This window comes from Bos indicus x Bos taurus, chromosome 9 (genome assembly GCF_003369695.1).
Source record: "Bos indicus x Bos taurus breed Angus x Brahman F1 hybrid chromosome 9, Bos_hybrid_MaternalHap_v2.0, whole genome shotgun sequence".
Taxonomy (NCBI): domain Eukaryota; kingdom Metazoa; phylum Chordata; class Mammalia; order Artiodactyla; family Bovidae; genus Bos; species Bos indicus x Bos taurus.
The window spans coordinates 63163463-63307641 of NC_040084.1; the positions used below are offsets into that span (position 1 = coordinate 63163463).

At 39.6% G+C, this 144179-nt stretch overlaps 1 non-coding gene across 1 annotated transcript; it reads right to left on the reverse strand.

Moving 5' to 3' along the window:
- Nucleotides 1-128013: 128013 nt before the first annotated feature.
- LOC113898904 lies at nucleotides 128014-128140 on the reverse strand. The gene has a single exon (XR_003512767.1). It is a non-coding gene; the product is annotated as a small nucleolar RNA SNORD22 (small nucleolar RNA).
- Nucleotides 128141-144179: the final 16039 nt, after the last annotated feature.

Consider the following 144179-nt stretch of genomic DNA (forward strand, 5'->3'; position numbering starts at 1 on the left):
CATGATCTGAGCCAGTCAGCTCCCAGTCTTATTTTCACTGACTGTATAGAGGTTCTCCATCTTTGGCTGCAAAGAATATAATCAATCTTATTTCAGTGTTGGCCATCTGGTGATGTCCATGTGTAGAATCTTGTGTTGTTGGAAGAGGGTGTTTTCTATGATCAGTGTGTTCTCTTGGCAAAACTCTATTAGCCTTTGCCCTGCTTCATTCTGTACTCCAGGGCCAAATTTGCCTGTTACTCCAGGTGTTTCTTGACTTCCTACTTTTGCATTCCAGTCCCCTATAATGAAAAGGACATCTTTTTTGGTTGTTAGTTCTAAAAGGTCTTGTAGGTCTTCATAGGTCAACATCAGCTTCTTCAGTGTTACTGGTCAAGGCATAGACGTGGATTACCATGTTATTGAATGGCTTGCCTTGGAAATGAACAGAGATCATTCTGTTGTTTTTGAGATTGCATTAAAGTACTGCATTTCAGACTCTTGTTGACTATGATGGCTACTCCATTTCTTCTAAGGGATTCTTGCCCACAGTAGTAGATATAATGGTCATCTGAATTAAATTCACCTATTCCAGTCCAATTTTGTTTATTGATTCCTAAAATGTCGACATTCACTCTTGTCATCTCCTGTTTGACCACTTTCAGTTTGCCTTGATTCATGGATCTAACATTCTAGGTTCCTATGCAATATTGCTCTTTACAGCATCGGACCTTGCTTCTATTACCAGTCACATCCACAATGGGTGTTGTTTTTGCTTTGGCTCTGTCTCTTCATTCTTTCTGGAATTATTTCTCCATTGATCTCCAGTAGCATATTGGGCACCTAATGACCTGGGGAGTTCATCTTTCAGTGTCCTATCTTTTTACCTTTTCATACTGTTCATGGGGTCTCAAGGCAAGAATACTGAAGTGGTTTGCCATTCCCTTCTCCAGTGAACCACATATTGTCAGAACTCTCCACTAGCCCTACACAGCATGGCTTAGTTTCATTGAGTTAGACAACACTGTGGTCCATGTGATTAGATTGCATAAACAAAAATAAACCTTTTAGTAATGCATCCTTCAAATATATTAGATGTGCAAGATTTGTGTCCATTGTAAACACTCTGAATAATTATGGACAAAAATCTTCCCTCCATTATCCTAGACTCTATTACATGTTATGTGGAATAAAGTGACCAAGATTGTGTTCTGGAAACCATTTTACTATTCTTTTGTTGGATTTAATCTGTCAATCAGTTCTGGCTGGTTGGCTCATTTTTCATTCACCAACATGGTGTATATATATCTCCTTGTAATGTGTTAGTTCTAGTTAGTCTCTTTACCCAATACATGGTCTTTAAATTGTTTCCACTAGGTCAAATTCTGTCCTCCCTCAATATGCAGATAGAATCCCAATGCCTCCTCTAAGATGGCTTCTAGCAAGCACAGCAATTACCCTCCAAATGCTTTTGAACCAGTTTTTCAAAACCATCTTGTGACATCCTTTTTATTCTTATCTCTATTGGTGTTTAACTCTTTGTCTGTTTTATTTCCTTTATTAAATTCAAATGTTGTTAGGGGTTTTTATTAGTCCTGTGTAATTATTGAGGGCCTACAGCTGTAGGAATTCAACACCATTTTTCAATTAATGCCTCATTAATGACTAATTTTAAATCTCAGAATAACAGTCTTTTGGACTCTGTGGGAGAGGGTGAGGGTGGGATGATGATATGGGAGAATGGCATTGAAACATGTAAATTATCGTATGTGAAATGAATCACAAGTCCAGGTTCGATGCATGATACAAGGTGCTCGGGGCTGATGCACTGGGATGACCCAGAGGGATGGGATGGGGAGCGAGGTAGGAAGGGGGTTCAGGATGGGGAACACATGTACACCCATGGCGGATTCATGTCAATGTATGGCAAAACCAATACAATATTGTAAAGTGAAAAAATAAATTAAAATATAAATCTCAGAATAAGATTTTAAATGAGGGAGATTGATTTGTCAGAATAAGCAGGGCTTGCTTGCTGAGATAAAACTACAAATAATTGTTTTATTTTACTTTGAAATGGGAACAACAATTTAAGAGTTTCTTTTTTTTTATTTTTTAACTTTACAATATTGTATTGGTTTTGCCATATATCAACGTGAATCTGCCACAGGTATACATGTGTTCCCCATCCTGAACCCTCCTCCCTCCTCCCTCCCCACACCATCCCTCTGGATCATCCCAGTGCACCAGCCCCAAGCATCCATTATTGTGCATCAAACCTGGACTGGCGACTCGTTTCGTAAATGATATTATACATGTTTCGTGTATACCTGTGGCAGATTCATGTTGATACATGGCAAAACCAATACAATATTGTAAAATTAAAAAATAATATAAAAAATAATAAAAAAAGAAAATGTTCCTCATTTCTATAACATTATTTCTATAACGGTAGTGACTTGAGTTCACATTTAAACACCCTTGGCCCATTTTCTCCTTCTCTTCTCCTTTCCCTTCCTTTTCTTATAAAAATGATAAAGTAAATATTTTTATGGATATTTTCATACACAAATATACTCCAGGATATCTCATCTTTAAAACATCCCCCCACATATCCTCTTCCAACTATAGTTCTCATTTTTTTTTTCTCATTCATGGCATAACTTCTAATAAAGTCGATATTTCTACTGCCTATCTTCTCCTTTATGTACTCTAAGTGAGTTTCTGTTCTCTTTATTCCATTACAACTACTCTTATCAAATTCATAAATTATTTCCATGTCTCCAAAGTCAATGGTTATATCTCTATCCTGGTAACACTTCCACCCACATTTAGAGAATTCCACCCTAGTGAAAACCTATTACCAACTTCTGTGGACATAATCAAAATGACAATAAAGGCAAACTGACAACATCTGTGGGATATGCAAGGAGAACAGGATTAATGAACCAGAACTTACCATTAAAACAGTAGATAACTCAGTGACCATCATGGACCATTTTCATTGGATAGTTTAGGCAGTGGTGTGGTCAGAGAACCTCTGTGTGTCTGGGATACTTTGCAACACTACAGATAGATATAGTCTAAAAGTTTTGTTCCTATAAGGATATGCTTTTATAAATCTAGGTTTCATGTATAATGCATTGAAGAAAGTATTAAAAAATCATGACTGTCCAGTTATGAATAGAGTGAAATTTTCATTTCCTCAGTTCCATGTAATGATTGGGGTCACCATGCAGAGTCAGACAAGGCCGTCAAGATCTCATTGCTAAAACACAAGACCTATTATGAACTCCAACAATAGGCTCCTTCAGCTAATGGAGATTTTGAAATTTAGTAAAAATAGAACACCTTAATTTCAGTAAGATGAGTTCTTATTTTAAGGAAAAGATGCTAAAGCTGCTATTTATAGACACATAGTAAGTTCCCTGTGTTTCAAGCCTGGGGGTTGGAAGTCTATGCCTTGTCATTAATGGTTACGGTAATGAAATCTGTGAATTACTAACTCTGATTGTGCCATTGACTTTCATTGTCACTCAGAATGTTTTATACTTAAATTAGACAGCGTCTTTGAATTTCAACAAAACACTGGCTAATTATCTTGAGTGTTAAGAGAAGTTTAAGCAAAATCCAAAGTCCCAGCAAGATATAAGCAAATCCCCTTTGTGCAAAGCCATTTTTCCCACCTACATCACAGGTTTGTGGCAAACCTCAGCCCAACTGAATAATCAGAGTCACACACTTTAAGGGGGCTAAAAGGAAGGGGTAGGAGAGGGCGTATGAGAGAAGGAAAGAACTGGGGCAGGAAAGAGAAGAGAGCCTGAGTCTGGAAGAGGATGAAGGTAAGGTAGTGATTGAGCTGAGGCCTTCCAGCTAGGTGTCATGGGTTGACAGCTTGGTGAGAGTCAACAGGAGCATCCCTACCCACAATCCACTCCTCTGTGCTTTGCTTTAGTGGAGGAACATTAAAGAATTCCCAGTTCACAAGAAATGATAGATTTGAGTTGTTGAAACTGGGAGGATATTGTAAACATTTTTGTACCTATGATCACTTCAAATCAGAGTCAGCAAAGACGAACTGCTAAAGGAAAGCTACATCTAATATTTTCTAAGGTTTAAAACAGATCTGGAAACCAGAAAGAAACAATATATTGTTTCTATTGTACAGTAAAGGTTTCCCTCCAAATAAATTGCTTTCTTTATATAATGCAAACAAATAAAAGAATTCCTAGTTCAAAGACTTCTAGAAATGTCATTATCTGTAGTTCTGACAAATAATACAGCATTAGGAAAAGTAGCCTAATTAACCCTTCATGGTGCATCCTAAGTGAATTTTAAATACATGACAAATGCATGCAGAAACGATACAGAATAATTTTGAAGTTCATCAGGGACCATCTAAGGAACAGATAAAGATTTAATTAAAGCAGAAATAAAAGAAGACTGCTAAACCATTCCTAGGGGTTAATGATAGCCCAAGACACTGTTGTGTTTGACACTAAAGAAGCAGTGGGAGGTGGGGGTGGATGGCGGACCTCCCTTAGGCAATTTATCAAGTGTTGCTTCATGGTCCTTCTTTTTATGTTGATATTGGTTTCATGGGGAATCTGAGAGCAATTTTCAAGCATGTATTAAACAATTCCATTTTATGTCAGAATTTAAGGAATGAAGCAGATGAGTGGGTAATACAAATACAACGAGACCCAAATTTCCTTTTTTGTCTCAGTCTTGGCACAGATTTGAAGTACATCTATTCATCTTCCATTCTATGTATAGCATCCTCTTAAAGACAAATATGGAAAGATATGTTTTTTCTAGAGAATAGAGAAATAAGAACAAAAGAATATGACAAGCATGGCTTTATTCTGAACAAAATAACAGTGTATTTTAAGTCATTCAGCTGTTAAAATGTTACATGGGTCACAGCTGTGGGGCTTAAAACTAAAATCTGCCAAAAGACTTTTGGTTTGGCTTCTTAGCTTAAGGCTCAGTAGACTTCTACCCTTTTTTATTGTTTGTGAAACTTATCAAAAAAATTTTTGGTTTGTTTTTTCACTTGTCTATTTGCATGACTGAATTTGTTATGTATAATATTTATGGAGAAAAAAAAAAAGCCTCCAGGCTCTCTTGTCTAAGGGAGAATTGCTTCCTCAACTGAGCTTTCAAGACCTTCAAATGGAGTCTTCATCCCAAGTCTCCATTCAGTTGCTGCCCAATATTTGTTGTACGGTTTTTCCTTACAATCTGCTCTGTGACACGTTAAATGATGGCTTCTTTTCTCTGTGGGGTTCTGAGTTCTAAAAGGGCACCCCAAGGACAATTTCATACGGCTAGCTTTCATTGTAGGGATTATCTTCAAGCCATTGTGGTTCTCAGACACATTGTGGTTTCACTGGTGGAGGGACAAATAAGAGGAATAGAGTTTTTGACTTGTTGCCTTTTTCACTCAGAGGAACCGAAAGCTTTGGTGAAACACTGGATTCCGTGAAGGGGAACAGGATCAAACTTTGGGACCAGGTCATATGGATAATACCTTGCCTTGGATGATCATCCTTTTAAAGTTTCCTGCTGGAATTCATTGAGAACCACACCAAGAGGGAAAGCTCTATTCCATTTTGGGATTGGCCCTGCTAATCAATAGTTAGCCTAACTTGTACCCATCATTTTTTTTTTAATTTAAATGTATTTATTTTAATTGAGGCATTGAATTGGAGGCATTGAAACATGTATAATATCATATAAGAAATCATCACATGTACCCCAATGTTCATCACAGCACTGTTTATAATAGCCAGAACATGGAAGCAACCTAGATGTCCATCAGCAGCTGAATGGATAAGAAAGCTGTGATACATATACACAATGGAGTATTACTCAGCCATAAAAAGAATACATTTGAATCAGTTCTAATGAGGTGGATGAAACTGGAGCCTATTATACAGAGTGAAGTAAGCCAGAAAGAAAAACACCAATACAGTATACTAACACATATATATGGAATTTAGAAAGATGGTAACAATAACCCTGTATACGAGACAGCGAAAGAGACACTGATGTATAGACCAGTCTTTTGGACTCTGTGGGAGAGGGAGAGGGAGAGGGTGGGATGATTTGGGAGAATGGCATTGAAACATGTATAATATCATATATGAAAAGAGTCGCCAGTCCAGGTTCGATGCACAATACTGGATGCTTGGGGCTGGTGCACTGAGACGACCCAGAGGGATGGTGTGGGGAAGGAGGAGGGAGGAGGGTTCAGGATGGGGAACACGTGTATACCTGTGGCGGATTCATGTTGATATATGGCAAAACCAATACAATATTGTAAAGTTAAAAAATAAAATAAAATATATTTTAAAAAAGAAAGAAACCATCAGTTTTTAGGACTCATCTTCTCCATGAAGGCTTCTCTCTGGGTTAAGGAGTACCGAAACTCCCAGTCCACTGCTTGTCTTCTCCTTGATGATAGTATTTGAGAATCTTCCCTCAGCTGTCCCAGAGTGACTGTCACTCTGCTGCATGAAAGCTGGAGACCCATCTGCCACCAACAGCCCAGTGTCAGGCTGTCTAGCTCAATGGCAGATCTTTTGTTTGGTTATTATCTAGATGGAGAACAAGCTATTTGTTCTCTTTGCAAAGATGTAAGGTGGTTTTTAATGCAGGGATTTGCTTTTAGTGATTAAAAAAATTATTCTCCATACTCTTCAGTAGAATTGATCACCTTAGGGTGTCTGATCAAGACACAGCTGGGGCTACTGAACGATGTGAAAGTGTTAGTCACTCAGTCATGTCTGAGGATTATATTCCCACAGGACATCCATTAGAAGATGGTGCATTTATTTAAATGGGAAAATTCTCAACTAGGTTATGAACAGAACTTGGTGGGATCGAGTAGTAGTTTTTAATTATGAAGATGGAACATTTCAGTGAATAATTCCCATTGAATTCATTATAGATGTTCATATTTGGGTTTCCTCCAGTCTCTCTCCAACATGCTATAAATACATAATCAGAGTGAAGTGCTATGATGGATTGAATGAATTGGTTACAATAAATTGTATTGCAAAACAGCTTGTGTATTCCACAGCATCTTGTGGACAGCAGAACTTCATGATAAGGAGCACAAAGGAAGCATTTTCCCCATGCTGTTATAAAATTTAAGTTGTCTTTTATACTCGAAGCTGTCATCATTGATGAGAAGACAGACTTCCAGGATGTAGTTGAATTTCTTACCACTACCCCAAGACATAGTCAGGAGGTAAATGGCTCAATAAGTGAAATAATCAGTGGAGACACTTTCAGAGGGACTATGAGAAATTCCCGTGGTCCTTCAAGGGAAGAGCCAGCTTAATCCATGGCGTTTTCCTTTGGTAACTGGTCATACTAGATAGGGGTTCAAAATAACTTGTTTTCAAAGCTGGTATGTCAATCTTTTTAAGGGCAGCATCAGCCTAAATGTTCTCAAAGCCTGAAGGTTCTGGGATCTCAAAAATGTTATATATTGTATTTCTCTAATTCAACTGTGTTTAAGGAAAAACATTTTCTACTCAGCTGTATTTGTAATGAATAAGCACACAGAAAGAATACTCTACTGTCCCAGGATGGATTAAAAAGCATAAATAATAATAACAAGCTGTTACCAAATTTCCAATATACATTTTATTTACTGGTTACTCATTTCAATCTCAAGATTGTTTAACACTGTCTTACCTGTTATAGATTTCTTTTATAGAAAGTATCATTTTGTAATTATAAGGAAATGAATGTGAGTAGCTATCAGTCAGAGAAAGATTTGCTTGATACTTGGCCAAGGGCTGCGTGGTTTTAATAGCTACCTACATGAAACACTCAGGGAAAATGAATATTTGAAAAATTTATGATGAGTGAACAGAAATATCTGATCTTCAGTCATTTTTCATGTGAGAGCAATGCCATGGGTTTATGCAGCTGTGTTCCTTAGGGTCTACACTCTAAGGTTCTGAGTTGCATCTATCTTCCTGGGCACTGCCTTGCAGGGTGTCAGAATAGTTTAAGAGGATCATGGAAAGAGATGGAGCAGCTGCTTCCCATAGCTTGCTTCATTTTTAGCAGCAACGTGGTTCAAAGGTACATACCCAGATTCTGAGTCTACATGAGTCTCCTCTCCAGCTATTTCCCTGTCAATCACTGGCTGTATGATCTTGGAAATGTTATTTAATAGCCTGAGCCTCCATTTTATCTTCTGTAAAATGGGAGTACTGCTACTGCTCCTAATAGCTGCCTTAAGGCATAGCTGTGAGAATTGAAAGAGCTAATGTATGTCAAGCAACTACCACAACTTCTAGGATATGACAAACCCTTAATAAATGCTAGTTTTAATTTACTGTATTGTCCTGTACATTTTCTTTTGAACTTCCTAAATTGGGAGAAAATTCTAAGTATGGCTAGATTAGTGTAGAATTGTGATATTTTAGTCCCTCATTGACTCCACTGAAATGCTCCTGAAGTTAAATCGTTAAAACTGATGAATAGGGGCTTCCCTGGTAGTCCAGTGGTTAAGAATCTGCCTGCCAATGCAGGAGACATAAGTTTGATCTCTGATCAGGGAAGATCCCACATGCCAAAGGGTAACTAAGTCCATGCGCCACAACTACGGAACCTAGGTGCTGCAAGTACTGAAGCCCATGTGCCTACAGCCCATGATCTGCAACAACTGCAGAAGCCACTGCAATGAGTAGCCTACACATACCACAGCTAGAGAAAGCCTGTGTGCATCAGAAAAGACCCAGTACAGCCAGAAATAAATAAATATTATGAATATATTAAATATATGAAAACAAATAAACTGATGAATATATGTCAGTCCTTATCTTACTTGATATTCATAGCATTCCATTTTAAGAATAAAAAAAGTCCCCCTACACCTAAGAACAATCTGATTCTTCTGTAGCCATGGCCATGACTATGAGAAAAGGTTTTAAACTTTTAAAATAATCAGTGACAGTTCTTTGACTATGTTAACAAGAAAGTTCCAGAACTGGTTTTAAACATCTCTCATAGGTCAGTGACAACTCATTTCACTGAATATGCCTGTGAAAGCCCACCCGCCAGGGACAGACTGACACTGAGAAAAGTCAGACAGTGGGAAGTGGACTTACTCCAGGGAGCACTCTTCAAAGACTGATAAGTCAGCCCTCTCTTACCTCTGTGACATACTCAAACCCAAACAAATTCAACCTCACAGAAATCTGTATGATTACTAATTTGCTTTCCTCAATATTACTGTGCTTGATCAGAACAGCTCTCCTTTACTCAAATGGCAACATTCAGCTTTGAGTTTTGCTTCAGATTTTCTCTGATGGTTTTATCTTTTGATAATTTTATACAGAAGACCAAGGCTCAGCCAGGATTCTAGTGCCTTCGACTCAGTACTTCTATGCAGTCTTTGTTCACTCCTTCTTTTCTGCTCTTTTTCAGTCTTGGTGTTTCCTAGGGTTCCATGCTTGACTCCTCAAGTTCCTCACACTTGGAAGAGTGATCTCTTCCACGTTAGTGATTTTAGCTGTGATTTTAATGAATCCTGAATCGATATTACTAGATCAAAATGTTTTTATTTATAAGTTCCTCTGCCCACTGGATATTTCCACATGATGAGGTACCTCAGATTTGATGCTTCTTAAACAAAATTTGTCTTCACACTCAAATCTCCTCCTCCCATATCCTGTGGTCCAGACACCTAAGCCAAAACCCAAATTGCCTTTGTGACATGCTTAAGTATAGTGAAGTTAAAGAAATTCTTCTTTCTAAACATCTACATGCTTGCGCTCTCTTTTCAGGTCACATTCTTGTCTTCTGCTTGGATTATTACCATAGCTTCCTAAGTAGTTTCTTTGACTTTAGTCTTCCTTTGAAAATCCCCACTTGGGCCAGGGTGCTCTGTGTCACTCTGTATCAATTATGAATTGCTCAGCAATTTGCTCAGCAGCAGATAAGAGAAAACACAAGTCATGATGATTTAAATGATACAATGTAAGTTTTCTCCAACACCAGGGTTTGTTTGGAGGTACCAGTTCAGAGCTGGTACCTGATTTTAAATATATATATATATATATATATATATATATATATAGTGTGTGTGTGTGTGTGTGTATATACATATAAATAGATATAAATGGAATTTTACTCAGCCATAAAAAGGGAGGAAATAATGCCACTTGCAGTAACATGGATGGGGCTGCAGATTTTCATACTGGGTAAAGTAAATCAGACACAGAAAGACAAATATCATATGATATCACTTATATCTAGAATCTGAAAAAAGCATACAAATGAACTTATTTATGAAACATTAGTAGAGTTACGGATATGGAAAGCAAACCTGATTTCAGGGAATAAGGGGGAGGGGTGGATAAATTGGGAGTTGGGGTTGACATATACATACCACTGTGTATAAAATAGATAACTAATAAGAACCTGCTATATAGCACAGATAACTCTTCTCAATACCTGTAATGTCCTAAATGAGAAAAGAACCTTAAAAAAAGGAGTGTATATATGTGTATCATGTATATATATAAATGAGTCACTTTGCTGTATACCTGAACCTAACACAAAATTGTAAATTCACTATACTCCAATAAAAATTTTTAAAAGATTAATATAATTGTATAGAGAAAAAGAAGTTACATTTTCTTTGCACATGTGAGTCTGGTGTGATAAACTTCAGATCAGATCACATCAGATCAGTAGCTCAGTCATGTCCGACTCTTTGCAACCCCATGAATTGCAGCACGCCAGGACTCCCTGTCCATCACCAACTCCCGGAGTTTACTGAGACTCGCGTCCATCGAGTCAGTGATGCCATCCAGCCATCTTATCCTCTGTCGTCCCCTTCTCCTCTTGCCCCCAATCCCTCCCAGCATCAGAGTCTTTTCCAATGAGTCAACTCTTCACATGAGGTGGCCAAACTACTGGAGTTTCAGCTTTAGCATCATTCCCTCCAAAGAAATCCCAGGGCTGATCTCCTTCAGAATGGACTGGATGGATCTCCTTGCAGTCCAACGGACTCTCAAGAGTCTTCTCCAACACCACAGTTCAAAAGCATCAATTCTTCGGCACTCAGCCTTCTTCACAGTCCAACTCTCACATCCATACATGACCACTGGAAAAACCATAGCCTTGACTAGACGAACCTTTGTTGGCAAAGTAACGTCTCTGCTTTTGAATACACTATCTAGATTGTTCATAACTTTCCTTCCAATGAGTAAGCGTCTTTTAATTTCATGGCTGCAGTCACCATCTGTAGTGATTTTGCAGCCCAGAAAAATAAAGTCTGACACTATTTCCACTGTTTCCGCATCTATTTCCCATGAAGTGATGGGACCGGATGCCATGATCTTCGTTTTCTGAGTGTTGAGCTTTAAGCCAACTTTTTCACTCTCCTCTTTCACTTTCATCAAGAGGCTTTTGAGTTCCTCTTCACTTTCTGCCATAAGGGTGGTGTCATCTGCATATCTGAGGTTATTGAGATTTCTCCCAGCAATCTTGATTCCAGCTTGTGTTTCTTCCAGCCCAGCGTTTCTCATGATGTACTCTGCATAGAAGTTAAATAAACAGGGTGACAATATACAGCCTTGACATACTCCTTTTCCTATTTGGAACCAGTCTGTTGCTCCATGTCCAGTTCTAACTGTTGCTTCCTGACCTGCACACAAATTTCTCAAGAGGCAGATCAGGTGGTCTGGTATGCCGATCTCTTTCAGAATTTTCCACAGTTTATTGTGATCCACACAGTCAAAGGCTTTGGCATAGTCAATAAAGCAGAAATAGATGTTTTTCTGGAACTCTCTTGCTTTTTCGATGATCCAGCGGATGTTGGCAATTTGATCTCTGGTTCCTCTGCCTTTTCTAAAACCATCTTGAACATCAGGAAGTTCACGGTTCACATGTTGCTGAAGCCTGGCTTGGAGAATTTTGAGCATTACTTTACTAGCATGTGAGATGAGTGCAATTGTGCAATAGTTTGAGCATTCTTTGGCATTGCCTTTCTTTGGGATTGGAATGAAAACTGACCTTTTCCAGTCCTGTGGCCACTGCTGAGTTTTCCAGATTTGCTGGCATATTGAGTGCAGCACTTTCACAGCATCATCTTTCAGGATTTGGAATAGCTCAACTGGAATTCCATCACCTCCACTAGCTTTGTTCGTAGTGATGCTTTCTAAGGCCCACTTGACTTCACATTCTAGGATGTCTGGCTCTAGGTCAGTGATCACACCGTCGTGATTATCTGGGTCCTGAAGATCTTTTCTGTACAGTTCTTCTGTGTATTCTTGCCATCTCTTCTTAATATCTTCTGCTTCTGTTAGGTCCATACCATTTCTGTCCTTTATCGAGCCCATCTTTGCATGAAATGTTCCTTTGGTATCTCTGATTTTCTTGAAGAGATCTCTAGTCTTTCCCATTCTGTTGTTTTCCTCTATTTCTTTGCATTGATTGCTGAAGAAGGCTTTCTTATCTCTTCTTGCTATTCTTTGCAACTCTGCATTCAGAAGTTTATATCTTTCCTTTTCTCCTTTGCTTTTCACTTCTCTTCATTTCACAGCTATTTGTAAGGCCTCCCCAGACAGCCATTTTGCTTTTTTGCATTTCATTTCCATGGGGATGGTCTTGATCCTTGTCTCCTGTACAGTGTCACAAACCTCATTCCATAGTTCATCAGGCACTCTATCTATCAGATCTAGGCCCTTAAATCTATTTCACACTTCCACTGTATAATCATAAGGGATTTGATTTAGGTTGTACCTGAATGGTCTAGTGGTTTTCCCTACTTTCTTCAATTTAAGTCTGAATTTGGCCATAAGAAATTCATGGTCTGAGCCACAGTCAGCTCCTGGTCTTGTTTTTGCTGACTGTATAGAGCTTCTCCATCTTTGGCTGCAAAGAATATAATCAATTTCATTTCAGCGTTGACCATCTGGTGATGTCCATGTATAGAGTCTTCTCTTGTGTTGTTGGAAGAGGGTGTTTGTTATGACCAGTGCATTTTCTTGGCAAAACTCTATTAGTCTTTGTCTTGCTTCATTCTGTATTCCAAGGCCAAATTTGCCTGTTACTCCAGGTGTTTCTTGACTTCCTACTTTTGCATTCCAGTCCCCTATAATGAAAAGGACATCTTTTTTGGGTGTTAGTTCTAAAAGGTCTGGTAGGTATTCATAGAACAGTTCAACTTCAGCTTCTTCTACATTACTGGTTGGGGCATAGACTTGGATTACTGTGATACTGAATGGTTTGCCTTGGAAACGAACAGAGATCATTCTGTCGTTTTTGAGATTGCATCTAAGTACTGCATTTCGGACTCTTTTGTTGACCATGATGGCTACTCCATTTCTTCTGAGGGATTCCTGCCTGCAGTAGTAGATATAATGGTCATCTGAGTTAAATTAACCCATTCCAGTCCATTTCAGTTTGCTGATTCCTAGAATGTCGACATTCACTCTTGCCATCTCTTGTTTGACCACTTCCAATTTGCCTTGATTCATGGACCTGACATTCCAGGTTCCTATGCAATATTGCTCTTTACAGCATCAGACCTTGCTTCTATCACCAGTCACATTCACAGCTGAGTATTCTTTTTGTTTTGGCTCCATCCCTTCATTCTTTCTGGAGTTATTTCTCCACTGATCTCCAGTAGCATATTGGGCACCTACTGACCTGGGGAGTTTCTCTCAGAATCCTATCATTTTGCCTTTTCATACTGTTCATGGGGTTCTCAAGGCAAGAATACTGAAGTGGTTTGCCATTCCCTTCTCCAGTGGATCACATTCTGTCAGATCTCTCCACCATGACCCGCCCATCTTGGGTTGTCCCACAACCATCCCCATGGAAATGAAATGCAAAAAAGCAAAATGGCTGTCTGGGGAGGCCTTACAAATAGCTGTGAAATGAAGAGAAGTGAAAAGCAAAGGAGAAAAGGAAAAATATAAACATCTGAATGCAGAGTTGCAAAGAATAGCAAGAAGAGATAAGAAAGCCTTCTTCAGCGATCAATGCAAAGAAATAGAGGAAAACAACAGAATGGGAAAGACTAGAGATCTCTTCAAGAAAATCAGAGATACCAAAGGAACATTTCATGCAAAGATGGGCTCGATAAAGGACAGAAATGGTATGGACCTAACAGAAGCAGAAGATATTAAGAAGAGATGGCAAGAATACACAGAAGAACTGTACAGAAAAGATCTTCAGGACCCAGATAATCACGACGGTGTGATCACTGACCTAGAGCCAGACATCCTAGAATGTGAAGTCAAGTGGGCCTTAGAAAGCATCACTACGAACAAAGCTAGTGGAGGTGATGGAATTCCAGTTGAGCTATTCCAAATCCTGAAAGATGATGCTGTGAAAGTGCTGCACTCAATATGCCAGCAAATCTGGAAAACTCAGCAGTGGCCACAGGACTGGAAAAGGTCAGTTTTCATTCCAATCCCAAAGAAAGGCAATGCCAAAGAATGCTCAAACTACCGCACAATTGCACTCATCTCACATGCTAGTAAAGTAATGCTCAAAATTCTCCAAGCCAGGCTTCAGCAACATGTGAACCGTGAACTTCCTGATGTTCAAGATGGTTTTAGAAAAGGCAGAGGAACCAGAGATCAAATTGCCAACATCCGCTGGATCATCGAAAAAGCAAGAGAGTTCCAGAAAAACATCTATTTCTGCTTTATTGACTATGCCAGAGCCTTTGACTGTGTGGATCACAATAAACTGTGGAAAATTCTGAAAGAGATCGGCATACCAGACCACCTGATCTGCCTCTTGAGAAATTTGTGTGCAGGTCAGGAAGCAACAGTTAGAACTGGACATGGAACAACAGACTGGTTCCAAATAGGAAAAGGAGTACTTCAAGGCTGTATATTGTCACCCTGTTTATTTAACTTCTATGCAGAGTACATCATGAGAAACGCTGGGCTGGAAGAAACACAAGCTGGAATCAAGATTGCTGGGAGAAATCTCAATAACCTCAGATATGCAGATGACACCACCCTTATGGCAGAAAGTGAAGAGGAACTCAAAAGCCTCTTGATGAAAGTGAAAGAGGAGAGTGAAAAAGTTGGCTTAAAGCTCAACACTCAGAAAACGAAGATCATGGCATCCGGTCCCATCACTTCATGGGAAATAGATGGGGAAACAGTGGAAATAGTGTCAGACTTTATTTTTCTGGGCTGCAAAATCACTACAGATGGTGACTGCAGCCATGAAATTAAAAGACGCTTACTCGTTGGAAGGAAAGTTATGAACAATCTAGATAGCGTATTCAAAAGCAGAGACGTTACTTTGCCAACAAAGGTTCGTCTAGTCAAGGCTATGGTTTTTCCAGTGGTCATGTATGGATGTGAGAGTTGGACTGTGAAGAAGGCTGAGCGCCGAAGAATTGATGTTTTTGAACTGTGGTGTTGGAGAAGACTCTTGAGAGTCCGTTGGACTGCAAGGAGATCCAACCAGTCCATTCTGAAGGAGATCAGCCCTGGGATTTCTTTGGAAGGAATGATGCTAAAGCTGAAACTCCAGTAGTTTGGCCACCTCATGTGAAGAGTTGACTCATTGGAAAAGACTCTGATGTTGGGAGGGATTGGGGGCAAGAGGAGAAGGGGATGACAGAGGATGAGATGGCTGGATGGCATCACTGACTCGATGGACGTGAGTCTGAGTGAACTCCGGGAGTTGGTGATGGACAGGGAGGCCTGGCATGCTGCGATTCATGGGGTCGCAAAGAGTCGGACAGGACTGAGCGACTGATCTGATCTGATGGCTTAGTTTCATTGAGTTAGACAAGGCTGTGGTCCTAGTATGATTAGATTGACTAGTTTTCTGTGAGTATGGTTTCAGTGTGTTTGCCCTCTGATGCCCTCTTGCAATACCTACTGTCGTACTTGGAACATTGAAGGAAATTTGGGGAAATTTGGATAATTTGAATAATTTGGGAAATTGCCTAATATAACAACTGATATCTTTGTGATTTAAAATCTCAAGGAACAAAGTTTAAGAATTTCCTCCAAAGACAAAGAATTGTGTTTTAACAGATTTATCAGTTTTAAATTTAAAAAAACTTTTTATTTTGTAGTGAGATATAGCTGATATAACAGTGTTGTGGTAGTTTCAGGTGAACAACGAAGGAACTCAGTCATACATATGCATGTATCCCTTCTCCCACAGACTCCCCTCCCATCCAGTCTTCCACGTAAAATTGAGCAGAGTTCCATGTGCTGTACAGTAGGTCCTTGTTGGTCACCCATTTTAAATATAGCAGTGTGTACCAGTCCATCCCCAACTCCCTGACTATCCCTTCCCCTCATCTTCCCCCTACCCCCCGCAACCATAAGTTTGTCCTCTGTGTCTGTGACTCTATTGCTGTTTTGTAAGTTCATTTGTGTTATTTCCTTAACACTTAGCATGAGAATCTTCCCTTTTAATAAAACTCTGAGTGTATGGTACATTATTGTTGACTGTATATACAATGTGGTACAGCAGTCTCTAGAGATGATTCATCCTGCTTAACTGAAACTTTATGCCCATTGATCAGTAACTCCCCACTGCCCCCTCCCCCAGTCACTTTAAAAGCTTTATTAATCACATGTTTTACCCCTAGACAAATAGACCCAGGCATAGTGGCCTAAACATCAGAAATGTATTGTCTTATAGTTCTGAAGGCTAGAAGTCTAAAAACAAAGCATCAGAATGGTGGGTTTCTTCTGAGACCTTGCTCCTTGGCTTGTAGATGGCTGTCTTCCTGTGTCTTCAGGTGGTTTTCCTCTGCATGCATGTGTCCTAATCTCATTTTATAAAGATACCAGTTATATTGGACTGGGGCCATCCTAATGACAACACTTTCATCTCTGAATACAGTCACATTCTGAGATACTGGGGGTCTTCAATCTATGAATTCTAGGGGACATAATTCAGTCCATAACAAAAACTCAAATGGCCTTTCCAACTCAGATTTTGTGAGCTTTTTCTTTCTACTGCTTTTTCTATGCTGACAGAGTGTATGACAGCCCTGGGAGATGAATGAGAACGTGAGCCGGAGGTGATTAGCAGCACTAAAGGCCATACCATTCTCTTCACCTAGAGGAATGAAACACAAATGGATAATTGTTATTGTAAATTTTTCAAAAGCAGTTGTAATGAGCAAGGTTTTGGTCATTGCTCTCTGTGTTGTGAGCAACCATCTCATCCAGTTTATGACATTAATAAAGTAATTGACTTGGGGCTCGTCTACTATGGTAAATCCCTGCAAATGTGCAAAGGCCAGTATTCCATATGTCTCAAAAGAAAAGACAGAGGTACACCAATGATGGAAATTTTTTTTTTTTTTTCTCCAGGAAATGTGTCTGATGAATAGGACTGCATTAGCATGCTGTGCTTCTTGGGAATGGCTAATGAGGAATCGTGACGCAATGTCTGGTCTGCTTTCACACTTAACATTCACAGTATGAGTAAAATTCTATGGTTGAAAACAATAATACATAAAGGGGAAATAGATTAACTTCTTGTTTTCTCTTGGATTACTTTGCTATTTAAACCCTGCCGAACACTGAGGGTATTTTAGATCCTGAGACCAGCATTTTTAATAGCAGTTAAAAGGATAATAAAAAGTTGAACCAATAATTGCTTATTTAGTATCTATGGTATGTGCCAAATGCCATTCTAAGAATGTAGAAGATACAGGGAAATTTAAGTCTCTGGTTACCATTATTCCTCAGACTCAGCATTTACATTCCAGTTGAAGAAACAAGACACATGTGAGGAAATTTAAATATAGTAACAGCCTGAACCACAGCAGATAAGATAATAAATAATTATTACTGAGTCAACACACTAAAGTGAAGAAATTTTGTGGAAGAAGAGGTCCTTTCCAGCTGGGTGGATCAAAGAAGGCTTTAGGAAGGAGATGAAATTCAAGCTGAAAGGAAAAAAAAGAAATGTCTGGAAGGAAAATATCGATTTTTAAAAAATGAATATCCTTTGTTAATCAAAGTATAGTTGGTTTACAATATATTAGTTTCAGATGTATAACATAGTGAATCAGTATTTTTATAGATTATACTCCATTAAACGTCATTACAAAATAGTGGCTGCATTTCCCTGGGCTGTACAATATATCCTTGTTTATCTATTTTAAACATAGTAGTTTATATCTCTTAATCCTGTACCCCTATCTTGCCTCTCCCCCTGCCCCACTGAGAACCACTAGTTTGTCCTTTATGTCTGTGAGTCTGTTTATGTTTTGTTGTATATATATTCATTTTATTTTTTAGATTCCACATATAAGTAATAACATACAACATTTGTCTTTCTCTCACTTAATTCACTGAGCATAATGCTTTCTAGATTCATCCATCAACATTGCTATAAATAGCAGAACTTCATTGTTTTTAATGGCTGAGTAATATTTCATTATACATATTATACATTATATACATGTATACATACACACCATGTGTTCTTTTTCCATTCATCTGTTGATGGACACTTGGATTGTTTCCATATCTTGACTATGAATACTCAAAAAGTGCCTTTTGAAGGGAATTATTAGGAAATAAGTTGAGTCTTATGCAAAGTTCTACTAGAACTGAAGTAGAAGCACATTAGATTCTATTAGATTTTATCTTGGCATGGAGAAGTCATTGAAGTTTTTTAAACATGAACACAAGGTGATGAGATTGCCATTTTAGGAATCGTTCAGACACTTATTATGCTTATATTTGGAATGACTAAGAATCTGAAATATGCAAAGTGGTATAGCAAAAGGAGGATAAAATGGAGAAGAACCAAAAATAAAGAATGAGATGAACTTGGTGAACACTATGATGATGATGTAAAAGAGGGGAAGGAACAAAAGATGATGCCTGAGGTGTCAAACCTGGGTGAGCCAGATGACCCGGAGGAGAGTGATGACATTAGTGATGAGTGATGAGTGCTGATATTAGTGACTTGGGGAGAACAGAGAGGATGTGATTACTTTCTGAGAGAATGAACAGCTTCATATGTGGGGATGGCTGGAAGTTCAAGAGGGAGCTTGCGGTGGGCAGTTGAAGATGGAGATTTGAGAGACAGGAGAGCAACTAAGCCTAGAAAGACACAGTGAAGGGTTATTACATAGAAGTAGAAAGCACAGCAGAGAATCTAACAGTAACAGCCTAAAAAAGTAAAATTCAAATATACTAACAGAAACAACATTTGGTTATTAACAGTTGGATTTTTCCTCTTTTCTCTGAGTATAAGTAAAAGTCAAAATCTATCAATCTATGGAGCAAGTAAAGGCAATCTGGCTAGCTCACAAATGGAGGACACATTAGTAGTCATCCAGATCAATTTATAAGTCAGTCTGGAGTCATTTGGCTTCCCATGTGGCTCAGTGGTAAAAAATCCACCTGCCAAGCTGGAGACACAGGTTTGATCACTGGGTCATGAAAATCCCCTGGAGAGGAAATGGCAGCCAGCTCCAATATTCTTGCTGGGGAAATCCCATGATCAAAAGAGCCTGGTGGGCTACAGTCCATGAGGTCACAAAACAGCTGGACATGACTTAAGTGACTAAACAACAACCACAACTGGAGTCATTTACTCTTCTACCTGTAGCTAGCTTGAAATATTGGAGATTCCAGTTTGCTGTATGAAGATCATGGATGGCTGACCAGGACCGGCATGCCTTCCAGCCATTAATGAGTTGAAGCCAAAACCCTTTCGTGGCTGAGGATTGTGGTCCTCTTCTCCTTTAAAGAAGATCTTGACCCTGTTTTCTCTCCTACCCCCTGAACTGGTAAACCACGTACTCCCAGAATTCAGGTCATGCTTCTCAATACTGTATCTCCACATCTGTTCATCTAATGATCCAAGACTGCAACATTGCCCTGCATTCCCAATAAAGGGTGAAAATAGAACCTGATATAGATCTGATATATGTGACATTAAGAGGAAATTATGTATGCTGATTAATATCTATAAATAAGCACAAAAATAACTTTATTTTTATGAATCAAATAACCATGTTTGGGGACAGTGAAAGGAGTATGATAAAAGAGATACAAGATGCCTTTATGAGTCAGATAAGACAGACATGATATTACTATCACCATTGTCAACGTGATGGCCATTATGACAATGGGTCAAGTACTCAATTACATATGACATTTTTAGGGCCCATAAAAAATAATTTATCAAAAAGTCAAAGCCCTTGTTCATAAATCTAAGACACTGTGCTTTGACTTTTAGAACATTTATAATGTGATAACACAATCCACTTTAACAAGGGCTTTCTGAGCTCATGCATGACACTGATGGGGTCATGGAAGTCTAAATAGATAAATTAGATTCTGCCTCCCTCTGGGTGTAAGGACACAGTACACATTCATTAAGTACCTGCTTAACCTAGGCCAGGTGCTTTGCTCGTCCATGTTAGCCCTCACCATATGTGTTATAATCTAGTAAAAGAACAGACATATATTCAATGACTTAACATTAGCTACACCTCTACAAGTAAGATGATAAAAACTGGCATATGAAACAAGGAGGATAATTACAGCTGGGAATATGCCAGAAAACTCCTTGAACAAGGTAATAGCTGAGTTGGACTTTGACACATGAACAGGAAAATGAGTATATTTTAATAGAACCATCCAAGTGGCAGGAAGGCAAAATAACTTGCTAGAATGAGTTTTCAACCTGTTAATACCAGAGATAGGCAAAATAACTGAAAAGTTATTTAGTCCCTCAGTTTTAAGTAAATGGACAAATACAATATCTTAGATGAAATGCTCCAAAAAATTTTGTGTGGATTTTTCAGTATTGAATGTATTCAGAAGAGATTCTTTGATCTGTGGTTGGTTGGCTGTTTGTGGTTGCTAAATGTGATTGTTAAATTTTGTGTGTCAACTTGGCTATGCTATGGTGCCAGTTGTTTGGTCTAATACTAGTCTAGATGTTGTTATGAAGGCATTTTGTCCATGTGGTTAACATCTACAATCAGTTGTGAAGGAGTTGGAGATATGATTCTTTTAATGACTTCGGATTGGGGGCAGGAGGAAAAGGGGACAACAGAGGGTGACATGGCTGGATGGCATCACCAACTCGATGGACGTGAGTTTGAGTGAACTCCGGGAGTTGGTGATGGACAGGGAGGCCTGGAATGCTGCAGTTCATGGGGTTGCAAAGAGTCAGACACGACTGAGCGACTGAACTGAACTCAAGACTGATTCTGATACAGTGTTCTCCTTTCCCTATGAACTGTGTGTTCTTGCTGTACAATACAAACTGGCTTGGGATTCAGCTGATTTGGGGGCTTAGATGCAGGAAAGTCAGTGATGCTTGCCTTCTTTTTCTTACTGGTCCTATCTGTGCTTCCTGAGGATTTTTCCAACATCTCTAGGCATTTACTAAGGGTATCGCTATTGGAAGGACTTTACCAATCCATTCATTTTCTAACATTGTACAATAGGTTTTATTTCACAACATTATTTTTTCTTACAATATTTTAAACACTTTTCATTTATTTATTTACTTTGTGTCTGTGCTGGGTCTTCGGTGCTGCATGGGTTTTTCTCTAGTTGCAGTTAGCGGGCCCTACTCTCTGTTGCAGTGTGCAGGCTTCTCACTGGAGTAGTTTCTCTTGTTGCTGAGCATGAGCACTAGGGAGCACATGCTTCAGCAGCTGCAGTTCCCAGCATCCTGAGCATAGGCTCAATAGTTCTAGCACACAGGCTTAGTTGCTCTGCAGCATGTGGGATCTTCCCAGGCCAGGGATCAAACCCATGTCTCCTGCATTAGCAGGCAGATTCTTTACCACTGAGCCACCAGGAAAGCCCTTTTTCTCGTAATATTTTAAAGACATTTTTCTTTCTGAGGTTCAGTCTCTGACATCATTCACAAATTTAGTAACTTTCACAACATGTCAAGTTTTGACATCCTGACTATGATGCAGATTACCAGAAGAGATATTTAATGAAGTTCTGTGCAGCAGTGTTCACTTGTGTGGCTAATTTACATGGTTTGTGAAGGACCTCTAGACACTAATGCTCATTTGTGGACATATTTTATCTATCCACTAGTTAACTCAACAAATAGTTGTTGAGTACTTGGTGAAGGCACTGCTTCCAGCAGTTAGGGATCCATTGTTGAAAAAAGAAAGAGTAGTCCCTGCTTCCATGGAGCTGGTGGCAGAAATAAGCATCAGGTGTAATTGTGATACATGGAGAAGTCTAAGAAGTGCTCAGAGTGTGTAATTGGAGGACTTAACTCCAGCTGACTCTTCGAGGTAGCCTTCCTGAAGTCTTTGTGCTGGGCCTGAAAGATCTTGAGAACAAGTTGTCTTGGCAAGTTGAGACAGAGGGGAGAAGACCTCAACTGGAGGCTATGCATGGATGAAGGCTCTGAGATAGTAACAGAGTGAAATAAAAAAAAGACAACCTGCCTCCCACCTCCCCCCCAAAACAAAACAAAACAAAACAAAAATGAACTAGGAGCACTGCCCTTTCTATCGGAAGGATCAAGATTCAGAACATTGACGACACCAAATGCTGGTGAAGATGTAGACTAACAGGAGCTTGTATTCATTGCTGGTGGGAATGCAAAACGATGCAACCTCTTTGGAGGACAGTTTGGCAGTTTCTTATAAAACTGAACATACTCTTACCATGTGACCCATCAATTACCTTCCTCGATGTTTGTCCAAAAGTGTTGGTCGCTCAGTCACATCCAACTCTTAGTGACCCCATGGACCCGCCAGGCTCCTCCGTCCATGGAATTCTCCAGCTAAGAATACTGGAGTGGAAAAAAAAAAAAAAAAAGAATACTGGAGTGGGTAGCCATTCCTTTCTCCAGGGATCTTCCCAAACCAGGGGTCGAACCCAGGTCCCCTGCATTGCAGGCATTTGTGTCTAGACAGAAATCTGCACATGGACGTTTATCACAGCTTTCTTAATAATTATCAAAACTTGGAAGCAAGCAAGATGTCCTTCAGTAGGTAGATGAATAAACTCTGGTACCTCCATTGCAATACAATACAATATTACAATTGTACAATATTACAGTGGAGTATTATTCAATGCTAAAAAGAAGTGAACTATCAAGCCATGGAAAGACATGAAGGAAACTTAAATGCATGCTACTGGTTGAAAAAAGACAATCTTATAACTATATGATTCCAACTTTATGATGTTCTGGAAAAGAACCATGGAGACAGTTTAAAAAAAAAGTCAGAGGTTGACAGGGGTTAGTGGGGAGCGGGAAATGAACTGGCAGAATACAAAGGGTTTTTAGTGCAGTAAAACTATACTGTATGATACTGTAATGGTGGATCCATGTCATTATACCTTTGTCCAAACTCATAGAATATACAACACCCAAGAGTGAACCCTAATGTAAACTAGGGACTTTGAATGATTACGATGAGTCAGTGTAGGTTCATCAGTTGTAGCGAATGTACCACTTTGGTGGGGGATGATAAACTGGGGCAGAAGCTATATGGGAAGTCTCTGTACCTTCCACTCACTTTTGCTGTGAACCTAAAACTGTTCCAACAAAGAAAGTCTAGTAAAACAAGATAAAATAAAAACCCAGGGAAAAGTCTGCGGGAGTCAGAGTGTGGAGAGCCGGTTACAGTGCAATGTGGATATGATTTGTGAACTCGGCAGTGGCATGATCACACAGCAGGAGGAAACGCACAAATGTGACCCTGACGTTCACACTTCCCTATCTCCATTTTCTATTTTTTTAGTTTGTTTTTCCTGCCACTTTCTCCTGAATAGTGTTTAAGATAGATCTCCACACCATACAAATATGTGCTAAGCCGTCTCAGTCATGACTGACTTGGCGACCCCAAGGACTGTAGCCTGCCAGGCTTCTCTGTCCATTGGATTCTCCAGGCAAGAATACTGGAGTGGGAGTCCAGAGGACGTTCCTGACCCAGCGATGCAACCCACGTCTCTTACATGTCCTGCGTTGGCAGGCGGGTTCTGTACAACTAGCGCCACCTATAATTGGGGATAAAAAACTTGAGCGAATAAACATGAGAATAATTTAGTTAAGCATTTTTAAGAGTAGACATATTTTTTCAAATGTTAAGGTAACATTTATTTAACAAGACCAGCACATTCTGTAGGGATGCAGGGCAGAGGAATTTAGATGAACATTACAAACGCATCATACAGGCATGTGAGGGCACACTGATGGGCCCCGTGAAAGCATTGAGCAATACAGAGAAGTAATTGCGTGATCTTCCTAAGCTCCTTTAGAAATCAGTCTTTGCTGATAAATGGGAATGCACTCTTCAATATTTCTAGTTCAGTTTCATTTGGAAATAGGAAGCATCTGCTTGTCACCCTGCGGCCCTCACTTGGAGCCCAGATGAGAGTGTCCATGTCTGAAACCCTGTTCTGTGGTCATTGTAGTCTTTGGGTGAATGCTCATCTCAAGTGGCATAGGTGAGCAGCCTCTATATGTTTTTAAAGTAGTTTGAAGATGTGAAATACCACTTATTAAACATTAAAAGTGCAGGAGGCAAAATTGTATATAGTATATAATATTTTGTAATATGCTTGAGGGCTGCCTTTCTAGGCTTCATGAGTCTAGTTTGCATGTGCAAATGAAGTCTCATGAATGGCTGTGTCACAAATGTTGCCGTCTATCACCTCAATTTGTATAATTTTTAACCTCACTGGCTGTGCCTAGGACTCCCTGAAGCTGTTTCCTGTGAATTTCCAGAGAATTCTGTCTACTTTAGTTTGCTTTGCTGGTATCCAGGGCCTGCAGAGTCCAGGGTACTCTGCTGAGATTCAGGCTGGGATTATACACATACAAATCTAGATGTACACAGAAGAATAATGAGATGAAACTATATTGTTGTCTCCATGTTGTGGGATTTGAATTGATTTTTTTGGTACCTTTTTTTGTATTTTTCTAATTGTTTTCAATGAGCATGCTGTGCTTTTAAAGAAAAAACTAGAGAAAATAAGAGGAGAAAGAGAGATAAGGAGGAAGGGTGAGGTGGGGTGAGAGAGAGAAACTGAGGGAAAAAGGGCAGAAAGTAAACCTCATCTTCTGGATCAAGGAAATTATTTGATGAATTATGTTGAAAATGCACCAAAGTCACCCACTCTTTCCACATTGAGGTTACCAGTTGCAGAACCATATACTGAACTGCTTCAAAACTCAGTGATTTGCTGAGAAGCTGGAGAACCAACAGTTTCTGTCCACCACTCTCCAACTCTGAGGGACAGACATGCCCGTTTGCTTCTGTGGGTCTATCATTCCTATCTGTAAAATAGCAGACGAGCTGGGTCTATTAGATTTCTTACAGCACCATCATGTGGAATCATAATCCTTGTTGCAGCAACATTTACTGAAGCCCCATAGGGATGTGAGGATTGAGGATACCTGAGAATCCCACCTGGACTAGGTAGAGTGGGAGGCTGGTTTGAGCAAACCCAAGCCAGTGTGGATGTGAGATGAATGGTGTAGGTTTCCTGGAGGATGGCTGGAGATTTGTGGGACTGCTAAGCAGGTGAAGCTTAGCAGTGTGTGTAAGAAAAGAGGTGGGTAAGCAGACCCCTGGAGCAGTGGGAGACTGGAGTGCTTTCAAGCTTCTGACCAGTCTCCTATCTTTCCTATTCAGCTCAAGAAAGATCAGAAAAAATGAGTAGATGGAAGATCCCCATGTGAAAGAAGGGTATTATATATTAGCATTTCTTTTTTTTTTTTTAAGTTTTTCTTTTTTATAATGTGGACCATTTTAAAAGTCTTTACTGAATTTGTTACAATATTGCTTGTTTTATGGTATGGTTTCTTGGCTGCAAAGCATGAGGGATCCTACCTCCCTGACCAGGGATCAAATTCACACCCCCTGCATTGAAAGGCAATGTCTCAATCACTGGACTGCCAGGGAAGTCTTTCTATTAGCATTTCTTAATTCAACTGATCCCAGTAATCTTTCTTTCTTTTTCTAAGAAGTCTGACAACTTTCCAATACATAGATAAATAAAATAAAAGGGTTTGAAATTCATTATCTCTTATAGTATTAAATATTGCCTTTCCAAACTTGAATTTAGGTGCCAATGTGACCTGCAGAAAGATTGTTCTGTTATGTGGCTCAATAAACCTAAATAGTCAGCTTCTGAAATATTGATATCTCAATATTTTTCCATTTCTGAGTCTTCAAACTGTATCTCTGTTGTGGGTTGGTATTCCTTTCCCCTGAGGGTAATTATGCACTAGAGTCTTTAACTCTAGTTTTTTTTTTTTAATTTAATGGATAAAATTAAATATTTTATTTGAAATATTAGCCAATTTTTCGAAAGCTGATCCCACTCTTCTCTGAAAATTCAATTTCCTTTAGAAATGTGTATCTTGTATAGCTTTATTGGCTATAGTGACTATTAACACTGCTAGAATTTGAGGACATTTTGCAGCTCTATAGACAGGATGAGGGTCTGGGCATGTCTTCCTTTCCCTGTGCTTTCAGATCGTCATCCAGCTCAGCTCTCTCCAATTCAGGTGACAGCTTTCAACAAAAAGCAAAAGGTTAAACAGAAAAACCAGGGGAGCTAATTTCAATATTAAAGAGCATGTAAATAATATAAAATAGTTCTCCACTGTTTACAATTTATTTACATACAATATTTCCTTTGAGTAGTTTGTATATGCTGTCATGGATTAGAAAATTTTGCTGATTTAAGGCAGAGGAACCAGAGATCAAATTGCCAACATCCACTGGATCATGGAAAAAGCAAGAGAGTTCCAGAAAAACATCTGTTTCTGCTTTATTGACTATGCCAAAGTCTTTGACTGTGTGGATCACAATCAACTGTGGAAAATTCTGAAAGAGATGGGAATACCAGACCACCTGATCTGCCTCTTGAGAAATTTGTATGCAGGTCAGGAAGCAACAGTTAGAACTGGACATGGAACAACAGACTGATTCCAAATAGGAAAAGGAGTACATCAAGGCTGTATATCGTCACCCTGCATAACTTCTATGCAGAGTACATCATGAGAAACGCTGGGCTGGAAGAAACACAAGCTGGAATCAAGATTGCCGAGAGAAATCTCAATAACCTCAGATATGCAGATGACACCACCCTTATGGCAGAAAGTGAAGAGGAACTCAAAAGCCTCTTGATGAAAGTGAAAGTGGAGAGTGAAAAAGTTGGCTTAAAGCTCAACGTTCAGAAAACGAAGATCATGGCATCCGGTCCCACCACTTCATGGGAAATAGATGGGGAAACAGTGGAAACAGTGTCAGACTTTATTTTTCTGGGCTGCAAAATCACTACAGATGATGACTGCAGCCATGAAATTAAAAGATGCTTACTTGTTGGAAGGAAAATTATGACCAACCTAGATAGCATATTGAAAAGCAGAGACATTATTTTGCCAACAAAAGTTCATCTAGTCAAAAGTTTTTCCAGTAGTCATGTATGGATGTGAGAGTTGGACTGTGAAGAAGGCTGAGCGCCGAAGAATTGATGCTTTTGAACTGTGGTGTTGGAGAAGACTCTTGAGAGTCCCTTGGACTGCAAGAAGATCCAACCAGTCCATTCTGAAGGAGATCAGCCCTGGGATTTCTTTGGAGGGAATGATGCTAAAGCTGAAACTCCAGTAGTTTGGCCACCTCATGTGAAGAGTTGACTCATTGGAAAAGACTCTGATGCTGGGAGGGATTGGGGGCAGGAGGAGAAGGGGACGACAGAGGATGAGATGGCTGGATGGCATCACTGACTCAATGGACGTGAGTCTCAGTGAACTCCGGGAGTTGGTGATGGACAGGGAGGCCTGGCGTGCTGCGATTCACAGGGTCGCAAAGAGTCGGACACGACTGAGCGACTGATCTCATCTGATCTGATTGGAGTATAGTTGATTTACAATATTTAGTTAGTTTCTGCTGTATAGAAAAGTGAATTAGCTATATGTATACATATATCCCCTCTTTTTTGGATTTCCTTCCCATTTAGGTCACCACAAAGCATTGAGTAGAGTTCCCTGAGCTATATACAGTAGATTCTCATCAATTATCTATTTTCTACATAGTATCAATAGTTATATATGTTAATTCCAATCTCTAATTCATCCCACCTTCCCCTTTCCCCCCTCTTGGTGTCCATACATTTATTCTATATGTCTGTGTCTGTATATCTGTTTTGCAAATAAGGTCATCTATACTATTTTTTTCTAGATTCCACATATATGTGTTAATGTACAATATTACTTTTCTCTTTCTGACTTACTTCACTTTGTATGACAGTCTCTACGTCCATCCATGTATCACAAGTGATCCAGTTTTGTTCCTTTTTATGACTGAGTAGTATTCCATTGCATATATGTACCACATCGTCTTTATCCATTCCTCTGTTGATGGACATCTAGGTTGCTTCCATGTCCTGGCTATTGTAAATAGCACTGCTGTGAACTTTGGGGTACATGTATCTTTTTGAAACATGGATTTCTCTGGGTATATCCCAGTAGTGGGATTTCTGGGACATATGGTAGTTCTGTTTTTTAGTTATTTTATGTATTTATTTTTGGCTCTGCTGCATTTGTGTTGCTGCATGCAGACTTTCTCTAGTTGCAAGCCAGCTTCTTATTGGGGTGGCTCCTCCTGTTGCAGAGCACAGGCTCAAGGTGCATGGGCTTCAGTAGTTGTGGTGCCCAGCCTTAGTTGTCCCACAGCATGTGGAATCTTCCTGGACTGGGGGTTGAACCTATGTCCCCTACCTTGGCAGGCAGATTCTTTACCATTGGACCAACAGGGATGTTCTGGTAGTTCTATTTTAAAATTTTTAAGGAACCTGCATACTGCTCTCCATAGTGGCTGTTTCAATTCCCACCAACAGTGCAAGAGGGTTCCCTTTTCTCCACACCCTCTCCAGAATTTATCGTGTGTAGGTTTTTTTAATGATGGCTATTCTGACAGATGTGAGGTGAAATTTTTGCTAATTTGGGCATAGCAGTTTTATTTAATCCACCCTCTTCATATTCCAGGTACACTTTCATTTCCATAATCACCATTCAATATTATTCCTTCATTCAATAAATATATATTTAATAATAAAGCATGCTAGGCACTGTCCTAGGTGCTGGAGTTACAATAGTGACTGGTACAGACTGTGTGGGACTTTAAATCAAGTGTACAAGGCAAACTTTGAACAAGTTCTTCCATGCATGTCTGGAGACTGTTATCTCAGAGAATATAAAGAAGGTTTGGGAAGCATGAAAAAATGAACCCAGGATAGTGTATCAGTCAGGGTCCCAGCAGAATTCCACTCAAAGGACAAGGCAGTTTACAGAAGTGTCAATAGACTAATATGACCAGCAGTGGATGTTGAGTCATTCAGGGACTAGCATTATGAGGGAGCCTTTATACACCTTGGAGAGGGCAATGGCACCACACTCTAGTACTCTTGCCTGGAAAATCCCATGGACGGAGAAGCCTGGTGGGCTGCAGTCCATGGGGTCCTGAAGAGTCGGACACGACTGAGGGATTTCACTTTCACTTTCACTTTATGCACCTCACCTGGTAAGAACTACCACTGAGAGGAAGAACCCCAGTATCAAGACAGGGAAAGAGCAAGGGAAGTTTTTTTAATTGAAGTATAGTTTGTTTTTAAAATTAATTTTTATTGGAGTATAGTTACTATACAATGTTATGTTAGTTTCTACTCTACAGTGAGATAAATCAGCTATATATACATAGATTTCCTCTTTTTTAAAAAAAATTTCCTTCCCATTTAGATCATCACAAAGTTGAAGTATAATTGATGTGCAAGGTTGGGTTAGTTTCAGGTGTACAGCACAGTGATTCAGTTATATTAATACATACATATATATCTATTTTTTTCAGATTCTTTTCCCTAATAACCTATAAGATTATTACAAAATATTGAGTATAGTTTCTTGAGCTCTACAGTAGGTCTTTGTTAGTTGTCTGTTTTATATAATGTGTACTGCTAATCCCAAACTCCTCAGGGAAGGGTTTTTAAAGGCAAGGTGAGGGAGATGGTCACAGCGTACCTGATCAGTTCATAGGCCTCTTCTGATTGGTTGGTAGTGAGGTAACCAGGTGGTATTTCAGGAGTCAACATCATCAAACTTCTTGTTGCACCCTGTCTGAGGTATAGGTGCTGGTGGTCAGCAGTTAACTTCTTCTTCCTGGTGGGGATCTTGCAGATAGGAATCTGCAAAACAGCTCAAGGATATGGCTTAGGATGTTATCTGTAGCCCTGAGGAGAAACTAAAGGTGTTTTGTCTTGCTTGACTATTTTCCTTTTTTTTCTAAATTTTGTCACTTTTCTGATTAAACTTGCTGTTTGGAACTTGTGGAAGGCTCTGGCCCTTCCCAGGTGGTACAGTGGTAAAGAATCTGCAGGAGACACAGGTTCAGACCCTGGGTCAGGAAGGTCCTCTGGAGGAAGGCATGGCAACCCACTCCAGCATTCTTGCCTGGAGAATCCATGGACAGAGGAGCCTGGCAGGCTACAGTCCATGGGGTCACAAAGAGTTGGACATGATTGAGCATGAACTACTAGTACTACTAGGAAGCTAAAGCTTTTCCACAAGAAAGAGGTGAGACACACTGAGGTCTCTCTTTATGAAGGCCCTGCAATGTCCTCCTCAATTTCACTCTCTTGATCTGAACTCTCTTTTGCCTTTTGCTCTCTGATGAGTGGTTCCGTTGTGATCCCAGCCAAGACCATAGAGCAAGGGAGCCCCCATGAGGCATTTGGTATGTCTGAGAGTTCTGGGACACAGCAGGAAAAAAAGAGAAAGGACTGAAGAAGAAGGAGAAGAAATGGGAAATCACCATGACAAAGAGCCTCCCTAAGAAAGAAATGGTGTAAAGTTGAAATCTGAAGGACAAATGAAAATTCACTAAGCTTGGATTGAGGAAACAGGAGGTCACAAACATGGAAAATGTCATGTTTGAATGTCCTGATAAAAGAAAGCAAGATACATCCAAGAAACTGAAAACATAGCATAAAAAAGAACCAGGAAAATGATGTCATGAAATGAAATATCTTAATGATTCAGAATTGTCTCCTGAGGACAATGGGAAACCACAGAAAGCTTTGAGTAGAAAATGCCCTGAATCAGTTGACACTTTAAGTGGTTATTCTTACTTCTATGTGGAGAATAGTTTGGAGGAACCAAAAACAGATGCAGGAACATGAACTAGGAAAGTGTGAAAATGATGGTGATTAAAGAATAAAAAAAAGTGGACATAATTTAAGAGATAGTGAATGGAAAGAAAACTGGGACTTGGGGATTAAGTAGAAATGGATGGTGTGTGATGGGGATGACTCCTAGGTATTGGGTTGAGAAGTTGTATGCATGATAACAGCATTTACTGAACTAGAAAAAAATGAGAAGCAGCTTTGGGAACTGGACATGAATTTATGTCATTCATGAATGGACATATACATTAGAAAGTTGGATATGTGACTCAGCACCTTGGAGAGCACCATCTGGGCTGCGAGATACTGGTTTGGGAGTCATTGGCACATTAATGAAAATCATAGTCAGGAGCATGAATGAGATTATCAAGGGGCAAATATCAACTTAAGGCATAAAAAATAGAGCCCTGAGGAATGGAAAGAGAGTGAGTTAAAGAGATTGAGAAACAACAAAGAAGAAACAAAACCAAGAGCAGCTAAAGGAACAGAGTGGTTGGAAGAAAGGAAACCATCAGCTGTGTTGCAATCAGGTTCTGATTATCTTGTGATGAACAACTGCTATGAACTCTCCCTGGTCTTCTCATTTACAGAGTCCTCTTCTTTGGTCTTGACAGACATAGAGACACAGGAATCATCTTTTGCACATTTTGTTTTTATTCTCTACTTTCCCTTTTAGGAACTTCAACATACAAACAGAAAATTTTTACTTCAAGATCTTACATTTTCTACTAATTTTCATCACTTTGACTACCTTAGAGTGAGTTTAATAACAGTAGTTATAGAATAAATACAATAAATAAATAAAATAAAAGTATAGAATAAGTGTTTTGATTACATATGTATTATTATCTTTACTATAGGTATAAGTGAGGGTGAGCAGGATTCAACTAAAAGCTAAATGTGAAATTCAGTGGCACTCTCTATTTTATATTAAGAAAAAGATACTTTCATCTTCTGAATGAGAGTGTGAAGAGAGCTGAGGACCAACGGTGGAACTTACTAGGGTAGCTGAACTTCAAAAATGCCTTGACTGCAGTTCTTCATAAGTGATGTGTTCTTGTCAAAGCATTGCATCTTGAGGCTCTGACGCCCATCTGTCCTTAGGGATGATATTAATTTTTGAACCCAGTCATGATGTTCAATTCTATGCTGTATAATTGCTATCTTTCTCCTTGTAATTAATAAGCAATCCAGGGGAGACAACTCAAATTTAATAAAAATTTCCCACTAGATTTGGCACTATTGATGGTGCTCATCTGAACCAACCTTTAATATGATGACTGCAAAGTGATTATTTGTCAGCTCCAGCTCTGCTACATTTTCTGTCTGCACTTAGCATTTTACTGGAAGCGTGATTCTGCCATTCTCTCTCATTTATTGATTTACTCTTGATTGAGTTATTAGATAAATGAGTTATGGATTCCAATTTTCTCAAAGCTTTTAACTCATTATTGCATTTAATGATTTTAGTGCCCAAATTACGACAAATATGACCAGAGGGTGAGCCACAGGGTTTGCTTCATGTGCCTTAAGATGCCTCTGTCACTTGTTCAGTACTTCCTTACTTTTTGCCATAAGATTTTATAGTTTCTTCATGTATTGCACATTTTTAGTTTCTAGCTGTAATTCCCACGTTCTTGACTCAGCCATTTCTCTGAAGAGTCCTGGTGCTTTTGAGTGAGGAATGGTATTAAAGACCGATGCCTGGGCACTAGATGTGCTCATTGCTACTGGGGAGTCTGCTTCTAGTCCCTAGTGGGCAGATCTAGGAAACTATGTTTCTGTATACACATATTAAACACACATAGTTAAATACACATACATAAATATACATATATACATATACTCATGTATATTTTAAAAGCTGTAAATCACATCAGTACTACCAATTCTGATTTCTCCACACAAGGTTGTTGTTTTTTTCTTTTGCCCATTCCGTATTTGCATACTCCTTCTCACACAGTAAGAACTCGAGTTCTCAAAAGCATCAATATATTTACTCATTTATTTATTCTTATAAAGGAGAAGGGGACAACAGAGGATGAGATGGCTGGATGTATCATAGACTAGATGGACATGAGTCTGAGCAAACTCCAGGAGCTGGTGATGGACAGGGAGTCCTGGAGGGCTTCAGGACATGGCGTCACAAAGAGTCAGACACGAGTGAGCGACTGAACTGAACAGACAATGCATCTAAAATGGTTTCAGAATTGCTATGTCCAAACCATTACAAAAGACAAACCTACAAAAATAGTTCAAGACTTGTTTTTGGTTATTTGTCCTTGGGTGCCCTTTTGACACCCCATCCCTCTTAGGATGGAGTGTTCAAGTACTGTGATCGCTTGTATGTTACTTGGGTTAGCATTTTCTCTCCCACTCCCTTATATGTCATTATGTCATTTATCTGAAATATTGGTAATTTCATTCAGTTTGCTTTCAGCTTAAGGGTTTTTTGCCCTTTCTCATTTCTGTTGTCTAATTTGATTTTTAAATATAAAGAGCATTCACATGTTCCTCAAAGTCAGAACTATACAAGATATTCTGTCTCCCACTTTTATTCCTTCCCCTTCCTTCTTTCTATCCCTCTATGTAGCCAAGTTCATTTTGTAGTAGATTGAATAATGGCCTTCCCAAAGACATCCTTGTCCTCATCCTTGGAAACTGTGAATATTCCCTTTTCTGGCAAAAAACAAAAAAAAAAAAAAAAAACTTCTCTAACATAATTAAATGAAGGATCTGTAGATGGGGAATTTATTCTGCATTGTCTGTGTAGTCCCGACATTCAATCACGAATATTTTTATAAGACAAGCAGGAGGAGATTTCTCACCTGCACAGAATGGGAGAAGGCAATGTGACCACAAATGCAGCAATTGGAGTGATGCAGCCCCTAGAAGCTAAAAGGGGCAAGGAAGAGATTCCCCCAAGAATCTGCTCCTCCTGGAACCTTGATTTTATATATATATATATATTTTTTTTTCCATTTATTTTACTGTGCCAGGTCTTAGTTGTGGCACGTGGGATCTTCCATATGAACTTTCCACTGTGGCATATGGGATCTAGTTCCCTGACCAGGGATCGAACCTAGTCCCCCTGCATTGGGAGGATAGAGTCTTAGCCACTGGACCACCAAGGTAGTCCCATGGAACCTTTTTATTTTTTTTGCGTCAGCAAACATGATTTTGGATTTCTGGACTTGAGACCTCCAAGAGAATAAATGTATACTACATTAAGCTACCAAGTTTGTGTAATTTGTTATGGTAGTCATAGGAAACCAGTATGATTGTCTTCTGGCTTCTCTGCATTGAGAGGAGGCTCTAAGTACTGTCCTAAGGTCCTTCCTGGACTCACCCTTCAGCTCATTTCCACAAGTGTTGATTGAATTTTCGCTGTGTGTGTGAGATGTTAGGCACAGAAACACATGTACAGCGTGGGTATTTCCACTAAATGTATGGAGTATGATATTGCACCAAAGTCAAAGTGTTAGTTGCTCAGTCATGTCTGACTCTTTGTGACCTTGTGGGCTGTAACCCACCAGGCTCCTCTGTCCATGGAATTCTCCAGGCAAGAATACCGGAGTGGGTAGCCATTTCCTTCTCGAGGGGATCTTCTTGACCCAGGGATTGAACCCAGGTCTCCTGCACTGCAGGCAAATTCTTTACCTTCTGAGCCACCAGCGAAGCCCAATTGTACCAAGGGGACATCAATCCTGCTTGGGGGCTGAGAAGCTTTGGGGGAGGAAATTGGAAGAAATCCGGGGGTGGAGGGGCGGGGTCTCATTTTACTGTCAAGCATGTTTCCTGCCTTCCTGCTGTACTTACTCTCTATAGGTTCAGCCCATCTTGTGACCTTGACCACCCTTACCCCGTAGCCCCATCCTGCTTTCTCTCCTAGAACCATGTTGGGGATTTGATGCATGCTTTCCTCTATGTTCTCCATGCATCTGTCTCCTTGAGACCCTCATTACTGCTGACCTGCCTCAGTGGTCCTTCCCTTCCTTTCTGTTTGGCAGGTTCCTGTTTCTGTCCCGAACTCAGGTGGTACCTTACTAGACTCCTCTGGACTTCAGAAGAGACTTTACTGTGAGGAAGTCTCATTGCTTGCAGAAGTAGCTGCTGGCAATTTATAGCCTCTTAGTTCCTATAGATCTTACTTTCTATCTTCTAGAAACACTAAATATTTTCAGAAGACCTACAGAGGATGAGATGGCTGGATGGCATCACTGACTCAATGCACATGAGTTTGGGTGAACTCCAGGAGTTGGTGATGGACAGGGAGGCTTGGCGTGCTGCAGTTCATGGGGTTGCAAAGAGTCAGACATGAATGAGCAACTGAACTGAACTGAACTGAAATATTTTCAGCATATCTTCAGAAAAGATTGTGAGGTTTATCATGTCTTCAAGAGAGTAAGTCTTTTCATATATTTTATCCTATACAGTATCTAGCATGATGCATTGCACACAGTAACCCTTTGAAAACTGTTTTGTACTGACTTAAAAAACAATTTTTTGCTGGAGGATCAAAGTGCATGATCAAATGAGCTGACTGCTCTGCATCCTGGCGGGGGGCAACTCTCTCAGAGACGCAGCCAGAATGAAGCAGAGCCTATCAAGAAGGATAGAGGATAACAGGTAAGATAAACACATACTGGGAATAAAGACTGAAAAACATTACCTTAGAAACAAAATTGCTGGGTTTTGTTTCTAAAAAAAAAAAACAATGTTGTGATGACCGATAGATGAGATGAGACATTATAAACCATAGATGAGATGGTTTATAATATCTGTCTGAAAAGAATTTACTTCCCTGGCTTTCAGTTTAGGGGTGGGAGTCAATTTAATGATGCTAGGGTTTGAAATTCTGAATTTCTGATATTTAGGTTATGGGTAACTTCTTTAAGAATCTCTGCTTACAATATAACAGCAGTGCAAACTCAAAAATGTGCTGGAGCATACATAGCCATGTGGAACAAAGCTGTACCCTGAACACGACACTTCTTACCTAGAATCTTTCTTTCCCAAAAGGACACACATAGAGTTCTGAAAGAGCAATAATACTAGCAAACAAAAAAGGGGAGAGGCAGAAGAAAGGGTTTGTATTTACCTGACATGAAAGAAAGACCCCGTGAATATTTTTTTACTCAGATGAGAATTTTATGTCCACAACTTTATAGAAGAGATATGCCAAATTCTTTAACTTGTATTCTCTATTCCTGTGTTCTGGGAGAGAAAGATGGGATGGTAAAGGGTGGAAAGAAAGTGCTCTTGGAGGCTCATTCTTGTGTTTGTTAAAGGTGTGGTGGTCACCCTGGTTACACCATCTCCTGGTCCTGGTATTGCACTTGTGAATTTTACTCAACTATACCATCTGACTTGTCTCTTGAGAAACCTGTATGCAGGTCAGTAAGCAACAGTTAGAACTGGACATGGAACAACAGACTGGTTCCAAATAGGAAAAGGAGTACGTCAAGGCTGTATATTGTCACCCTGTTTATTTAACTTCTATGCAGAGTACATCATGAGAAACACTGGGCTGGAGGAAGCACAAGCTGGAATCCAGATTCCAATCTTGATTGGAATCAGTCAAGATTGCCAGGAGAAATATCAATGACCTCAGATATGCAAATGACACCACCCTTATGGCAGAAAGTGAAGAGGAAGTAAAAAGCCTCTTGATGAAAGTGAAGGAGGAGAGTTAAAAAGTTGGCTTAAAGCTCAACAAATAGAAAACAAAGATCCTGGCATCTGGTCCCATCACTTCATGGGAAATAGATGGGGAAACAGTGGAAACAGTGGCAGACTTTATTTTTTGGGGCTCCAAAATCACTGCAGATGGTGATTGCAGCCATGAAATTAAAAGATGCTTACTTCTTGGAAGGGAAGTTATGACCAACCTAGATAGTATATTTAAAAGCAGAGACATTACTTTGCCAACAAAGGTCTCTCTAGTCAAGGCTATGGTTTTTCCAGTGGTCATGTATGGATGTGAGAGTTGGATGGTGAAGAAAGCTGAGCACTGAAGAATTGATGCTTTTGAACTGTGGTGTTGGAGAAGACTCCTGAGAGTCCCTTGGACTGCAAGGAGATCCAACCAGTCCATCCTAAAGGAGATCAGTCCTGGGTGTTCATTGAAAGGACTGATGTTGAAGCTGAAACTCCAATACTTTGGCCACCTCATGCGAAGAGTTGACTCATTGGAAAAGACTCTGATGCTGGGAGGGATTGGGGGCAGGAGGAGAAGGGCCAGAGGATGAGATGGCTGGATGGCATCACTGACTTTATGGACATGGGTTTGGGTAGACTCTGAGAGTTGGTGATGGACAGGGAGGCCTGGCGTGCTGCGGTTCACGGGGTCGCAAAGAGTCAGACACGACTGAGCAACTGAACCGAGCTGAACTGAACTGATTGCCATTTGGGAAAAAAGGAGCATCAAACTCAGGGTCAGAAAGTGGTCTATGTGCTACTTTGTTTTACCCTCTTATGGGCCCTCCTTTCTCAGCAAATGGAATGATTTTCTACCAGATTCTCAGACCAAAAACCTGAGACATTCTTGACATTTCTCACAATCTATCAGCAACTCCTATGTCCTCTGTCTTAAAAATATGTCTGGGTAGAGCTCCCTTGCCTGATCACTTGCATCTCTCACAAGCATTCTATATTAATAAATCTACTTCTTGAATATCAAAAATTATGTCTGGAGTTCAAGCACCACTCACCAATTTCATCCCTAATATCCAGAGCCAGGCAGCCTTGATCTGTTGCCTGGATGATGATTTTGCCTCCTTATTGGTCTCCTTATTGTAACCTTGCCTCTTTACAGTCTTAACCTTCAGACCAGAGGGATCCATGTAAAAAAGATAAATCATATCCCATCACTCCTCTGTTTTAGGCCCTTCAGTGACTTCTGTTTGGTTCAGTATAAAAAATGATTTTTTCTACAAGGAGACCTACAAGTTCCTCTATGATCTGGCCCCACCCTATTACCCAGACTTATTTGCTTCCCTGCTGTTCCTTGAACTCACTGAGTATGTTGATGCTGTGAAGCCTTTACTTTTTCTTTTGTCTCTAACATACTTTCTTCAGAAATTGTTTTGCTTACTTTGCATGTCAGAGCCCTATGGATTCAAATATCAACTTACCAATGAAGTATTTCTTGGCAAGTCTTTATAAAGCATTAACTCTCCCAGCATTCCTCTCCCTCTTTTGCTGCTATGTTTATTTTCAGAACACTTATCAGCATATAGCATAGTGCTTATTTATTTTTTATTGTCTGTTTCCCTGTTAAATATAAGCTCCTTTAGAACTACTTATTTGTTTTGTTTATTATTATATCCTCACCACTTTAGAATGCCTGGCATGTTTTCAGGACTCAGATAAAGGAATGACTAATTCCCCATGGAAGTGATTGAGTTAGAGACCTAAAAAACTAAATTCTGGCATGAGAAATTTACATAAGGAATAAAGGAGGCCATTTTCTATTAATGAAATGTAATTAATAAGTAGAAGCATCCTAAGAAATATCAACAAACCTCTATAAGCCTTTAAAAGGATGAATGATTGTCTTTACAGTTTTATGATTTACTATGCAGAAAGGACCCTAACACAAAAGTTTAATTCTAGAAATTTTAGCAGGAAGAATTCTAGAATTCTTAAATCTAGAATTCTTAGGTGATGATGAGTCCAGATAAGGATCATTAAATAGGGTGACATTAAAGTCTTCTTAAGAAGTATTACTTTGGAGACTTCCCTGGTGGTCCAGTGGTTAACTCTCCACCCTTCTAATGCAGGGATTGCAAGTTCAATCCCTGGACAGGGAACTAAGATCCCATATGCCTGCTGCACTGTGAGCTTAAAATAGAAATTCAGTTCAGTTCAGTTCAGTTCAGTCGCTCAGTCATGTCCGACTCTTCATGACCCCGTGAATCGCAGCACGCCAGGCCTCCCTGTCCATCACCAACTCCCGGAGTTCACTCAAACTCACATCCATCGAGTCAGTGATGCCATCCAGCCATCTCATCCTCTGTCGTCCTCTTCTCCTCTTCTGCCCAATCCCTCCCAGCATCAGAGTCTTTTCCAATGAGTCAACTCTTCGCATGAGGTGGCCAAAATACTGGAGTTTCAGCTTCTGCCTCATTCCCTCCAAGGAAATCCCAGGGCTGATCTCCTTCAGAATGGACTGGTTGGATCTCCTTGCAGTCCAAGGGACTCTCAAGAGTCTCCTCCAACACCACAGTTCAAAAGCATCAATTCTTTGGTGCTCAGCCTTCTTCACAGTCCAACTCTCACAACCATACATGACCACTGGAAAAACCATAGCCTTGACTAGACGGACCTTTGTTGGCAAAGTAATGTCTCTGCTTTTGAATATGCTATCTAGGTTGGTCATAACTTTCCTTCCAAGGAGTAAGCGTCTTTTAATTTCATGGCTGCAGTCACCATCTTCAGTGATTTTGGAGCCCCCAAAAATAAAGTCTGCCACTGTTTCCACTGTTTCCCCATCTATTTCCCATGAAGTGATGGGACCAGATGCCATGATCCTCATTTTCTGAACGTTGAACTTTAAGCCAACTTTTTCACTCTCCACTTTCACTTTCATCAAGAGGCTTTTGAGTTCCTCTTCACTTTCTGCCATAAGGGTGGTGTCATCTGCATATCTGAGGTTATTGAGATTTCTCCCAGCAATCTTGATTCCAGCTTGTGTTTCTTCCAGCCCAGCGTTTCTCATGATGTACTCTGCATAGAAGTTAAATAAGCAGGGTGATAATATACAGCCTTGACGTACTCCTTTTCCTATTTGGAACCAGTCTTTTGTTCCATGTCCAGTTCTAACTGTTGCTTCCTGACCTGCATACAGATTTCTCAAGAGGCAGATCAGGTGGTCTGGTATTCCCATCTCTTTAAGAATTTTCCACAGTTTATTGTGATCCACACAGTCAAAGGCTTTGGCATAGTCAATAAAGCAGAAATAGATGTTTTTCTGGAAGTCTCTTGCTTTTTCGATGATCCAGCGGATGTTGGCAATTTGATCTCTGGTTCCTCTGCCTTTTCTAAAACCATCTTGAACATCAGGAAGTTCATGGTTCACATGTTGCTGAAGCCTGGCTTGGAGAATTTTGAGCATTACTTTACTAGCATGTGAGATGAGTGCAACTGTGCAGTAGTTTGAGCATTCTTTGGCATTGCCTTTCTTTGGGATTGGAATGAAAACTGACCTTTTCTAGTCCTGTGGCCACTGCTGAGTTTTCCAAATTTGCTGGCATATTGAGTGCAGCACTTTCACAGCATTATATTTCAGGATTTGAAAGAGCTCAACTGGAATTCCATCACCTCCACTAGCTTTGTTTGTAGTGATGCTTTCTAAGGCCCACTTGACTTCACATTCTAGGATGTCTGGCTCTAGGTCAGTGATCACACCATTGTGATTATCTGGGTCGTGAAGATCTTTTTTGTACAGTTCTTCTGTGTATTCTTGCCACGTCTTCGTAATATCTTCTGTTTCTGTTAGGTCCATAAAATTTTTGTCCTTTATCGAGCCCATCTTTGCATAAAATGTCCCCTTGGTATCTCTAATTTTATTCAAGAGATCTCTAGTTTTTCCCATTCTGTTGTTTTCCTCTATTTCTTTGCATTGATCGCTGAGGAAGGTTTGATGTTTAAAAAAAGTAGCAGTTACATTTTTTATAATGAACCTGGGAGGATCAAGGTTGATGACAAAACAGTCAGTATTGGAGGGAGTGGTGTGCATGGTCACCTCTGCAGCAGCTTAATGTCCAATGAAGGGCAAGTAACATGGACATAGGATAATGAAGGCTCTGTTCTCACCAGTTAGTAAAGTTGGAAAGGGAGGTTGGTTCTGCTAATTTCCCACAGATTTCACAGAGCTCCAGATCACAAATATCTGGAAGTAGGAAGTTCATCTGAATACAGTCTCAGATCAGATCAGATCAGTCGCTCAGTCATGTCTGACTCTTTGCGACCCCATGAATCTCAGCATGCCAGGCCTCCCTGTCCATCACCAACTCCCGGAGTTCACTGAGACTCACATCCATCGAGTCAGTGATGCCATCCAGCCATCTCATTCTCTGTCGTCCCCTTCTCCTCTTGCCCCAATCCCTCCCAGCATCAGAGTCTTTTCCAATGAGTCAACTCTTCGCATGAAGTGGCCAAAGTACTGGAGTTTCAGCCTTAGCATCAATCCTTCCAAAGAAATCCCAGGGCTGATCTCCTTCAGAATGGACTGGTTGGATCTCCTTGCAGTCCAAGGGACTCTCAAGAGTCTTCTCCAACACCACAGTTCAAAAGCATCAATTCTTCGGTGCTCAGCCTTCTTCACAGTCCAACTCTCACATCCATACATGACCACAGGGAAAACCATAGCCTTGACTAGATGAACCTTTGTTGACAAAGTAATGTCTCTGCTTTTGAATAGCAATTCTAAATACATACACTTTAAAGGATTATCTGTTCATATGTCCCTTGAAAAGTTAGAGTCCTGAGTGGCTTGCTATACCGAGGAAACTTCTATTTTTTTTAAATTTAATTTTTAATTTGGAAATTTACAAGCATACAATTAGAGCATGATAATGAGCTGCCATGAACTCATCACCCAGCTTCAAGAGTCACCACCTTTGATATTCTTAGAACCCACTTAAGACATCTACACTTTGCACTCAACAGGACTTTGCATTTCTGTGTGAATAGCAATGCTTATACTCTGACAAAACAAAGGGAGCACAACTGAATGAAAAGTCAACTGAAAAAGAAAAAGTTTGTTCACTCAATATGACACATTGGCCTTCCTTATTAACAGTTCTATTAGTTACAAATGATATATCAGACACAGGTTCACATCCCAAGAACTATAACTTAGTGGCTTGTTTTGTTAAGTAACAGAAAAGAAGATGGGAAGAGACTCCTTGGAAGAATTAGATGCAGACGGAGAGACTAAGAAACCTTAAAAAAATCATTGTAGTTTTATATAGATGGATTATTTATGGAAGTGAATGTAAGATGTATCATTTCAGTGGGAAAAACTGAGAGAATTTATATGAGAAATAGAGAATTTAGAGGATCGGAGAAGTCCTGGGAGGTTCTGGGCAAGAACATACTCTGTATGTTCAACTCAGTTGTGGGTTGAATAGTGTGATGCTATAATTGTTCAACTGGCCATAAAACTACGGTCTTGCTTCCCTACACAGCTTGTTCTAGATGTGGGTCTGATGGAGTCAGAGAATAGCCATTAAGTCAAGGTCAGAGATCATGTAGTCACCTCTAGAGAGGTGCTTTTTATGAACAGATCTAGGAGCAATTGGTTCTTATCTGTATTTGGTCTGCTCTCCTTAGCATTTTTAAAGAGGGGAAATCTTATGACTGTATAGTAACTTGCAAAGCATTTATAAAACTGATTTGCTCTTAAATAAGGTCAGGTTATTGAATAGCTTTTCAGCACTTTCAGGCTTAGTCAAGAATGTCTTATTATTCTTTACCAATCAGCCAAGTTTTAATATCTTTAATAAGGGTTTATTATAGTATTATAAATTGACGTAAAAGCAGACCTATTTTCCTGTAACCAGAGGGATATTCATTTTATTAAGTCCTCATAGTTGGCACAGAAAACATACTTTGTTACGGCTTATAAATATTATTTACATAATTAGGTAAGGATCTTTTTAAACTGTAAAAAATTTAAAGCATAAGGGGAAAGTGTTTCTTTTTTTTTTTTTTTGCTTTTTTTAAAATTTTATTTTATTTTTAAACTTTACAATATTGTATTAGTTTTGCCAAATATCAAAATGAATCCGCCACAGACATACATGTGTTCCCCATCCTGAACCCTCCTCCCTTCTCCCTCCCCATACCATTCCTCTGGGTCATCCCAGTGCACAAGCCCCAAGCATCCAGTATCGTGCATCGAACCTGGACTGGCAACTTGTTTCATACATGATATTATACATGTTTCAATGCCATTATCCCAAATCTTCCCACCCTCTCCCTCTCCAACAGAGTCCATAAGACTGATCTATACTTCAGTGTCTCTTTTGCTGTCTCGTACACAGGGAAAGTGTTTCTTAATGATTCTCAAGCTACCAAACTACACAAAGAACTTTATTAGAACAAGAAATTTCTCAGCACTATAGTAGGAAATGTTTTAACTGAACAAAAAATCGGAGATTTTCCAGTAGGGCTTGAAGTTTAATGATGAGGCTCATAATCCTTCCATCAAACAATGTTCTTTGATTTGGGGAGTCTAGATTTATTGACTGCTTGTTGGCATATGGTGTGGATGGAAACTTACTGGGCTGGAATGAACACATCTGGGCTCTAGCCCCTGCTCTGCAGCTTATTGTGGGGCCTTGGATGTGATTTGGTTATTTTAAATGTAAAGAAATTAAAAGTTCTTTGTAGCTTCTAAGAAATTTTGAGCATCCCTGACAGAATTTTCTCTACTAGATACTTCTTTGCTTCCCCTCCACTGTCCTACTTTTTGTCATGCCCTCTGACTGTCTCTACCACTGTCACTATTATCCTTCTTTTAGGCGTTTTTTTTTTTTTTTAATGTGGACCAGTTTTAAAGTCTTTATTGGATTTGTTACAATATTGCTTCTGTTGTTTTTGTTCTGGTTTTCTGGCCAAAAGGCATGTGGTATCTTAGCTCCCCAACCAAGAATCAAACCTTCACCCACTTCATTGGAAGATGAAGTCTTAGCCACTGGACTACCATGGAAGTCCCTCTGTCACTATTCTTAATGGAAAATTATAAAAGGAAACTGAATACTTAAAAAAAAATAAAAATACGCATCTCCCAAACTCTAACATAGTTCTCTTAGATGTCCTGAACATGGCTTAAATCTGTCTGAGGTCTTTTTGTCCACTTAAACCAGACTCTCAGTCTAGCTGCATTTAAGTGCCTGAAGAAGAAACAACAAAAAGTGTTCAAGTATTCTGAAAAAATGAGAAGAGAAAAAAAGCACAATAATTTGGTTTTTATACTCGTGGAAGAATTAAGCATCAACTTGGTTTAAAGGGTCAGGATGGCTCTTGAACAAATAGCAACCCTGCCCATGAGGAGATACAACTGGATCAGTGTTCTGAAATCTGAGTGGAGAGTCCTTTCTCTCGGAAAAGGGGGAGTGGTCCAGATATCTTTACAGGGTTTACCGCTGCTGCTGCTGCTAAGTCACTTCAGTCGTGTCCGACTCTGTGCGACCCCATAGACGGCAGCCCAACAGGCTCCCCCGTCCCTGCTGCCTTCTCCAATGCATGAAAGTGAAAAGTGAAAGTGAAGTCGCTCAGTCATGTCCGACTCCTAGCGACCCCATGGACCACAGCCCACTAGGCTCCTCCATCCATGGGATTTTCCAGGCAAGAGTACTGGAGTGGGGTGCCACTAATCCTGCCCAAATCCAGCAGAGAGTAGAACTTAAATATAATCAGCTGTCAATATGCTTCTGGTATGGCTGAGTAAGCTTCTGTGAGACTGACCCTCCCACCAACAACTATAAACTCTGGGAAAAATACAGAGGTCAACCACATGAAGGCACTGGAGAAAAAGTAGGAGGAAAGTTAGCATTTGAGCAAAAGGAATGATACAAAGAGAGGTTCCTGAATTTTATGGATTGTAAATTGAGGACAGACTCTAGTCACTGCCTTATAGGCTGACTAATTTTTTTACAGAAAATTTGCAGTCCTGTTGCCTAGAAGACAGATTTCAGGGCAACCAAAAGCCATTGGAAAGTGAAGGTGGACCTGCAGAAAGGAGAGAATCAGAGAGAGAGGAAACACTAATTCTGTGTATTCGCTTTGCCCAAGCCTCTGACTGATTCGGAATTACACACATGCATGGTAAACTACAGGCAACCCACTTAAGGATTAAAAACTCTGTAAGATTTGAGCCACTTCCTAAGACAATGAATTTACAGTTTTAGTCCAATCAAGTTAGTTGACTTCTAGACCAAAACTTTCAACACTCATCAGAGGGCTATAGCAGAACTCAGCCTCCATAACTTAACATTCCCAATGTCAGGCTATGATTCAAAAGTTCTTGTACCATTCTCAAAAGAAAAACTGGTCAATGGACACTGACTCTGATGTTGAAAATAGCAAACAAGCAAACAAGTCATTTTTATAACTATGCTCAATGACATAATTAAAAATATGCTTGAAATGAGTGAAGAGATAGTTATTCTCAGTAGAAAAATTTTAAAAATTACAAAGAACCAAATGGAAATTACAAAGTTGAAATAGGAAATATCTGAATTAAAAAATCATTGGATGGACTTTATAACACAATGGTGATGACAGAAAAAAGAGTTGGTGAATTTGAAGAGAAATCAAAAGAAAATGAATATCAGTACCCTTTAATTGCTTACAGAATTTATTATAATCTTATATCTTCATCTCTAAACCATAACTTAAAAATCTCTACAGAACTAATATTAGCTCCATCATCTTAACTAGAGAATATTCCCTACCATTTATTTGGAAAGAGAACAACAAAGATTCAAAAGAAGCCTAATGCTGTCAATATAGCCAGTTAATTAATCATTCCTGATAGCTCAGTTGGTAAAGAATCCACCTGTAATGCGGGAGACCTGGGTTCCATCCCTTGGTTGGGAAGATCCCCTAGAGAAGGGAAAGGCTATCCACTCCAGTAATCTGGCCTGGAGAATGTCATGGACTGTATAGTCCATGGGATCACAAAAAGTCGGACATGACTGAGCGACTTGAAAAAAAAGAGATTGATATCTAGTTCTCCTCATTGTAAAATCTTTCAAGTCCTTCTAGGATTTTGATAATTAACTGCTTTAATTGGCATGAATGTTCATAAAATCCAAGCTTTTTCCAATTAAAATCTCTATCATTTTAAACTTTCAGCTCTTGGGGCATTTTACAGTAATGAATCTTGGGTGATAATAGCTGAACTTTATGGAACACTTATGTGCCAGGAATGTATGCTTGGAGTTTACATCATGTACTCCTCAAAACAGTTTTAAGAAGTAGGTATCATAAATTGATAAATTAATGCTATTTTTAGAAAGGAAGAAACGGAGACTTTGAAATGCCACCTGACATATGTTGTCACATAGTAAATGACGATGCCAGAATTTAAACTCATTTTGAAGCCAAAGATCAGGTGCTTAACTTTTATATTATGTTGCTTCCTCAGGTCTTATCCATTTTGTAATCAGAGCAGTCACAGTATATGAGATTCTACAATAATGAGATCCTATAAGCATTAAGATACATGAATTAAAAGTGAGTCTTTAATTATAAATAATTCTAAGCTTTGTTAGTTATTTAAATTTAATTTATGCCAATATCTTCCAGAAGTTAAACGTTTAATAAGGTGTGGCTAATGACTATAAAAAGTACCTATCTTTCATAATGTTTATACCTTATTTCTATATGAACTGTCCTCAAGATAAACAGGAATTTTTGAATTCTCTGTCATCTCCAGGTTATCTGTAACAATGTTGCTTTGATTTAAGGGCTACAAAATACATTAGTTATGATGATTAGTCTACAGCATATTTATAATACAAAGTAACTAATAAGAATTTCATGTTATAGTCAATTTTAATTAAACACAGGTAATGGGGTTCTTTGCACTCTTGTGATAAAAACTCTGGGTGAGGACTCTTTGGTTTACTCATTTAAAAATATTTGTATTATCTCCTAAAATAAAACATGGTATGTTCCAAAAATTAATAGTCTTTAAAATGTAATAAATACCAATAGTTTTCTCTCCCTTTTCTTCCTACCTCTCAGCCTACATTCTAGAAGTCAATCCTCTTAACTGTTTTAGCAGTATTCCCTGGCATTTACCTATTTTTTTTCCTGGATTTATAGATATTTGGCTATTTTTAAAATTTATTGAAAATATTAGCTATTGAACTTATCCCACCAGGGGAGAAGGGCTGTGTTGTTTGGTGTAAGACAATAAATTTTAAAAAAACCAGATCATGCCAAATGTTGGCAAGGATTGGAGGAATAGAAACTCCCATGCACTACTGGTGGTAATGTAAAATGGTACAACTGTTTTGGAAAAGAATTTGACAATATCTCAAAAAGTTAAATGTGTGCCTACCACATGATCCAGCCATTCCATGCCTAGATATTTTATGCAATAGAAAGAAATCATTTATTCATTCAAAGGGGCTTCCCTGATGGCTCAGATGGTAAAGAATCAGCCTGCAAGGCAGGAGAGTTGAGTTCAATCCCTAAGTTGGGAAGATCCCCTGGAGGAGTAAACGGCAACCCACTCTAGTATTCTTGCCTGGAAAATCCCATGGATAGAGGAGCCTGGTAGGCTACAGTCCATGGGGTCACAAAGAGTTGGACATGACTTAGTGACTTTCACTTCATTCAAAGGGGCTTCCCAAGTGGCACTAATGGTAAAGAACCAGCCTGCAATGCAGAAGTAAGAGACACAGGTTCAATCCCTGGGTTTGGAAGATCCCCTGGAGGAGGGTATATATCCAGTATTCTTGGCTGGAGAATCCCATGGACAGAGAAGCCTGGCAGGCTATGGTCCATAGGGTCGCAGAGAATGGGACATGACTGAAGTGACTTAGCATGCAGGCACACACACATTCATTCAAAGACTTATTCATGAATGTTCATAGCAGTTTTATTTGTAATAGCAGCCAAGTAGAAACAGCTCAGATGTCTATCAACAGGTGAGTGAAAATAAGCTGTGATATATGCACATCAAGAAATAGTATTCAGCAGTAAAAAGAAACGAACTACTGATACACCCTACAACATGGTTGACTCTCAACGTATTAATGTTGGGTGAAAGGATATAGGCAAAAAAGAGAACATATTTGAAGATTCTGTTGATATAGAATCCTAGGAAATGCAAACAGATCTATAGTTGACAGAAAGCAAATCATTGGTTGCCCTGGGGATTAGTAGGTGGAAAAGTAGGAGAGGGAGATTAGAAAGGGACATGAGAAAATTTGGGGGAATGATAGATATGTTCATTGTCTTGATTGTAGAATTGATTTCATGGGTGTATATTAATACACATATAATAATTGTGCAGTTTAAATATGTCCAATTTATGTGTATCAATTATATATCAACAAAACTATCAAAAATAATTTCAAAGCTATAAAGCTATCTCTAATTGCATTCAGCCTGAAAAATCTACATGTCTATCCATCCAATATGAATATTCACTTTTGTTGAACCATTTTCATCAAACTCTTGATCATTATCACACTCACTGGACCATTAACTGTTCTGTACATGCCTTTCATTTCTGCATCCAGATTTATGCTCATGTTCTCTCTGAGTAAAAATCCTCTCCATCCTGGTTTCTGGGTCTTATTATTAATATTTTATTAAAAATCTAACAGAAGGACTTACTCTTCTAAGAATCATAATTATGTCACCCTCATAATTTAATTTCTCCTTTCCTTATGTAGAACAGTGCCTCATATTAGCATCATTTATGTGTTTATGTAAAGTTCTCTATCCTATTACGTTATGAATCCTGGAGAGAAGGACTTTTTCTCATTGCTCTTAATATTTCCAACCACTCGTGCACATGGAGGATACTCAACATACATTGGTTGAATTGAAAGTCTTTTAGTGGACTTTTTATGGTTTTTCTCTACGGCATTCTCTACTCACAAGGGTTCTTCTCCCTTAAAATATTGATGTCTCATGAAATTTAAAGCAAAAAAGCAAAATTTAAAATGCTGGAACATAATTTTTTTAGGTCAGTTTCTTGATTTCACCTACGCTTTCTTCATTTTTTAAAAATTCTGAATATATGAGGGCAATTTTTAGTTTTTAAGGAACTCTAAGACATAAAACACATGTATTTTGTGTGAAATATTACTTTAGCAATCCTTTCTGGGCACCAAAAACTGTCATAGCTCCAGATAGTGGTTTTGTTTGCTGCTCTTATAGTCTCTGAACTGTTGCCCTCACTTTGGATTGCCTTCAGATCAGGTCTTCAGGGGTTTTCCAGCCTGTCTTTCCAATTTTTATTCTACAAAGTATTTCAAATTCATTTCCCTGCAGACCTTAGGCTAGTTTTGCTGTTCAAACAAGATAATGGACTCTGGGAAAGAATAGGAGCCTCATATGTTGTAGAAGTTGCATAAATGTTTATGAATGAATGAATGGTTTTTATGAACAGAAAGTCACTACCATCATTCACTACCCAGAATGTCAAGGTAAGAGAATCAAATCAAAATCGAGTCAAATTATGTTTCAGGATGTTTTTAGTTAAGATCAAGGATCAGAGAATCTGTTTTCAAGGCTTCCAGCAAAATTTATCTGCTGCACAAACTCCACATTGGAAATGTGCTAATATCCTGGATGAATGTTTTATTAATTTTGAATGGAGAATTAGAAATGACAAGAAATATTCTGCCTCCTTTCTCCCAAACTCTGGACGTATATATCCAACTTCCTCCTTACATATCCACTTGGAGGTCTCAAAGACATCTCAGACTCTATGTGTTCTAAACTGAATTCCTAATCTTTATCCCTCAAATCAGTTGCATTCACTATGTTTTGATCTCAATTGATGACAGTTTCATTATTCCGGTTTCTCAGGCACTAACCTTGGAGTAAGCTTTAAGTGCTCATTTTATCTCACCCACACACCCATTTCAGCCCCTCCATGTTACTATCCACCCCAAGTCTCATATATCCTGCCTGGATTATGGCACTTACTTCTAATGGGTCTTTCTACTTGTTCCCCTTAGTCCCCGATAGTCTACTCTCTTTACTGCAGACAATATGATCTTTTAAAAATGTATATCATATCAGAGACTTCCCTAGTGGTCCAGTGGCTAAAACTCTGAGCCCCCGTTGCAGGGGACCCAGGTTTGATCCTTGGTCAGGGATCTAGATTCCACATGCTGCAACTAAAGATCCCACATGCTGCAGTGAAGATTGAAGATCCCACATCTTACAACCAAGACCTGGCAGAGACAAATAAATATTTTTAAAAATGTACATTATACCAGAGCATTCCTGTGCTCAAAGTCAGTGGTGGTGCCCCATCTGACTCAGAGTAAGTCCATGGTCTCACTTGCCCCAGCATCTCCTCTGACCTCCTCTCCTATTGTTCATCCTGGACTGAAGCGATTTAGCATGCATGTATGCATTGGAGAAGGAAATGGCAACCCACTCCAGTAGTCTTGCTTGGAGAATCCCAGGAACAGTGGAGCTTGATGGGCTGCTGTCCTTGGGGTCGCACAGAGTTGGACACGACTGAAGTGACAGCAGCAGCAGCAGCAGCAGCAGCAGCAGTCTCTCTTGGCCCCAGACTGGCCTTTGCTTTCCTCCAACCTGCCAGGTAGGCCCTACCTTGGGCCTATGCTGCAGTCATTTCTTCTGCTCAAACACTTCTTTCCCTAGAATCTGCTTGGCTAATTTCTTTACTTGTTTTAGGTGACATCCCTACACCCCCACCCCACCTTGTCCTACTCTACTCTTTCTTTTTTCCTTATCCTTCATTTAAGTTGATTATTTACTGTCTAACTTTCCCTACTAGAATATAAGAACCACAGATCAGGAATCTTGGTTTAATTAACAGGTATACCCAAAGTTCCTAGAGTATGTGTGAGACATATAGTGGGTGCACAGCAAATGTTTGTTGGAAGAATTGAGAGCATTGTCTTAGAAAAAATACAGAATATAAAATGTTAGTGTTTTCCATCTTTTCAGAGGCTAGTACACAAAAGATTGTAGCTATATTAATATAAAGGAATTAAGTTAGATCTATTTAGCTAGAAAAAAAACATGTAATTGTATGATCTTAGGATGTTTAGAATTTACATGTATTTTATCTCATACCATCTGTATTTAAAGAGTGTTTTTAATACTTGGGAAATCTATATTTTAAATGAGACTCAGTGATCTCAAGATTATTATAGATAATAATTGAGCTATGTATGTGGTGGTTAGTAAAAAGAAATAGTATGCCCCAAATGTCTGGGTAAACTGTTAGTTAGAAACACCTATGTACTGAAGGCAAATTTCAAGTGGTGAATTTCAACACATACATTTTGAAGGAAGATTTGAAATATCTTATTTTGGACTACAATTTGGAAAACAATTTGTTAGATAATTGATCGAAGGTACTAATGCCTTATATTCTTATTGAAAGGAAATAAAAGAATTGCTGTGAAAAGGGGTGATAGAAAAAACTTTAGTGACCAATAAAGAAAGGCACTAGGCAATCAGAATGGACACTGGTCTTCTAGTGTGTTCCATTGCCATCAACCCTGCTGCTCACCCCTGGTATCTCTGGGAAAAACAGCCCAGGGCTGAGGTTTATTGATCTTTCACTTCAAAAATAAGCAAAAAGGAAAACAGAGAATGGATTTTCAAATAATAAGACTCACTAGTGACTCTGATTGGTCAGCTTTCAAATCAATGCCCTGAAATGGAAGATAGTAATGGAAACACATCTTACAAGAGCACTGTATAGCTAAGGTTAAGTGACATGTAAACATTTTGTTTTCACACTCATGTGTTAAGAATGGTCACTTGAGAAGCAAAGAGCTGATATATCAAATAATTCTAGTGGAGTTCTCTTATGCAATAATTATTCCTAGTAGGTTTAACATATTTTAATTTTAACAACCTGATTCCCACCCTACTATTAAGGAAGTAATCATTTGTATAAAGTGAAGTATGCTGTTGTCTAAAAGATCTGAATTGGGAAGTAAAGTAAAGAAAAAAAAAAAAAAGTCCTTAGAGAATGATCCAAAATTTACTGGGGGGCGGGGAACACTGTTTTTTTGTTTGTTTTTGCCAAGATATTGCAGTTGGGGAGCTATGGAAGATACAACTGCTTTGGTTTAATGAGGTTTCAGAGTTTTGAGATTCTTTTGTAATGTCTCTGGAGCCCCTGCTATGAAAATGGCAGGACAATATGGAACCTGGAAAGTCCAAGTAATCATAGCTGGAGAGAACAGAACCCAGCAGCTGGTAAAGGCTATTAGATATTAGAGCAGCATATTCATTTGGCAATGGAAGCAGAATGGGAAGCAAGAGGAGTTCTTTATTTGCTGGCAGTTACTGAATAACAAGCTGTACATTTCCAGTCACTGAGAAGAGTGAGCCTTACCATGGGGAGGGCCCACCAGATGCCAAGTAGCCACAGGGAAAAGTGAAACGTAACTGAACAGCCAACATCTCATTTGTTGTAAAGCACCTTTTAGACACCCAATCCCACTGACAGTGCAAAGAGTGGAGGAAATGTTGGAAATCACTTATGCCAGTTGCTGAAGCACTGATCTTCTTTCTTGGTATAAAGTAGAAAAAGTACTAGACATGATTTTCATAACTATGCATTTGTCATTACTTTGTAACTGAAAAGAAAAGAGATTCAATTAATGACCTACCCTTTAAACTTCGGTTTTTATGATCAAAAGAGCAGCCATGAAGGCTCATTTAATCCAGGAGGTTTTTCTCTTGGCTGGTGTCTGGAGGAGTGTCAAGGCTGCAAGATGTTAATTGCAAGAGAGGAGACAAATGCAGGTGAGAAATAAAATCAATTATATTCACAATTACTGAGCCCCAAAACTATTTTTTACTTATCATAAGATAAAAAGTACCAAGAAGCAAATTGCAAGTAAATATTTATATAGAAGAGGATTTTGATTAAGGACAGTGATCAACCATAACATAAATAATGATTGTAGGAATGTAAAACCTAGGCAAGTTTCTTAGTCACAAATAAAGAATAGGAAACTGCATTTTGCCTTCCTTCAATGAGAAAGATCATTATTCCTAATGAGTTTTTCTTTTCAGTTATTAAGAGTTCAGGAAATGTTCCTTTATTTTGTTCTGTCAGTAACCAAGGGTTACATTTCTGCTTTTCTTCTTAAAGCCCTTTATTTTTTTCCTTTTGAACTGGCTCCATAATCTTGTCTTATCCTCCTATGATATATCACCTATCTTTTTTCCATCCTGATTCAGTCTTTCCAGTTTCTGATCTTTCTCCACTGTGGGGACTTTGTTTCAGAACCTGCTGGACTTTCTCACATCCCTCATTTCTTTCAAAGTTGTTTTTTTTCTCTCCGTTTGTGTTGACATGGGCTTCCCAGGCAGTGCAGTGGTAAAGAATCCTCCTGCCAATGCTGGAGACTCAAAGAGACTTGGGTTTGATCCCTGAGTTCAGAAGCTCCCCTGGAAAAGGGAGTGGCTACCCTCTCTAGTATCTTGCCTGGAAAATCCCATGGCAGAGGAGCCTGTTGGGTTACAATTCACAGGGTTGCAGAGTCAAACAGTACTGAGTGACTGAGTACAGATAAGTTGTATCGACATACTGCACCCTTCCACTTAGATAATATCTCAAGTTCACAGTCTCAAGTTCACGGTGATCAAGCATCCCATATTTCAGCCCTCAAAAAAATTCTTGTAACTAGAACTGAATAAAAAAAGGTCAAGCTGATGGCTGGAAAGTTCTGATTCATCTGTCATATTCATCAGACACGAATTGCACCTTTGGATGTCCAATTTATTTCAAAATTTACAAAATTATCCTACTGGAAAAAGTTTATATTCCCTGGAAGACTGTAAAGAGTACCTAGAACAGTTCTTTGCTCAAGAAGATAAAAAGTTTGGGAAGATGGAATTATGAAGTTGCCTGAACAATGGCAGAAAGCAGTGGAACAAAATGGTGATTACATTGTTCAGTGGAGTTCTTGGTGAAAATGAAAAAAAGATGGGGAGGGGAGAAGCTGAGACAATTACAAGCCAGGAAACTTTTTAAGGACACTTTCATGATATAGTCTTAGTTCAGATAACAAATGAAACTGCGTACTTATTTGATGGTAGTGGTGTGTTGATAAATATTTAACCACTGGTCCTCCGGTGGGGTAGGTGAAGTGGGAGAGCTGCAAGCATATCAGTGCACGGACTGGTGTGAGATACTTTATGACCCTGAGAGTAAGTATTTCTATACCTACTTTAAATTTTGCACATATTTAGGCCCTGATGTGCATGTATGCTTATGTAAATTTATAATAGATTTACCTGATACATAGAATATGTAGCACACAATTTACAAATACATTTTAAATGTAAATGTCATATACCCAATGAATTCTTATATAGTGCTTTTATTGATTTTTAAGTAAACAGTTTATTTTGAAATAATTTCAGACTCACATTTTAACCATATTGTACTGGCTAGAATTTCCAGTACAATATTGAGAAGAAGTGATGATAAGAGATGTTACTTCATACTCTGTCTCAAGAGGGAAATTTTCAACATTTATTCAAGGAGACTTTGCTGTTGTTTTTGATTTGCTTGTTTACTCATAGGCTTCTATTTCTATTTGCTAAGTAGTTTTATTGTTTTTTCTTTAAATCATGAATGGGTTTTGATTTTGTCAAATACTTTTTCTACATCTAGTTTTATGATTATAGATTTTTTCATTTATTCTGTTAATTCTAATAACAGTCTGTTAATCTCTCTTTTATTCTGTATTGTGAATTACATTGATTTTTATATCAACTTTTTTGAGGAACAATTTACATATTATAAAATGAATTCATTTTAAATATAAATTTTGATAAGTTCTGACAAATTTATTACATGTGTAACCAACATGATAATCAAAGTATAAATATTTCTTTCATTCCTTTTCCCTGTCAGTTTTCCCCAAGTGGATCCCCACACACAGATATGCTTTATGTCATTATAGATGTATCTTTTGTAGAGTTTCATATGATGGAATTATATGACATGTAATAATATCTTTTGTGTCTGGCATCTTCTGGCCTGGTATAATGTTTTTGAGATTCATCTTTTCTTTTTTTAAATTATTTATTTATTTAATTTTTTTTACTTTACAATATTGTATTGGTTTTGCCATACATCAACATGCATCCGCCATGGATGTACATGTGTTCCCCATCTTGAACCCCCCTCCCACCTCCCTCCCCATACCATCCCTCTGGGTAATCCCAGTGCACCAGCCCCAAGCTTCCTGTATCCTGCATTGAACCAGGACTGGAGATTTGTTTCTTTTATTTCTTGTATCATCAGTTAATTCTATTCTTGTTCCTGGAGAATAGTCCCTTGTGTAAGTACAGCAGTTTGTTTACTCATTCACCTGTTGATGAACATTTGCAGTTTTGGGCTATCACGAACAAAAATAGCAAGGATTTAGAGGAATTATGGTTTCTAAGGAAACAGTGATATAAACCTCCCTATGCTTACAGAACTGTCAATATACTAAAATAGTTCTTAATATATATTTCTTTAAAGGGATTCAGTTCAGTTCAGTTCAGTTGCTCAGTCGTGTCTGACTCTTTGCAACCTCATGAACCACAGCACGCCAGGCCTCCCTGTCCAACACCAACTCCCGGAGTCCACCCAAACCCATGTCCATTGAGTCGGTGATGCCATCCAACCATCTCATCCTCTGTCGTCCCCTTCTCCTCCTGCCCTCAATCTTTCCCAGCATCAGGATCTTTTCAAATGAGTCAGCTCTTTGCATCAAGTGGCCAAAATATTGGAGTTTCAGCTTCAACATCAGTCCTTCCAATGAACACCCAGGACTGATCTCCTTTAGGATGGACCGGTTGGATCTCCTTGCAGTCCAAGGGACTCTCAAGGGTCTTCTCCAACACCACAGTTCAAAAGCATCAATTCTTCGGTGCTCAGCTTTCTTCATCATCCAACTCTCACATCCATACATGACCACTGGAAAAACCATAGCCTTGACTAGATGGACCTTTGTTGGCAAAGTAATGTCTCTGCTTTTGAATATGCTATCTAGATTGGTCATAACTTTCCTTCCAAGAAGTAAGCATCTTCTAATTTCATGGCTGCAATAATCATCTGCAGTGATTTTGGAGCCCCAAAACATAAAGTCTGACACTGTTTCCACTGTTTCCCCATCTATTTCCCATGAAGTGATGGGACCAGATGCCACGATCTTAGTTTTCTGAATGTTGAGCTTTAAGCCAACTTTTCACTCTCCTCTTTCACTTTCATTAAGAGGCTTTTGAGTTCCTCTTCACTTTCTGCCATAAGGGTGGTGTCACCTGCATATGTGAGGTTATTAATATTTCTCCCAGCAATCTTGATTCCAGCTTGTGCTTCTTCCAGCCCAGCGTTTCTCATGATGTACTCTGCATAGAAGTTAAATAAGCAGGGTGACGATATACAGCCTTGACGTACTCCTTTTCCTATTTGGAACCAGACTGTTGTTCCATGTCCACTTCTAACTGTTGCTTCCTGACCTGCATATAGGTTTCTCAAGAGGCAGGTCAGGTGGTCTGGTATTCCCATCTCTTCCAGAATTTTCCACAGTTGATTATGATCCACACAGTCAAAGGCTTTGGCATAGTCAATAAAGCAGAAATAGATGTTTTTCTGGAAGTCTCTTGCTTTTTCCATGATCCAGCGGATGTTGGCAATTTGATCTCTGGTTCCTTTGCCTTTTCTAAAGCCAGCTTCAAAGGGGTGATTAGTCTCAAATAATTACTAGAGAATTTAAGCTCCACTGGGGAAGGGAATGCAGTCTGTTCTTTTCGCTGATATGTCTTAAGAGTCTAACATAATTTGTGCTTAGTTGCTCAGTTGTGTCTGACTCTTTGCATCCCTTTGGACTGTAGCTGGCCTGCCTCCTCTGTCCATGGGATTTTTCAGGGAAGGATACTGGAATGGGTTGTTATTTGCTTCTCCAGGAGATCTTCCCAACCCAGGGATCTAACCCACATCTCCTGTTGTTGTAGCTAAAACAGAAATGAGTGAACAGCCTTTGGCATGTACCAGCCAAACAGGCCTACAAGAATAAAACAATCTTGGTTATTCTTTAAGTTCAGTTCAGTTCAGTCACTCAGTCATGTCTGACTCTTTGCGACCCCAATGAATCTCAGCACGCCAGGCATCCCTGTCCATCACCAACTCCCGGAGTTCACCCAAACTCATGTGCATTGAGTCGGTGATGCCAACCAGCCATCTCATCCTCTGTCGTCCCCTTCTGCCCCTGCCCCCAATCTTCCCAGCATCAGGGTCTTTTCTAATGAGTCAACTCTTTGCATGAGGTGGCCAAAGTACTGGAGTTTCAGCCTCAGCCTCAGTCTTTCCAATGAACACCCAGGACTGGTCTCCTCTAGGATGGACTGGTTGGATCTCCTTGCAGTCCAAGGGACTCTCAAGAGTCTTCTCCAACAACACAGTTCAAAAGCATCAATTCTTCAGTGCTCAGCTTTCTTCATAGTCCAACTCTCACATCCATACATGACCACTGGAAAAACCATAGCCTTGACTAGACGGACCTTTGTTGGCAAAGTGATGTTTCTACTTTTTAATATGCTATCTAGGTTGGTCATAACTTTGAAGCTTTTACTAAGAGCAAACACTTGTAGCTGGACTTGTCCTTCATAAAACTAGTTTTCTTTGACTTCATATAGATTATACTGTTCACCTGGCATTCTTTTCCCCCTATACTCTCTTGTAGCATTGTACATTTCAGAAAGAAGGTAATGGGCTGATAACTTCAGGGACACAAGACCCAGCTGCTCAGTTGTCCGATGCCAGCTGTGGCCATTTTGAAACTTTGTAAGAGAAAAAAAAAATTCAAGACCTTCAAGAGATATAAAACCTCTCCCTATTTGCTGAGAAAGGGTGGCACATTTCTTGAGGCACTAGCCTGCTGTATTTCCCTTATGCGTGGCAAAAATAATAAAGCTACTGTTTTCTATTTCCTCCAAATTCTATCTCCATATTTCTATTTGATATCGGTGCACAGGAGTCAAGATTTTGGCAACACTGTGTCTCCTGCATTGCAGGTGGATTCTTTAGCCACTGAGCCATGGGGGAAACCCTAGGGCTTCCTAATGTGCACATAATTGGGGCACATTAATTGTTGAGTGAATTAGATTACTTCAAAGAATTTTGAATTTTTTTCCTGTATCAAATTTATGTTCTATCTCAAAGTTCGTGTATTTTGTCTTATAGTTTTAAAAGAGAAAATACAAAAACGAATGTTTAGAATTGAACATATAATGAGAACTAGCAACTCAGTCTTAAACTTATTTTATTCTTTTATGGGAGGGTCAGGTGCCGAGGTCCAGCCCCGGCTGATCCAGGGAATTCGAAGGGGAGACAGCTTCGGTGAGTTCACTGGATTTATTTAAATATTAATTAGGGATATAAAGAGTAATAGAATGAGGATAGCTCAGTAGGAAAATTCAGCGGAGAAAAGAGGCTGAGTAGCTTGGTTTACGCGGAAAATCAACATAACCTGTGACATCAGGTTAGCTCTGACGATGGAGGCCGCAGGCGCCCTCTCGAATAGCGGAAGGTGCCCCACCTTAGGCACCTTCTCGAGTGGGTCTTAGAAGCCCAGGTAATTAATGGTTGCAGAGGACCTCCACGCTCCAGATGGAGACTCAGCCAGAATGTGAAAGAAAGAATGACATGGAGAGACCAAGCTTCGGTGAGCAAGGCCCGTAGCTTTATTTTCAACAGGGGCTTTTATACCCTAAGTTGCACATAGAGGATAATAGGGGATGTGAAATCAGGCAAAGTCAGCAGTCTTTGATCCTTATCGAAACCAGGGTTTCTTTCCTGCAAATTTATCGTATACAAATGGTTTAGGTGATTTACATCATCTTCTGGCCAGAAGGCCTATTAACATTTTATGACTCTTGACAAAGGTTTGTCAACTGTAAGACTTATTTTCTCTAAGAGTAATTATTTTAAGGTTTGGCGCCATCCTCCGAAGGTGTTAGATAAAGTTGCATTCCTATAGGGCAGAGGTGCAGTGGGTTTACAACAAAGGAAAGAATTTATTACCTTAAGGGTCTAAAGTTGCTAACACCAAGGCCACTACTTATTTTTTCTACATACCAAGTATATTAATTAATACACATTCAAGGATACAAAACAGGGGATGTGGAAACTTGGCAGCAAGCATTGGCTCATCAATGAAATCTTTTACTAGTTTTATTCTGACAGTTTCTAACTCTCCGAGAGGCTCTAAGCTATTTGAATATCTTAAGCTTCCCCTGCGTCTTGAGGCTTGGAGACTGTAAACAATCATATGCATAGCTGTAGGAGTCTGGGTAAACTTGTCAGGCCAGTTAGAGAGCCATCTGAGGGGTTTGAATTTAAACACTCCTAATGCCCAGGAACTTTATTAACTGGAGCTGTAAGTTAACTCCTTTTAGAGAGAGCGAGATGATGGTGGGGGACAGCCCCCCATAAAGTCAGAGGTGAGAGCACAAAGCAGTAAAGTAGGCAGACTCTGGTTTTTGGAGGTAGATGCTCGAGAATATCCAGGGGGACTCCTGAGGCTCAATCCTGCCTTTGTGTCGAGCCTCCTTCCTCATGACCTTTGCCATGGGCGGAGTTCCTCACGCTGGCTCCTGGCAGTCAGGGATGAGAGTTTTAACTTCAATGTTCTTTGGTTAAATTTCTTCATAGCTGATGATTTTTGGAATATCATTGATTTATTGATTTCTATTTTATTTCATTTATATTGCCAGTGCAGTCTCTCTAGGCTGGAGTCCATGTATTTCTTTTCATGGTTGTATTATATTTTATTAAATAGCATCATTCCTTAGTTTGTTCAGACCTCTGCCCCCCACTATTAGTGGACAGTTTTCTCTGGTTGTTGTTTTGGTTTTTTTAATTGGAGGATAACTGTTCCACAATGCCGTGCTGGCTTCTGCCATACAACATCGTGAATCAGCCACAACTGTACATATGTCCCCTCCCTTCTGAGCTTCCCCCTACCCTGCCATCCCACCCCTCCAGGCTGGCACAGAGCACTGGGCTGGGCTCCCTGAGCTACACAGCCGGCTTCCCACCAGTTATCCATTTTACACGTGATAGTGTACATATGTCAATGCTGCTTTCTCAATTCAACCTACTCTTTCCTTCCCTGCCCCCCACCCCCGTGTCCACAGATCTGTTCTCCACGTCTCTATTCCTGCTCTGCAAATAGTTTCATTAGTACCGTTTTCCTAGATTCCACATATATGCATTAATATACAATATTTGTTTTTCTCTTTCTAACTTTATTTCGTATAACAGGCTCTAGGTTCATCCAGCTCAGTTCAACTGATTCACATATATTCCTTTTTATGGCCGATTAACATTTTTTTGTATAAGGCAGTGGTTTACTTGGTAAGTTGTATCTGCCTCTTTGTGACCCCATGGACTATAGCCCATCAGGCTCCTCTGTCCATTGAATTCTCCAGGTAAGAATACTGAACTGGGTTGCCATTTGCTTTTCCATGGGATTTTCCCAATCCAGTGATTGAATCTTTGTCTCCTGCATCACAGGCAGTCTCCTGCATTGCAGGTGGATTCTTTACCAACTGAGCCGCCAAGGAAGCCCTCATTGTATATGTGTACTACCACTTCTTTATCCGTTCATCTGCTGATGGATATCTAGGTTGCATTCATATCCTGGCTACTATAAATAGTGCTGCAATGAACCCTGGGATACATGTATCTTTTTGAATTATGGTTTTCTCAGGGTATATGCCCAATAGTGGGATCACATGTATTTTTAAAGTCCGCATGTATTTAATCTTTCAAAAAACTATTATGCATATTGTTAAGCTGGGAAAATATCAAAGTCTCAGCTTATAGTAAACATACTCAAAGTTCTAAAGATATAATAATAAAAGTCAGGAAAAGGATTAGAGAGATGAGATAGAATCTAGTCAATTTACCCTTAAGCCATTTCTGATTTCTTCATACCTCTTAGGCTTTGGGTGTACCAAGTTAGAATTTTAAACAGATATATTCATATGTGGCATAAGGATTTTCCTCAGGTGGTATAAACTGATTGCAAGTGCAGTATGACATTTTTATTTCATCATGTGTATGTGTATCTTTGGGAATAATGGCTAAATGGGATTTATTTCTTTAGATTTGATTCAATTGAGTGAATAAATTATAAACTTCTCTGGACTTTTTAAATTAAACTTTTAATTTTGGGATAATTGTAGATTCATATGCAGTTATAAGAAACAAGAGATCCTATGTGCCCTTCCCAAGTTACCCCAATAGTAACATCTTGAAAAACCATGGTCCAGTGTTTCAGCCAGGATACTGACACATCAACACCAAGATCCTTCATGCCACTCACATCTACTCCCCTCTTATTCCCACCACGTTCTTAACCCTAGCAAGCACTAATCTGTTCTCCATTCCTATAGTTTTGTCATTTCAAGAAGATTATATGAAGGAAATTATAAAGTATATGACCTTTGTGATTGGCTTTTTCCAGTAAGCAGAATTCTCTAGAGATTCAAATAATTGTTGCATGTAGCAATAGTTCATTGCTTTTTATTGCCAGGCAGAATTCTTTAAAAAAATTTTTATTGGCATATAATTTACAGTGTTGTGTTAGTTTCAGGTGTACAGCAAAGCGAATCAGTTACACATATACACATATCCACTCTTTTTAAAGATTATTTTCCCATACAGGCCATTACAGAGTATTGAGTAGAGTTCTCTTTGCTATACAATTCATTCAGAATTCTATGGTACAAACTATGGTTCAAACTCCACAGCAGTTTGTTTAAACATTCACCCATTGAAGAATATCTAGATTGTTTTAGTTTTTAGCTATTATAAATAAAAGTGCTATAAACACTTGTATACATGTTTTTGCCTTAATACAATTCTTCATTTCTCTGGGATAAATGCCCAGAAGTACAATTGCTGAGTCCTTTGTTCATTGCATATTTAGTTTTTAAAGAAACTGCCAAATCATTTCCCAGAGTACCTGTACCATTTTACATTTTCACCAGAAATATGAATGGTCCAATTTCTCTCCATCTTAACTAGCACTAAAGTCACTAATTTTTATTTTAGCCATTCCAGCAGGTGTGTGGTAGTATCTCATTGTGGTTTTGATTTACAGTTCCTAACTGAGAACATATTTTCATGTTTGTTATCTTTGTATCTTCTTTGTGAATGTACCTTCATATCTTTTACCTGTCTAATTAGATTCTTTACTTGTTTTTCTTATTTTTGAGTTTTGCAAGCTTATTAATTTCAAATTCCAATTTTTTGATAGTATATTGGACACGAATTGATTTTTGTGTATTTACCATATATCTTATGACCTTGCAATAATTATTAGATCCAGGAGTTTTGTTTTATTGTAGGGGGAGGGTCTATATGATTTTCTATATAGATAAACATGTAATCTGTAAACAAGGACAGTTTTATTTCTTCTGTCTCAAAGTTTTCTTTATTCTTGTGTTATTATACTAAGCTAGGACTTTCAGGAGATCCAACCAGCCCATCCTAAAGGAAATCAGTCCTGAATATTCATTGGAAGGACTGATGTTGAAGCTGAAACTCCAATACTTTGGCCACCTGATGCCAAGAACTGACTCATTTGAAAAGATCCTGATACTAGGAAAGACTGAAGGCTGGAGGAGAAGGGGATGGCAGAGGATGAGATAGTTGGATGGCATCACCGACTCAATGGACATGAGTGGACTCTGAGAGTTGGTGATGGACAGGGAGGCCTGGCAGTGCTGCAGTCTATGTGGTCACAGAGTTGGATACAATTAAGCGACTGAACTAAACTGAGGACTTTCAATATGACATAAGATAGGGGTGGTGAGAGGGGCCATCCTTGTCTTGTTAATGTCTCGAGGAGAAAGAGTTCAGTTTCTCACCATTAAGTAGGATGACTTCAGGGTTTTGTGGATGCTCTTTATCAAGTGAAAGGATTCCATTCCTCTCATTCCTAATTTTCTAAAAGTTTTTTTCAGAAATTATCTCTCCAAGTGCTTTTTCAGTCCCATCTCTTTCTTTTCTTCTTCCAGGTCTCCAGTGACACAAATATTAGATCATGTATTATAATCCCACAAGTGCCTGTGGTTCTATTAAATTTTTTATCAATTTTTTCCTGTTGTTCTGATTGAGCAATTTCTATCCAGTTCATTGATTCTTTCCTCTGTTCTCTCTTTCTCTCTCTCTCTTTTTTTTATCATAAAAGCTTAATATCTTTAATAGGTAAATGTTTTTTATGAGTAAAAGAAAAACCAGACATCCCCAAGGAAATATGATAGGAAAATAAGCAAAGGACATGAGAATAGAAAAATTCACAAAGGAAAGACAATGGCTAATGAACATATTTTTTAATGTTCCATCTCATCAGTAATCAAAAAATGCGAATCAAAGGAAGTTTTCATTATTAGACAATAAAATTAGCAAACTGTTGAAACAACATAATACCCTAATACACCACTGGTGAGAATGTGAATAGGTACAATCTCTCTGTAAAATAATTTAGCAACACATATCAACACTGTTGGAGAAGGAAATGGCAACCCACTTCAGTGTTTTTGCCTGGAGAATCCCATGGACAGAGGAGCCTGATGGGCTGCTGTCCATGGGGTCACACAGAGTCAGACATGACTAAGCGCCTTAGCATGCATGCATGCATTGGAGAAGGCAATGGCAACCCACTCCAGTACTCTTGCCTGGAGAATCCCAGGGACAGAGGAGCCTGGTGGGCTGCCATCCATGGGGTCGCACAGAGTCGGACACTACTGAAGCGACTTAGCAGCAGCAGCAGCAGCATCAACACTGTTATAAAAGTACTCATGTTCTTTGACTTAGTAATTCTAATTTGAGGGAATTTATCCTCAGGACATAATTTTGAAATACAAGTGGAGTTTTATGCACAAAGATGATAATCATGTCATTATTTATAATGGCAAAAGACTGCAAATAATCTAAATGTTCAATAATAATGGATTAAGTAGATCCTGTAATTCTACATGACAAAATTATGTCTATTACAAATTCTTGTTTTAATTTTTATTTTATATTAGAATATAATTAATTTAAAATGTTGTGTTAGTTTCAGGTGTACATCAAAGTGCTTCAATTATACAAGTAATGTATCTATTCTTTTTCAAATTCTTTTCCCATTTAGGTTATTACAGAATACTGAGCAAAGTTCTCTGCCACCACTTCCAGTTCATTGATTCTTTCCTCCATTGTCTTCAGAGCCCATCTGCTGTTGAACCCTTTTACTGCACTTTTCAGTGTTGATCACATTGCTGTTGCTTTCCACTCACTGCCCGTGAGGAGCATAGCTGAAGACCCTATAGGCAGAGTGAGAAGAGCAATCTCATTTGCACAAGGAATGTTGGTCTCAGCTGCCATCACCATATTGATTGGTGGCAAAAACTACATTGATTGGGAAGGTCTACAGGCTTTTCAGAGCAATGGTTTTTAAAGTTGTCAAAGGAGGACTTCCTTGGTGGTCCAGTGTCTAAGACTATACATTCCCAGTGCAGGGGGTCTGAGTTCAATCCCTGGTCAGGGAACTAGATCCCACATGTCGCAACTAAGAGTTCACATGCCTCAGTGAAGATCCTGCATGCCTCAACCAAGATCTGGCACTGTCAAATAAGTAAATAAAAAAAATATTAAAAAAAAACAAAGTCCTCCAAGAAGATTGGAGAATTTATCTCAAGGACTCACTGACCCATGGCTAGGAGCCTGTGTAGGGGATGGGGTGACTACCTTGGGTGCCAGTGGCAAGAGGTACAAAGTATAAAAAATGCCTGCTGCTACCCCTGGCACTCCAGGTACCATAGACAGGAGGAAGCAGCATGTTTGGGATGTGAATACACGGTAGGAAAAACATGGGTCCACATGCATGGCTCAGTCCAGTGAGTTCAATCCAGAGGGTCAGCTCCAGAACCTGAACTCATCCTGTTCTGATGTAAGTGAGAGTTAGCCACATCCTTGTGCCAGGACCATTCTGGTGCCTAGTCTTCCCTGATCCTGCAAAGGGGGACCTATGCTGGACAATAAGAGCAATTTCTTATCAGATTTCCTCCTGGAACTGGTGCCCAGCCATGTGGGTCTGGGACAAACACACCCCAGGCTTAAGTTCCAGAGCTCCTCAGAATATCTGCTTGGCCCTCTGTATAGGGGAGAGGGACAGACAGAGTCTTGGAAATGAGACCAGGTGATGGGATCCATGTGGTTCCCAGTTCAGGATCAGGACACCTTTGCCAGGCAGCATTATTGATCAGTTCCAGGCACTTGAGGTCACTAAAGAGTACGATCTGCTGAGATTCTTTACCTGTGTCTGAGGGCAAAACTGATCCCAGGTTTCAGTTCTGATTCATTCCTGACTGACTGTGTGTCTTTGGACAAGTCACTGAATATTGTTTGACTTCTGTCCCATCATCTATAAGATGAAGTGATTGACTCAACAATCAGTCATGTAGTCTAAAGACTGCAACCCTGTAAGTTTATAGAAAAGTAGATATAATAAAGTCTAGGTAAAAGTCTAGGCATGAAGACATGTTTGAGAAAGAAAAATTGTTAATTAACTTTAAAAGTCACCATCTTGTTAGCACTTAGTAATCAGTTGAGTCTTGCTTTCAGTTAGTTAATTCGGATTCTCTGTTTCTCACCCCTGGGCTGAGTGGAGGTGAAGACAAGGTTATGGAACGAACACTTCAGAAGTCTAGTCTGAGAGATTCTTTTCCTTAAAAAAAAAAAAAAAAAATCCATTCCTCCACAGATGAAGTTATACACAGGCAGAACTTGCTGCTGGCAGATTATGCATCTACCTTTATGCTGCATTTTCAGAACAGGGTCAAAAGAAGGACCTCCCAACTTACTTGGAATTTTCCTAAGCTAGATAATAAATCCCTACGGCTAAAATTACAAAGCCCCTAGGAAGAGGGTAAAATTCAAGTGTTCTTGTTTCTATAGGCAACACCATCCTCACTGTGAGATGGAAAATTTGGACTGCCTTAGTTCATCTAACTTTCCTTATTTGAACTCCACATTCAGAAACAACTATCTGATTAGGATTTTACTTCCTTTTTAGAGTTGCCTTCAGGGCAGATCCTGTGACAGTCTATTTCTCATTGTAACTTACAAATTGACTTTCTGATTCTATGCTTCAGTTTCAAAGAACTTGGTTAACGTGTGACAGTCCCTGAGAGACAGTATTATCCTAGTAATGATGACAGATTCAGTTTATAAGCCTGAAAGTGGGAAGCTCCATACCTGAGGCATAGTAAATTCATCAATGTTATGAATGCCAAGACTCTTAAGAGTTCCTTGGACTGCAAGGAGATCCAACCAGTCAATCCTAAAGGAAATCAGTCCTGAATATTCATTGGAAGGACTGATGCTGAGGCTGAAACTCCAATACTTTGGCCACGTGATGTGAAGAACAGACTCATTGGAAAAGACCCTGATGCTGGGAAAGATTGAAGGCGGGAGAGAAGGGGATGACAGAGGATGAGATGGTTGGATGGCATCACTGACTCTATGGACATGAGTTTGAGTAAGCTCCAGGGGTTGGTGATTTACAGGGAAGTCTGACGTGCTGCTGTCCATGGGATTGCAAAGTCGGACACAACTGAGAAACTGAACTGAACTGATGAATGCCGATGGTGCAGCCTCTTACAACCAGCCTGCGACAAAGTCCAGCAAGCAGACATTCTCTCTGCATTGCAAGAGGGTCCAGCCACTTCATTTTGATTCCCATTTCTACACTGGCCAGCTAGATTTTGATGCTACTAACTTTAGCCCCCCAAGATGCAACCTTCCAGTAGCATATTTCTAAGAATTATGTGAAATAGAAGATATATACCTCAAATGTCTCTGTGCATAAATCATAAGTCACTCAGTCGTGTTTGACTCTGCGACCTGTGACCCTATGGACTGTAACCTGCCAGGCTCCTCTGTCCATGGGATTCTCCAGGCAAGAATACGAGAGTGGGTTTACATGCCCTCTTCCAGGGGATCTTCCCAACCCAGGGACCAAACCCATGCCTTTTATGTCTCCTGCATTAGCAGGTGGGTTCTTTACCACTAGGGTCACCTCTAAGCCTTACAACTTTGTGACTTCAGGCCCATCAGCACCTATATTGTAGAGGAGACATCGCAGGATTCAAGGTGCTGAGAACCTGGTTTTTTTTTTTTCGGAGGAGAAAGCTTTGCCTATGAACTATGGTCTGTGACTCCTGAGATCCAGTTCTGCCATGAACTCATGGTACCATCTTGAAGAAATTATTTAATGCATAAGTCTTGTTTTCCCTCACTTATGATATAAAGAGGTAGGAGTCTTTATATTTGTTCAGTTCAGTTTAGTTGCTCAGTTGAGTATGACTCTTTGCGACCCTGACTCTTTGCGACCCCATGGACTGCAGCCTGCCAGGCTTCCCTGTCCTTCACCAACTTCCGGAGTCCACTCAAACTCATGTCCATCGAGTCAGTAATGCCATCCAGCCATCTCATCCTCTGTCATCCCCTTCTCTTCCTGCATTCAGTCTTTCCCAACATCAGGGTCTTTTCCAGTGAATTGATTCTTCACGTAAGGTGGCCGAAGTATTGGAGTTTCAACTTCAGCATCTGTCCTTCCAGCAAATATTCAGAATTGACTTTCTTTAGGATTGACTGGTTTGATTCCAATTAGGAGGGAGTAATTATATGCCTAATGAATCATCTCCCCATGTAGGCATGGAAGAAAACAATTGTCATGATAACTTTGTTGTATTATTATTAATAACCATTAAGCTACTATCAAGCTAATTTTGTATTTCATAAAAAGCCTATATAAAGAAAGAAGTCAAGTAGGAACAGTCATTTTATGTAAGTTTATATTTGTTTTTGAATAGTGAGAAGAGAAAAGAACTGAATGAAAGAGTTTTTTGTTTGTTCTTTTGTTTTTGAAAAGAGATTTCACAGAGTGATTTCTAGGTATATGAATAGAAATCAGCTGGGATTTAAAGAACAAAGGAATATAAATCTAAAGAAAAGAAGTGATTACAAAATCATTAATGAACTACTCAGCAGTGGCCATAGGATTGGAAAAGATCAGTTTTCATTCCAATCCCAAAGAAAGGCAATGCCAAAGAATGCTCAAACTACTGCACAATTGCACTCATCTCACATGCTAGTAAAGTAATGCTCAAAATTCTCCAAGCCAGGCTTCAACAGTACATGAATCATGAACTTCCAGCTATTCAAACTGGTTTTAGAAAAGGTAGAGGAACAAGAGATCAAATTGCCAGCACCAGCTGGATCATTGAAAAAGCAAGAGAATTCCAGAAAAATATCTACTTCTGCTTTATTGACTATGCCAAAGCCTTTGACTGTGTGGACCACAACAAACTCTGGAAAATTCTGAAAGAGATGGGAATACAAGACGACCTGACCTGCCTCTTGAGAAATCTGTATGCAGGCCAGGAAGCAACAGTTAGAACTGGACATGGAACAATGGACTGATTCTAAATTGGGAAAGGAGTACGTCAAAGCTGTATATTGTCACCCTGACTATTTAACAGATATGCAAAGTACATCATGAGAAACTCTGGACTGGATGAAGCACAAGCTAGAATCAAGATTTCTGGGAGAAATATCAGTAACCTCAAATATGCAGATGACACCACCCTTATGGCAGAAAGTGAAGAACTAAAGAACCTCTTGATGAAAATGAAAGAGAGTGAAAAAGTTGGCTTAAAGTTCAACATTCAGAAAACTAAGATCATGGCATCCAATCCCATCACTTCATGGCAAATAGATGGGGAAACAGTGACAGACTTTATTCTGAGAGGCTCCAAAATCACTGCAGTTGGTGACTGCAGCCATGAAATTAAGAGATGCTTGCTCCTTGGAAGAAAAGTTATGACCAACCTAGACAGCATATTAAAAAGCAGAGACATTACTTTGCCAACAAAGGTCCGTCTAGTCAAAGCTATGGTTTTTCCAGTAGTCATGTATGCATATGAGAGTTGGACTATAAAAAAAGCTGAGCATGGAAGAATTGATGCTTTTTGAACTGTGGTGCTGAAGAAGACTCTTGAGAGTCCCTTGGACTGCAAGGAGATACAACCAGTCCATCCTAAAGGAAATCAGTCTGAATATTCATTGGAAGGACTGATGCTGAAGCTGAAACTCCAATACTTTGGCCACCTGATACCAAGAACTGACTCATTTGAAAAGACCCTGATGCTGGGAAAGATTGAGGGCAGGAGGAGAAGAGGATGACAGAGGATGAGATGGCTGGATGGCATCACTGACTCAATGGACATGAGTTTGAGTGGACTCCGGGAGCTGGTGATGGACAAGGAGGCCTGGCGTGCTTGCTGCAATCCATGGGGTCACAAAGAGTCAGACACGACTGAGTGACTGAACTGAACTGAACTGAACTTGTTGTTTATCACCCATAAGATATCATACCTCATATGAGGAAAATCTTTACTGTTTGAATCAAACTTCAACATAACTGAGAACAAACAGATTTTAAAGCATCAAACTTCATTTTAAGAGACATGATGGGCTGTGAAGAAAAAGTGAATGTGTTAGTTGCTCAGTGTGTCCATATCTTTACAATCCCATGGACTGTAGCCCGCCAGGCTCCTCTGTCCATGGAATTCTCCAGGGAAGAAGACTGGAGTGCATTGGCATTCCCTTCTCCAGGGAATCTTCCCAATCCAGGATCAAACCCAGGTCCTGTGCATTGCAGGCAGATTCTTTATCATCTGAGCCACCAGGGAAGCCCATGATGAACTATATCTACAGTTAAAAAGTGAAGATTGATTCTAAAGGTAATTCTGTATCAATTTAAGATCACAATTTGTCAAATCTATAAATTTCAGAGAAGCATGGTCCTTCAAGAATGAATTAGTGGAACATTAAAAGTAGAATAATTACCTTGTTTCTAGTCCAGTATCATTTTGAGGGCAAGCAGAAAGCACCCCACTAAGGGTTCATGTTATTGATCTTGCTATCATATCATTTTCATGTAAAAGCAGAGTTACTGTACAATAATTTTAGCCAAGCCAGCATATTCCTAACACTAAATTTCCTTTTGAACATCTATGATACTAATTGACAAAACCTTATATGGCTGAGTGAAGATTTGAAAAATTGATTAGGTATTCGCAGTAGCTATCTTTGGTGTGTGACCTTTCATGAAGTGTTAGCTGATCATCCCCAGAGAGCACAGTCCCAATTAGGGTAACTGAGTACTGTTATTATGCAGCTGATAAACATATAAATCATACTTACTTAACTGAAGACTTTTTAAGGCAAATTTTAAACAGTATAAACTACTCCTAAATATTTCTGTGTGCTCCTCTAAAAACGATTTTTAGGTTACATGGCCAAAATAATAGCACTGTCTTTAATAAAATGAATAATATATTCTTAATAACATCTGATACTCATTCAATATTCACATTTTTCTAGTTGTTCTTCCAAAATTCCTTTGAAGCTTGTTTGTCAGTATTAATTTAAATCCAGGATCACACTTTACAAGCTGGTTTTTATGTGAAGTTAGTGTCTTTCCATGTTTAATAGTATTTTTTATGCTGCCACTCTGGCTATTACAGATTCATGCCTTTTATCTCTTGGAATGTCTGCACCTTTGGATTTGTGTAATTGATTTATTTGTAACGTCCTTTAGCTTATTTATATTTCCACTGTTGGAAGATGAATCAAAAGACTTGTTTATGTATAAGTTAAACATTAAAAAAATACATTTTAGGTAATTTGTACTATTTTTCCACTGACAAAAATCATAAGGACACAATGCATTTTAAGATAGATTGCTATTATTTTATTCTTTCCAGTACAATGCCCAAATATTACCACTTTGGCCAATGGGAGCTTATTTCTAAGTCCTTTTGCCATAACTGTTTGCCATTAATTTTTGAAAAGTTCTTGGCTTTTTAGAACAAAATGGTATTCCAGATTCATCTTGTACTGCCTTTCCTTCAGACAGGATATCAGTCATTTTCCCAGGAAGCCAGCATTCCTTTTAATAGAAAGTAGTAGACGGGGGAGCCTGGTGGGCTGCCGTCTATGGGGTCACACAGAGTCGGACACGACTGAAGCGACTTAGCAGCAGCAGCAGCAGTTATTGTTTATTTGCCACGTCATATGGGACTCTTTTGTGACCCCATGGACTATAGCCCACCAGCCTCTCTGTCCATTGGATTCTCCAGGCAAGAATACTGGAGTGAGTTGCCATTTCCTTCTCCAGGAGTTCTTCCCTACCCAGGGATCACACCCACGTCTCCTGTATTGCAGGTGGATTCTTTACCACCAAACCACCTGGGAAGCCCAATAGAAAGTAGCATTAAAGACCAAAATGAAAGTTCTGTGGATGCAAAGCATGTTTGAGTTCCACGGGATAGCACTGCTTCTAGACTGTTTCAGTGGTTACTACTTATCTTAGTTCAAGCTGTGATTAAAAATACATAGATTTGGTGTTGTAAATAGGAAATGTTTATTTTTCACAGTTCTAGAGGTTGGAAAATCCAAGATCAAGGTCTCAGAAGATATGATATCTCGTGAGTCAACTTCCTGGTCTGTAGACAGCTTTTGTCTTTCTGTGTCCTTACATGTTTGAAAGAGAGCATCTTTCCTTGTCCATTCTTATAAGGGCACTAATCCTATTAACGAGGGCTTCACCCTCAAGGCCTAGCTGCCTCCCAAAGGCCCAACTTCCAAATACCATCACACTGGAGACTTAGGCTTCAAAATATGAATTTGGGGAGGATGCAGTTATTCAGTCCATAACACAACTAATACGACATATAGTATTTTCCAAAAAGCTTAGTTTATATAGATATATTTAATTAAGTACTAGTATTTTAGCATTTCAACTTAACTTCTTGGTATCTGTAATTATGTCTACTTTTATGCCAAAAGTTTGCATCTGATAACAATAACATAATTACTCACTATATTATATATTTCTTTCTTTGTGTGCCCAGTCATGTCTGACTCTCTGTGGTCTCATGGACTGTAGCCCATTGGGCTCCTCTGTTCATGGAATTTTCCAGGAAAGAATACTGGAGTGGGTTGCCATTTCATACACCAGGGATCTTCCTGACCCAGGGATTGAACTTGCATGTTTTGCATCTCCTGCATTGGCAGGTGGATTCTTTACTATTAGTGCCACCATTATATTATACAAATAAGGATTGTGTATGGGCTCAGTTGTGTCCGACTCATCATGACCCTATGGACTGTAGTCCATCAGATTCCTCTGTTTGTGAAATTTTCCAGGCAAGGATATGGGAGTGGGTTGCCATTTCATCCTCCAAGGGATCCTCCTGGCTCAGGGATTGAACTTGCATCTCCTGCATGGGCAGGCCTGTTTTTTGCCACTGTGCCACCTGGGAAGCCAACCAAGCTGCTTAGTTCTGTACTATATGCTCTATAGTGCTCTGTAATGATTAGTTGCTAATATAATTACTGTATTCAAAAATAAAAGTTTTAGAATAACAGTATCAATATTTCTAGTAACACTTGAATATTCAGTGCACTTCAAACATTTATTCTTATTATCAGAATGTATTACTCTACTAGGATTGAGCAAAATATTACATTCTTGAGTTACTTGAAATAATTGGTTACTAAGTGAAGTGGTGTAAGTATTTATACAATGTTTTAAATTTAAGGAGTAGTATGACACTTCTAAGTACATAGAAGAGAATAGATTTTCCCGCCATGGGCCTTTCTTCAGTAAAAATATTTAATTAGAAATATATTGGTTGGGAGTCAGGTTTTCTATTCCATTTTGAGAAAGCTAAATGTACTATCTAAAGCTTTTAATATGAGTTTTGTTTCAGCATAATCAAGCTCACCAAAAATTAATAAATGTTTAGTTGTCAGTGAAGATTTCATGGGGCTTCTCTGGTGGCTCAGATGGTAAAGCGTCTGCCTGCGATGCGGGAGACCCAGGTTTGATCCCTGGGTCAGGAAAATCCCTTGTAGAAGGAAATGGTAACCCACTCCAGTACTCTTGCCTGGACAATCCCATGAATGGAGGAGCCTGATACGTTATAGTCCATTGGGTCTCAGAGAGTCAGACACAACTGAGGGACTTCACAAGGACAAGGAAGATTTCATAAATACAAGTTTTGCCAAGAAAACTGATCCTGCCTTTTACTATGAGTATGACCCACTTCCTATCAGTCATATTGGAGTTTCCCTGGTGGCTCAGTGGTTAAGAATCCACCTACAAATGTAGGAGATGTGAATTAGATCCCTGGGTGGGGAAGATCCCCTAAAGGAGGAAATAACAACCCACTCCAGTATTCTTGCCTGGAAAATCCATGGACAGAGGAGCCTGGTGAGCCACGGTCCATGGAATCGCAAAAGAATCGGATACAACTTAGCAACCAAGCACATCAGTCATATCAGATATTGTATATTTTCATTCAGTTCAGTTCAGTTCAGTCGCTCAGTCATGTCCGACTCTTTGTGACCCCATGAATTGCAGCACACCAGGCCTCCCTGTCCATCACCAACTCCCGGAGTTCACTCAGACTCACGTCCATCGAGTCAGTGATGCCATCCAGCCATCTCATCCTCTGGCGTCCCCTTCTCCTCCTGCCCCCAATCCCTCCCAGCATCAGAGTCTTTTCCAATGAGTCAACTCTTAGCATGAGGTGGCCAAAGTACTGGAGTTTCATTTTTTTAAGCATCATTCATTCATTTTTAAATTAACCTTTGGAGGCTACTATAGATTCACAAGCAATTGTGAATAATAACACAAAAACATGTAAACAACAGAGAGGGATCTCATGTATCTTTTACTCACTTTCCCCCATGGGTATATCTTGCACAGCTATAGTGCAATTCATCACAGGCAGGATATTAACATTAAAATAGTTGAGATTTCTATCAATACAAGGATCATTCAGGATGCTATTTTATAGTCACATCTACTTCCCCCATCTTATCACCCTCTTAACCCATGGCAACTACTAATCTGTTTTCCATTTCAGCAATTTTGTCATTTCATGGGTATTGTATGAATGGAATCACACATCATGTAATCTTTTGGGAATGACATTTTCACTCAGCATGATTCTTCGGATGTTCATGTGTTTATTACTAAAAGAAAGAAACTTGAAACATCAGGAAGAACAAACATGATAAATAAAAATAATACATAAATAAGAGTGATTGCTTTTGAGATTGCTGCTGCTGCTGCTGCTGCTGCTAAGTTGCTTCAGTCATGTCCGACTCTGTGTGACCCCATAGACAGCAGCCAATCAGGCTCCCCCGTCCTTGGGATTCTCCAGGCAAGAACACTGCAGTGGGTTGCCATTTCCTTCTCCAATGCATGAAAGTGAAAAGTGAAAGTGAAATCGCTCAGTCCTGTCCGACTCTTCGCGACCCCATGGACTGCAGCCTACCAGGCTCCTCTGCCCATGGGATTTTCCAGGAAAGAGTACTGGAGTGGGGTGCCATTGCCTTCTCTGTCTGAAATTGCTAAATTATACTTAATGACTAAAACTAAAATTATAACCTACTAAATGTGATTCTAAATGTATATGGAGAAAATATTTTAACAATTATGTTACATATATGGGAGGATAAAGCGACATAAATGGTAATAAGATGTCTACATTTAGCTAGTTAAAATGATGACACAGATTGTGAAAAATTATATACATGTGAAATAAAAACTGTAGCACATATGTAAAAAGCTACTACAAACCACTATGTCAAGCACAAAATAGAATCTTAAAAGTGATTCCAGTATTCCAGAAGACAGATAATGGAACAGAATAGATAACTTGGAAATAGACCTACACTAATATGCCCAACTGCTTTTTGACCAAGTGTGAAAGCACTTTGACAAAGAGTAAAACAACTGTCCATTATCTTATTACCAATAAAAGCTTTAACTTTTTAATCAAAATTTGTTGTTTTTCATATTTTACCTTCTTAATAAGTTAAAACTTCATTATGTCAATCAATTGGTTTGCTATCTTTCAAAATGAGGTGTATTTTGAAACCCCAAAACATTGAACATCATTTAAAATCTACAAATATATATGATTCATTGCACTTTTCTATGAAGACCTACAAGATCTTTTAGAACTAACACCCAAAAAAGATGTCCTTTTCATTATAGGGGACTGGAATGCAAAAGTAGGAAGTCAAGAAACACCTGGAGTAACAGGCAAATTTGGCCTTGGAATACGGAATGAAGCAGGGCAAAGACTAATAGAGTTTTGCCAAGAAAATGCACTGGTCATAACAAACACCCTCTTCCAACAACACAAGAGAAGACTCTATACATGGACATCACCAGATGGTCAACACTGAAATCAGATTGATTATATTCTTTGCAGCCAAAGATGGAGAAGCTCTATACAGTCAGCAAAAAAAAAAAAAAAAAAAGACCAGAAGCTGCCTGTGGCTCAGACCATGAACTTCTTATTGCCAAATTCAGACTTAAATTGAAGAAAGTAGGGAAAACCACTAGACCATTCAGGTATGACCTAAATCAAATCCCTTATGATTATACAGTGGAAGTGCGAAATAGATTTAAGGGCCTAGATCTGATAGACAGAGTGCCTGATGAACTATGGAATGAGGTTCGTGACATTGTACAGGAGACAGGGATCAAGACCATCCCCATGGAAAAGAAATGCAAAAAAGCAAAATGGCTGTCTGAGGAGGCCTTACAAATAGCTGTGAAAAGAAGAGAAGCAAAAAGCAAAGGAGAAAAGGAAAAATATAAACATCTGAATGCAGAGTTCCAAAGAATAGCAAGAAGAGATAAGAAGACTTCTTCAGCAATCAATGCAAAGAAATAGAGGAAAACAACAGAATGGGAAAGACTAGAGATCTCTTTAAGAAAATCAGATACCAAAGGAACATTTCATGCAAAGATGAGCTCAATAAAGGACAGAAATGGTATGGACCTAATAGAAGCAGAAGATATTAAGAAGAGATGGAAAGAATACACAGAAGAACTGTACAAAAAAGATCTTCATGACCCAGATAATCACGATGGTGTGATCACTCATCTAGAGCCAGACGTCCTGGAATGTGAAGTCAAGTGGGCCTTAGAAAGCATCACTATGAACAAAGCTAGTGGAGGTGATGGAATTGCAGTTGAGCTATTCCAAATCCTTACAGATGATGCTGTGAAAGTGCTGCACTCAATATGCCAGCAAATTTGGAAAACTCAGCAGTGGCCACAGGACTGGAAAAGGTCAGTTTTCATTCCAATCCCAAAGAAAGGCAATTCCAAAGAATGCTCATACTGCCGCACAATTGCACTCATCTCACATGCTAGTAAAGAAATGCTCAAAATTCTCCAAGCCAGGCTTCAGCAATATGTGAACCATGAACTTCCTGATGTTCAAGCTGGTTTTAGAAAAGGCAGAGGAACCAGAGATCAAATTGCCAACATCTGCTGGATCATGGAAAAAGCAAGAGAGTTCCAGAAAAGCATCTATTTCTGCTTTATTGACTATGCCAAAGCCTTTGACTGTGTGGATCACAATAAACTGTGGAAAATTCTGAAAGAGATGGGAATACCAGACCACCTGATCTGCCTCTTGAGAAATTTGTATGCAGGTCAGAAAGCAACAGTTAGAACTGGACATGGAACAACAGACTGGTTCCAAATAGGAAAAGGAGTACTTCAAGGCTGTATATTGTCACCCTGCTTATTTAACTTCTATGCAGAGTACATCATGAGAAACGCTGGACTGGAAGAAACACAAGCTGGAATCAAGATTGCCAGGAGAAATCTCAATAACCTCAGATATGCAGATGACACCACCCTTATGGCAGAAAGTGAAGAGGAACTCAAAAGCCTCTTGATGAAAGTGAAAGTGGAGAGTGAAAAAGTTGGCTTAAAGCTCAACATTCAGAAAACAAAGATCATGGCATCCGGTCCCATCACTTCATGGGAAATAGATGGGGAACAGTGGAAACAGTGTCAGACTTTATTTTTCTGGGCTCCAAAATCACTACAGATGGTGAGTGCAGCCATGAAATTAAAAGACGCTTACTCGTTGGAAGGAAAGTTATGACCAACCTAGATAGCATATTCAAAAGCAGAGACATTACTTTGCCAACAAAGTTTTGTCTAGTCAAGGCTGTGGTTTTTCCTGTGGTCATGTATGGATGTGAGAGTTGGACTGTGAAGAAGGCTGAGCGCTGAAGAATTGATGCTTTTGAAGTGTGGTGTTGGAGAAGACTCTTGAGAGTCCCTTGGGCTGCAAGGAGATCCAACCAGTCCATTCTGAAGGAGATCAGCCCTGGGATTTCTTTGGAAGGAATGATGCTAAAGCTGAAACTCCAGTACTTTGGCCACCTCATGCGAAGAGTTGACTCATTGGAAAAGACTCTGATGCTGGGAGGGATTGGGGGCAGGAGGAGAAGGGGACGCCAGAGGATGAGATGGCTGGATGGCATCACTGACTCGATGGACTGAGTCTGAGTGAACTCCGGGAGTTGGTGATGGACAGGGAGGCCTGGTGTGCTGCGATTCATGGGATCACAAAGAGTCGGACACGACTGAGCGACTGATCTGATCTGATCTGATAGATAATCAAAGGTCTTTGTAAAACAAAAATTGTCTCAGAATAAGAATTTTTTGACAGCTAGGTATATTTTTCATTTTCTGTTTGATGCCTTTTTCTAGATTAGGATCCTTTAGTTTAAATGAAGTTCCCCATTTCTGTCCTATAGACTGGCAATCCTCTGCATTTAAACCAAAGAGTTATTTATTCTAATTAATTTTTAGCTACTCAAATGTAGTAGAAAAACTAAATGCTACTTCTGCAAAGCCTACATAGAAGATCATCTTTACTTTTAGGTTTGCTTATTTTAATTTAGTGATTTATGAATTGAATCCCTATTTTGTTACTACAGTTTAAATTCAGCTTACAGATATTTTTATAAGTCTAGCATTTAAAAAAAATTGCTTCTTTTTACAAATGTGTTCGATCTAACAGGTACAAACAAATCTTACCACGTTTAGAAATTTAAAACATATTTGATTTCATTCTTAAGTCCTTTAATTTTCCAACTGTAAACAGAGCCTCCCTGAATATAAATCACAGTCATCAACTTTACTTCAGTACCACAGTCATTACTTAATGAAGCCAGGAATTGTCTTCTGGCCTATATCTCTGTGATAAATTGACATTCCTCTCCTCTTTTTTTTTTTGTTTCTGACAGAGTTATATCAGGGGCTGAACTAATTTGCAACACATCAAATCTGAGAGATTCCTCCTCCTTAATGAGGACATTTAACCAAGCCAAATACCCCTCTCCCTTCTCTGGACAGGTCTTGATTAATTTTAACTTGTGTGTAAACCACATCTAAGTTCTAACTTCTTCACTTAATAGCTTCACTTCTCTGTCAAATAAATCCCCATGACTACTAGTTTTTGAATTGTCAGTGATCTGCTCTCACTTGTCTCAGTCTACCCGGAAATAGGTCCCTTGGTTGGGGGTTAAAGGAGACAGATACCCTTCATCTGTATCACTTAGACTAATTTAACCTCTTACAATTTTCCCCCCCCAAATATTGGTAAGTATTCCATCATCAGCCATGGCAACATTTTTCTATATTTTACTTCCTAAATATGTATGTGGAGTCAAAGATTAAGTAGGAGAGATAATACCAACCCCCTCTCAATTCAGTCCATCTTGCTGCCCTTGATGTTCTGTATTTTCACCTGTGGAGCACCATGATTTGTTTTGAAATAGCCCCCAGATTTCCTTCTGAAACTGTAATACAACACATGCATTTAGAAGAACAAGGGGAACAAGTCCAGACTGTTTTCTCATCTTTAGATTTTGCCTCTTAGAAAAGAGTTTGTTACCTGCTTTTACTTTAAAATTCATGTAAAGTAACCCTGTACATTGCTATCTGAGCCAGATTGCACAACTGATCTGTGAATTTGGTTGTTTACAATTATTTGGGTTTGGGGGAAGCATCTCAGAAATAGGTGAGGATTATAGAGTTCTCTTCACAACTTTCCTAGGTGACAATGAATTCAGAACTCAAATGAACTTTGCCACATCTGCAAGCATTTCTTATCATCAGGATGTAAAGCCAGTCATGCAAACTACTGTGAGCACAGTCTCTCCACTGAGGCGATCCAATCACACTTTGTGAAAGGATGACTCAAGTCTTGGATTCGGCTCACTCTGGCTATATTGGGGATGGATACACTGGAATTCATTGGAATCAAGTTTCAGCTGCCATTCAGGAGAGCAAAAAGCTTCTGGGCTTATTAGATTTTTACATCTGCTTATGAAAAAATGGGCAATGTCACTAAAATAATTCTAGCCAATTCATAAATTTTACTAATTCATAATTTTACTTGGGCAACATATATTAAGTTAAAAAAAACAAAAACCAAAAAACACAACTCTGCTGCTGGTCAGAAATCAAGAGAACTGAGCCCTGGAGGCTTGTGATTAAATTCTACATAATGCTCCCTGGAGTGTTTTCCCATTTAGGACAATAACCAACTCTGGAGTGTAGATTAGAACCAATTTCTCTCTCTCTCATATACACACACATACAAAGATAAAGAGAGAGAGAGCATTGTCTCTATATTGAAGTATTTTAAAGCAAATATTGAGATTTCAACAAGGAAAAGGAGAAACATTAGTGAGGGCTCAGCAAGGTGAATCAAAGATTTTTAAAGTGTGAGAGAAGAGGAGGCTTTCAGAGGAGACTGTGAAGGCATGGGGGACTTCTGATTCAAGAGCTACCATGTTAGAGGAGCAGACCTGGGGAGACAAGTCACCCTTGATTCTGTGCACATGGAGAATCAAACCCAATAGCCTAGGTTTGACCTGGAAGGACAGCTGCTGTGCTGAGTACCTAGATTGGGTGGTCATTCAGTCATCAGTATTGAATATTACCTGTAAATCAGAAATAATACTGGATCCAGAGAATTCAGAAAATAAGCAAGGTCTTTCTGGAGGAAGGAAGAGAAAAAAAACACAATAGTACTTGAGCCCTTTTTGTTTACTTAGGCACTTAGTTGGGTCTGACTCTGTTGTGACCCCATGGAACTGTAGCCCACCAGGCTCCTCTGTTCATGGAATTTCCCAGGCTATAATACTGGAGTGGGTTGCCATTTCCTTCTCCAAGGGATCCTCCCGACCCAGAGACTGAACCCATGTCTCCTGCATTGGCAGGCAGATTCTTTACCACCAGAGAAGCCCATAGATGTGTGGACATATATGTAAATATGTGGACATGTAAATATGTGTGGACATATATTTATGCATTTATGCATACATGTGGGGGCTTCCCAGGTGGCACTAGTGGTAAACAGCCCACCTACCAATGCAGGAGACATGAGAGATGCGGGTTCAATCCCTGGGTCAGGAAGATCCCCTGGAGGAGGGCAAGGCAACCCACTCCAATATTTTTGTCTGGAGAATCCCATGAACAGAGAAGCTTTGTGGGCTACAGCCCACAGGTTTGCAGAGTCAGACACAACTGAAGCAACTTAGCATGCACACATACAAATTTATATGCATGTATGTACGTGTATATGTATAAATAGATATATATGTGATATGTATATATATAATTTACATATTACAAATATATGAATATGTAATTTTAAAGATGTGGAAATTGAGATATAAAGAAATTAAATCATTCAGCTCCCAAGATTATCAGTCTACAGAGTTTGATAAGCTAAGTTCTCCTGATTGTAAGGCCAGTAATTTTTCTATTTAACCACAGCAGAACCATTATATGCATTAAGACACTTCCAGGGTAGTATTTAGCTCTTTAAATCAAATAAGCTAGGCCATATTGAAGCTATCTTAAATCATATAATCTGGATTTTTAATAGTTGTGGGGAAAAAAATCCCAGAAGGTTCCACTGAGTGCTTTAGTGGCTATGAGCACCCTTTGAAATATTTTATTCAATTACTATTTAATTTTGTTGCTTAGATACATTTGAAATTACTTCACTTTTGGTAACTCATCTCATAATTCATGCAACTTCAGTTCAGTTCAGTTCATTTCAGTCGCTCAGTTGTGTCTGACTCTTTGTGACCCCATGAACCACAGCACGCCAGGCCTCCCTGTCCATCACCAACTCCCGGAGTCCACTCAAACCCATGTCCATTGAGTCGGTGATGCCATCCAATCATCTCATCCTCTGTCGTCCCCTTCTCCTCCTGCCCTCAATCTTTCCCAGCATCAGGGTCTTTTTCAGTGAGTCAGCTCCTTGCATTAGGTGGCCAAAGTATTGGAGTTTCAGCTTCAACATCAGTCCTTCCAATGAACACCCAGGACTGATCTCCTGTAGAATGGACTGGGTGGATCTCCTTGCAGTCCAAGTGACTCTCAAGAGTCTTCTCCAACACCACAGTTCAAAAGCATCAATTCTTCAGCACTCAGCTTTCTTTATAGTCCAACTCTCACATCCACACATGACTACTGGAAAAACCATAGCCTTGACTAGACAGACCTTGTTGGCAAAGTAATGTCTCTGCTTTTTAATATGCTGTCTAGTTTGGTCATAACTTTCCTTCCAAGGAGCAAGCGTCTTTTAATTTCATGGCTGCACTCACCATCTGCAGTGATTTTGGAGCACAGGAAAATAAAGTCTATCACTGTTTCCACTGTTTACCCATCTGTTTCCCATGAAGTGATGGGACCGGATGCCATGATCTTAGTTTTCTGAATGTTGAGCTTTAAGCCAACTTTTTCACTCTCCACTTTCACTTTCATCGAGAGGTTTTTTAGTTCTTTTTCATTTTCTGCCACAAGGGTGGTGTCATCTGCATATCTGAGGTTATTGATATTTCTCCTGGCAATCTTGATTCCAGCTTGTGCTTCTTCCAGCCCAGCATTTCTCATGGTGTACTCTCCATATAAGTTAAATAAGCAAGGTGACAATATACAGCCTTGACGTACTCCTTTTCATATTTGGAACCAGTCTATTGTTCCATGTCCAGTTCTAAGTGTTGCTTCAATGCCAAAGAATGCTCAAACTACAGCACAATTGCACTCATCTCACATGCTAGTAAAGTAATGCCTAAAAAATTCTCATTCAAATTACTTTTCAAAATATCCATAATACAAAAAATCCCATTCTCATATAGCTGGAATTTCCATTATATTCTGTCTTCTCATCTGAATGTTTGCATGCTCAAAACTGGCTTCCTTGTGGTCTCTTCTAATTGAACTTGAAAATTATCCTCAACACATTCTTGCTAATCATATTGAAAAGTTTTGATAAAATAAAAATTAATCATTTTTAGCTTGTTAAAAAGTGATGTTTATGTTAGTTAAAAACACCTTTCTTAAAGCAACCTTGTGCAACCTTCTAGATTCAGCATCTGACAGACAGAGCTCATTAGTTGAATGCTAAAAATAAAAAAACAAAACCAGTAATAACTGAAGTGTCTCAGACTTAAGTTCAGTGTTATTTTTTCCTCTTCCTTTCCAAAAGAAAGCAACTCTGGAAAAAAATTCATCTGCAATATAATGTATTTATGAAAATATTTTGTGTCCAATACATATAGGCATTTGATAAATAATTGTTTGCCATTGTTTTTTTTTTTAATTTTTAAAGTAAGATTTAAAAGTAGATAATAATGATTATCTCCAGGATTCCTGTGTAAACAGTCTCTTTTAATAGGAAGACAAGATTCCCTTGAAGTTGGCATTCTCCATTTAGATAACAATGGATTTCCACTAACATTTTTTGAAAAGCTATTTTCTTAGCTAAGTTAAGAATAACCTTGTGAATTCTGTTTAAGGCTTAGAAGATTTATTCTTCATTGAAAAGGTATGAATCTTTTAGCCTGGTCTGTATTGAATATTATCAAATTCTAAGTTGGTGGAGTTTTAATTTTTTAAAATAAGTATATTTTATTCTCCCTTATAATGCAGTTTGGGCTTCCCAGGTGGTGAGGTGGTAAGAATCTGCCTGTCAATGCAGGAGACTCAGGTTAGATCCCTGGGTCAGGAAGATCCCTTGGAGAAGGCAATGGCTACCCTCTCCAGTGTTCTTGCTTGGAAAATCCCATGGACAGAACAGCCTGGTAGGCTATAGTCCAGGGTGTTGTGAAAAGTCCTACATGACTGAGCAACTGAGCAACACACACACACGCACAGACACACACACACACACACAACACAGTTTATTCATTTATTTTTTTTTTTAATTTATTTATTTTAACTAGAGGCTAATTACTTTACAATATTATATTGGTTTTTCCATACATCAACATGAATCTGCCACGGGTGTACACATGTTCCCAATCCTGAACCCCCCTCAAAAAATAAGCATTTTAAAAAGTGTGATTTACAGGGCCCTCTGGAAAAAAGTGTTCTATGGTGAAACATGTTTGTGAAATTCTCAACTAAAGGATATTAAACAAGTTTTCAGGACTTCACAAAACCTTTGATATTGAATTAATGCATTTCAAACCTCTGAAAGAGGGTTATGTTATGAAGCATTTTGTAATGTGTTTGCTGCAAGCCTTTCACGTGGTGAATGTTTCAGAAACGCTGTGCCTTTCCTAGGGCCTCACCACCTTTACCCCACAGGATTCCTTTGAACTCATGTTGGGGTTATTTCTTCTTCCTTTGTCTTATTTCCCAAAGTGTATTCATTAAAATATGTATTTCTTCTAAATTGGCACTTGTTTATTGCTGTGTTCCCCATAGAAGCCTATACTCTGAGGCGAGGCAGGAGTGGATGCAGTTTGTTTGGAAAAATGCAGGAACCCTCAGGGGAGTGGAAAGGAGGGGTGGTGATTTCGAGAAGTACAGACAACCAGTAAGGAACACGCAATTAAGCCAGTTCCCACAGTGGACAACTAAAGCTTGATCCTCTCTGGGAGGTTCTGGCAATTTACACACGCCTCAGAATTATCCCAGCTGAAGGACAAGGTTGCTGAAGTATTTATATTCTCACATTAACACTTTTGGTTAAGGCCCTGGGAGTGATGATAATTTGTTCAATTGGAACCACTTCTGGCCCTTCATGCCTGCAGGCAAAATGGTTCTGACAACCTGAGGGCAACCCTGCAACAAAAATACAAGATTTGGTTTGTGAAAGTCAAACTGACATGCACTGCAACAGAAAGGGGATTTGAGGGGATAGAGGAGGAGGACCCACGCTGCGGCTGCTGCTGCTAAGTCACTTCAGTCAGGTCCGACTCTGTGCGACCCCATAGATGGCAGCCCACCAGGCTCCCCCGTCCCTGGGATTCTCCAGGCAAGAACACTGGAGTGGGTTGCCATTTCCTTCTCCAATGCATGAAAGTGAAAAGTGAAAGTGAAGCCGCTCAGTCGTGTCTAACCCTCAGCGACCCCATGGACTGCAGCCTTCCAGGCTCCTTCATTCATGGGACTTTCCAGGCAAGAGTACTGGAGTGGGGTGCCATTGCCTTCTCCACCAAGGAGCCACTGCTGCTGCTGCTGCTAAGTCGCTTCAGTCGTGTCTGACTCTGTGCGACCCCATAGACAGCAGCCCACCAGGCTCCCCCGTCCCTGGGATTCTCCAGGCAAGAACACTGGAGTGGGTTGCCATTTCCTTCTCCATGAGGGGCCATAGATTCTGCCAAAGTCAGGAAAGAGGTGTTAGGCACAAAAGTCAAATTTTGAACCCTAACACAGCTAATAGTCACCATAATACATGATACAAGGCAATAATATAGCTCTTTTATTCATTCCTCTGCCAACTTAGGTTATATCCCTTTTATGGTGTATCTTTTTAGCTTGGAATATAGGACCATCCTATGGTTAGTTGCTCAGTTGTATCCAACTTTTCAGAACCCCATGGACTATAGCTCACTAGGCTCCTCTGTCCATGGGGATTTTCCAGGCAAGAATACTAGAGTGGGTTGCTATGCCCTCCTCCAGGGAATCTTCCCAACCAAGGGATCAAATCCAGGTCTCCCACATTGCTGGCAGATTCTTTACCATCTGAGCCACGAGGAAAAGCCCAAGAATACTGGAGTGGGTAGCCTATCCCTTCTACAGGAGATCTTCCCAATCCAGGAATTGAACCGGGGTCTCCTGCATTGCAGGTGGATTCTTTACCGGCTGAGCTACCAGGGGAGACCATCCTACTGGGTACAAAATCTTCAAGTAACAGTTTTCAATCCCTAATATGATTGTTTTCTTTTTCACAGATGAGTACATAGATAGAAAGTATGAGCCTTTTGTTACAAAGAGAACAATACTATTTTAGAGTTTGTTTCACTACAATAATTATAGGAAGTCTTCAGAAGACAACTAGGTAGTTCTAAATAGGTACTAATAATCACTGTGGAGATGTAGAAAAATGGTATTGCAATAAAACAAACTTAAGACTCTTCTTGACATAAAGCACAGAAAAAAATTGTACTTTTTTTCCCCTGGGCAATCCTAGAATGAGGCAGGAGAAAGGGCAAATGCAAAAAAGAACCATACTGTCAGTTTGACAATATTTCTTCAAACCACCCTGGCATGGGCACATGATAATATCACTTGCTCTGGTCCCCTTGTGACCAATTAATTGTAAGTGGAAGTGATACATATCACTTCTGGGCTAGAACATTTAATTCAGATGAGAGACCCTACAGTATTCTCTCTTTCCATCTGGCATGGGGACAAGCAATGCTTGAGATGGTAGCTGGTCCATCAGCATGAGATTCTGAACGGCTAGAATGAGCAGAGATTTCTTACTGAGCTGAAAGAAAGCAATAAATCTTTGTTGGTTTAAATCACTAAAATTTTATGCTTTTAAGTTTTTGTTATTAAGCATTATGTGCTGCTTACTGACTGATACACCTGAACTGCTTGAATCTACTTCCTATTGTTAATAAATATGTAACCAGAGTGATTGTCTTTTTTATAGCCAAATTCATGGGCCATTATGCAAAATAATGGGGATATTCTTTCCTAAAGATAGGTCACCAATGTCCTTTGGAGAATTTTTTAAGCAAAGGAAGTGATTAACTTCAGAGATGAAATATTTGTATTCTGGGCACACAAATTTAACCTGTTTATGTAATGTCATCATGATTACTTTAGACAGGTCATTAATTTGTTTTACAACGAGACTAGGATATTGAGATGGTAATTTTATATTTCTTTCCTCCCATTTCTTTATTTGTTCTTCAATGATTGTCATAATTTACAATAAATATTTGAAATACAAACATAATTTTGTAGGATGGCACCTCTGGGCATTTTATTTTGTAGATGAATCAAAATAAACAAAACCCTCCTAACTTATAGAAAATCACAGTCTGTTAATGAAAGAAACATTTTTTGTCCTACTGGTAATGACTGTACAAGAACAGTAATAATTACTAGGCTAGGTAATTTAAAATACGTGGTTTAAAGTCAGAGAGAACCTGTGCTTTAAAGTCAGAGATTCCAATCCTGATTTCTTATGATTCCTTGAGCAAGTTAACTGAATTCTTTAAGTTTGGATAGCTTCGTCTGTAAATGCACATAAGGTAACAGTCAGAAGTTCACTGTGAGAATTCAATTAGCTGAGGTGTGTAAGGAACTTAACATAGAATGTAGTACATAAAACTGACAAAATATAAGGTAGATTTATTTTCATCATAGATTCAGTCTGTTGATGTCAAGAAAATGCACAACATGAAAATTGTGAATTTAATTCATGGTCTTACTGAAGACTATAGCCTGGGAGACAGCCTCTTAGTATTTCTAAGAAACTACTCTGATGAGGTAGGAAAGAAGCCAGTTTATATATAATTTTTAGCTAAGGAATAAATGCAGTCAAGCATACATTTGTTAAAGATTATTGCCAATCACAAAAAACAAATGTCTGAAATTAATGATTTTAGTGGTTTTCTATGTGTGTGAAGATACAAGAATCTAGAGTCATTGAAATTCTTCCTGAGAAACAAATTTAACTATCTAAGGGCCCCTTTAGCCAAAGCACAGAGTGCCTCCTCCTGTTTTTTCCATCTTGAATTCCCCTCAGGGTGGACAATCAGTGAGCAGCTGATTTAACCTTTATATAACTTAACCCTTACATAACTGGGTGATGAGTGACACTTTTTGTTCATGAGCCTTTAATTCTATCTCTTACAGTCTTATTACTATAATATACGTCCAGTTGAAACACCCCTGTCCTTTTTAGACAGCTTTACCTATTTAAACTCAAATAGATACAGGGGGAAAACTCTCTATTTGATAATATTACAGAGGAAGAGGCAACTTGATCCTAGATCATAAGCACCCTGGCTGAAGTACCAATCACTGTCTTCCTGGAGGAGAAAATACCTGGCTCTGGTCCATTAAGGACTTTTATCAGTATCACTTGATGAACTTAGTTCAATTTAGTTGTACTAAATTTCAACTTCTAACATATTGAGTTTAATAGTGCTTATTTCTTTCTGAAGGATGAGAGTTTAATCAGAATGTCCAAAGCTGAAGAAACCATGCACTTCATCATTTATACAGGTTCTACCATGTGGAGACTGCCTTAGGTTCTTATCTTCCTTTGAAAACAAATGCACTGTCTTGAGTCTAAGCATTACAGAACTCAGTAGATGTGATTGCTCTGTTATTTGGGAGCAGGGGATCAACTTGGTGATGGATGAGAAGAAAGCTGGCCCAGTGTGACAGCTGAAGTGGTAGCTGTCATCAGTTTTCTCTCATTGCTCTCACTGGAGTTGAGTTACTGATAATCTGAGTCCTTTGGATCTCTTTTTCTATCACACATTTATTTCTACTACACGAGCTTCCTTAAGGACCAGACATCCAACTATTTCCCTTACTTTCAAAGATCCTTTTGGAGAAATGAAGATTTTACCTGGTCTTGTTTACCATCTTGTCTCAAAGACAAAACTGATGAAATGGTTCTGGATTTTATTGATCAATTATAATTGTCAACCATTTCATAAGTACCTACTGGAGCAAAGAGTTTTAAGACATTCAGACAGAAGATGGGGAGATGAAAGCAGAAAACTGGAAGCCTTAGGGGCTTCCTTGGTGGTCCCGTGGCTAAGGCTTCATCTTCTAGTGCAGGGTGTGCCAGTTCATACCCTGGTCAGAGAGCTGAGATCCCACAAGCCTTGCAGCCAAAACACCAAAGCATAAAACAGAAACTATATTGTAAAAAAATCAATAAAGACTTTTATAAAAAAGATTGGAAGCTTTAGTCAGATTCGATGCAGGGCAATTAGTGCTGTACCCTGCTGAAGCTAAACATCTTGGTACAGGAGTCTAGCTAAAATGGACTCTGGCCATGATTTCTTGCCTGCCTGTCTAGGCATGGTCATTTCAGAGTTATGAGCAAAGTCAGACTGTGTCCAGGGCTGGCTTTCTCCAGAGTAGCAAGATTAGGACTGTGAGTGGTGCTAAAAGCCACACAGTCCCCTGTTAACCAGCCTCAGGGCATGTTGTTGTTTAGTCGCTAACTCATGTCTGACTCTTTTGCGACCCCATGGACTGTAACCCACCAGGCTCCTCTGTCCCTGGCATTGCCGAGGCAAGAATACTGGAGTGGATTCTCATTTCCTTCTCCAGGGGATCTTCCTGACTCATTGATGGAACCCCCATCTCCTGCATTACAGGCAGATTCTTTACCACTGAGCCGCCAGAGAAGCCTTAGGGCACATCAGGCATAATTGATTTGCTTGGTGTTTTCCATAAAGATTTTGACTCCTTCATTCCTTTATGGGAATACCAGACCACCTGACTTGCCTCCTGAGAAATCTGTATGCAGGTCAGGAAGCAACAGTTAGAACTGGACATGGAACAATAGACTGGTTCCAAATAGGAAAAGGAATACGTCAAGACTGCATATTGTCACCCTACTTATTTAACGTATATGCAGAGTACACCATGAGAAACGCTGGGCTGGAGGAAGCACAAGCTGGAATCAAGATTGCCGGGAGAAATATCAATAACCTCAGATATGCAGATGACACCACCCTTATGGCAGAAAGTGAAGAAGAACTAAAGAGCCTCTTGATGAAAGTGAAAGTGGAGAGTGAAAAAGTTGGCTTAGAGCTCAACATTCAGAAAACTAAGATCATGGCATCCTGTCCCATCGCTTCATGGCAAATAGATGGGGAAACAGTGGAAACAGTGGTTGACTTTATTTTTCTGGGCTCCAAAATCACTGCAGATGGTGAGTGCAGCCATGAAATTAAAAGACGCTTGCTCCTTGGAAGGAAAGTTATGACCAAACTAGACAGCATATTAAAAAGCAGAGACATCACTTTACCAACAAAGTAATGTTGTCTGTCCAGTCAAGGCTATGGTTTTTCCAGTGGTCATGTACGGATGTGAGAGTTGGACTATAAAGAAAGCTGAGCGCTGAAGAACTGATGCTTTTAAACTGTGGTGTTGGAGAAGACCCTTGAGAGTCCCTTGGACTGCAAGGAGATCCACCCAGTCCATCCTAAAGGAGATCAGTCCTGGGTGTTCATTGGAAGAACTGATGCTGAAGCTGAAACTCCAATACTTTGGCCACCTGATGCAAAGAACTGACTCACTGGAAAAGACCCTGATTCTGGGAAAGATTGAGGGCAGGAGGAGAAGGGGACGACAGAGGATGAGATGGCTGGATGGCATCACCGACTCAATGGACATGGGTTTGGGCAGAGGTGCCTGGTGGGCCACAGGGTGCAAAGAGTCTAACACAAATGAGTGTGTGGCACACACACACACACACACACACACACACACACACACGCACTTTCAATTCTCTATCTTTTGGTGTATTTGCTTTCAACAAAGAATTTAGAGGTCTGTACATACAATGAAAAGTGAAGGAAACTGTACCAGTTTTATTCTAACAAGTTTTCACTTTATCTTAAAGACTAAGTTGTAGGTTTGATTCTGACAGAAATTATTTATTCATCGTAAGAATAAAGACTATCTCCTTCAAAGAACAAATCCTTTCTTCTTTCTAGCTTTCAATTTTTGCAGATCTCAGAAAACAATTCCAATTATTTCTTACTCCTTCTCTTTGAACTGCCCATTTTCTCTAGATGATTTTCTAAGTCTTTGCCTTCACCTCAACCTCCCTATTTGGTTCTAGCTTATTAATTGGTCTTGAAGCCTTTTTGAGGATGTGGCTGTCACAGCAGGGACCATAGGGCCCTGTAAGCATCCCCACTGGTTTATGCAAACCCACTCTCCTTTATTTGACACATCACAGCTCTTTACACATTGCACCCTTCAGAGGAAAATGCTTAACTTGACTTGCTGTTGGGCTAAATTTTTTTTTCATGGAAGGCAGGAGATAATACCTGCATGGAAACACTATTTCAGGTGACTAAAGATGCTTCGACATTTTTATTTCCCATCCTCAAGATGATCCTCCTGCTTAAGTCCCACTGATGAGCTTATACCATATTTTCTCCAGGTCTGGCAGAGGTTCCCTAAGTCCCAGAAAATCTGCTTTTGTTGTTACTGCTACATTTTGCTCAGGAAGATTTTTCTGAAGCTGTTCCATCAGAAATATATCTCCCTTGATACTAAAAACATGGGAAGGCCTGAGTTCCTGCAGGGAGTCTGCAGTTCTCCTCTAGCAGTAAAAAGTGAAATCAACTTTGGTACATTCATCCTGTGGAATGTCACTCAATATCACTGTTGATTCATGCAATAACCTGGACAAATCTCCAGAGGAGTAGGCTGAGTGGAAGAAGACAAATAGTTACATGCTGTGTCATTCCATTTATATAGCATTCTTTCTTTATTTTTATTTACTTTTTTGGCTGCACCATGTGACTTGTAGAGTCTTAGTTCCCTGACCAGGGTTTGAACCCAGGCCCCCAGCAGTGAAAGCATTGAGTCCTAACCACTGGACTGCCAGAGAATTCTCCATATGGCATTCTTGAAATGACAAAAATTACAGAAACAGAGAACACATGAGTGGATGTTAGCAGTTGAGGAGGAAATGAAGGAAGCAGATGTAGCCACAGAAGGGCAGCCTGAGGATCCCTGTGGTGAGGGAAACATTCCGTATCTTGACTGTTGTAATGTCAATGTCCTGGTTGTGGTTTGTGACGTATGATGGATTTGCAATGTTGTGTTAGTTGCAGGTGTACGGCAAAGTGATTCAGTTATGTATTTTAAATATATATTATTTTCAGATTCTTTTCCATTGTAAGTTCTTACAAGATATTGAATACAATTCCCCATGCACTATAGGTTTTCATGAAGGATAACTGGATAAAGGGACTTCTCTGTACAATTTTGTACAACTACATATGAATCTACAATTATCTCAGATAAAAAGTTTAATTAAAAAAAAACGAGCTGATGCATCATTAGACCAAGAAATGCAATAATGGACAATGTGCACTAAGTGCTTATTCTGGCAGGAGACTGGTGTTTTACAAACTTTCAAATGAACACACACCCACACCCACAAAAGTGGTACTAATTCCCTGGGAGAGGATTTTCTTTCTTGAGTTTTGCCATGGATTGCTGACAAACTTCCATTTGATTTTCTATATTCGTTGATACGGTCAAAATAAAAGCAAACTTGTTATTGGCCCTTAGATCCAACATGTCATCTTTCCTGGGTAAGAATAATAATTCCCACTATCTTTTTTTTTTAATTGGAATATAGTTGCTTTATAATGTTGTGTTAGTTTCTGCTGTACAACGAAGTGAATCAGCTATGTCTATACATATATCACTTCCCTCTTGAATCTCCCTCCCATCCCTACCTCCATGCCACCCCTGTAGGTAAAGGCACCTGAAAATTGAAGAAAGGAGTATTTATCTTTAGAGGCATATCTGAACTGTTTGCACTTCGGGAGGCGGAGCATGAGAGCTGTGCTTCACTTCACACTCCTGGCCCATCTCAGCCTCTAATCTAGAGCTCTGATTTGCATCTGGGGGCAATTCTCCAGCCCTGTGGGAGTGGGAGGAGTGTCTTAAACACACTATGAATCCCACCTCATCAATGTCCCCAATACTCCTGTTGACTCCTGGCTGTCTGCAGACCTGATACAGACTTGCTTCTCATGCTGGTCTCTACATCCACAGCTGTCTGGCTGTCACCAAGAACTGTGGTGCTTGACGAGGCCTCAGGTTCTTTTCAACCCTGGGTGTTCAAGATTTGTTGAGAGCAACTGCTATGCTTTCTTCTCTTGTCCTCAATTGCTCTCCCTTGCCAGCACCGTGGAAGTTTAAATCCTGACATCTCAGTAATCAGTTCACCCTGTTTTCTGATCAGAGGTGGTCTGACCTGGGTTCCATTCCTGCCATTGCCATGTCTTCACATTGTACTATGTGACTTGAGGAAAGTATCTACTTTCCTTGGGCTCCATATTGTCTGTTTGTAAGCTGGTCACAATAATGAATACTCACCTTGTCAACCTTTTGGCAGTGAAAATCATACCAGATCACATGTGTGTAAGCTGAAGGCAGATGTGAACTATTATATAACATTGGTCTAGAATTTAGAATCGAGCCACCTCTAGGTCACAGCAAACTGAGGATGACGACCCCAAATCCAGTCCTTTGAAAGCCAAACATGCCACATTTCAGTACCATGTGCTGTGGACAGAATACTAGGAAAGAGTTATGTACAGTCACACAGAGTTACATGAATTTCTGCAAAGTGTTCAAGAATCTTATTTTGGTCTCTGCTCCCTGAAAGAGCCCTGCCTCCTCTAAGCTGCTCCCATGTGTCATGTGCCAGTCCTCTGGTCCTGAAAAACAAACACAGGCTCTACATTCTGATGTCTCAGACTCAGCTTGAATCCAGGCTGTCACCCACAGGCTGCATAGCTCTAGATAGTCCATTTAATCTCCCTAAACCTTCATTTCAGAGAAGGCAATGGCACCCCACTCCAGTACTCTTGCCTGGAAAATCCCATGGACGGAGGAGCCTGGTAGGCTGCAGTCCATGGGGTCGCACAGAGTCGGACACGACTGAGCGACTTCACTTTCACTTTTCACTTTCCTGCATTGGAGAAGGAAATGGCAACCCACTCCAGTGTTCTTGCCTGGAGAATCCCAGGGACAGGAGAGCCTGGTGTGCTGCCGTCTATGGGGTCGCACAGAGTCGGACACAACTGAAGTGACTTAGAATATTAGCAAACCTTCATTTACTCTTTTGGCCTGCCTGCCTGCTCAGTTGTTCAGTCTTGTCCGACTCTTTTCAACCTCATGGAATGTAGCCCGCCAGGTTCCTCTGTCCATGGAATTTTCCTGGCAAGAATACTAAATCAGGTTGCCATTTCCTCCTCTAGCGGCTCTTCCTGACCCAGGGATCGTACCCGTGTCTTCTGTGTCTCCTGCATTGGCAGGCGGGCTCTTTACCACTAGAGCCACCTGGGAAGCCTGCTTACTCTTTTGGAGCATGCATATTATCATGCCTTTCTTTCTTTTTTTAAAGAAGCTGATTTATTTTTTTCCAAACTTTAAACAATATATATGTTATTTTATCTATATTATTTTGACTGCACTGGTCTTTGTTGTTGTTCACAGGCTTTCTCTAGTCACAGTGCACCAACTTCTCATTGCAGTGGCTTCTCTAGTTGCAGAGCACAGGCTCTAGGCACTGGGGCTTCTATAGTTGTAGCACTCGGGCTCACTAGTTGTGGCACATGGGCTCAGTTGCTCGGAGGCATGTGAAATCTTCCCAGACCAGGGGTCAAACCCAAGTCCCCTGCATTGGCAGGCAGACTCTTATCCACTGTACCACCAGGGAAGTCCTATACATTTCTTAATGTTTGTTTTGCCAATTAAATAAAATGTGTATAATGTATATATTGAGTTCAATAACTGGCAGAAATAAAGATTCTAAATTAATGTTAATTGTCTCATCTTTTTAAAAAGTTGGTAAGCAAAGATATGATAGCCAATATGGTTTTCTTTTCCTTTTTTTCAGGGCTGGAAATATGAGTAGGAGAGCAGGTTGTCATCTACCTAGGCTAGGATACAATTTCAGGCTTCCCTACTTTTTCACATTTTGCTGCCCACACTGTTCTTATTGCTTGGAATCAATCTGCTTCTATCCCACCCTGGCTAATTCCAAACCCCTTTATAATACCCCAGTGAGTCATACTCTCTGCCAGGAAACCTTCCCAGATCCCTTGCCTCTGAAGAGATCTACATAGGCTTCCTGTGTGTTTCCTCATCCACTGGCCCCTCTATCTCCTTAGAAAGATAAACTTACTATCTGCCCATCATATTTCATTGCACTGTTTTTCCAACATGCAGGTAATAGGCCATAGTCAGTCAGTTCAGTCACTCAGTCATGTCCGACTCTTTGAGACCCCGTGGACTGCAGCACACCAGGCTTCCCTGTCCATCGCCAACTCCCAGAGCCTACTCAAACTCATGTCCATCGAGTTGGTGATGCCATCTAACCATCTCATCCTCTGTCAGCCCCTTCTCCTCCTTCCTTCAATCTTTCCCAGCATTGGGGTCTTTTCCAATGAGTCAGTTCTTCGCATCAGGTGGTCAAATTACTGGAGCTTCAGTTTCAGCATCAGTCCTTCCAAAGAATATTCAGGACTGATCTCCTTTAAGATTGACTGGTTGGATCTCCTTGGGACTCTCAAGAGTCTTCTCCAACACCACAGTTCAAAAACATCAATTCTTCGGCACTCAGCTTTCTTTATAGTCCAACTCTCACATCCATACGTGACTATGGGAAAAACCATAGTTTTGACTAGATAGATCTTTGTTGGCAAACTAATGTCTCTGATTTTTAATATGCTGTCTAGGTTGGTCATAACTTTTCTTCCAAGGAGTAAACATCTTTTAATTTCATGGCTGCAGTCACCATCTGCAGTGATTTTGGAGACCCCCAAATAAAGTCTCTCACTTTCCACTGTTTCCCCATCTATTTGCCATGAAGTGATGGGACCAGATGCCATGATCTTAGTTTTCTGAATGTTGAGCTTCAAGCCAACTTTTTCACTCTCCTCTCACTTTCATCAAGAGGCTCTTTAGTTCTTCTTCGCTTTCTGCCATAAGAGTGGTGTCATCTGCTTATATGAGGTTATTGAGATTTCTCCCAGCAATCTTGATTTCAGCTTATGCTTCATCCAGCCCAGCATTTCGCATGATGAACTCTGCATATAAGTTAAATAAGCAAGGTGACAATATACAGCCTTGACGTACTCCTTTCCCAATTTGGAACCAGTCTGTTGTTCCATGCCCAGTTCTAACTGTTGCTTCTTGACCTGCATATAGATTTCTCATGAGGCAGGTCAGGTGGTCTGGTATTCCCATCTCTTATACCATAAAAGGCACACAATGAATGGGTATTGTCACAAACAACCACTAAAATCCTAATTTCAAGGAGATTCTTGCCTCATACCAGTTCCCCCAGCTGGACCCATATTTAAGATCTATTTTGTTATTTGTATATAAATGTCAAACTGAAGGGGAGGGTGTTCCAAAGCATGAAGAGTGGTCTCGCCTCATGGACTTTCAGTGTAATTGACTAGATAGAAAACAGCCAATCATTCAGTAAGAAGAGGTTGGGGCTGAAAGCATTTAAGAGAGCTAGTTACAGCAAGGATGATACACTGGAAACAGAGAAAAGTCAAACAAACCCTGTGAGAGAGAAACTCCAGGCTGTTGGGGATGGTCAGTCAATCAGATTTAGTGCTGGCCACTGTAGGGAAATCGCATCTTTTACCAGGATGGAAGGTCAGCCAAGAAGTAATGGCCAGTTTATAAGCCATATATATCTCATTTTCACCTAGCCCTTGGGTTGGGTAAATCGCCAAGGTCTTGCCTATGTTTTACGTAACTAAGGAAGCATTAAATTCTGGAACGTGAGTCATTCATTTACAGTCAATCTCAGTTTGGACGTATACTGTCACCGTTTTTAAATTATTTTGTCTTTATTTTTTAATTAAGGTATAATTCTTATTTATACCTGTCATAGCTGTCATAAGCAAAATATGTTTAATATATTTGTATTATGGAAACTCTATCCTAACCATACAGAGACTTGACAGTCAGGTAGAATTGAGGTAAATTTTACTGGTTGTCCAAAAAGTTCATTTGGTTTTAAGTACAAATAAAAGACACATTTTTCATTTTCACCAAGAACTTTGTTGAACAATATAGTCACTGAGTGGATGAACGAACTTTTTGGCCAATCCAATAGAATCTGTTTGCTTTCTTCTTTCTCTTGTTCTAACTGGAATTCAGATATTCTTTTCCAAAAGAATTCTCAGAAGTTTGGTGTCTAAATCATGGTTTGTATGCATCCTGTTTTTTTTTTTTTATCAACAATAAAGCTATATTTATAGCTTTCCTAATAGAAACTAAACTCCTTCATTGGTTTAGAATATCTTTGTAATTTAAGATTTTTGAAGTATGGATGTTGAAAATTGAGAAAGTACATGGGGATTAAAATATGGTGGCATGTCGGGACATTTGAACACTTGAAGACCTTACTTGTTTTATAGTCTTAATTAATTGGCATATGAAAGAAGAAGATAAGACTCTGCAAACAACAAGCATAAATGGTGCTGTCTGTGCCTCTACTGTTAATGTGTTTGGTTGTTTCCTATGGGATATATATCATCTTAGTAACAGAAAGTGGAGTGATGGATTTGAATTAGGAAAGCAGAATTATGTCTATAAGGATGGCTTGATTAAAACACTATTTTACTTTGGAATAGTGTAAGATAATCTTGGCATTGTTTCCACAGCTTATTTTAATTTTCAGTTTTAAAGAGATTATTTATTGAATTTTTACTATGTGCCCAGAACTCTTTAGAAATTTAAAAACAAAGCAAGACTCCTACCATCTGAGAATATATGGTAGAGACCATGTGATGTGTGATGTGGTTGTGGTTCTTGCTCCAGTGGAGCAAGACCTCTGAGTTAGGAAGCCCACCCCTTACTGGGGATCAAGTAAAAGTCTTCATAGAGAAGGTGGCTCTCTGCTGTGATGTCATTAGCTCTAATTATAAGACCATTTCCCCAGGACTTCCTGGTCCAGTGGCTAAGACTCTGCACCCCCAATTCAGGGGGTTCCAGGTTCAATCCCTTGTTAAGGAACTAAGATCTTGCATACTGCAGCTAAGAGTTCACAAGCCATTAAAGATCCTATATGCTCACCTAAGACCTGGTGCAGCCAAATACAGAAATATAAAAAAAAAATTTTTTTAAAGAACATTTCCCTAATCAATCATCTGTTTACTTACAAATTACATAAATATTTATAGGGTGCTTGCTATAATCTGGGCCAGGCTCTAGTGACTTAGAGATGATTAAGGCACATTCTATGCCTGCAAGGAAGTTGTAGTCAAGTTCAGCAAAGGACAACACCAGGTCACTGCAGTTCAGGATGTGCTGGGTGATGTGGGAGGACCTAGAGGGTAACCAGTGCATCCCTATGGGGAGCGGAGACTTTTTAGGGAGAGATGACATCTGAGCTTAGTCTGGAAGGAAGCTCCAGCATTAGGCAAAGAGGGGTGAAAGTGGCATTTCAGACAAAGGAACAACGTTATATGCAAAACCCCATAGGCAAAGGAAAGCAGAGCAGATTGGATGTACAAATTACATACCGGAAAGAGAACACAATAAATGGATAAGATTGGAAATACTAGCCTGGCTTTATTCCAAAGGCCAAAAGTAGCAAATCTGATCATGCCATTCTCTTGCTTAAAATCCTTTCATTGCTTCCTGTTGCCTATTCCCCAGCTGAAGTATTTGGGAATATATGTGTGCCTGTGTATCTGTCTGTCTTTGTGTGTTAATCATGTTTTTTTTTTTTTTCCTGTACTGTGTGATACTATGATATTTTGGGAGTCTTGTGAGCCCCAGAAGGGATTGCCCCTCTAGGAGTTAACTCATAGCGAGGGCAAACAAAAAGCACTCCTTTGTTATTAAACCAACCAACCCAGAGCCTATTCCCCAAACATCCCCTTTATCAAGCACTCAAACACTGAGCCAACATTCTCCCTGCCCTGTATCACTCCAGGTTCAAGTACCAGACAACAAGGAACCACCTCTATAGCCCAGAGCTCACCAACATTAATCCAAGTGGGCCCATCATAAGCTAACTTAGTGTACTTTCCCTGCTGTGCCTGTTTCTTCCCACTAAGCCCCCCATAATGTTTCTGGCCTGTTTACCTACTTTGTCTCCTGCCAACACTGGTGCTTCCTGTGTGACCCTGCAAGGTTTGCCTCCTTATCCATTGACCTCACAATACCTCACTAAAACAAATCCTGGATACATTTTTATACCATTTGTTGGGGTATGGAAGAGGACTGCCATAGTCAGATGTATACTATGGGGTGACTAGTCTGGCATCACTGTGCAAAACAGATTACAGTGGAGTGAAAGGAGATAGGAAGAGCAGCTAGGAGGCTGCTGTAGGAACGCGGATGACAGCTGGTGATGCTTGAGCGGAGGCAGTAGTGGTGCAGGTGGGGGCAAGCACTGGAGGACAGATTCTTTGAAAGGAGACAGGACCAAGGGAAGACTAACTTGATTGGGTGCCACAGTAGGGGGCAAGGAAGACCTGAAGATAGGTGGTTTCTTTTTGGACACCTGCATGGCTGCAGTGCTATTTATTGAATTAAACACTTCAGGAGGAGCAGGTCTGGGATAAGAATGGAAAGATAATGCCCTCAGTTTTACATCTATTGAGATGAATGGCTGTGGAGATGACCAAGTGGGAAATTGGATCAATGGGTCTAGAACTCAGGAGACAAATCTGGTGTGGAATTAGGGCTTTAGTACCATCAGCATAAAGAACAAGGCTCAAATTGGGGGATTAAAGGAAGTCACCAGAGTGATGGAGAGGCAGGGACAGAAATTGAGAGCAGCGAGATTTGAGGAAAGGACAGACGTGTGGCCTCCAGGAGAGCTTGGGAGGAAACACTGGAGAAGGTGGGAAGCCAACCAGAAAGGATTCTGAAAGAGGAAGGGGGCTATGAGTCTCAGTGGTGCTGGGCAGGGCCAGGAAGGTCAAAAGACGCCCAAAGGTAAGGTTAAGAGTCAGGTCACATGTTGGAGAAGTTGCGTGTGATTGATGGTTATGGCACGTCCTTCACACGCAGACTCCCGATTTCAGGGCAGGAGAGAGTGGTGAGGGTGTTTTAAATCTTCAGTTCTGTTGATTCCTTTAGGTCACACCAACTGTTGCTCCCAATAGGGATGAAAACCACTGGTTTTGTGCACATCCAGCCTTTCCCTAAAATCCGCAGAGGCGGTGAGGCCAGAGAGGTGATGAAAGTGGATTTATGAAGAGGGCATTCATGGGCTCTCCGATCCTATGAGTGTAAACACGTCATGCCTCCTGTGAGTCGGGCGCCCTCCCCCCATGGTTCCCTAGTGCTCAGAGGCTGCGTTCCAGGGGGTTAGTTGGGGGACTGTCCTATTGAAGATCTTTTATAACCCAATTTCCTTTATTTATTTTTTTTTTCTTTCCAGACAAATGGGCTTAACTTTTCTAAAGACTTCACAGAACTGCTAATTTGGCAAAAGAGTGGATTGTGAGAAAACGGCTAATGGATCAGGATGGGGGATCGCCATGCCTGGCACTCAATTAGGACTTAGACAAGGTTTGTAGGTTGAAGGAGTGAGTGAGTGAATGAATAAATGAAATTGTATTACAGAGTGCTGGCATGTTGCACTGAATGAAGGGGATGGGAGCCTCATGATTGCCTTTTCCTGCTCCTCCCCTTCCCCTCTACCCTCTTCCATAATGCAAGCTCTCTGGGCAATTTTAGTCACTTTTTCCTCCACTAAGAATCTTTCATATTAAAGAGAAGATGGTTCCAAAATCAGTATTTTCCTTTATGAGAAGGAATGATGAGGATTGGCTCTATGTGGATGTTCTATTTTCTTTTTTTGTTTTTCTTCTTTTTTCCCCTTTTTGCTAGATTATAGTGATAGGGAGGAAAAATATCACACCAAATGGCAATGGTAGTGTAGCTGCAATAAGGACAGAAAGGGAGTAGCACAAAGTGGAAGGAGTAAAAAATACAGTAGAGGATCATTGAGTGATGGATTTGAACAATTGTGAAGATGTAGGAAGGATTTATCAATACAAATCTTTTGTTTCTCAGAATAGGCAAATCATAGAGACATAAAGTAGATCAGTGGTTGCCAGGCACTAGGCTTAGAATGGGATCAGTACAGGTTTCTTCTGGGGGTGGTGAAAATGTTCTGGAATTAGATAGTGGTAATGGTTTCCTTTGCAAATACATTATAAATCACTAAACTGTACAATTTGTAATCAATCTTGATTTCTACTAGAACACAAATATGTGGACAATTAATTTTGCTTAAGGGGTGAAGAAAGAGGGGACGATCAGGGAAAGTCAGGGGCAAGGGACATTAAATTTTTCCTTGAAGGATATGTTGTAGTCTGTTATACTCATGCTCCATAAAAACTGGCTATTTTGCTCACCTTTATGACTCAAACAGTATCTGGCACAAAGAGAAAAGGGAAATAGCCTTCCAAGCAGAAGAAACACATTAACAGAGAAAAGAGAAATGAGAGTGATTAACATATATTTAGTTAAGGTCACTCTAGCTGTTAGAACCAATGAACCCCGAAGAGTTTAGTGATGTCACACACAATAAGCTTATTTCTTACATGTAAATAAGCCCGGTGTGGATGGCCCTGGTTAGCTGGTGGTTTTCTTCCACATGGTAATTCAAGGACCCAGGCTTCTCACATCTTGGGGCTGTAGTATCACCGAGGACCTTGGAATGTTCTGCATCCAGATGAAAGATGGGAAAAACAAGATGGCGGAGGCACACTTCCTTATCTCCGTGACCACTGTACTTCCTTGAGCATAAATAATGCATAGCACTAGCTCTCATACCCAAGAGGTGAGAACTATTCATGTTTTCCCACCTAGAAATGAGGGCAGCCTGGAAATGCAATCCTTGGTTAGGCAGCCACCTCCCAGAAACCACCCTATAACTTGGAAGTGTGTCAGTTGCTCAGTCCAACTCTTTGCGAACCCATGGACTGTAGCCTGCCAGGCTCCTCTGTCCATGGAATTCTCCAACCAATAATACTGGAGTCGGTAGCCATTCCGTTCTCCAGGGGATCTTTCTGACCCAGGAATCCAACTTGGGTTTCCTGTGTTGCAGACAGATTCTTTACCATCTGAGCCACCAGGAAAACCCCTATAACATGGATGCAGTGGATAAATTGTTGTAGAGTTAGCTCTCTCTGCCACAGGAATAATAAGTTCATGAGGCAAAAAGGTAGGAGGTAAGAGTGGGAATATAAGAACCCTGGGGCCACATTGGGTTCGTTTGTAGGAGCTTACAGGCAAGAGAAAGCCCAGAGGCGATGTGAAATACTTTTCCTGGAAAGAAACAACTTTAGCTGTAGGAAGCTTATGGTGTGGAGAAGAAATTAAGAGTAAGACCCAGTGCGCCAAAGCTCTGAATTCATGTTTCTGTCATCACACTGCATGATTTAAACCTCTTTAAATGATGAGGACCTCAGGGCGGTCTCTCAGATGGAAACAGTGTCCTCTTTTGCTTTAGCAGCAATCTGACCTAGTTGAAATCTCCTTTGTTTTGGTCTAAAATTTTCCCTTTTTGTATAGCAGAAAGTCAGAATGTACATGTACTGTTACCAAGACTGCCAGTTAAAACCCCTCAGCTATACTTTTTTGCAGTTGGTGAAAATTATATGGGCTAAAACATTTTAGTTGACATAAATAAAATGTTCAACAGCAGTGAGTCTGTGTTCCATAAAGAATTAGAACTACTGGAGACTGGTACTGCCCCAGGATTTCACAGTTTGTGAAAGACTACATTTTAAATTCAAGTTTTAGAAAAATCATCAAGCACCATCTTGGCACAAGCTCCCCACTTGTTTAGGATTTTTGAAAAGCAGCTCATGCTCTTTTTCCTTCCAGACAATGCTCTGAAGATTTAATTAACTTTTGACCACACTGGTCTACATTTGCAGAGGACCAACTGGTTGGCTCTCTGAAGGACCTTCATTTTACAAAAAATGTAAATCCAAAAGATGTTTATTGGTTTAGCGGTTGCTAATTTGCATCCACTCTGGTCTTTAAAAGCCATCCATCCACCTTCCTAGATATGTTCTGAGCAGGCAACTCTGTACCATGTGGACATGAAAGCACCAAAGTGTTGGGGGCAGTGGGGTGGGATCTGAATGGAGCTTTTCCTTCACCTTTCTCCTCCTCCCTCCTCCACTACACTACCTTGGATGTGCACACAAGTAACAAAAGAGCTGGGGTTTTCTTAGGGGTCCCGAGACCATCAAATTTTGTCAAAGCCCAATTCTTGATACCCTGATTCCAATAAGTCAGTGTATGAAATGCTGGAACACAAGCTACTTCTCATGTTCTTGGCTTCATCTGTGTATACATCAATCTTAGTTCTCTCCTTCCCCTCTGTCAAGCTGACTATCAAATCTGTAGGAATCTCACCTCCAGACTATATGGTTCAAGCAGGAGCAGCTGCTCTGAAAACCCTGGGGGTAGTGTATAGTAGCAGAGAAGGCAATGGCACCCCACTCCAGTACTCTTGCCTGGAAAATCCCATGGACGGAGGAGCCTGGTAGGCTGCAGTCCATGGAGTCGTGAAGAGTCGGACACGACTGATCGACTTCACTTTCACTTTTCACTTTCCTGCATTGGAGAAGGAAATGGCAACCCACTCCATTGTTCTTGCCTGGAGAATCCCAGGGATGGAGGAGCCTGGTGGCTGCCGTCTATGGGGTCACACAGAGTCGGACACGACTGAAGTGACTTAGCAGCAGCAGTGTATAGTAGAAACTAACAACATTGTAAAGCAACTCTACTCCAGAGGAAACAATGTATGTAAAAATGATTTGCAAATGTAATCTATTGTCATTATGTAGTCCAGCTTCTGCTAATACATGAATCTTCTCTATAAAAAACAAGCAAACTCTAGTGGTGATTGTACCCGTTTGCCACCCCTTGGACCCCCTGCTCCCTCTAGGCAGATGCCCTCATCCACTAGTTTATTTCCTGAGACCCAGGTTCTTTGGTGAGCCATCTCCTCCCTGCCTTTCCTTCCTGCCCCAGAGAAGCCATGATCCCTCCTCCAGGGTGGGATTTCTTCCTTTTCCCTCTAGGACCTCATTTCATCAGTCATTAATCTCTTTTCTGACTTATAACTTTACATTGCTGCTTCTAAGTCGCTTCAGTCGTGTCCGACTCTGTGCGACCCCATGGACTGCAGCCTACCAGGTTCCTCCGTCCATGGGATTTTCCAGGCAAGAGTACTGGAGTGGGGTGCCATTGCCTTCTCCTGAACTTTACATTAGCAGTCTGTTTTTCATACATGGATAAAACAATCAAGTCCTTTGTACTTTCTGTTGTTTTCTTGGCACCCATGGTTTAGCTATTCTTGAGTCTTTCCTGTCTTCTTCCCTTATTTTTCCTCCCTTTCTGTACAGACTTGTTTTATACTTGTTTTCCTCACTTCTCTTCCTTGACCACCCCCACCATGGAAGCTGGATGACTTCCAACCCTCACATTGTCATTGGTTCTCTTACTCAGCTCTAAAGACCCTGGCTTTTTCCTTTTCTATCCTTTAACATAGGACCTCCTGGGATCTATCCGAGGCTTTCCCTTCTAGAGCTACTTTGTATCTTTTAATAATTGCTTTTGTTTTTTGAGCTTCAATCAGCACTTTTACATAAGTGAATCTAGTAGGAAGGAACTCATCTCATGATCTACTTGGCCACCCTGTCACAAAAGTGCCCCAACTCGAAAAGTAATAATTCAGGCTACGATTGATGAATAATTTTATGGGAAGAATTGTACAATGCAAATATAATGCTAAAACCACTTGCTTAGAAGCCCAGGGAAGGGGCTAGTGGTCTAGACTTCTGAACTTTTATTACATGAAAATCAGAAGTTTGGACTAGACAATATCTAAGTTTCTTTTACCTCGCAAAGTTGATGATTTGTGTAGAGTATTTTTAGAGAAATATTTTATTGCCCCATTGTCTTTACTTCTATCTCAGGGGAAAAAAGCTAGCCATCTAGAAAAAGAGATTATTTTACTTTAAGTTTCTTTTATCATAATGTTTCTTCATAACAATATCCAAGGAAATTAACACCTTGGCATTGTTTTTTACTAAGTTAAGGGGGAGCTGAGAGGAGACGTTTCAATTTATAGTTTGAAAAGAGTTGACTTGCCATTACCTAGGATTCAGACTTAAGAGTTTGAGGTATCATAATAAGAGCTAGAGTTAATTATTTTAAAAAAATCAATTCCAGTATCCTAGATACCTAGATGTAGAAAATGCCCAAAATGAAGTTTAAATTCACTTCTTCAAGGGGAAATTGTTACATTTTGGGTGTTACAAGTCATTGAAAAATATACTTATTATGAAATGCTAAAGCCTTCAATCAAAGAACTACACAATCAGACAAGTTAAATGTTAAAAACAAACTTCTTTCCTTTTTAATAGTGTCTTAATAGAACTTTTAAATGTAGGACTGACCTGAGACCATTTCCCCTGTTACCTTAATTCTCACTTACAAGCACAGTGATGAACAGGCATTCACAGAAGTAACACCATCTTTGCTCAGACTTTATGCCTTGACCCACACCAGGCTCTTATGTTTCCTCCTCTGTCAAGACTAAGTGAAAGCTGTAGTCTGAGGCTTTGTCAGATCAACTAGAGGCCAAAGATGTATTGTAGAGTGAGTTTTAAAAGAAGTAATTCAATTCAAAAAAAAAAAAAAAACTTCTCATGTAGTTAAATATACATTACATATTTTTAAATAACAACCAAATTGTCTGTTACATTATGTTCTGCAACATAAGAGGCAGATCTATACAAATACTGCTATTCACTAAATCTTAAAAATATTTAATTCCCTTTCATGAAATTTGCAATCAGATTTTTATTATTTAAAAGACACTAACTGCAAAGGAGTTAGTTGTACAGGAGACAGGGATCAAGAAAATCCCCATGGAAAAGAAATGCAAAAAAACAAAATGGCTGTCTGGGGAGGCCTTACAAATAGCTGTGAAGAGAAGAGTAGCAAAAAGCAAAGGAGAAAAGGAAAGATATAAGCATCTGAATGCAGAGTTCCAAAGAATAGCAAGGAGAGATAAGAAAGCCTTCCTCAGCTATCAATGCAAAGAAATAGAGGAAAACAACAGAATGAGAAAGACTAGAGATCTCTTCAAGAAAATTAGAGATACCAAGGAAACATTTCATGCAAAGATGGGCTTGATAAAGGACAGAAATTGTATGGACCTAACAGAAGCAGAAGATATTAAGAAGAGGTGGCAAGAATACACAGAAGAACTGTACAAAAAAGATCTTCAATACCAAGATAATCACGACAGTGTGATCACTGACCTAGAGCCAGACATCCTGAAATGTGAAGTCAAGTGGGCCTTAGAAAGCATCACTATGAACAAAGCTAGTGGAGGTGATGGCACTCCAGTTGAGTTATTTCAAATCCTGAAAGATGATGCTGTGAAAGTGCTGCACTCAATATGCCAGCAAATTTGGAAAACTCAGCAGTGGCCACAGGACTGGAAAAGGTCAGTTTTCATTCCAATCCCAAAGAAAGGCAATGCCAAAGAATACTCAAACTACCACACAATTGCACTGATCTCACACACTAGTAAAGAAATGCTCAAAATTCTCCAAGCCAGGCTTCAGCAATATGTGAACCATGAACTCCCAGATGTTCAAGCTGGTTTTAGAAAAGGCAGAGGAACCAGAGATCAAATTGCCAACATCCACTGGATCATGGAAAAAACAAGAGAGTTCCAGAAAAACATCTATTTCTGCTTTATTGACTATGCCAAAGCCTTTGACTGTGTGGATCACAATAAACTGTGGAAAATTCTGAAAGAGATGGAAATACCAGGTCACCAGATCTGCCTCTTGAGCAACCTATATGCAGGTCAGGAAGCAACAGTTAGAACTGGACATGGAACAACAGACTGGTTCCAAATAGGAAAAGGAGTATGTCAAGGCTGTATATTGTCACCCTGCTTATTTAACTTCTATGCAGAGTACATCATGAGAAATGCTGGACTGGAAGAAGCACAAGCTGGAATCAAGATTGCCAGGAGAAATACCAATCACCTCAGATATGCAGATGACACCACCCTTATGGCAGAAAGTGAAGAGGAACTCAAAAGCCTCTTGATGAAAGTGAAAGTGGAGAGTGAAAAAGTTGGCTTAAAGCTCAACATTCAGAAAACGAAGATCATGGCATCCTGTCCCATTGCTTCATGGCAAATAGATGGGGCAACAGTGGAAACAGTGTCAGAATTTATTTTTTGGGGCTCCAAAATCACGGCAGATGGTGACTGCAGCCATGAAATTAAAAGACGCTTACTCCTTGGAAGGAAAGTTATGACCAACCTAGATAACATATTGAAAAGCAGAGACATTACTTTGCCAACAAAGGTCCATCTAGTCAAGGCTATGGTTTTTCCTGTGGTCATGTATGAATGTGAGAGTTGGACTATGAAGAAAGCTGAGCACCGAAGAATTGATGCTTTTGAAGTGTGGTGTTGGAGAAGACTCTTGAGAGTCCCTTGGACTGCAAGGAGATCCAACCAGTCCATTCTAAAGGAGATCAGTCCTGGGTGTTTTTTGGAAGGACTGATGCTAAAGCTGAAACTCCAGTACTTTGGCCACCTCATGAAGAGCTGACTCATTGGAAAAGAATCAGATGCTGGGAGGGATTGAGGGCAGGAGGAGAAGGGGACGACAGGGAATGAGATGGCTGGATGGCATCACCGACTCGATGGATGTTAGTTTAAGTGAACTCCGGGAGTTGGTGATGGACAGGGAGGCCTGGCCTGTTGCAATCATGGGGTCGCAGAGTCGGACACGACTGAGTGACTGAACTGAACTGAACTGCAAAGAGATCCAACCAATCCATTCTAAAGGAGATCAGTCCTGGGTGTTCTATGGAAGGACTGATGCTGAAGCTGAAACTCCAGTACTTTGGCCACCTCATGCGAAGAGTTGACTCATTGAAAAGACTTTGATGCTGGAAGGGATTGGGGGCAGGAGGAGAAGGGGACGACAGAGGATGAGATAGCTGGATGGCATCATCGACTTGATGGACACGAGTTTGGGTGAACTCCGGGAGTTGGTGATGGACAGGGAGGCCTGGCGTGCTGCAATTCATGGGGTCGCAAAGAGTCAGACATGACTGAGCAACTGAACTGAACTGAATGGGTAATTCAAAATGCACGCGTGCATGCTCAGTTGTGTCCAACTTTTTGTGACCCCATGGACTATAGCCTTCCAAGCTCTGTCTGTGGGATTTTCCAAGCAAGAATACTGGAGTGGGTTGTCATTTCTTTCTTCAGGAGATCTTCCTGACCCAGAGATCGAACCCAGGTCTCCTACTTGCAGGCAGATTCTTTACCAACTGAGTTCATCATAAAAAAATTTTTAATTGTGATCTCTCCAGTAGCATTCATTTCTTTTGAAGGAAACTGTAAAAATCCTAGAAGAAAACATAGAGAATAACCTCCTTGACATTGGTCTTGGGAATTTTTTGGATTTGTCACCAAAACAAAGGCAATAAATGAAAAAAAGTAAACATGTTCAACAATATCAAAACAAAAAGCTTCTGTACAGCAAAGGAGCAGTCTTTCCTGACAAACTAATGTGTTGGCTGAGATATGAAGCATGAGTGAGAGCTGATAGGTGAGGGTGAGAGTTCAGGTGAAGGGAGGAGTATTAAGGGAGAGGAAAGAGCATATACAAAGGCCCTGGGGTGAGAAGGGATGTGGTTCTTGATGCATTGAGGAAGGGCCAAAATGATCAGCATGGCTTGGAGGCAAATACTAATAAAGGAAGGAAATTGGTGGATATGAATAGGAGGCTAGAGAGGTACATAGGGACCATGTGAGGCAAAGCCTTGTACTTGTATATAGGTTTTGGTCTTTAACAACAGTAGGGACAATAGAGGCATTATCAGATTTGCATTTTGAAAAGATTGCTTTGGGTATCTATGTGAAATCTGAATTTTTCCTTTCTTATGCAAGGAAGCTTCCTGTTCATCTTCCCAACTTGCCCTAATTTCTGTTTTTCAAAATAAGATGAAAAGTTTTTCTAAAGCATTAAGAAAAAACCCTCCTCCTTCCAATGATTATACATTATTTTCCTTTATTCTTTTCTTGATCTTCTATATTAAGAATGTTTTCTCATTTCCCTGTATAGCTCCTGAAACACAAAACTTGGATTTTATTTTGGTTGTCTTAATTTCATCATCCACATCTTAAAAAATCATGTGCCTCTATAATTACTTCATCTATTTTTTTTCTGTCAACATATAGTGAAAATTAGACTGACTCAAGTTTAGCCCACAGAAGGCCTAAGAAAAACTGGTAAGTAGGCCGAATCGTATGTGTGCCACTCTTCCTCTTCCCTGGTGGCATTTTTTCTCCCATTCATGCCTCTCTGCCTTATCTGAATGCCTCCCTAGATCTGCGTTTGCCCTGTTTTTACATCAGCTACTTGCCTTCCATATCATGCAGAGTCATAGCTATTGTCAATGGAGGACCGTGATGTTGAGATAATACTTCATAATGACTCTCTACACTGCTATTCAAACTGACAGGACAGTTAAAGATTTGGCAGAAGCTTATTAATTTGTTTTTGGGAAATTTTATAAATAAATGGCCCAAGCCCTGGAAAAAAGGGGAACAATATATATGTTTTGGTCCTGACTTCTTTAGAGCTATGTGATCCCAGGTAAGTCACTTTAACTCAATGACCCTGTTTCCTCATTTGTTGAACTCTTAAGAGTTGGTTTTTTTTTTTTTTTGGTGGGGGGGAGAGGGGGGGGTCCTTGGATGGAATGTTGGATCTTAGTTCCCTGAACCCATGACCCTGTAGTGGAAGCTCAGAGTCTTAACCACTGGACTGCCAGGGAAGTCTTGCTCATTTGCTGAACTCTTGATCCCTTCTCAAGTATGGAACAACTTCTGTGCTTGTATAATTCTGTCTTGTTGGCTGATCAAATCTCTTCCTAAAGATCTCTTCCCATAGAATTATTAAAGCTCAGTGGCTAATTCATCTGTAACAGTGAGAAGGCATAGTTATAGAATGGAGACATTTGGAAAAAGTCCTAGTAAACTAATCTAGAGAATGCTTATTTTGGATTAAAACCAAGGAGAAGCTGGAGTTTTACATCTAAAACCATTATTCCGAGTCTGGTGCATATTAATTTAAAAGCAGCCATCCTTGTTACCCCCTCAGGATCACATGTTGTAAGTGTTTATTTTTACCATGTCTTATCTTTGCTGTTGTATTTTTATCCTTTGGCTTCAAGGATGCCCTTCATCGAGAGGTGTGAAGACACAAATACTCCCATTTGGGAACACGCAGTGCTACATCCTTCCTGGTAGTGTTTTCAGTAAAAATAGTTTCTCTTGATAAAAATTATGGATAAAAATGTAAAAGCCTAACAGCCGGTGGCCCCCTTAACAAACTGTGCATGACAACCTTCTGTGCTGGGAGACAAATGTGAGTAATAAGAGCAGAGGGGTCATGCACAGGGGCACTGGCAGGTCAGCCCCCATTGAAGGTCAAGGGCCTGCTTAGGGGAACCATCAGTTAAGAGTCCCACACAAGAACACAACTAGAATTTTTCTCAATCAGCTTTTTGCTTGTAGCACACAGAGGGAATTTTCTCAACTTACCTTAAGTAATGAAAAGGTTTAACAGAGGGCTGCAGATGGGGCCAAAGTCAAGAGAGATTCTTCATAGTCATCCAGGCATATAATCACAGCCCAGCCTCATAGGAACAGGAACCAGGTCCAAGGGGTCCTGGGAACACAGGCCTAGGTCATGTGTTCCTATACATGGGCTCTATAGTTTGTGTCTACTTCTTAATTGCCTGCTACCAATCACTTTTACCCTCTTCTTTCTTTTGTATAATATCTGCTTATTTATTATTTCTGCTTCCCTATCTCTCTGCTTTGCAAATGAACCACCATGGCTTTTATAAACTCTATAACTTTCATATCCTGTTTCTGCTGATAAAATCCCCATTTTCAACTCATTTTTTCCTACTGAAATTCCAAAGAGAAAGAATCAAATTGTCCTGGTTCATCTTTCCTTACAGAGCCAGGTCATGAACCACTATTCATGGACTGACTGACCTTAGGTCAACTACCACAGTTCGTTAAATGGGCTGTGACCGGAGAAGGAATCATATGAGTCACATAATTCAAATCCCACAATAGTCTAAGGAGTTGTGGGCAGAGGCTACTCCCCTACAAGGGTAGTAAACATGAGCAATACCATCATGATTGGTGTCTCTAATCTACAGACACTCTGGGGGACATGAAAGGGCTCTACTTACCAGCCTCTTAAAATTAAGTAAAGCCTATAATTAGTACAATAAATAGTAGCTGCTGAAATGAGATGAAGTCAGGCAAATAAGCTAATTGAAAAAGATGGTTCAGTGGAAGAGAAACTTCTAGGAACAATAGTTGAGGCAGAGAGAAGAAAGAAAAGGGGGAAGAGAAAGAGTGAGGGTCAGGACAGAGGGTGGCCCAGGGTGGTAGGAGATAGGGATCAAGCTTGCTGAGGAGACAGGGATGAGAGAAGGGAGACTGAGTTTTCTAGTGAGGGCAAAGGGTGATCTTAGAGGTAAGCATCACAGAGCCTTGCTGCCTCAGGGCTGAGGTTATCATAGTGGTTATAGCAGTGCTGCTGTATCTTAAAATTCAAATTAAAGTCTGATAATATTAAGTGTTGAGAGTGTGGAGCAATGGGAACTGTAATACACTACTGGCAAGAGTTAACATGGTATAAACATTTAGCAAAACAATTTAGCCTAACCTAGTAAAGTGGAAGATGCACATACTCATGGCCCAGCAATTCTACTTCTATGTGTATAACCTGGAGAAACTCTGCTGTATATGCACTAGGATATATTATTCAAGAATATGTATAGCAGCATTGATCCTAAATGCCAAAATCTAAAAACAGCCTAAATGTCATCAACAGCAGAATAGATGAAATTTTGGTATAGTCACACAATGAATATAATGGAAATGAATCAATTTCAGTAATGTGCAACATACATGAACCTTACAGAAACAAATGTTCGTGAAAGGAACCAGAGGGACTTCTCTGGCATTCCAGTGGTTAAGATTCTGAATTTCCAATGCAGGCGGCACAGGTTCATCCTTTGTCAGGGAACTAAGGTCTTACATATCACGGAGTACGGCCAAAGAAAAGAAGGAGCCAGAAATAAGAGAATATATAGCTTCATTTATGGAATTCCAAAATCGATACAAACCAAGTTGCCTTATTTACAGACCTATACTTAACTGGTACCAAGAAAAAAAAAAGAATATAATTTTATTTTAAAGGAGAATTGTTCAGTTATGCCAGAATATAACACAGGATGATAAAAGAGAGTGCACAGTAAGTTGGAAAAGAATGAACTTTTATTTTTCTTTATTTATGATTCTTCCAAATGATAAGTTTGACAGAAACAATGAAATGTTTTAAAATGTTGATGAATTTGATTCAGTGTTGATAGCTTTATTTCTAAGATGAAGAAAAGATGTGTGATTTTTTTTTATCAGAAAATAATATGTAGGGGAATTTAAAAAAATTAAAACTGGAATTTAGTTTTCATTTTGTTAAAATAAGAAATTGATTTATGAGTGGGTAGAATGTTCTTATTAAGAAATGGTAGAAATCATTCTAGTCACCTATGCATTTGGCCAGCCAAACATTTCTTATATCACCAAAATAATTTTATTTTTTTTAATTTAAATTTATTTATTTTAACTAGAGGCTAATTACTTTACAATATTGTATTGGTTTTGCCATACATCAACATGAATCTGCCACGGGTGTACACGTGTTCCCAAAATCATTTTCATGATGAATAAAACACAACTGTGGATATTTACAAAGGGTGGCACAGTAACAACCAACAAATTCATTATTAAAAAATTAATTTCTCTAGGCTTAAAATACTCTTTTCAATTGATGACAGTAATACCCTGTATTTTGAGCACATCCTTTAAAATCTCAAAGGTAATAGTAAATCTGCATAACAGTCTAATGTTTTCTTGACTAGTTTCCTACTGGAACACAAAGGAAGTTTGAGTGTCAAAGGAAATGATCTTAATAGACAGGGAAGGTTTATGAATCATAATTAATGGAGCAAGAAATCTAATCACTGGGGATGCAACCTACTGAACAAAAAGGATGATTTGTATGAAAAAAAGAGAGATGAAAAATGAAATAGATGTGAACAACAACAACAACAAAAAAACAACTTGTAAGGAACCTCTGTGGACTTTGAGGACTCCTGTCCTGTTACGAAGGGTCTGAACTCTGGGATCTTCGCCTGATAAGGAGAATGTCAGGACCGTGATGATGAGAGAAGCAAGCTGATGTGGAAAAAGGTTGCTTCCTAAACGCTGTGACCATCTGCTGGCTAAATGACAAGATGTACTTTGTTCCATGGATGAGAACAGTTTGGAATAAAGGTTACACTGTGAACAGATGCTAGAAATCTTTTCTCAAGAAACTAAAATTCAGGGGCAAAATTAAGCAGAATCAAACTTTAAAAATGAAGCTTCAGAAAGGAAACATATAATTCTGTGACCAGTAGCTAGCAACAGGATTAGAACAACACTTTGGAGAGGTTTCCACTGGAATAATCCTCATCACTGAGTCCTGACACAATTATGACAATGACTAAGGTGAGTGAAACAGACGTTAAGAGCAAATAGAAAATGTGTGTTGTATATTGTGTTATTTGAAAAGTAAGTGTCATTTTTGTGCTGTGGTCATAATACATTGTTTTACTATAAATAATGTTTTAAGTCATTTACCATCAAATAGAATTTCTGCTCTTAAAAAGATCATTCAGAAAGCACTCCATGGTGAAGCAGTGATGTCCCATGATTCTGACAAGTCTAGGATTGCAGAAAGACCAGGACACCCACTCTCTTATTTGCTAAAGATGGGTGCTCCTTTAAACCTCAGAGGGTACTTTTAAGTCATAAACATTCAAGAGGTAAGTAAATAGGACCCAAGCTATAATCTACTCAAATCCTTTTATTTTCACTGAAAGAAAAACTAAGGTACAATATGATAACATAACTTTGACCACAAAACCAGAACTAAAGTTAGGTTTCCTAACTCCTATTACATTAGTGTAATGGTGATTTAGTCACTAAGTTGTATCTGACTCTTCGCAACCCCATGGACCGTAGCCTGCCAGGCTCCTTTGTTTATGGGATTTCCAAGGCAAGAATACTGGAGTGGGTTGCCATTTCCTTCTCCAGGGGATCTTTCCAATTCAGGGATCCAACCGGGTCTCCTGCACTGCAGGTGGATTCTTTACTGCCAAGCCGCCAGGAAAGCCCTATTACATTAGTACAAAGTCCCAACAGTTTCCTTGCATGATAAACCCTCATCCTCTGACAGATCTCATCACACTTTCTTGTTTATCACTGGTCCTAAGCTCCCAGTCACTTCCCAGGTGGCCTTAGAGGTAAAGAACGAGCCTGCCAAAGCAGGAGACTTAAGAGACATGGGTTCGATCCCTGGGTTAGGAAGATCCCCTGGAAAAGGTAACCCTCTCCAGTATTCTTGCGTGGAGAATCACATGGCAGAAGAGGCTGGCGGGCTACAGTTCACAGGCCACACAGAGTCGGACAGGACTGCAGCGACCTAGCATGCAAGCGCCTAGTATAGAACATTGTACATAGAAAATGCTTACTAAAAATTTACTGAAAGAATGAATATTCAAATTCATATTCTTATGTATGGCATTGCTGGGCCACAAGAATATGTCTTTTACATTTTTATGGGTCTTGCCAAGGATTTCTACAAATTGATTCTGCTACTTGCTTCTCCCACCAACTTTGTGTGAAGGTGTCTGTCGGCCTGATTGGTCCCAACAATGACTCTTAAGGCTTTTAAGTTTCACCATTGAGATATTAAAAAACATATCTATATGTTCTAATATTCTTTTTGTTTGATTATGAGAGGATGAACATTTTTTCATCTGCTTTTAAGCATATTCTTTGTTTTTTTAAATAGTCTAGAATAATAGAATTGGCTATTCATGTCCCTTGCTCCTATTATTACTGAGCTGTTTCTTAACTTTAATTTTTTTTTTTTTTGGACCTATTCGAACTTTTTTTTTTTAATTTATTTTATTTTTAAACTTTACACAATTGTATTAGTTTTGCCAAATATCAAAATGAATCCGCCACAGACATACATGTGTTCCCCATCCTGAACCCTCCTCCCTCCTCCCTCCCCATACCATCCCTCTGGGTCGTCCCAGTGCACTAGCCCCAAGCATCCAGCATAATGCATCGAACCTGGACTGGCAACTCGTTTCATACATGATATTTTACATGTTTCAAGTTTCTTTTATGTTAAACAAAATACCTCTTTTTTTTCATCAGCTGAGTTGCAAATGTTTTTCCCTATATTTTATTTTGACTGCCTTTACTATAATTTCTTTTGATATGCACATATAACATTTGTATATCATTGACTCTCTCAATGCTTCTTTTATGATTCAGGGTTTTATATCATATTTTTAAAGACTTTCTTATGGCAAGATTATTTTTAGAATCAACAATGTTTTTTTCTAGTTTTGTTTATGATTTAAATTTATATATTGATTCTCCAGAAATATATTTTGATGGCAGAGGTAGGGATCTAGCTAACCAAATATTTGGGGATTGTTCAACAATATAAAATGAAGGAAAATCCAAAAATGAGGGGGTATATGTATGTATTGCTGATTCACTTTGCTGTACAGCAGAACTAACACATTGAAAAGCAAATACACTCCAAGAAAAATTTTTAGAAATTAAAAAAGCCCATTACCTTAAAAATAACCGTGATTGGGTCAGTGGTGACAGCTGGGTGGTGTCCAACATAGCTTTGCCTTGGGGAATTCAAGTTTTGTGTTAGTTAATTCAGATAATTCAGCCAATTCAGCATCACTTGCCACCTCCCAGCCTCTCACTGTTCTGTCTCTTCACAGATCAGTTGCCAGCCTGTATCCACACATGCTTTTGAATTTAAAAGTCGGGAAACATGGGTTCTAATCCAAAATCTGCCTGCTTGTGTGACTTGAAGCAAGTATCTTTACTTCCTAGAGTTGCAATTTCTTTGTTTACAAAATGAAGCTATGAGACGAGGACCACCAAGATTTTCCAAGAAATAAAATCCTACCATCCTATAGTGTCTTCCAGCTTCCACTTCACATCTACAGACATTATAAATAATCCACAATTGGAAAGCCTATTGAAATCTGAAAATTATTTAAGGTATGCTCATCCTCTATCTTCCTCATCCACAAAAGAGCTTTTACTTGTGATGTTCCCTCTGCCCAGAGTGTTTTTCTTACAATCACCTACATGTTTCTCGGCTCCCCTTCTTTCCAGATTCTGATCAATTGCAACTCTGGTAGAGCCTTCACTTACTACCTTAATAACATAACAAGCTCCACTTCCAAATCTATTCTTTTAACTTTACTCTGCTAAAGCTTTTTGTATAGAACTTTTGCCATCTGACATATTACATATGTACATATTGTTGTATCCCCAAAATAGTATGTGTATCAGGCAGCTTTTGCTGCAGCAACAAATGGCCTCAGCACTCCAGGGGCCTACAACAGCAAATATTCATCTTTGCTTATGTCACATGATGGCTGTCGGTGGGCTACAGCATTTCTTCATTCTCCTGAGCACACCCAGGCTTGGCTAGGCTGGCTTCCACTTCAGGACTTGAGTTGAAAAAACATATTTTCTCTAGGATAAAATGTCCTTATGGTGAAGGGCAGGAATATGAAAGGAAGCAGAGCCAAAGCAGGAAATCTCATTTTAAAATTCTGCTCAGATGTGACAGTCACATCTGCTCAAATTCCATTAGCTGAAGCATGTCATGTAACCAAGCACAAAGTCAAAAAGTCAAGTAGAGTATATGTCAAGTCACATGACAATCAATTGGAATCTAATTAGATGCAACAATCCTATTGTTAAAAACAATAATCCAATAAGCCAAGAAATATAAACTCTAGCACTTAATTCTTTTCCTGAACTATCTGTAAGGCCTAGAAGAGCAGGCATTCAGTAAATTTTATTTGATGGATTAAAACAAAACAAAACACCACCCTTTCATCCTTTCTAGTTCCACTCTTACTGCTAGAACATATCCCAACTTGGCCCACCATTATCACTATAGATTTGATCTGGCAAGGAGAGATGAGAGGGACTGAATAATTTTTTTATGGTCCTTGTAAGCCAGTAATTATGGGATAATAAAAGATACTTTGAGCTTTGAAATGAAAGTGTTTTATTGGGCCTCCTTGAACAATGTGCTTTTGTCACAAATTTCAGCATCAATATTGACAAGTTGTTAATTTCATGTTGGGAATATGGTGGTGCTTGGGGCCTATAGCATCATTGCCATGGCAAATTCTACCACCCCCACCCTGCTTTTCTCTCCCTTGGCATTGGTCTCTCCTGAGACAGGGTGGAAAGTAGACACTGTCAAGATGGGCAGATAAAACCTCACTCTTCTCTCCCTTAGTGATTCATAACAGCTTTTTTGGGTAAGTTATTTCATGGAAGGATTTCAAACTGAAATATTGGGTTAGCCAGAAAGTTTGTTCAAGATTTTCATAACATCTTCTTGAAAAACCTGAATGAAATTTTTACCAATCCAATATATAGTTCAGTTCAGTTCAGTCGCTCAGTCATGTCTGACTCTTTGCGACCCCGTGAACTGCGGCATGCCAGGACTCCCTGTCCATCACCAACTACTGGAGTCCACCCAAACCCATGTCCATCGAGTTGGTGATGCCATCTAGCCATCTCATCCTCTGTCGTCCCCTTCTCCTCCTGCCCTCAATCTCTCCCAGCATCAGGGTCTTTTCCAATGAGTCAGCTCTTCGCATCAGGTGGCCAAAGTATTGGAGTTACAGCTTCAACATCAGTCCTTCCAATGAACACCCAGGAATGATCTTCTTTAGGATGGACTGGTTGGATCTCTTTGCAGTCCAAGGGACTCTCAAGAGTCTTCTCCAACACCACAGTTCAAAAGCATCAATTCTTAGGCACTCAGCTTTCTTTATAGTCCGACTCTCACATCCATACATGACCACTGGAAAAACCATAGCCTTGACTAGACAGACCTTTGTTAGCAAAGTAATGTCTCTGCTTTTGAATATGCTGTCTAGGTTGGTCATAACTTTTCTTCCAAGGAGTGTCTTTTAATTTCTTGGCTGCAATCACCATCTGCAGTGATTTTGAAGCCCAGAAAAATAAAGTCAGCCACTGTTTCCACTGTTTCCCCATCTATTTGCCATGAAGTGATGGGACCAGATGCCATGATCTTAGTTTTCTGAATGTTGAGCTTTAAGCCAATGTATAGAATATCTAAATAATTATGTATCCTCTTTCTTAAGCCACTAAGCATGGGTATCAGTGGCTAAGAGCTTGTGTTCTAGAGGCCAAGAGATTGGTTTTATATTCCTGGTGTATTTTTTAGTTGGTTGATTTTAGGTTTGTTTCTTCTTTCTCTAAGCCTCAGTCCTCAAATTCATAAACCTGTATCATTCTGATAATTTAAAAAGCAATGTGTTAAAGGTTTAGCATAATACTGGCACACAGCAAGCACTTAATAAATGACATCTGTTATTTCCCAGAGTACTTGACTATGGAGTAACTCATTGTCGTCTCAACATTACCCTGTCTTACCCATGAAGAGGAAAAGAGAAGTGGCATATGAAATATGCTCAATGCTACACATTCAGGGTTGCAACTCAGGTTTCGTATCATTCCTCTGTTCTCTGGATACAAACAGTAGAGCAGATAGAACTGTATTAAAACATTTATCCAGCTCCTATTTATAAACGTGTGATGGGAGGCCCTCCTCCACCCACCCTCTGGGGCTGTTTCCCATAGTAGATTCTCTGGAGCACTGGTTTCTGAGGCTGTTAATAGCTGTTCTAGGAGAAAGGGTCTGTGATCAAACAAGTTTAATGTTCGATTTAAAAGGCTGAGCAGTTTTTCTTTTTTTGCAGAGCCTTTAGTATGCTAATGTACATTTTGAATCTCCAAGAGGAAAATGCAGAATCAAGTATTTCACATTTTTATTTGACCATAAAATCCTGTCTCTCCCATCCTTGCTCCACAAAGAGAGAGCCTTCTGTAGGACACTGTGAAATATTCCAAGGGCAGCTTAAAAGGGACACTAACAAGACACAGATGCAGAAAAATGTAGAAGGAGCACTAGGGACTGGGTATATAAAACAAGTGCAAAAATGAAATGAGTAAAAAAAACTATAGACTCTGAGGAAAACTGTAATAGTGAGGTCATTTTGTAGAGTGGCAAGTTGGGTGACCATGTGCATGATGAGATTGAGAAGAACCAAAGGATTTGCCTTTATTCCATAAGGCTTTAACATGGGACAACAATGCTGTCCCATTCCCAATGACAAAGGGTGTTTTTTTCTAGGTTTGCACACCTCATATTCTCGGCTAATGACTGTTCATATTTAAGTCAGGCGGCTTATCTAATTATGCTTTTTCCTATCCTTCAAATCCTCTTAGCTCCTAGCATTTCGCCTTAAAATTGAATTGGTTCAGTGCTCTGATGTTATAGAAACCAAACTCTATTACAACTTGCAGAGCCAGTGTCACCAATGACTTAATGGAGATTCCCCGAGGACACGTTCACTGCTTAATGAAGCACAGGCCTCTGTATATATGAAAATAAATCTGTTGCAGATTTCTTTCTTTTTCTAGTTTCATTTTCTTTCATAAAATATTCTCATGTTGTCTCTGAAAAAAATTAAGGATTTATAAGTAGCTAGATGCCTAAGTAAAAATATGAAACTTTTGGTATTTTTTAAGTGTATCAACAGCAAATGTATTTTTTACTATTTGAGATCATTTGAAACATATTATTCAACTTGATTCTGTCCGTGTCCAGCTAAGGAGTCAGTCAAGGCATTATTAGCTACACTTGATGTTGAGTTTTAGAGAAACAGAGGTAGTTCCATGGTAATTACATATTTAGACTCTCTTCTTCTCTAGAGTACTTGAGGAAGTTATTATTATTTTTAAATGAATAGGTATTTCTTTTAGAATTTATGTTCTGGGACTTCTCTGGTGGTCCAGTGGTTAAGACTCTGTACTTCCAATGCAGGGGATGTGGGTTTGATCCCTGGTTGTGAAACTAAGATCCCACAAGGCACAGGGTATGGTCAAAAATTAAAAAGAAAAGATTTATGTTCTTTGAAAGTGTCACAGTCTCACAAACTCTGAAAGAGCTAAGTATCCATGTCAATGTGAACCAATCATATGTCATTTTTCAACAAAGGAGAGTAAGTTTGGACAGCACTTGCAAGCAGGATATTTTCAGTGGGTCACAAGCACAAGTGGCTAACTGCCTCCCCGTTACAGCCCTTTAGTCTAGAATTTATCTCAAACTTCATATCCATGTACCACTGTCTGCTGTATACTTCCACTGAGATGTTCCAGAGGTACCATACACACGTGTCAAGCATTCAACTCAACAGCTCAATCCCACTCCTATCCTCTACTCTGGTAACCTTGATTTTAGCATCCACCTTGAAGTCTTGACTTTTCCCTCCTACCTTAGTTGCAGATTAACATCTAGTTTCCATCACTTTCTCTTAAACTTTCCTCCAGTCTCTCTTGTCTGTCCCTTTGCTCTTCACCCACACCATGTGTAACCTCAACCACTATGTAGAGGCGAATCTCACTGCCTCCATTCATGTCCCCTTCAAACTTTCCACATGCTGATAATCTCTGGAGGGGCTTATTTTAAAACGAATTGGTTTGTAGGGCATAAATTAACCTTAAAAGTGCATTCCCACTATACATTAGGTGCAGACAAACACTGTTTGATTCCACTTATATGAGGTGTGTAGAGTAGTCAAATTCATAGAGTTAGAAAGTACAATTGGTAAGTGCCAGGGGCTGGGGTGGGGAAGGGGAATAGGAAGCTGGTGTTTCATGGGGACAGCGTCTCAGTTTAGGAAGGTGAAAAATTTGGGAGATAGATGATGGTGAGAGTTGTACAGCAATGTGAATGTACTTAGTGCCACTGAAATGTACAGTTAAATATGGTTAGGACAGTATGTTTTATGTTATGTGACTTTTACCACAATAAAAAAGCATTACAACCCCCAACAAATTGGATCATATTATTAACCTGTTTGAAAGTCTTCATTGACTACTACTATTTCATTGACTACTTCATTGTCTACTCCTAATGGGAAAAAGTCCTACATGGTTCATGGAATCTTCTGTGTGTGGCTTGACTTGACTCTCTGTCCTCCTCCTCCTGTTCCCTGCCCAATAATTATTGTCACAGGAACCCTGAAATATTTGTACTTTGGTACATAAGTCATGCTATGCTTTTTGTTGTCCTATGCTATTCTTTGTTTATGATCATTTCTTTAATGATACAATACCACTGTTATCCTTTCCTTTCATTTTTTCTTTTAATTAAAAAAAAAAAAGGCCTTAAAAAATCTATCTTAAAGAGCTGTTCAGGGATCAAGGGCTTTAGCAATCTTGCCTGGACTCCTCTCTTCCCTGTGCCACCCAGATCACATTAGGCTTTGCTCCTGATTATGCTTGTGGTTATCACAAATGCTTGCTACATTATGGAATAGTTATTCTGATGTGGATCTGTCTCCCTTACTCAACTGGAAATTACTTGTAGGTAAGGACTCAGTCTTAAAATTTTTTTTTTGTTTCTCAACAACTGGCACAGTACTAGGCAGAAAGTAGGCACTCTATGAATATTTCTGAAATGAATAATAATTCAAAAACATCAGTCACTTTTAGAAATGCTTCTGTAAATCTATATGAGGAATCACTTATTGACAACAACATGATTTGGAAAACAGACAGTTGCTATGTGGGCATATCTGGGAATAACAAATTACATGATATTGGAAAAGCTCCAGATATGTGTGATGATTCTGTCTATAAGCATCTGGATCATAGTGTTTCTATACTTGCATAAAATGTTTCTGAGAACTGGGGAGAACCAACTGTGCATCTTCAATGAGGCTGGCACTGTCTGCTTCTCTCTGCCTCCATCAACTTGGGTACCATGAAAAGAAGAAAAATAAGTATACTCTTTTATACTCTTTTTCAGATTCTCTCCCCTTCCCCTTTCTACTCCTCTGTTGGAAAGTGGAGCAGGGAATTTACAGTTTTCTCATAGGTCCAATCCATTAAGTGTCTTACCTCTGGAAAATTATTGTATGTAAGTGAGAGTCTGGGGACATTTTCTGGCAAGGAGAGAGTAAGAAAGACCCTTTCTTTATTTCTCAAATGTTGTTCAGTCACTAAGCTGTGTCTGACTGTTTGCAACCCCATGGACTGTAGCACACCGGGCTCCTCTGTCCTCCACTATCTCCAAGAGTTTGCTTAAACCCATGTCCATGGAGTCAGTGACACCATCCAACCATCTCGTCTTCTGCCGCTTCCTTCTCCTCTTGCCTTCAATCTTTCCCAGCATCAGGCTCTTGGCATCAATTTGCCAAAGTATTTGAGCTTCAGCTTTAGCATTTGTCCTTCCAATGAATACTTATGCTTTAAATGTCAGATTGTCTTTTTAGCTGTTGCCTTCTTTTTTGTTTGTGTGGTTCATTTTCCCCTTTAAAGAAGCATGTATTAAACCTGTATTGTGCCTCCAGCCCTGTTGAGGATACAAAGCAAATGCAGGTCTCCAGCTCTGCCTTCAAAGATCCCAGACACTCTGGGTGGGGAGAAAACACAAACAAGCATGTGCATCAAATATGCTACATATAGTCAAGATTGTGGAACCCTCCTGTGGTCCCTGTCAACAAGATTCAATCTTGTCCTTCGCTCTATTAAACTGATGAACTTAAAATACTGACCCATGTACAAAAATAGAATAAGGGGCCAACTGTTACTGCTAAGTTTCTGTTTCTAAATAGTAATTGTAGAAAATTCTAGTTATGTGCTTCCCCACCTCCATTTGTCTGTATAAAAGTAGGGCTGCAATTCTCAAAGACACATAGGTATGAATCACAGTCCCACCTTAGACACACAGCACATATTTATTATTCTGCATCTTCTGATTTTGAACTCCTTATTACCAAATTCAGACTTAAATTGAAGGATCATGGAAACAGCAAGAGAGTTCCAAACAAACATCTATTTATGCTTTATTGACTATGCCAAAGCCTTTAACTGTGTGGATCACAATAAACTGTGGAAAATTCTGAAAGAGATGGGAATACCAGACCACCTGACCTGCCTCCTGAGAAATCTGTATGCAGGTCAGGAAGCAACTGTTAGAACTGGACATGGAACAACAGACTGGTTCCAAATAGGAAAAGGAATACGTCAAGGCTGTATATTGTCACCCTGCTTATTTAACTTCTATGCAGAGTACATCATGAGAAATGCTGAACGGGAAGAAGCACAAGCTGGAATCAAGATTGCCGGGAGAAATATCAATAACCTCAGATATGCAGATGACACCACCCTTATGGCAGAAAGTGAAGAGGAACTCAAAAGCCTCTTGATGAAAGTGAAAGTGGAGAGTGAAAAAGTTGGCTTAAAGCTCAACATTCAGAAAACTAAGATCATGGCATCCAGTCCCATCACTTCATGGGAAATAGATGGGGAAACAGTAGAAACAGTGTCAGACTTTATTTTGGGGGGCTCCAAAATCACTGTGAAGAAGACTGAGCACCGAAGAATTAATGCTTTTGAACTGTGGTGTTGGAGAAGACTCTTGAGAGTCCCTTGGACTGCAAGGAGATCCAACCAGTCCATCCTGAAGGAGATCAGAGAGAGATCAGTCACTCAGTCGTGTCCGACTCTTTGCGACCCCATGAATTGCAGCACTCCAGGCCTTCCTGTCCATCACCAACTCCCGGAGTTCACCCAGACTCACGTCCATTGAGTCAGTGATGCCATCCAGCCATCTCATCCTCTGGCGTCCCCTTCTCCTCCTGCCCCCAATCCCTCCCAGCATCAGAATCTTTTCCAATAAGTCAGCTCTTCGCATGAGGTGGCCAAAGTACTGGAGATTCAGCTTTAGCATCATTCCTTCCAGAGAAATCCCAGGGCTGATCTCCTTCAGAATGGACTGGTTGGATCTCCTTGCAGTCCAAGGGACTCTCAAGAGTCTTCTCCAACACCACAGTTCAAAAGCATCAATTCTTCAACACTCAGCCTTTGTCACAGTCCAACTCTCACATCCATACATGACCACAGGAAAAACCATAGCCTTGACTAGACGAACCTTTGTTGGCAAAGTAATGCCTCTGCTTTTCAATATGCTATCTAGGTTGGTCATAACTTTCCTTCCAAGGAGTAAGCGTCTTTTAATTTCATGGCTGCAGTCACCATCTGTAGATTTTGGAGCCCAGAAAAATAAAGTCTGACACCGTTTCCACTGTTTCCCCATCTATTTCCCATAAAGTGGTGGGACCGGATGCCATGATCTTCGTTTTCTGAATGTTGAGCTTTAAGCCAACTTTTTCACTCTCCACTTTCACTTTCATCAAGAGGCTTTTGAGTTCCTCTTCACTTTCTGCCATAAGGGTGGTGTCATCTGCATATCCGAGGTTATTGATATTTCTCCCGGCAACCTTGATTCCAGCTTGTGTTTCTTCCAGTCCAGCGTTTCTCATGATGTACTCTGCATATAAGTTGAGATCAGCCCTGGGATTTCTTTGGAAGGAATGATGCTAAAGCTGAAACTCCAGTACTTTGGCCACCTCATGTGAAGAGTTGACTCATTGGAAAAGACTCTGATGCTGGGAGGGACTGGGGGCAGGAGAAGAAGGGGACGACAGAGGATCAGATGGCTGGATGGCATCACTGACTCGATGGATGTGAGTCAGGGTGAACTCTGAGAGTTGGTGATGGACAGGGAGGCCTGGCGTGCTGTGATTCATGGGGTCACAAAGAGTCGGACACGACTGAGCAACTGAACTGAACTGAACTGAACCTTCTGATTTAGTGCTAGAGATGCCTATTGCCTCTGTTAAATGCTGCATCTTATGACTTTCCTGGTGGTCCAGTCACTAAGATTTCACACTCCCAATGCAGGGGGCCTGGGTTTGATCTCTGATTAGGGAACTAGACCCCAGTTCCCCAACTGGAAGATCCCAACTAAGACCTGACACAGCCAAAAAGTAAATATGTTTTTTTAAAAAATGTTGTCTTTATAATGCATTTATCCTTTGCCTTATCGTCTTTGCACACTTAACTATTACTGAGATGCTGCTGCTGCTTTTTTTTTTTTTTTTTTAAACCAGTGTTCACCATAAGAACTGGGCTGTCAGAGTAGCCACCTCTGTGCCTCTTGACTTTTCCTCTCCAGTCATGTCTCCACCTTATCCCATTTACTTCTAGATGTACATTGCCTCCCTGCCCATACAGCTTCAATGATTCCCCATAGTTCCTCACATCAAGGTCTCAGTCTGGTGGCCACTGAGTGCCTCTGTCCAGACCCACCTACCTGTTTGACTTCATCTCCCTCTTCCTGTTCCTTCATATAATACAACTTCACTCTCATCCCTTCCTTTCAATTTCTCATTTTTTAAAAAAGCCATAGAACACAAAGTTACTTTAGAGAAAACAAGTCAAGAGGAGAGGTTTGTTTTTTTCTAATAACTTTGTCCCAAAGATAGATGACAATATAATAATGCATATAATAATCAAATCAGAGGATGAAATCTGAGTGAACACATCCTCTTTATGAACTCTTTGAAGTGTAGATCTTCAAGAGTGTTGGGCCATGAACAGCCTTTCTAAGAAGTTTCTGATTGCCACATCAGAACCCATGAGCACTTTGGGAAAGAGAGACACTGAATACATTTTAAATGTGTTGAAATAAAAATAAGAAAAACACCTGAAGGAAATCGTGATGAAAATGTTGATTGATCTGGGTTTCCAGGATTGTTTTTGAATTCATCTTCCTGAGAAGGTGAAGAATCTCAAGGGAGCCACTTCAGTTACCACTTTCAGGGAGATGAAGTAAGGTGATTACTGAAGCAAGCAACAAATAGAAACACCAGAACAATCTGGATAGAAACTGCTCATTGGACTGACTCACAGAATTTTAAATTGAACTATATTTAGTACATGAAAATAATTGAATTTGGAATCTTGCCAGGCGTTGATTAATTCTAGTCAAAGTATTCAAAATTTTCTGTTCTGAGTGAAAGGAAAAACACTCACTTTTCCATATTGAGAACTGAGCATATCCAAACATAAAAGTTTTTTTTTTCCTAACTCTTAAAAGCTCTTAATAGACTTATATAGGGTCATCTCATGTAATTAAGTGTGTTCTCATTAGCAAGATGGTATTTTGGAAAAGATGCCATTCCAGGAGTCAGGAGCCCTGAGCTGTGCATGACTATTGCTGCCATCTTGTTCACCTTGCTGGGCTCCCATTTCCTCATCTATAAAATAAAGAGCTTAATGCTATCTCTAAGCTCTTCGCAAGCTCTAAAATTCTGAAGCTAGAGCATATTTGAATAAATGACCTTTCTTAGTGGGGCTCAATTATGAAAGGATGAGAGGTATGCATGCACCTCTCATAGAATCAGGAGACCCAAATCCTGGCTGTGCCATGTACTAGCTGGTGAGCTTGGACAAGTTGTTTAATCTCCCCTACCTTCAGTGACTTCCTTTCAAAAGTAGACACAATGGGACTTCCTTGGTGGTCCAATGGTTAAGGATCCACCTGCCAATTCAGGGGACACAGATTCGACCTCTGATCCAGGAAGATTCCACGTGCTGCAGGGCTACTAAGCCCCTGAGCTACAACTATTGAGCCCACGTGCCCTAGAGATTGTGCTCCACAACAAGAGAAGCCATTGTGATGAGCAGCCCATGCACCACATCTAGAGAGTAGCCCCTGCTTGCCGCAATTAGAGAAAGCTTGCCCACAGCAATGAAGATCCAGCACAGCCAAAAAAATTAAAAAGCTGCTGAAAAAGTAGACATGATGCTTTTCATGGGATTGTTAATAAATATTAAATGAGGTAAAGTTTGCAAACCTAGCACAGTTCTTAACAATTATTTGACCTTTATAAATGAAAGTTGTTTTGTTGTTATTATTTTTATATGATGATCATGAAAATGGTGGTACAGTCAAAAAAGACAGAATGAAGAAGAGGATTTACCAGCTTAAGTTTCTGAAGTTGAAAGCCATCAACAAATGATTCCTTAGTTATCTAAAGGTGTTAAAGCAACCCAAACAGTGGGACTCTCTGAGTTGGGCTTTGTATTAATGTTCTTTTCTTCTCTTTGGATTTGAAAGCTTAACTCTGAAACTCCAGTATGCAGGGCCTAAACATTGAGGAAAAGGAGGGAGGTTTTGTTAGCTCACATTAATTCATCCCTTCCACTCTAACAACTCTTCATATAAGACTTTCTACATTTCTTTCATTGGTAATTTGGGGGAAAGATTAAAGAATCATTGCTAACTGTAGATTTCTCTCATCTGCAAGTGTGTTCCTTGGATAAGTGTGATTCCTAAGTCAGTAGGATTTGGGGTCCATTCTGACTTACAGTCTGGTTCATTGGAAGCCTGGCTTACTTGACCCTTCCTGGTCATTGGCTGAGGCCCCACTAATGGGCTTTTCTCTGCCAATTTCCTTGAGGATTCTCAGAGGAAGGGGAGACCTCTGAACTGTTGGGATGGAATTTCAATAAAACTGTATTAGAATCTCTAGACAGAGAGCATCTTCTCTACATGTGTTCTGCATGTGCACACACGTGTGTGTATGTGCACATGCTCACACACGGCTGAGCTTATGGTGATGCTCTCTATGGACAGGGCATGAGCAGTTCCTTTCTCCTTTACTGGCTGTTATTGTTTTGTGCAAAGATCTTTCACCAGTGCTGGGAAGTAACTGGTGCCTTACTGCATGTGATCAACTGTAGAAGCTTCCCTTGGTTGGTGCCTTCTTCTGTGCAATTCTCACTTCCTCCTCCCAAACCTCTCCTTTATTTCCAAGCCTAGCTTTCACATCTATGTTGTTGTTTACATGGTTTCACAGTTTTACGGAAGCTGTGCCTTTTGGGATTTTCTGTTTTTAATATTTTTGTAAGAAAATAAAGTATCAGTTCAGTTCAATTCAGTTCAGTCGCTCAGTCGTGTCCGACTCTTTTCGACGCCATGAATCGCAGCACGCCAGGCCTCCCTGTCCATCACCAACTCCCGGAGTTCACTCAGACTCTCGTCCATCAAGTCACTGATGCCATTCAGCCACCTCATCCTCTGTCGTCCCCTTCTCCTCCTGCCCCCAATCCCTCCCAGCATCAGAGTCTTTTCCAATGAGTCAACTCTTCGCATGAGGTGGCCAAAGTACTGGAGATTCAGCTTTAACACCATTCCTTCCAAAGAAATTCCAGGGCTGATCTCCTTCAGAATGGACTGGTTGGATCTCCTTGCAGTCCAAGGGACTCTGAAGAGTCTTCTCCAACACCACAGTTTAAAAGCATCAATTCTTCAGCGCTCAGCCTTCTTCACAGTCCAACTCTCACATCCATACATGACCACAGGAAAAACCATAGCCTTGACTAGACTAGAAAATAAAGTATCACACACACACAAATGCAAATCTGTGAGGGAGACTGGGTCCTTTAACACAAGACTAAGGTTAGTTCATTTTCTCAATGTAGAAATAGTACATAAAGTTAATTATTGGACTTGCTGCAGGAGCAGAAGCTTTAAAAGAGGGAATATTCCTTCCTGTAGAGGGAGATAAGATACAGGAAATTTCTAGTGTATTGACTTAATTAAGGAAGTTATTAAGACCCTAATAAACAGCACTGATCACATTGTCACTCAGGGAGTTATTTTTTATTTGTATTTTGGTTTGTATAGAAAATATGTCTTCACTTTGGAAGGTATCACTGAAATCTAAACCTAGAGAAGTCAAATATAGCTTATTAGAGGATGAATGGTGTGAATTCTCATGAAAATTTTAAATTGTATTTGTTGGTTGTATTTTTAATTTTTTTTTCAACCAGTGATTTATTTCCTCCTTTCCCATGTTTAGAAATTCTTATGATTCCTCGTAAAGTTCCTTCTGGAACAAGATTCCCTCTTCTCCTCAAGCCAGCCCCCAGTAGGTTCACCTTCACAGTTTCTGGAACTAGAACAAGAGGTAAGATGTGTGAATGTTTTTTCACTGGGAAAATATTTATTGTTTTTAATTTGCCTTCCAGTGTTCAAATATTAGTTCATAAAATATTTGTTGGAAATATTTCCAACAAAATTTGTTTATTAGATTTATTAAAACTATTTTTATGGGGCAGTTTGGAGGGAAAGTGAAACTTTGGAAAAATCCACAACTGAGTAAGGACAAAACATACCTAATCAAAGGAAGAATTCAGTAAGAAAATGGATTTGTCAATCTCTGAGAAAACCCTTTCTAGTCATTCATACTAAGCAACAAATGCCTTTATCTAACATGATTTAATCACTTAGGGTCTACAGATGTTCAAAGGAAATCTATAGCATGAAAAAGGAACACCAAAGTAAACAAACAGAATAATTGGCCTTGGAGAAAACAAGGATAATTCAGATACCAGAAGTTAACTTCTTAAGAAGTCTATTCTCTGCAAAATTCAGGAGTCTGCATGCATATAAAAACACACTGCTTTTTAAAAAGAAGCAATAAAGAAAAAAATTGGAAAAATGTGTAAAATTTTTGAATTAAGAAATAAACTTTGTATTTAATAAATTATTAAATGTATACATCTGACTTCTTGTGATGGAGCAATATGGATGATAGAGCAGAGAAAATTTCCCACAACCCAGAACATAACATCTTAGAAGAAGGGTTTCCGTGTGACAACAGGTAGGAGAATATAATCAAAGAGATAAAAAAAGGAAATGTCTCTGTTTTCAGTCTTCGGTCTACCAAGTGCCAAACAGCACTAGAAAACATTCCTTTGTAGATATACCCTATTGAAAATTCATAACCACAGGATAAAGAGAAAAATCATAAAAGCAGAGAAGAAGAAAACAAATTACCCGCAAGAGAATGGAGCCAGATTGATTTGTGATTTCTCATTACTAACAATGGATGCTAAAGAAAATGGAGCAACATTTTCAAAATTCATACAGTAAAAGATTTTGAATCAAAAATTTTATACCACAATTTATTTTCAAACACATATTCAGACACATTTTCAGGACTGAGAAAATCTACTGTGCATACAGCCTATACTTTAAACATTAATTTGTCAAGAAAATAGTATACTCAAGCAAAGCAAGCTTTTCAGAATGAGGGTAGTGTGGGACATACAAAATATTGATAACTACTGTCACTCAGAATCAAGAAGAAAGATGGCAATACATTTAAAGAAGATTCACTAGGCCTTGATTTTTGGAAAATTCTCCTATGAATGGCAAAGTTTTATTGATATGGAATTATCATTTGTGGCTTCTGCATTAATATTTGATTCTACAGAACGAATAATGTTTACATGTTTATATTGTACATGATATTTGGAGTTTCACTTTTAAAATCATCCTTCAGGGAAAACATAGAAGATATATTTATTTAAGAGAATATAGAGATAGATTGAAAGATAGATGATAGATAGATTTATTGTTGTTCAGTTGCTAAGTTGTGCCCAGCTCTTTGCAACCCTGTAGAGTGCAGCACTCCAGGCTTCTCTGTTCTCCACTACCTCATATAGTTTGCTCAAATTCATGTCCATTGAGTCAGTGATGCTGTCTAACCATTTCATCCTCTGCAGAAGAGGGCTGCAGAGGATGAGATAGATCGATAGATTTGATAGATATAGATACAGGTTGGTAGATTGTTATAAAGCCTACAAGTATAAAAATAAAGGTATAACTAAAAATATTTGGGAAGTTGACTGATAAAAAGAGGTGAGAGGAAAATTAATGTGATAACTTCTTTCAGGTTCTTTGCAGATGACCAGTAGACAATGGCTAAGGTTTATAATCTAGAAATAGAAGTATGACAGCAATAAGAAGAATCAAGTCAGAGGGAGAGGTTAACAAAGTTTCCCTCTGGGGAGGTAGAGTAGAGGGGCTGCCACAGGAAAATATTAAGAGTCTTAGACTTTATATTTTACATCTTCTCTATTGTTTTAAATTTGTTGCTGTGCCCATGGAATACTTCTATGATTAAAAGCTAGCTTATGAAAATAGAAGAAAGCATATAAAAATGAAATTGTTAATCCATCTTTTGACTGTGGAAAAGGGAAAACTCAATTCATTACCTGCATATGTTTTTCAATGCATTCAGGAACACCAAAGAATATTAAAAACACTTCAGTTGTTCATAAAAGTTGTAAAAAACTTAGTTTTTCATTTAACTTGATTTTGAACTATTAATATAAGCTAACATATACCACTATTTGTCAAAAATACAAGACAGAAAAATCTATCTCTTAGTGTTAAATCTATTAAAATAAAATTTTTCAGTTAATTGTAAGTACTAGTTTTGTGCTATGCAGTAAATCTGTGTGAAAGATTATGGGGGAAACAAAAAGCAAAAGAAAAATGGATTTTCTCATGATAACTACATGAAAGTGTGGAAATAATCAAATAATTATATTTTTAAATGTTATCTTTTGATTGAATATATCTCAGTGTGGGAAAAAAGCCAGTATTAATCCTTTCCTAAGTTATTGGGTCTAGTAAATAAACTTTAAGCATCACACCAGGGATGCTTACCTGGTGGCTCAGAGGTTAAAGCGTCTGCCCGCAATGCGGGATACCTGGGTTCGATCCCTGGGTCGGGAAGATCCCCTGGAGAAGGAAATGGCAACCCAGTCCAGTATTCTTGCCTGGAGAATCCCATGGACGGAGGAGCCTGGTGGGCTACATACAGTCCATGGGGTCACAAAGAGTCAGACACGACTGAGCGACTTCACTTTCACTTTCATAGCATCTGGGATTGTATTTTACAAAACCTTCCTATCATCCATGGAGGTGGTTGATAAAGTCAACTGCATGAAAGATTAAAAGAGGTTTTGCTTTTTTGAAAAAGAAATTTAGAAGTACAAGTGAGAGGAGAAAGCTCTCATCTAGAAATACCTCATATTAAGAAGATAAAAATACTTACCTCAGTCAGGAAAAAAGACATATTCTTTAACATCATTTTGTAACCAAATTTTCCAAAATGCCAGGATGAGTGAGAAGCAAGTAACCAGTTGGGAGCTGTGGATTGGCAAATTTCAAGATGAAAATGGTAAGTTTTGTTTTAATTTGAAAAGAGTAAATGGATTTAGAAAATCAATGATTGATAATGTTGGAGTCTAATGAAAAAAGTATATAAACAATGCCTGAAAAGTTGCATTTCTTTAAAATATGCTCTATTCTTGGCATTTATTTAACAGATATTTATTCAGTGCTTACTGCATATCAGGCACTATACTAGGTGCTGATAACATACCAATGAACTTAGTTCTTCTTTAAATTTGTGATAAAGATATAACTAATAGCTATTTTGGTCAATAATATTACCTCTTATTGAAGAGATTTCCTTTTCTCCATTGTATATTCTTGCCCCCTTTGTTGTAGACTAATTGACCATATGTGAATGTGTTTATTTCTAGGCTGTTTATTCTATTCCATTGACCTGTGTATCTGTTTTTCTGTCATACGATTTTGATTACTGTAACTTTGTAGTATAGTCTGGAGTCTGGGAGGATTATACCTCCAGATTTGTTCTTTTTTTTTCAAGATTGCTTTGATTTGGGGGCCTTTGTGGTTCCATATAAATTTTAGGATTATTTGTTTTAGTTCTGTGAAAATGTCATTAGTATTTTGATAGGGATTGCCTTGAATCTAGATTGCTTTGGGTAGCCATGGACATTTTAACAGTATTAATTTTTCCGGTCATGAATGTGGGATATCTTCCCATTTATTTGCATCATCTTAAATTTTCTTCATCAAAGCCTTGGAGTTTTAAGAGTACAAATCTTTCATCTCCTTAGTTAAAGTTGTTCCTAGGTATTTTATTCTTTTTGATGTGATTGTGAATGGGATCATTCTTGATTTCTCTTTCATTATTAGTGTGTAGAAAAACAACAGATTTCTGTATATTAATCTTGTATCCTGCATTTTTACTGAGTTCAGTTGTTAGTTCTAATGATTGTTTTTTTTTTTGGTGGAGTCTTTAGGGTTTTATACATATATTATCATGTCATTGAAAAAAAAGTAACCGTTTTACTCCTTCCCTTCCAAATCTTTTATTTCTTTTTCTTATCTGATTGCAGTCATTAGTATTTTCAATACAATATTAAATAAAAGTGTTAAGAGTGGACATTCTTATCTCATTCCTGATCTTAGAGGAGAAGCTTTCACCTTTTCACCATTGAGTATGATGTTAACTGTGTATAAAATAAATGAGTTAAAAAGATGTAATGTAAGCACAAGAAATGTAGCTTATATTTTATAACAACATTATATGAAATATAAACTATAAAAACATCAAATCACAAATATTGTACACTTGAAACCATCAACGGAAAATTGAATTAAAGATTTACTGAGCATGTACCCACCCATCAGAACAAGACCCAGTACCCCCCCCCCCCCACCCCCACAGTCAGTCTATCCCATCAGGAAGCTTCCATAAACCTCTTATCCCTCTCCATCAGAGGGCAGACAGAATGAATACCACAATCACAGAAACCTAATCAAACTTATCACATGAACCACAGCCTTGTCTAACTCAATGAAACTATAAGCCATGCTTTGTAGGGCCACCAAAGACGGATGGGTCATGGTGGAGAGTTCTGACAAAGCATAGTCCACTGGAGAAGGGAATGGCAAACCACTTCAGTATTCTTGCCTTGAGAATCCCATGGACCATATGAAAAGTCAAAAAGATATGACACTGAAAGATGAACTCCCCAGGTTGATAGGTGCCCAATATACTACTGGAGATCAGTGGAGAAATAACTCCAGAAAGAATGAAGAGATGGACCCAAAGCGAAAACAACACCCACTTGTGGATGTGACTGGTGATGGAAGTAAAGTCTGATGCAGTAAAGAACAATATTGCATACAAACCTGGAATGTTAGCTCCACAAATCAAGGCAAATTGGAAGTGGTCAAACAGGAGATGCCAAGAGTAAACATTGACATTTTAGGAATCCGTGAACAAAATAGGCTGGAATGGGTGAATTTAACTCAGATGACCATTATATCTACTACTGTGGGCAAGAATCCCATAGAAGAAATGGAGTTGCCATCATAGTCAACAAAAGAGTCTGAAATGCAGTACTTGGGTGCAATCTGAAAAACGATAGAATGATCTCTGTTAGTTTCCAAGGAAAATCATTCAATCTCACAGTAATGAGATTGAATCTCCACGTCTTCAATCTCCAAGTCTATGCCCTGAACAGTAATACTGAAGAAGCTGAAGTTGAGCGGTTCTTTGAAGACTTACAAGACCTTCTAGACCTAACACCCAAAAAAGATGTCCTTTTTATTATAGGGGACTGGAATGCATAAGTAGGAAGTCAAGAGATACCTGGAGTAACAGGCAAATTTGGCCTTGGACTACAAAATGAAGCAGGACAAAAGCTAAGAGAGCTTTGCCAAGGAAATGCACTGGTCGCAACAAACACCCTCTTCCAACAATACAAGGAAAGACTATACACTGGGACATCACCAGATGGTCAACACCAAAATCAGATTGGTTTTATTCTTTGCAGCCAAAGATGGAGAAGCTCTATACAGTCAGCAAAAACAAGACTGGGTGCTAACTGTGGCTCATATCATGAACTCTTTGTTGCAAAATTCAGACTTAAATTGAAGAAAGTAAGGAAAATGACTAGACCATTCAGGTATGACTTAAATCAAATCCCTTATGATTATCCAGTGGAAGTGACAAATAGATTCCAGGGATCAGATCTGATAGAGAGAGTGCCTGAAGAATCATGGATGGAGGTTTGAGACATTGTACAGGAGGCAGTGATCAAGACCATCTCTATGAAAAAGAAATGCAAAAAGGCAAAATGGTTGTCTGAGGAGGCCTTACAAATAGCTGAGAAAAGAAGAGAAGCTAAAGGCAAAGGAGAAAAGGAAAGATATACCCATTTGAGTGCAGAGTTCCAAAGAATAGTATAGAGAGATAAGAAAGCCTTCCTCAGCGATCAATGCAAAGAAATAGAGGAAAACAACAGGATGGGAAAGAAAGACTAGAGATCTCTTCAAGAAAATTAAAGATACCAAGGGAACATTTCATGCAAAGATGGGCACAATGAAGGACAGAAATGGTATGGGCCTAACAGAAGCAGAAGGTATTAAGAAGAGGTGGCAAGAATACTCAGAAGAACTGTACAAAAAAGATCTTCATGACCCAAGATAACCACAATGGTGTGGTCACTCACCTGGAGCCAGAAATCCTGGAATGTGAAGTCAAGTGGGCCTTAGGAAGCCTCACTGTGAACAAAGCTAGTAAGGTGATGGAATTCCAGTTGAGCTATTTCAAATCCTACACCCGTGGCGGATTCATGCTGATGTATGGCAAAACCAATACAATATTGTAACATAATTAGCCTCTAATTAAAATAAATAAATTAAAAAAAAACAAATTCTAAAAGCTGATGCTGTGAAAGTGCTGCACTCAATATGCCAGCAAATTTGGAAAACTCAACCATGGCCACAGGGCTAGAAAGGATCAGTTTTCATTCCAATCCCAAAGAAAGGCAATGCCAAAGAATATTCAAACTACCACACAATTGCACTTATCTCACATGCTAACAAAGTAATGCTCAAAATTCTCCAAGCCAGGCTTCAACAGTATGTGAACTGAGAACTCCCAGATGTTTAAGCTAGATTTAGAAAAGGCAGAGGAACCAGAGATCAAACTGCCAACCTCCACTGGATCATCAAAAAAGCAGAGAGTTCCAGAAAAACATCTACTTCTACTTTATTGACTGCACCAAAGCCTTTGATGGATCACAACAAACTGTAGAAAATTCTTAAAAAGTTGAGAATACCAGACCACCTTACCTGCCTCCTGAGAAATCTGTATGCAGGTTAAGAAGCAATAGTCCGAGCCAGACATGGAACAGCAGACTGATTCCAAATAGGGAAAGGAGCGCATCAAGGCTGTATATAGTCACCCTGCTTATATAACTTATATGCAGAATGCATCATGCAAAATGCTGGGCTGGATGAAGCATAAACTGGCAGCAAGAATCCTGGGAGAAATCTCAACAGCCTCACATATGCAGATGACACCACCCTTATGGCAGAAAGTGAAGAACTAAAGAACCTCTTGATGAAAGTGAAAGAGGAGAGTGAAAAAGTTAGCTTGAAACTCAACATTCAGAAACTAAGATCATGGCATTTGGTCCCTTCACTTCATGGCAAATAGATGGGGAAACAGTGGAAACTGGGTTCCAAAATCACTGCAGATGGTGACTGCAGCCATGAAAGTAAAAGATGCTTGCTCCTTGGAAGAAAAGCTATGACCAACCTAGACAGCATATTAAAAAATAGAGACATTACTTTACCAATCTAGTCATCTAGTCAAACCTATGGTTTTCCAGTAGTCATGTATGGATGTGTGAGCTGAGTGCTGAAGAATTGATGCTTTTGAACTGTGGTTTTGGAGAAGACTCTTGAGAGTCCCTTGGACTGCAAGGAGATCAAACCAGTAGATCCTAAAGGAAATCAGTCCTGAATATTCATTGGAAGGACTAATGCTGAAGCTGAAACTCCAATACTTTGGCCAACTATTGTGAAGAACTGACTTATTGGAAAAGACCCTGATGCTGGGAAAGATTGAGGGCAGGAGGGGAAGGGGATGACAGAGGATGAGACGGTTGGATGACATCACTGACTTGAAGGACGTGAGTTTAAGCAAGCTCTGGAAATTGGTGATGGACAGGGAAGCCTGGCATGCTGCAATCTATAGTTTTGTTAAGAGTCAGACATGACGGAGCGACTGAACTGAACTGAAACTAATACAATATTGTAAGTCAGCTATGGACTTCCCAGGTGGTGCCAGTGGTAAAGAATCCGCCTGCCAATGCAGGAGATGCAAGAGACACAGGCCTGATCCCTGGGTTTGGAAGATCCCCTGGAATAGGAAATAGCAACCCACTTCAGTATTCTTGCCTAGAAAATTCCACGGGTGGAGGAGCCTGGCGGGCTACAGTCCTTGGGATTGCAATGAGTTGGACATGACTGAGCATGCATGCAGGCATGCTTCAATTTAAAAAAGATCACAATGTGAAGAAGCAGGACATCCACAACAGAATAAAATCATTAGTTATATGTGTGTGTGGGGGAAGTTACCTCTTAACAGATAATTCTGTCTTTATTGAGAAAAAATAAGACAACTGACTCAGTGTCTGAGAGTCAAATGATACCTCCTGGGAATGTTTTCTGTAGTTGAAAATGACTGACAGCATCATAACCTGTGACAGCATCCTTCACCTGTGGCCACTCACCAGAATTTCAGACACTATGCCTCCAGTGTAGCATCGGCTTATTTGCTATATAGCTTGACTTGCAAAGCTAAAGTGGCAAGTAGAAATGAATATTTTTAGAAGATAATTCTTCAAGAAACAGGATGGCATTGTTGTTAAAAACAGAGATTTCAACACCAGACTCTAGCACTGTGCTAGATTAGAGTCCCAACCACTCTATTATCAGATCTTTTTATATACAAAATGTATTAGCAACATTTCCTATTTCCTTGGGAGACTGTGGAAATCCAAAGAATTAAAATCATAACAGTATACTTTTACATGTAGTATTCAATAAATGCTAGCTAGTTAATGAGACAAGTGGAAAGAAAATAAGTTTCAAAATGTAAAGGCAATAGAGGGTATGGAAGATCACACAGGGAAAAACATCTGTAAGGATCAGAAAGGTTCTAAAGAACAGTACGATTTAGGTAATAAAGATCAAAGGTGACAATGGGGAGAGTTATATATACCAGGGAGAATGCAGGACCAGTCCATCAACACTACAGGGCTTCCCTGCAGTGCTGAAATGGGTCTTGACGGTGTGTGCATGCATGCTAAGCCACTTAAGTCCTATCTGACTCTTTGCAACCCTATGGACTGTAGCCCGCCAGGCTTCTCTGTCCATGGGATTCTCCAGGCAAGAATACCAGAGTGGGTTGCCATTTTCTACTCCAGCTTGATGGTGACCTAGGTCTAAGACAGGTATTTTTCATTTGTTCTTTATCTGTCTCACTCCCAACTCATAGTGCTTCCTGATAAGTCTAACAGAAAATTGCTGAAAACTTAAAAATAATTATAGAGCTTCTGCAATGTACCTTGTGAATTGAGGGTTCATAAGTCACTTGATATAAAATAATCATTTCTCTGAGTCTTCAGGAAGCATTCAGTTGGTTTCATACACAGTTTCTGGCCATTTGTTATAGTATATCTATAAAATGGAGGAAAGAGTACTGACTTTTTCCTGTTATCCTAGAACCCGCTAGAGTCTCAATGCTATGTAGAAATGTAGACTCTATATAGATTAAGGGTCTCCAGTCTCCAGGATCTAATACCTGATGATATGAGATGGAGCTGATGTAATAAAATAGAAATAAAGTTCACAATGAATGCAGTGAACTTGAATCACCCCAAAACCATCTCCCCACCCCACCTGTGGAAAAACTGTCTTTCACAAAATCATTCTTTGGTGCCAAAAATGTTGGGGACCACTGATGTAGATAGTCTACTTAGAAGACTGATCCATCAGTTCAGTTGCTCTGTCATGTCTGACTCTTTGAGACCCCATGGACTGCAGCATGCCAGGCTTCCCTGTCCATCACTAATTTCCAGAGCTCGCTCAAATTCATGTACATCGAGTCGGTGATACCATCCAACCATCTCATCCTCTGTCGTCCCCTTCTCCTCCTGCCTTCAATCTTTCTAAGCATCAGGGTTTTTTCCAATCAGTCAGTTCTTCACATAAGGTGGTCAAAATATTGGAGCTTCAGCTTCAGCATCAGTCTTTCCAATGAATATTCAGGACTGATTTCCTTTAGGATCTACTGGTTTGATCTCCTTGCAGTCCAAGGGACTGTCAAGAGTCTTCTCCAAAACCACAGTTCAAAAGCATAAATTCTTTGGTGCCCAGTTTTCTTTATGGTCCAACTCTCACATCCATACATGACTACTGGAAAAACCATAGTTTTGACTAGACGGACCTTTGTTAGAGAAGATAAGCCTATATGGACCTTTATTAGGAGAAGATAAGCCCTTTGTAGAAGACCAATAAAACTATGAAAATGATATCTAAGGGGAATAGAAAAAATATTGTCTAGTGTCTTATATCAATGAAGACTCTAGAAAATAAGCATAAAATACTTCTATTTTAGTGTAGGTGATATTTAAGCACACAAGACCCTTTTGCACAATGCTAATGAAATATATGTCCTAAACTGTGTTTTCTACCATTCACACATGAAGACATCAAGGTAGTTAACTTCCCATGTATATTGTATCACTTATTCTGTGAAGTTACTAAGCCGTGATACATATGTTGGCTACAGAGAGATAGAAACCAAAAGAAAAATACAGAGACACATATGTGGTCTATCATACACTCTGAAGAATAACAAGTTTAGGGAAAGGCAAACTACCAAGGGCCAAGGGAAGACAAAGAAAATGTAGTTGGAAGGATATTAAGGAATAATTTAATCTAACTATCTTATTTGACAGTTAAGATACCAGTATTTTCAAGAGGTTTGACAACTGTCCCAAAAGAACACAGCAAGGTAGTGGCAGAACCATGATAGGAGCCAGAGCTTGTTATGTGTTTAGTCAGTGCTAAGCATTGCTCTAGATACTGAGGTGGCCTGTTCAGATGATGAACTATGGGGTTTTCATTTTTTTTTAATTTTTCATTTCATGAGAATGCAATACTCAGTTTTATAAAACATAGCTATTAATGATAGAAAGATGATGAACTATGGGGTTTTCTTTTTTTTTTTTTCATTTCATTTCACTATTTCAGAATGCAGTAATCACTTTTATAAAAATAGCAATTAATGATAGAAATATTTTATATCAAGTATCTTCTGTGTGGTAGGCAGAGGCTAGGCATTTTTCAATGCAACATACTTCCTCTGAGAAATAGGTTGGTTCTGTTTTATAGCTAAGGCTATTTCTCTATCCTTGAAACAGTTTAGAAACATCTCTCACAAACCACGATGCCATTGTTCTCACTTTTTGACTCAGCCCACAATATCCACGTCTCCATCTGCCCACCAGCCCCCTCCTTCACCTCACCAAATACCCACCACCCCCTTCTTTGTGTCATAGCTGCTTTCACCTCCAGTTTGTGAACTCCTTTGAGAAGAGATTCTGCCTCTTGTTCTTCTTTTTTCATCATGGTGGGGATCACAAAGCTATGCACCCATATGTCTTAAAAATATCATCAAGTTTGACTTTTTTAAACTCAGAATCAGAGGGCTCGAGTAGTTCTGATTAACTGGTTTTGTATTTTTATTAACTGAGTTATGTGTTTGCCAATTATGGATTGCCAATTTTTTTAAGGGACTAGGAAATGTTAATGCCCTTCAACCAAAGGCTCTGCAGGCCTTTTGCACTGAAGGAGAATGCCCAATCATGGGGAGCTGTGAGGCCCTTCAGGGAGGGCATGTTAGAAAGAAGCTATTATAGGATTTTGGGCTTCTCAGGTGGCTCAGTGGTAAAGAATATGCCTGCCAATGCAGGAGATGAAAGAGATGTAGATTTGACTCCCGGGTTGGAAAGATCCCCTGGAGAGGAAAACGGCAACCCATTCCAGTATTTTTGCCTGAAAAATCCCATGGACAGAAGAACGTGGTGAGCTACAGTCAATGGGGTCACAAAGAGTTGGATGCCACTAAACACACATACACACACATTATAGGATTTGGGCTTTGGTTGGGTAATTTAGGGGAGGATGTAAGGAAACAGGGTCTCACTCTGGATGGAGTCCTGTTAGAAAACAAGGGCAAGTCTATGACAAAGTGTCTGAACAAATCTGATCTATGGGGCAGGGGTTTAAAATGGGGATACAACTGTGGTTGGTAAAGAAGTAGCCATCACTTGTTTTAGCTGAGAACTAGGGATGTTGGATATTTTGTGGGTTGCACGGTGTTTTTGTTTTGATTCATTTATCATCCTGTCAGAGTGACCTGGTCTGATGTTCTGTGAGTTTTTGTCCAATAGGAGAACAGCATGGCCGAAGTGAGAGTCAGACCAGTTTTCAGCAGTCAGGGGCTTTTGGCTTTTTCAGAAACAAATGGAGAAAAGTATCTCTTCTTAACATGTAATGTGTGCTTGCACTTGTCTGGTGTGTAGTTTGAAACTGCTCTGCTTTAGTAGCTCTATAAGTTATGGACTATATGTTATATATAACCATGTTTTATATATACCATCTGATGGCAGATGGTAAAGAATCCACCTGCAATGCGGGAAACCTGGGTTTGATCACTGGTTGGGAAGATACCCTGGAAGAGGGCATGGTAACCCACTCCAATATTCTTGCCTGGAAAATCCCCATGGACAGAAGAGCCTGGTGGGCTACAGTCCATGGGGTTGCAAAGAGTTGGACATGACTGAGCAACTAAGCACAGCAAAGCACATATATTATACTTAATAGTTATATATCATAATGATATATAATATCTGTATGGATGTGAGAGTTGGACTGTGAAGAAGGCTGAGCACCGAAGAATTGATGCTTTTGAACTGTGGTGTTGGAGAAGACTCTTGAGAGTCCCTTGGACTGCAAGGAGATCCAACCAGTCCATTCTGAAGGAGATCAGCCCTGGGATTTCTTTGGAAGGAATGATGCTAAATCTGAAACTCCAGTACTTTGGCCACCTCATGCAAAGAGTTGACTCATTGGAGAAGACTCTGATGCTGGGAGGGATTGGGGGCAAGAGGAGAAGGGGATGACCGAGGATGAGATGGCTGGATGGCGTCACTGACTTGATGGACGTGAGTCTGAGTGAACTCCGGGAGTTGGTGATGGACAGGTAGGCCTGGCGTGCTGTGATTCATGGGGTCACAAAGAGTTGGACAGGACTGAGCGACCGATCTGATCTGATCTGATGCAAAGAGCCAACTCATTGGAAAAGACTAATGCTGGGAAATATTGAAGGCAGGAGGAGAAGGGGATGACAGAGAATGAGATGGTTGGATGGCATCACTGACTCAACGAGTTTGAGTTTGAACCAACTCTGGGAGATAGTGAAGGACAGGGAAGCCTGGAGTGCTGCAGTCCATGGAGTTGCAAAAAGTCGGACGTGACTTAATGACTGAACAACAACAATAATATTATGCGTAATATTATATATAATTATATGTTATATATATTATAAAATAAATTTATACTTAGGTTTTTTTTTTCTAAAAACAATGGTCACTGTGGCAAACTCTGTTACCACTTGCTCTTCTCCAAACACTCTCCTCTTGCTTTTGCTGACACTACACTTCTCTGATTTTCCTTTGTATCTCTGACTTTGATCCAATTTCATAAGAATTTCCTTTTCTGTTCCCACATTCCCTCTCAGCTGATCTCATCAGTTCCTATAGTTTTAAATACTGTCTCTATGGTGACATATTCTAAATTTATGTCCACCTCAGGCCTCTCCTCTGACCTCCAGACTCGTTTATCCAGCTGCCTACCTGACATCTTCTCTTGAAATTTCTCTCAAACTCAAGGCCTCTAACAAGGAATTCATTGACTTCCTGTCTTAATGTCATTTCTCTTCTAGTCTTTGCATGGCTCTAAACAGTCCTACCATCTATCCAGATTCTCAAGCTTGCAACCTCGGAGTCAAAGATGATACCTACGGACCTTCAATCCCCATGTCTCATCCTCCAAAATGTACCTCATGTCTCCTCACTTCTCACCTCCTCTCCAGCCCAGCTCTGGTTCGAGCCCCCATCTCTGTCTCCATGACAGCAGCTGTTTCATTAGCCTCTCAACTTCCATCTTGGCTCTTTTCCCAAGCTGTTCTCACAGCAGCCAAAGTTACCTTTTGTTTATCTACTGGATGTGCCATGCAGCTTGTGGGATCTTAGTTCCCTGACCAGGATCAAACACCAGCCCTTGGCAGTGAAAGCGCAGAGTCCTAACTATTAGACCACCAGGGAATTCCAAAATCATCTTTCAAAAGCATAAATACAATTAAATCACTCTCCTTTCACCTTAAAATCCTTCAGTAAGTTTCCAATGCACTTTAAAATAAAACCCGAAGTCTTGCCCATGGTCTGTGGCCTGCATGACCTGTACTCTCCCTACATATTAAATTGATTCTCATCGTAGACGCCCCTCCCCGAATACATTATTCTTCAGATTTTTAAATATGTTTCCAAGGTATCAAACTCTTTCTTATCTCAGGGCCTTTGAGCTTGCCCTACCTGTGAAAGCACCCCCACCCACACATGCCTTTCTCCACTCTCACTCCCTTCCCATTGATGGCTCCCTGCTCATCCTTCGGTCTGTGCATCAGTGTTCCCTCCAGAGAAAATCTGTCCTTGACCTCCTTGTCTAATTAACTCCCCTAATTATAATGTCATCAAATCCTTTTCATTTCTTTGTTAACACTTACTGGAATGCATAATTATCTATGTTAATAGCTATCTCTCCCTTGAGACTAAAATAAAATTTCCAACAAGGCAAGAGTAACAGCTGTTTTGCTTTTCACTCTGGTTCTGCATCTAGCACATAAGTAGCACTCAGTAAATATTTGTTGAATGGAGTGACATACTGAGCGGTTGTCAGTCACTGGCATCTTCAAATAAGTTAGGTTTGTTCTCACCAGATTCAGAACACTCCTTGAGTGAAGGAGGGTAGCTAAACAAGTAAGAAAAAGCAAAGGACATCAAAATGGACTCTATGTCTTCAGTAGGTTGAAGCTGAACAGACAGTGAGGGGATTCAGCCATGGTAAAGTAGAAAAATCAGCAAGTTTGGATGAAGACTGAAGGTCTAGACCAGATGCAGGAAGTCGAACAATTAACTTAAGGCTCTGTGGTAATCCGAATAATGACTACTGAAAGGTGTCCACGTCCTAATTTCTAGTACTAAGTCCCCTATATACAAGCGAGTTCCATTCCAGTTCAGGAGTGCAATTTAAGTCCAAGAAAGTTAGACTTAAGTCCAACACAGGTAGATCCTAGTTACCCGACTAACACAGTTGGCTATGTAGTACTGCACTGGCATAGGTTTATAACACCTTTCATCCAAATAATACATAAAAAACAAACAAGAGTTAAGAAACACTTTTAATCTTACAGTACAATACTTCACTTTTTGAGAAGTACAGAAGTACAGTACAACTGCCCACATACAGGGCTGGTATAGAGTGAACAGGCAAGATGAGTTACTGACGGGAGGAGGGAGAGGAGGTGGGAGATGGTAGAGCTGAAGGAATGTCTTGAAGGTTCATATGTGGGGGACTTACTGCATCTGTTACCTTACGTGGAAAAAGAGACTTGGTAGAGATGATTAAATTAAGAATTTAAAAATAAACTCTTGGACTATCCAGTGGCTGGATTCAAGAGGTCCTCTAAGGGGAAAGCAGGAGGTGCAGAGTCAGAGATGGACATGTGATGACAGAATTCAGCAGGGCCGTGAACTAAAGAATGCAGGGGCCTTAAGAAGCTGGAAAGGGCAAGGAAATGGATTTTCTCCTAGCATCTTCAGAAGGAGCACAGCCCTGCTCACCCATTAAAAATTCTGAACATCACAAATGTAAGAGAATAAATTTGTGTTGTTCTAAACTACTAAATTTGTGATAATTTATAACTATGGCAGGCTTCCCTGATGGTTCAGTGGTAAAGAATCCACCTGCAATGCAGGAAGCATAGGAAATGAGGGTTCAATCTCTGGGTTGGGAAGATCCCCTGGAAAAGAGAATAGCAACCCACTCCTATTCTTGCCTGAAAAATCCCAGGGACAGAGGAGCCTCATGCGCTACTGTCCAAAGGGTCACAAAGGGTTGGACACGACTGAGCATTGGAGTGTGAGCATAACTACAACAGGAAATTAATATAAGCTGTAAGATTTATCTCTGAAATCTGTCTTATTTACTTAATTTTTTAAATCTTTATTGCTGTTGTCTCTCTGTACTAAAGTGTGTTATATAGTAGAAGAGGTTACATCTCTGTTTTCCACTGTTTTATTTCCAGAACCTAGAACAAGGCCTAACACAGAATAGACTTTTAAATAAATGTTTCTTGAATCAATAAGATAAACACA